At 41.8% G+C, this 125,119-nt stretch overlaps 4 protein-coding genes and 1 pseudogene across 6 annotated transcripts; 2 read left to right on the top strand and 3 right to left on the bottom strand.

Annotated features, from left to right (window-relative positions):
- Positions 1 to 7,873: 7,873 nt before the first annotated feature.
- On the top strand, positions 7,874 to 24,554 carry LOC311101591 (tumor necrosis factor receptor superfamily member 19-like). Its single transcript, XM_084142722.1, has 10 exons — positions 7,874 to 8,329; positions 8,780 to 8,868; positions 9,215 to 9,328; positions 13,391 to 13,569; positions 13,741 to 13,826; positions 21,851 to 22,015; positions 22,176 to 22,301; positions 22,510 to 22,612; positions 23,111 to 23,442; positions 24,299 to 24,554. Exons 2-10 carry the CDS (start codon positions 8,803 to 8,805, stop codon positions 24,301 to 24,303), a joined length of 1,176 nt encoding a protein of 391 aa, XP_083998848.1. The 5' UTR covers positions 7,874 to 8,329; positions 8,780 to 8,802; the 3' UTR covers positions 24,304 to 24,554.
- Positions 24,555 to 26,691: 2,137 nt separating this feature from the next.
- mipepa (mitochondrial intermediate peptidase a) lies at positions 26,692 to 65,961 on the bottom strand. Its single transcript, XM_084143125.1, has 19 exons — positions 65,475 to 65,961; positions 65,023 to 65,196; positions 63,902 to 63,990; positions 63,727 to 63,813; positions 63,569 to 63,632; positions 63,284 to 63,466; positions 62,778 to 62,934; positions 62,321 to 62,369; positions 60,217 to 60,277; positions 59,979 to 60,031; positions 56,531 to 56,684; positions 56,311 to 56,388; positions 55,869 to 56,076; positions 55,063 to 55,172; positions 54,829 to 54,903; positions 54,311 to 54,427; positions 48,298 to 48,419; positions 47,304 to 47,377; positions 26,692 to 27,890 (listed from the first exon to the last, which is right to left on the bottom strand). Exons 1-19 carry the CDS (start codon positions 65,622 to 65,624, stop codon positions 27,790 to 27,792), a joined length of 2,106 nt encoding a protein of 701 aa, XP_083999251.1. The 5' UTR covers positions 65,625 to 65,961; the 3' UTR covers positions 26,692 to 27,789.
- Positions 65,962 to 67,613: 1,652 nt separating this feature from the next.
- Positions 67,614 to 85,914, bottom strand: LOC311101888 (bromodomain and WD repeat-containing protein 3-like). Its single transcript, XM_084143123.1, has 41 exons — positions 85,607 to 85,914; positions 85,446 to 85,504; positions 85,308 to 85,337; positions 85,038 to 85,097; positions 83,955 to 84,105; positions 83,730 to 83,828; positions 83,416 to 83,576; positions 83,092 to 83,313; positions 81,349 to 81,449; positions 81,188 to 81,258; positions 80,839 to 80,939; positions 80,619 to 80,659; positions 80,054 to 80,155; positions 79,823 to 79,976; positions 77,741 to 77,875; positions 77,516 to 77,644; positions 77,189 to 77,414; positions 76,661 to 76,861; positions 76,209 to 76,398; positions 75,944 to 76,034; positions 75,699 to 75,842; positions 75,508 to 75,578; positions 75,170 to 75,392; positions 74,923 to 75,039; positions 74,553 to 74,660; positions 74,276 to 74,400; positions 74,083 to 74,165; positions 73,833 to 73,944; positions 73,639 to 73,700; positions 73,376 to 73,531; positions 72,987 to 73,233; positions 72,832 to 72,901; positions 72,702 to 72,749; positions 72,455 to 72,580; positions 72,219 to 72,371; positions 71,841 to 72,010; positions 71,438 to 71,733; positions 71,182 to 71,340; positions 70,693 to 71,007; positions 70,401 to 70,556; positions 67,614 to 70,280 (listed from the first exon to the last, which is right to left on the bottom strand). The coding sequence occupies exons 1-41, from the start codon at positions 85,641 to 85,643 to the stop codon at positions 68,812 to 68,814; spliced, it is 6,771 nt and encodes a 2,256-aa protein (XP_083999249.1). The 5' UTR covers positions 85,644 to 85,914; the 3' UTR covers positions 67,614 to 68,811.
- Positions 85,915 to 87,339: 1,425 nt separating this feature from the next.
- On the bottom strand, positions 87,340 to 90,886 carry LOC311101360 (uncharacterized protein). 2 transcript variants are annotated; one of them, XM_084142495.1, is made up of 6 exons: positions 90,670 to 90,886; positions 89,170 to 89,193; positions 89,028 to 89,057; positions 88,773 to 88,817; positions 88,526 to 88,660; positions 87,340 to 88,316 (listed from the first exon to the last, which is right to left on the bottom strand). In XM_084142495.1, exons 1-6 carry the CDS (start codon positions 90,685 to 90,687, stop codon positions 88,263 to 88,265), a joined length of 306 nt encoding a protein of 101 aa, XP_083998621.1. In that variant the 5' UTR covers positions 90,688 to 90,886; the 3' UTR covers positions 87,340 to 88,262. The 2 variants fall into 2 exon arrangements, with proteins under 2 accessions (XP_083998621.1, XP_083998622.1); XM_084142496.1 differs by having other exon boundaries at positions 88,779 to 88,817; positions 90,670 to 90,862.
- A 466-nt stretch (positions 90,887 to 91,352) lies between these two features.
- LOC311101963 (guided entry of tail-anchored proteins factor 1-like) lies at positions 91,353 to 110,795 on the top strand (annotated as a pseudogene). The gene is made up of 4 exons: positions 91,353 to 91,442; positions 95,255 to 95,345; positions 108,038 to 108,131; positions 110,775 to 110,795. The product of its transcript is annotated as a guided entry of tail-anchored proteins factor 1-like (transcript).
- The last annotated feature ends 14,324 nt before the right edge of the window (positions 110,796 to 125,119 follow it).

Raw genomic sequence — 125,119 nt, 5'->3', positions numbered from 1 at the left:
CTCACTTATCCGCTAATCAGTAAACCGGCTACTCACTTTTGTCCCGCCAAGACATTTGTTTCATGATCTTGTAATCCAGTTGAATCTTTTCCATACAATCTGCGTTTCTGAAAATGATCGATATGAAAGTCGTGAGCGAAAAAAAGTGTTACTTCCTAAACGGTAATTCCTTCAAAGGCGCTGTTTCTAATCATGTATTATCAGTGCATGTGATAACTGCGGCTGTTGCCCGTTGGCTGGACTGATGGTTGGAAGCTACTGAACTCTGGTAGTTGTAGTCACGACAGTAATAAGCTTAGAAACACATTGCAGTCCCTCTCAAATTGCGTCCATCTAGCTACTTTCTCATATAAACCAATATTATTATGGGGTGCAAAATAAGCCATGGTTATAATAGTAATATTTTGCAGGTGATGCATTAAGTTATATGTTACACTTTCTATATCTGCAGTAAATCAATTTCACATACAGTTTCTCATCTATTTTATAGGCCTGTCTTTAGAATGAAGTAGTTGCATAATTGTCAATATAAAGTAATAATCTCTGAAAATGTTTTGATAACATTTTAGGATTTTGGTGCAGTGCAATTGGCACCAGTATCCAACGCAACGTAGGAGAATAACATCATCCAACCTTTAGTCAAGGACTTTCAGCACTTTAAAACCACTCATCTGCACTCGTTTACATTATGCATGTCAAAAACCATTTTCGCAAGATATGATCTATGAAAGACTGACACTGTTGTATGCAACAAACATAGGGCAGACACACATTGTTAGGCCTATTTGGCTACCCTACTCATAAATAAACAAGAACATATTTATGATGCGGGGAAAGAACAGCATGACCCAGTTCGCTATTTTCAGAATATGTTTGATGCCGCTGTAGCCTATAACAACAGGGATACTTACATCGCAGCAAGATTCCACCAGAAGCATCACTCTCACGCATTGTGCGACATCTGCCCTATCCTCTCCACCCTCTCACATGCGCATGTCGCTGCTTGACAGTCTCTAAAAAGGGAGTCCTGACCTGGGATGATCACACGAATGTATTGGCCTATCCAGTATCCACTTTCCAACAGAAATATTCAGAGAAACTGTAAATGTGATAAAGAATCCTATATCGAATGGTCTTGTCCAAACATCTCTGAACAAGTTCAATACTGCAGCACTCCCGTACGCATTTCTTAAAGCTACAGTATGAACGGGTGACCCGACCGCACACCACATCAAAATCAAATCACCTTTTATTTGTCACATGCTTCGTAAATAACAGATGTAGACCAACAGTGAAATGCTTAGGCTACTTATCTATGTACATATAGTAGGGGTAAAGTGACTAGGCAACATGATATATAATTGACAGTAGAAGCAGCATACAGTGCATTCGGAAAGTATTCAGAACCATTGACTTTTTCCACATTTTGTTACGTTACAGCCTTATTCTAAAATGGATAAAAATTGTTTCCCCCCTCTCATCAATCTACACACAATACCCCATAATGACAAAGCAAAAACAGATTTTTTTTACAAATGTTGGCAAATGTTTTAAAAATAAAAAACGGAAATATAACATTTACATAAGTATTCAGACACTTTACTCAGTACTTTGTTGAAGCACCTTTGGCAGCGATTACAGGAGTCTCCATTGGGTATGACACTACAAGCTTGGCACACCTTATTTTTGGGGAGTTTCTCCCATTCTTCTCTGCAGATCCTCTCAAGCGCTGTCAGGTTGGATGGGGAGCGTCGCTGCACAGCTATTTTCAGGTCTCTCCAGAGATGTTCGATCGGGTTCAAGTCCGGGGTCTGGCTGGGCCACTCAAGGACATTCAGAGACTTGTCCCGATGCCACTCCTGTATTGTTTTGGCTGTGTGCTTAGGGTCGTTGTCCTGTTGGAAGGTGAACCTTCGCCCCAGTCTGAGGTCCTGAGCGCTCTGGAGCAGGTTTCCATCAAGAATCTCTCTGTACAAAGAGTTCCATCTTGGTTTCATCAGACCAGAAAATCTTGTTTCTCATGGTCTGAGAGTCCTTTAGGTGCCTGTTGGCAAACTCCAAGCGGGCTGTCATGTGCCTTTTACTGAGGAGTGGCTTCCGTCTGGCCACTCTACCATTTTGGTGGAGTGCTGCAGAGATGGTTGTCCTTCTGGAAAATTCTCCCATCTCCACAGTGGATCTCTGGAGCTCTGTCAGAGTGACCGTCGGGTTCTTGGCCCCTCCCTGACCAAGGCCCTTCTCCCCCGATTGCTCAGTTTGGCTGGGCAGCCAGCTCTAGCAAGAGTCTTGGTGGTTCCAAACTTCTCCATTTAAGAATGATGGAGGCCACTGTGTTCTTAGGGACCTTCAATGCTGCAGAAATGTTTTGGTACCCTTCCCCAGATCTGTGCCTCGACACAATCCTGTCTCTGAGCTCTACTGACAATTCAAATGAAATCAAATAACATATATTTTTATTTGTCACATGCGCCGAATACAACAGGTGTAGACCTTACCATGAAATGCTTACTTACAAGCCCTTAACCAACAATGCAGTTCAAGAAATAGAGTCAATGTAAATAATTGTCACGTTGTCAGTGTATGCGGTTGACTGAAGTCAGGCGCAGGACACAGAACTCAATGAAAAAACGTATCTTTACTAATACACGTAAAGAAACAAAAAGCCTCCACGCAGGGAGGAATAAACCCGCTCACCAACGACATCAGCGAACAAACAACAAACACGCACAGAACACAATGGGAGCCACCGGGTTAAATAGGGGCGGAGTAATACAAGATGGGCAACAGGTGTGAAACAATCTGACACAACAGGTAGAACATAGAAACATATAACATAGATCGGCAGCAGCTAGTACTCCGGTGACGACGAACAACGAAACCTGCCCGAGCAAGGAGGAGGGTCAGCCTCGGCAGAATCCGTGACAATAATCCAGGTGGCCATTTGATTAATTGTTCAGCAATCTTATGGTTTGGGGGTAGAAGCTGTTAAGGAGCCTTTTGAACCTAGACTTGGCGCTCCGGTACCGCTTGCCGTGCGGTAGCAGATTGAACAGTCTCTGACTTGGGTGACTGGAGTCTTTGACTCTTTTTTTGGCCTTCCTCTGACACTGCCTAGTATATAGGTCCTGGATGTCAGGAAGCTTGGCCCCAGTGATGTACTGGGCTGTACGCACTACCCTCTGTAGCGCCTTACGGTCGGATGCCGAGCAGTTGCCATACCAGGCGGTGATGCAACAGGTCAGGATGCTCTCGATGGTGCAGCTGTATAACTTTTTAAGGATCTGGGGACCCATTCCAAATCTTTTCAGTCTCCTGAGGGGGAAAAGGCATTGTCGTGCCCTCTTCACAACTTTCTTGGTGTGTTTGGACCATGATAGTTTGTTGGTGATGTGGACACCAAGGAACTTGAAACTCTTGACCCACTCCACTACAGCCCCATCGATGTGAATGTGGGCGTGTTCGGCTTTCCTTTTCCTGTAGTCCACGATCATCTCCTTTGTCTTGCTCACGTTGAGGGAGAGGTTGTTGTCCTGGCACCACACAGGGAGTACAGGAGGGGACTAAGCACGCACCCCTGAGGGACCCCCGTGTTGAGGGTCAGCGTGGTGTAGGTGTTGTTGTCTACCCTCACCACATGGGGGCGGCACGTCAGGAACTCCAGGATCCAGTTGCAGAGGGAGGTGTTCAGTCCCAGGCTCCTGAGCTTGGTGATGAGCTTGGAGGGGACTTTGGTGTTGAATGCTGAGCTGTAGTCAATGAACAGCATTCTTACATAGGTATTCCTTTAGTCCAGGTGGGTGAGGGCAGTGTGGAATTCAAGAGAGATTGTGTCATCTGTGGATCTGTTGGGGCGGTATGCAAATTGGAGTCGGCCCAGGGTGTCTGGATGATGGTGTTGATATGAGCCAGCCTTTCAAAGCATTTCATGGCTATAGATGTGAGTGCTACGGTGTGATAGTCATTTAGGCAGGTTACCTTGGTGTCTTTGGGCACGGGGACTATGGTGGTCTGCTTGAAACCAGTTGGTATTACAGACTGGGTCAGGGATGGGTTGGAAATGTCAGTGAAGACACTTGGCAGCTGGTCAGGGCATGTTCTGAGTACGCTCGTCTGAGGTTGTACAGTGGGATTTCTTATAAGCGTCTTGAAAGCGGCAGCTTTTGCCTTTAGCTCAGTACGGATGTTGCCCGTAATCCATGGCTTCTGGTTGGAGTATGTAAGTATGGTCACTTTGGGACGATGTCATTTAATGCAATTATTAATGAAGCCGATGACTGATGTGGTAAACTCCTCAATGTTATCAGATGAATTCTGGATGAAGTGGGGAAAAAAAGTATTTAGTCAGCCACCAATTGTGCAAGTTCTCCCACTTAAAAAGATGAGAGAGGCCTGTAATTTCCATCATAGGTACACGTCAACTATGACAGACAAAATGAGAAAAGAAAATCCAGAAAATCACATTGTAGGATTTTTAATGAATTTATTTGCAAATTATGGTGTAAAATAAGTATTTGGTCAATAACAAAAGTTTCTCAATACTTTGTTATATACCCTTTGTTGGCAATGACAAAGGTCAAACGTTTTCTGTAAGTCTTCACACACTGTTGCTGGTATTTTGGCCCATTCCTCCATGCAGATCTCCTTTAGAGCAGTGATGTTTTGGGGCTGTCGCTGGGCAACACAGACTTTCAACTCCCTCCAAAGATTTTCTATGGGGTTGAGATCTGGAGACTGGCTAGGCCACTCCAGGACCTTGAAATGCTTCTTACGAAGCCACTCCTTCGTTGCCCGGGCGGTGTGTTTGGGATCATTGTCATGCTGAAAGACCCAGCCACGTTTCATCTTCAATGCCCTTGCTGATGGAAGGAGGTTTTCACTCAAAATCTCACGATATATGGCCCCATTCATTCTTTCCTTTACACGGATGAGTAGTCCTGGTCCCTTTGCAGAAAAACAGCCCCAAAGCATGATGTTTCCACCCCCATGCTTCACAGTAGGTATGGTGTTCTTTGGATGCAACTCAGCATTCTTTGTCCTCCAAACACGACGAGTTGAGTTTTTACCAAAAAGTTCTATTTTGGTTTCATTTGACCATATGACATTCTCCCAATCCTCTTCTGGATCACCCAAATGCACTCTAGCAAACTTCAGACGGGCCTGGACATGTACTGGCTTAAGCAGGGGGACACGTCTGGCACTGCAGGATTTGAGTCCCTGGCGGCGTAGTGTGTTACTGATGGTAGGCTTTGTTACTTTGGTCCCAGCTCTCTGCAGGTCATTCACTAGGTCCCCCCGTGTGGTTCTGGGATTTTTGCTCACCGTTCTTGTGATCATTTTAACCCCACGGGGTGAGATCTTGCGTGGAGCCCCAGATCGAGGGAGATTATCAGTGGTCTTGTATGTCTTCCATTACCTAATAATTGCTCCCACAGTTGATTTCTTCAAACCAAGCTGCTTACCTATTGCAGATTCAGTCTTCCCAGCCTGGTGCAGGTCTACAATTTTGTTTCTGGTGTCCTTTGACAGCTCTTTGGTCTTGGCCATAGTGGAGTTTGGAGTGTGACTGTTTGAGGTTGTGGACAGGTGTCTTTTATACTGATAACAAGTTCAAACAGGTGCCATTAATAGAGGTAACGAGTGGAGGACAGAGGAGCCTCTTAAAGAAGAAGTTACAGGTCTGTGAGAGCCAGAAATCTTGCTTGTTTGTAGGTGACCAAATACTTATTTTCCACCATAATTTGCAAATAAATTCATTAAAAATCCTACAATGTGATTTTCTGGATTTTTTTCTCTCTCAATTTGTCTGTCATAGTTGACGTGTACCTATGATGAAAATTACAGGCCTCTCTCATCTTTTTAAGTGGGAGAACTTGCACAATTGGTGGCTGACTGAATACTTTTTTCCCCCACTGTATTCCAGCCTGTGCTAGCGAAATATTCCTGTAGCTTAGCATCCATCCGCTTCATCGGACCACTTCGGTATTGAGCACATCACTGGTACTTCCTGTTTGAATAGGCCAATAGGCCTAGGCCTGTGTGTTATTACACCTTTATTAACCAATCACCAGATTAAATTAAAACTTTTTTCATTGTCCCAAAGAAAAATACATAGGGTTACAATTTGGGGTTCAAATCAAGTTGCACCATGGTGGTTCAAACCACAACGGATTTTTCAAAACATTTTACATTGTGTTAAAACCATCCATCTTATTTTAGCACAGGTTTCTATGGATATCAACAAATAAGTGTATTCAAAGTGGTCCCTCACACCTGAGACAAACGTAGACCCAGACTGCATCTATTCACTTTAGCCAGCAGAGATTTTCGAAAATATTATTTAAGTTGCAAACCTCTTTAGGTCATGAAGAAGAGAATGGTGTGCCAAAATAAACTACTTTACTGTTGAGGAATCCCCATGGATGAAAATATCATGACACTTTATATGCACTAGATGGAGACAACGTATAAACCCCAGTCAACAGTCCTACAAAGAGACGATATGGAAACGTATTGAATGACGCATTGAAACAACTTGATGGACAGTTTTATAACTACAGCTCCATAACAGTGTCGACCAGGCTGAGATTAACACATACTTGTAGAGATGAAAGCACCTTCAGTTTTCCCAGGTTGCTATACTTGTGTATTGGAAGCAGGTTTTATGTACATGTACAAAGAGCAGAAGAGTGTTGTTTTTCTATTTGTGAATGGCACCATTATAGATGTGTGGCATTCATTCAAAAGTAAAGGACTGCAATCGTATAGTACACATCAATATATACAACAAATAAAGTACTAGAAACACAGACATGTAGGAAGTTTTTATTAGTAAAAAATGTTTAAGGTATTTTTGGCTTTTCAAATAACTAACTTAGTATTTCTGAAATATGGCCCCATTGAACTTTATTATAAGGCATTCAAACCAGAGATATTTGCCAGATGCATTATTAGAGAAATAGTAAGCGGAGAAATACTGTAGTTCCATTATTTGAAATGTGGGTCGATAATGAAAATATGTAGAACGCCTACCTCAAGTTTGCACAATCATGACACAAATCTCTAGAATTTATTTACAACATGCCCCGACATGTCTACAAATTGGCTACTCTGTTTGACTGCAAAATTGAACTTTCCTCTCACTCTGCCACCCTCCCTCTCTCTCTCTCCCCTCCCTCTCTCCCCTCCCTCTCTTTCTCTCACTCTGTGCTTGAGTTCTTTTTATTGAAATAGCGTTCAAAGCAGAAATGTTAGTAGGCCTAGTTATTAGAATTATGGTTTTTGGGAAACACTGAAGGCTAGGCCTAGGTGAGATGGGCCACTATTTGTTAAAATTAGCATTAGGCCTACATGTATTATATTGTAAGGGTTCATAAGTTGTTAATAATCTCATACATTATTTACAGGTAATTTGTAAATGTTTATATGGTATTATTGGTCAGGTCAGTGTTGTTGCCCTAACAATTTAGGCCTAAACCACAACATTAATGATTTTACCTTTATTGTAAGAATTTACAAATGTCTATAAACATCTTATAAGCTCTTTATAAACTGGTTATAAACCCTGTATAAACTCTCAACATAAAGGGTAGCTACTGCAGCCTATCTTATCCAAACTGTCTACCATAAAGTAGAGACAGTTTTCTCTCAGCCTCTTTTAGATTGTTAACTTTCCGGCACTGGCTTCCTCTCAAAAAGCTGCAGACAGTCGGCCCGACCAATCCCAGAACAGCGGAGTGACGTCATGGCATCTGCAGCTCATTGAGATGAAAGGGAATGTTGAGGGTTGTGCTCAACTTCAAACCCAAGCCTGGCATCAAACAGCGAGCCCTCAGATAAACCAAACAAACAGACGGGGGATCGCACAGAGGGAGTCGGTCCTGGAAGCGCATTTCAAAACGGAATAACAACACAACCAGATCTCGACGCCTTGCACTTTTGCAAACTCTTTGCATTTCCACATTTTAATGAGCCTCTATCTTGCATGCAATTGTATCGACATGTGAGGTTATTGTCATATGATCATAATGACCTGTTTGTAGCGCTAGTGTCCGCCCTGTGGTTGCGCTTTGATGTAGGCCGATCAGAGATCAGATTACATGCTTTAGATCGCAGCCATCCCCTGCCTTTGATCTCCGCGCTGATTTTGTCCTCAATCCGGGGATTCGTCTGGACTGGAGTAGCGCAGTTGAGCAGCGAGCACATCGCATGGCTGGAATGGTCTGGATACCTATGCAGAACGCACAGGAGTGGATATCTGTCTGAAACTACACTCATTCAGCAAGGGAAAGGACAACTAAAGAACCCATCAGACTACAGCAGCACATACCAGGTAAAACGTGCAGAGGGCTGCAGTTCTTTTGTAGCCTATATGATTTTGAGACATTAAACAAACTGAAACCATTAACACATATTTTGACTTTTGACAAGATCATTCAGCCCTGGCTGGTTTGAGGCATGATGAAGCATAATTTTCCTCGCTGAATATATCAACTAGCTCATCAAAAACATTGTTACAATGTTACAACATAGTTGTATATGTTTCAAAGCCGGTATGTTGTGTTTATGTTGTGATTGGTCACTATGTCAACCTGTTTGGAGGAAAGTGGCTCAGAACAAATATAATTTACCTGCTCATGAGTATTGTGCCAATTTTCACTGGCCATACATTGGGCTTTTTGACAGCAATCCGATGTTCCACAGTATTCCTTTATGTTTGTTTTTTGTTGTTGAACAGAGTAGAAATGCACATCTTCATTCTATATCTTTCTCTCTTTTCCAGTCATTCTGCAGTAGCCTCTCAAAATGGCCTGGATGCTTGGGCACACCTGGTTACTTCTACTGACGTTACATGTAATATACTCATCTCTGGTGAGTCCTTTCTGCATTGAATGTACCCAACTAGTGTGATACCAGGCTTTTGACAGGCCATTTATAGTCTGATCTGCGATCTGTAATGTCCACATATAATAGACCCTGTAATAGTCTCCATTCTAAATGACTGTTGTCAGATCTGGCATGGACATCAATGTGTGGACGGACAGATATAGTAGTCTACATAGTTTGAGGAGTAAAAGCCAGTGGGTAAAATAGTGGCACTATTGTAGGGGGATTACACCCGCGCTGGACTCGGTCCACATGATCTCTTACCAATGAAAGGCGTGATGAAACGCAGGAATCCCTAGCTGTTCAGTATCAAATGATTATTCCCTCTCAGGTTCCTGTAACAGCGGAGGAGGAGACCAGAGAATGCAGGGAACAGGAGTACAAGGATCAGCTTGGGAACTGTAAACCCTGCAAGCAGTGCGACGCCGGGCAGGAGCTATCAAAGGTTTGGAGCCTAATAATGTACGCTATATAGACAGTAAAACTTAGACATCCATAAATTATGACCTCCTTAAGAGTGCCCTTAAATGTACTGCACTTTACATACAGACTTAAAATATCTGTGGAAAATGTAGTTGGCCCAATGATTCCATCTCAGTTTAACAAGTTTATAGGATGCTTCATCACAGTTGAAAGGAAAACATTTATCACTGTTTCCCTTGATCTATAAAAAGGAAAGAGACTAAAACCATGATAAAACTGGATACAAACAGAGCACTTAAACCATGTTGTAACTTCCTAAACCTGAATAACCTCTGGATAAGATATACCCTTGGTAAAAAAAAAAAACACCGCTTTTTTTCCTGAAAGAACCATGTTCATGAATAGAATGGATCCCAGTGTTTATAATAGTGAATCTTATGCAGGGAACTGAGGTTATTTATGACTTCCTCTGTTTCATGGAGAAAAGGGCCAAATGACTTTTGTAGAACACAGACCGCTCTTTAATCAGTCACACCCATACTTCGACCCTCTGTTGCTGAATGGATTCCATTGTTTTCCCCCAAGTTCCCTGTCCAAGTTATTGTCTCCATTGTTTGAAGGAAACCATGCATACACTTGCTGTACAGTGAGAGGGGTATGCCTTTTATCACTATTCTTGCCAAAGACATGGTGTTCTGTGTGGGCTGTGTAGAAACGGGTTGGAAGGCCAGAAGCAAAGTTAGTTTAGCAATGCTTTTCCTCCTACCACTTAAACATTATGCTCAGCTAAGCACAGGTAAAAAAAAACGTCCATCTTATACTAAATTGCCCTCTCGTAACATCTGTTGTACACATACTTTTCTACCAGGTTGCCTTTTATCTTGGTACAGACATGCAGTCAGTGGTGGTACGCTTCAGTGGGCCTCATGTTCCTCTGCCAGTTCAACAGCCATGAATGCTCGGCGCCCTGGGGTCCTGCTTAATAATTGTCTGCCTCATTCATTCTAAGTGGTAGCGGGAAGCCATCTCGCAGTGGAGGGAGGCTCGGAGCAGAGAAATAGTGCACCTAAGTGGGGAGACTTTCTAATAAGGCTGTGTGGCTGCCATATAGATATATGGAATGTAATTATACATTCTTCTGGATGTCTGCCTCTATTGTTGCAAAGTAACTTCACAAACATCAATTAGCTCTTCGTTCAGGGAACCACCCAAGCATCAGAGAAGTCCTTTATTAAAACGATCTGATATTTGTCATTTTCAAATGACAGATATAGCTAATATATGATTCACTCTGACCCAAGTGGGCTCGACAACAACCTTGATTAATGTTTTGACCAGGCCCCAGGAACTTGGAGAATGAACAGAGGATGGTATTTAACAAGCTTCCTGGCCTTGAGGGTGAGATTATTGTGAGCTCTTCTGAGTATCACACAACTCTCACTTGTGCACTGGTTTCTTCTTTCTATTAAATCATAGAAAATTACAGAAGTCTTCACCTTGTCTTTCATCCAGCATTTCTTCACTCTTGAGCAAATCTACAATTCCTAACAATACATACATACAGTACATACATACAGGAGTGACTGCCCCACATATAGTGCATGCATGCTGGGAACTTTGCATTAAGCCACTGGCAAAGAGGCAACATGTCTTTGATTTGTAGACACTAGACATTGAAAGAGCGTGGCTAGATCATCCTAAACCCATGGAAGTAATGACGCACTTGAAAGCTAATTTGCCTATACCCAATTAGCTCCATTTAAATGAGACAGTAGCATTATGTGATTCCTGGCTGCATCCCAAGATGGGATACCTTGACAGCATCTTTATTGTAAAAACAAAATGTCTTTCCATCCAATTATCTGAGATATTTTCTCACATTAGACACCTGATCTGGTCAGTGTGTTAAACCTTGTTTTGATCCTTTGTTAATCAGGACAAAGGACTGAAATATAAAATTCCTGGATGTTACAGTACTGCCTGGGTGGAGAGGGGACAAGTTGGCTGAGTGCTCCTTTTGTTCTGTGCCCTACCCTGGCCTGTATACGTGGCAGCCCCTCTCCTGCCATGCATTGCCACATGGACAGAGTCTTTGCCAGCACCCAGCTTTGTGGCGATCAATCCTCCTAGGGCCCCTTCATCTGGAAGTGGGACGACACTCTTCCGTCCAAAACCACTCTAAACAGCTCTGCTGTGACTGCTCTGCAGCGGCTAGCCTTCCGTGGCGTGCACTAGGAGAAACCCAGGCTCCAGGGTTCATCATCCTCCATGAATCTAAATTCTAACTTTATTTCCTTCTCTCTGTCATCATCCCCCTCCCTTCTCTCTCTCTCTCTCTCTCTCTCTCTCTCTCTCTCTCTCTCTCTCTCTCTCTCTCTCTCTCTCTCTCTCTCTCTCTCTCTCTCTCTCTCTCTCTCTCTCTCTCTCTCTCTCTCTCTCTCTCTCTCTCTCTCTCTCTCTCTCTCTCTCTCTCTCTCTCTCTCTCTCTCTCTCTCTCTCTCTCTCTCTCTCTCTCTCTCTCTCTCTCTCTCTCTCTCTCTCTCTCTCTCTCTCTCTCTCTCTCTCTCTCTCTCTCTCTCTCTCTCTCGTCTTTCCACTGTCCCCTGCTCTGCTGATGTGAAGGTCCTTATATGGAGAGCACACAACAACAGCTGCAGCCCTGCCCTAGCCCTCCTCCAGCCAAAGCCAAGGGCCAATGTCGTCTCATGTTTTGCTGAAATGGCCAAATTCCTCTATCTTCTGCCCTGACTCTGTAGGGCCATCACGGGATCCCATCTTTGCCTCGCTTATTTTTCTTTCTTTGCCCATCTGCCCAACCCCCGGGCTCCTGTGCCCATATTCCGGTGCGACTGCATGCCCAGGTGGTGAAACGGGACACGGTCGAGGAGAGAAGTGCCCTGTTTAAATTTGACCTTCACGTTAATGATATATGAGCCCCCCACCCATCAATCAGCCTGGCCTGGGAATGCAGTGTGGCAACAGTGGACGGGGGCAGCTGCTGCAGACAATAAAATGACTGATGTCATTCCAGCAGGGTCCTTTTACTTGGCGTGGGATGAGATGATCAGCAGGAATGTAAATGTTCCTATGACCATATCAAATCCAGGTTGCCAGCCTCTGTGTGCCAAATAAATACTATATAGTACCGAATAGGAATCACATTAACACTAGACCTACTACATACACCCCATTATATATTTTTAGACAGAACGGAATAGGCTATAGTCTCGTGTCGAGAGGAAAGCCAGTATGAGGGTTTGCGCTCAGTCTAGAATGAAAGGCGGCCAGTGCGTGGGAAATAAAATATCTGTAGAGTTAAAAAAGTACTCATACTCAAAACAATGAAAAGGAATAACCCAAGGAGGCTGAGAGAAAAAAAACAGTATAATGATATACTATATATATATTCTTGTGTCCCCATTTTATGAGGTGTACCCATTAATCCAACGGTAAACAGATACACTCTGGTTATATAGATAATATATCCAGGGTGATAATATATTCAATATGGGTCCAGTAATATTTCCATCTTAGATTCGCTATAGGGTTAAAGCCTGACAACTGAGCTGGTTCCATATTAGATCACTCATTCATTAATGAGATGCTGTGCTTTTTAAGTGCAGTTCCCATTGTAGAGACCAGGAGATGTATTCAACTTCTTACGCTTGTGCACCTCTCCATAATCCCTGCCCCCTAGCTAACTGAAGCGTTGCCTACATACACTGGCCTCTCAATCACCAGGACACTCACTGAGTTGTTCCAGAAAGAACCAGTCGCACAAAAACCCAGCAATAAACTTGCAATAATACAACAGTGGGTGTCCCAGAGGGCCTTTATCATTCAAATACCCGGCCATTCTGGGGCCTGCAGCGGAAGGCCACTCATTGATTCTGAGAGAGTCAGGGAGATTATTGCCAGTGTAAGATGGACTCTCAAAAGAGTCTGACCATTGTTCCCTTAAGATTTTGGAAGCCAAGATCATTCTTTAATTCTAGACACCCTGGTATCCCACATTCAGAGCTTTTCTCCAGCTGCCCCCAGCCCCACCTCTCACCCGGGGGATTTCTCCCGTTAATCCCTCCAGGAATGTGGCTTTGGTTACGGAGAGGATGCCCGGTGCGTGCCCTGCAGAAGCAACCGCTTCAAAGAGGACTGGAACCTGCAGAAGTGCAAGCCCTGCCTGGACTGTGGCCTGAACAACCGCTTCCAGAAGGGCAACTGTTCCACCACCAGCAATGCCGTGTGCGGAGACTGTCTGCCTGGGTGAGGGAAGAGCTTAATCACTTACAACAACTACTCTACTTCTACTACCAGTGTACTACTACTCTGTTACTACAGATAATGGTCAAAGTATTGGTTCATTACTTCATACAATCAATTAAGCAGATTTATGAGAACTTTCATAATAATCCAATGCTATGTTGTGTTTAACAGGTTTTACAGGAAAACTAAGCTGAGCGGATTCCAAGATATGGAGTGCATACCATGTGGGGACCCTCCTCCTCCATATGAGCCACACTGTGAGCACTCACTCTCTCTTGTGTAACATCAGTTGTGTAACATCAGAAGAGCCTCTGAGGAAAAGTTCTCAATAACTTGAACCATTCATATCAGGCCAAGGAATGTAGCCGGTGACATTACAGACTAAATAAGTAATATCTGTAGCTTGAATGAGAAGTTGAGAACATCATTAATTGCTAAAACTATTGAACTTCAGGCTAAAAGTACAACCAAGACCCCAAAAACATGTCAGGCCATAATGCCATAACAAAGCAAATACTGTACCTTCATCTAAAACATGCCAGCGCAAGGCCCTTAGAGTAATCAGAACCACAACCAAAATGGGTGGAGAAAATCATAGCTCATTCAGTAAAGTCTCATTGAGCCAGCCAACTATGTTTTATGCCCAAATAAATGCTTAGTTTTACAACCAGGCCCATAAATGTTGAATTGGATTGGATGCTAGCATAATAGTCGGTCTTGCCAGAACTGGATTATATTAGCTGGGACCATACAATACGACCCACCATCATTGCTCCATTCCCAGGGACTGCAGAAAACCTCTTATCTTAAGTAAAAGTCTCCATCCACATATTTCAAGCAAAAAGGAGTTTCGAAATACACTATATATACAAAAGTATGCGGACACCCCTTCAAATTTGTGGATTCGGCTATTTCAGCCACACTCGATCCTGACAGGTGTATAAAATCAAGCACACAGCCATACAATCTCCATAGACAAACATTGGCAGTAGAATGGCCCTACTGAAGAGCTCACATTCAACGTGGCACCGTCATAGGATGCCACCTTTCCAACCTTTCAAATTTCTGCCCTGCTAGAGCTGCCCCGGTCAACGGTAAGTGCTGTTGTTGTGAAGTGGAAACGTCTAGGAGCAACAACGACTCAGCCGCGAAGTGGTAGGCCACACAAGCTCATAGAATGGGACCGCCGAGTGCTGTAGCACGTAAAAGTCTTCGGTCCTTGGTTGCAAAACTCACTACCGAGTTCCAAACTGCCTCTGGAAGCAACGTCAGCACAAGAACTGTTCGTCGGGAGCAGCCGCACACAAGCCTAAGATCACCATGCACAATGCCAAGCGTCGGCTGGAGTGGTGTAAAGCTCGCCGCCATTGGACTCTGGAGCAGTGGAAACGTGTTCTCTGAAGTGATGAATCACGCTTCACCATCTGGCAGTCCGACGGATAAATCTGGGTTTGGTGGATGCCAGGAGAACGCTACCTGCCCCAATGCATAGTGCCAACTGTAAAGTTTGGTGAGGGAGGAATAATGGTCTGGGGCAGTTTTTCATGGTTCTGGCTCCTTAGTTCCAGTGAAAGGAAATCTTAACGCTACAGCATACAATTACATTCTAGACGATTCTGTGCTTCCAACTTTGTGGCAACAGTTTGGGGAAGCGCTTTCCTGTTTCAGCATGACAATGCCCCTGTGCACAAAGCAAGGTCCATACAGAAATGGTTTGTTGAGATCGGTGTGGAAGAACTTGACTGGCCTGAACAGTGCCCTGACCTCAACCCCATCGAACACCTTTGGGATGAATTGGAACCCCGACAGCGAGCCAGGCCTAATCGCCCAACACCAGTGCCCGACCTCACTAATGCTCTTGTGGCTGAATGGAAGCAAGTCCCCGCAGAAATGTTCCAACATCTAGTGGAAAGCCTTCCCAGAAGAGTGGAGGCTGTTATAGCAGGAAAGGGGGGACCGTTTTGGAATGAGATGTTCGACGAGCAGGTGTCCACATACCTTTGGTCATGTAGTGTACCAGTGTTGAAATGATTGCATCACATCATGCTTCTTTAGTTAGGTCTTGAATGAAATAAGAGAGTGCAGTGTCACATGATGTATATCTTCAGAGAGGACATTCTTGAGCTGTGTAGTGCAATTTTCTAGTACATTCTATGTATCCACGGAGGTCTATTAAGCATTTCTTAAAGGGGGTTTTGTTCACAAAGCAGTGTATTGAATTCCAGTAGGCCACTACTACATCTCATTAGCCACCTTTTTTCGGCCATTACCAGTGGTTAAGTATAACCTTATGATTTTCGGCACACACACAGAGAGAGCGGGCTAGCTAACTTATACCTTTGGTAATTAAGTGTGACTTCCTGATGCTTGTGGAGGCCACAGCTGTTCCTTGAGTAGGTTTGGCAGCGTGTTTGTATGAGCCGTCCAGCCAGGTCTAGCACCCCTCTGTTAGACAACTTGAACTCACAAACTCAGTTTACATTTGCTCTTCCTGGAGATGTAAAAAATTATTCTCAAATTTAGTATGTACAGCTGTGTCACACCCTCAAAATGAGCTAGTTTTATTACTACCATTTTTGGATAGGACAATAAATATGTATTTTCAAGCAATAACTCTAAAGCATGCAGTATTAGTAATAGAGAGTCTACATATGACTAAACCATATGTAATCACCCTGAACATGGGCCTTGGGACATGCATGTCTGTCTGTCTGTTTGGCTGGCTGTCTGGCTTGCCATTTTGATTGCAGAGGCCCATGAAACAAAATGGCCATTGTGTCCCAGAGAGAGCAAAGTTGGTAGTTACTACAGGGAGTCTCAGTGGAATGCTTCCAAATGTTTGAAAGTCTTGATCTCTCTTCCTCCAGTGTTATCTTGTGGACGGTGGTGAAAACTTAAAGGGAAGATCATTCTAATAGGCCACACTGGCCCGGGGCGAAGCTGCAGCTGTGCAGGGCGGCTGCTTTTGGAGGAGGCCGTAAATCTTAACGCACTTCAGTCTCCCGGGCAGTTTTTGGAGCAAAGTAAAAATGAGATTGTGTTTTATGGATTCCTTCAGTCGCTTTAATGTATTTCATCTACTGGAGTTTTTTTGTCTGTGTCACGGTAGAGCTGTAAACGTTGGCTGGAGAGAGGCCAACCATAGCCCCCACACCCCACACCCCAATCCCCCCACTCCCCAGCTCCAGAACCGTTTTGGCATTTTTACTCATTCCAAACAGATTTCAGCCAAGGTCATACGGGAATTTAGTATGTTGGTTTGGTAATAGCAAAAACAATCCTTGCTTTGGCTTTGAGTTGGTTTTTGTTCTATCCCCTGACATTCCTTTTATATAAGTTGGAAGCTTAACAGTCAGATAAATATTTTTAGGCACATGTATCTCAAACCAGGATTTCACAGCATACACAAAAGGAAGTCAGTTCAATTTCATTTGAAGCAATCCGATGCAAATTCAACAAGCGTGCAGGTCAGGCTGTTGAAAGACAACGCAGACTCTTATCACCTCTTCATGCAACTGTAACACTTTTCCTAGAGATAGGGCTTGTGGCCAGGGCTACTCAAGACCCTAAAACTCATGACCCGACTGATATCCATCCTCATTTCTCTCAACATGTTACATTCAGACAACTTTATCTCAACCGTTATTTTCTTCTACTTGCCTTCGGAAAGAATTCAGACCCCTTGACTTTTTCCACATTTTGTTACGTTACAGCCTTATTCTAAAATTGATTAAATAGTTTTTTCCCCTCATCAATCTACACAAAATACCCCATAGTGACAAAGGAAAATTTTTTTGTTGTTGAAATTGTTGCTAATTTATTACAAATAAAAACCGGAAATATCACATTTAAGTAAGTATTCAGACCCTTTACTCAGTACTTTGTTGAAGCACCTTTGGCAGCAATTACAGTATCGAGTCTTCTTGGGTATGACGCTACAAGCTTGGCACACCTGTATTTGGGGAGTTTCTCCCATTCTTCTCTGCAGATCCTCTCAAGTTCTGTCAGGCTGGATGGGGAACGTTGCTGCACAGCTATTTTCAGGTCTCTCCCGAGATGTTTGATCGGGTTCAAGTCCAGGCTCTGGCTGGGCCACTCAAGGACATTCAGAGACTTGTCCCAAAGCCACTCCTGCGTTGTCTTGGCTGTGTGCTTAGGGTCGTTGTCCTGTTGGAAGGTGAACCTGGTCCCAGTCTGAGGTCCTGAGCGCTCTGGAGCAGGTTTTCATCAAGGATCTCTCTGTACTTTGCTCCATTCATCTTTGCCTCGATCCTGACTAGTCTCCCAGTCACTGCCACTGAAAAACATCCCCACAGCATGATGCTGCCACCACCATGCTTTACCGTAGGCAGAGTGCCAGGTTTCCTCCAGACGTGACGCTTAGCATTCAGGCCAAAGAGTTCAATCTTGGTTTCATCAGACCAGAGAATCTTGTTTCTCATGGTCTGAGAGTCTTTATGTGCCTTTTGGCAAACTCCAAGCGGGCTGTCATGTGCCTTTTACTGAGGAGTGGCTTCCGTCTGGCCACTCTACCATAAAGGCCTAATTGGTGGAGTGCTGCAGAGATGGTTGTCCTTCTGGAAGGTTCTCCCATCTCCACAAAGGAACTCTGGAGCTCTTTTAGAGTGACCATTGGGTTCCTGGTCACCTCCCTGACCAAGGCCCTTCTCCCCCGATTGCTCAGTTTGGCCGGGCGGCCAGATCTAGGAAGAGTCTTGGTGGTTCCAAACTTCTTTCATTTAAGAATGATGGAGGCCACTGTGTTCTTGGGGACCTTCAATGCTGCAGACATTTTTTGGTACCCTTCCCCAGATCTGTGCCTCGACACAATCCTGTCTCGGAGCTCTACGGACAATTCCTTCGACCTCATGGCTTGGTTTTTGCTCTGACATGCACTGTCAACTGTGGGACCTTATAGAGACAGGTGTGCCTTTCCAAATCATGTCCAATCAATTAAATGTACCACAAGTGGACTCCAATCAAGTTGTAGAAACATCTCAAGGATGATCAATGGAAACAGGATGCACCTGAGCTCAACTTCGAGTCTCATAGCAAAGGGTCTGAATACTTATGTAAATAAGGTATTTCTGTTTTTTATATTTCATAAATTTGCAAACATTTCTAAAAACCTGTTTTGGCTTTGTCATTATGGGGTATTGTGTGTAGATTGCTGAGGATTTTTTGTTTTTTAATCCATTTTAAAATAAGGCTGTAACGTAACAAAATGTGGAAAAAGTCAAGGGGTCTGAATACTTTCTGAAGGCACTGTATACTTTCCTCACTTCAAAGATCCATGCCATGTCTCCTAACCACTGACTGTAAAAAAGTATAGCATTAGCAGCATGCAGGAAATTATCTGAGTTGCAAACCAACACATGCCAAAAGAGTGCGGTCAACCCTTAAAATCAAGACTTGACATGAGTGAAGTGTTTACAATCAGAGCAACAAAACTCCTCACCACTGCCGTAATCAAGTATCCATGCAAATGTATAAAACCACAACCGCATAGCAATGCTAATTTGTTTTTCTTGCAACACTTAAGGGGTGTTGGCTGTATTTATGATAGGAAGATCTGTTTAGCCAAAAAGGCAAACTCTTGGTTGTGGAGGGCTCATACCTCTTTGGCAATGGGAAGTCATTCCAGTCAAAATCTCTAAAGTTTCACAGGTGATGAATGCAGATGGAGTCACCATTAGTTTTCAGAAGGGGCCATTCATACTTCCCACTGGGCAAAAACTGGTTGAATCAACGTTTTTCCCACATAATTTCAACCCCCAAAATTCATGTGATGATGTTGAATCAACGTGAAAACTGATAGGATTTGAAAAAAGTGATCAATGTAAGAGAATTTTGTATTTGTTTCACCTATTTTATTTTATTTTTACTAGACATTGAACTGACGTATGTTCCCAGTGGGTTGGTGGTTCCCTTTCTCTTTGTGGCCTGTCATACACAAGGCTTTAAGTTTGGCATTCCCAAAAGTCAACAGGGAGAGAGGAGAGCGAATACCAAAACTAGCAGTTTATTGGCAGGGTGCGTTGTGTTGATACGATCGGCAAGTGAGGTCTCCTTAATGGGCCAGCCTTAATCTGTGTTTTCTGCAGCTGTCTGGGAGTGAAAAGGGCTGACACTGGGCTGGGGGTGTGGGGGAGACACAGCTGGCTGCGGAGGGGAGTGGGGGAGGGCTGGCTGGATCAGAGGCGGGACGGCTTTGACATGGGGTCTCAACAACTGTACAGTGGAAGAAAAAGTCTGAGAGGGTGTCTGCACCATGGTGAGAAAATGATGTGCCTTGCTTGTGTAAGCATGGGTGTAGGTGTAATAATAATAATAATAATATGCCATTTAGCAGACGCTTTTATCCAAAGCGACTTACAGTCATAAGCATGGGTGTAGGTGTAAGCATGGGTGTAGGTGTAAGCATGGGTGTAGGTGTAAGCATTGGTGTAGGTGTAAGCATGGGTGTAGGTGTAAGCATTGGTGTAGGTGTAAGCATGGGTGTAGGTGTAAGCATTGGTGTAGGTGTAAGCATGGGTGTAGGTGTAAGCATTGGTGTAGGTGTAAGCATTGGTGTAGGTGTAAGCATTGGTGTAGGTGTAAGCATGGGTGTAGGTGTAAGCATTGGTGTAGGTGTAAGCATGGGTGTAGGTGTAAGCATGGGTGTAGGTGTAAGCATGGGTGTAGGTGTAAGCATGGGTGTAGGTGTAAGCATGGGTGTAGGTGTAAGCGTTCAGTCAAACCTTTCAGCAAGTAATTTTGGATTACTTTGATAGAGGACGTTCCAAAATGTTGATAGGAAGCACATTCCAATTATTTCTTTTGAAGATGTTTGATTTAGTGGAGAATGTTACTGTATCCTCACAAAATCATCTCAACATATATCAAGTTATATTCCGCTATATAAACTGTCTACTATAATTTATGTATTTGCCTTGATCTGAGCAGTGCACTCCTGTTGACTCCCTTGTCAAAACTGTTAGCAAACGGCACTTGGTTTCTGTCATAACACTTTTGAAGACCTATCTCCTCTGAAACATCCTAATCTTGTTTTAATAAGCCGTCATCACCTGTTTGTTTACAATGTATATTTAAATGCTTATTTATTTTGCCCCTGGGTCAAACTGAAATGTTAAGCTTCGCCGGCAGTTTGGGATTTTTTTCTTCCTCAGATGGAATGTACAAATACCCTTATCCCCTATCCTCTATCCCGCTAGAATATAAAACCATTGGCCAAGGCTAAAGTAATGTTTGCATTGCATAACAAAGGGCTCTTGAATTTGAAAAGGCCAAACCCACTGCTTTATGATTTATGTACTAAAAAGCAAACAGCGATTGAAGGGGTCTATTGAAAAATATTTTTCAAATAAAAAATATGTTAAACAGATCTCACACAATCACTATTTTCTCTATTGTGGGCGAGTAGCCAGTCACTTTTTCATAGTAGGCGTAGTATTACTTTAGGTATTATGTTTGCTCTCTATGTAAACCTACACACCAACTATGCACAGGTCATGACCAAAAATTACAATCACAGTTAATACAATCATACTTCTGTTGCTTGTTGAAATAATATCAGTGGCCTTATTGCACGTGTTTAACTTGTGACTAGACATCCGTCATGTACCAAATTATTCCTCAACAAATTAAGCCCTGATGATCCATATTCGTGGGAAAGTGTTTAATGAGAAGCTGTCCTCAAGGCCAGGTCCCTTGATGTGAGAGTGTGTGAACAGTTTGGGGGCGGGGAGCCTAGACAGTGACATCAGATTTCCCTGGGGGCTAGCCTAGGACAGCAGCAGCAGTTGCAGTAATGGGATAAACACAAATGCACGCACACGCACACGCACACACACACACACACACACACACACACACACACACACACACTCGCTTCAAACGTCTGGCCAGACTGCACAGACTTAATGACAGGCTGTCTGACTGGCATGAGAGGGCCTTGGGGTAGGGGGAAGAATGACTGTAATAACTCATCCTCGGGAGGGAGAGAATTTACTCCAGGCATTCTCCTTTGAGTCTCTGTCTCCTTGGAGGACTCAGTGGGTCAAAGACAGCTACTACATGCCAATAGATTGTACTACCAAGGTCAGACAAAGACACGACACAGTCGACTCGAAAATGTAGTCGTTCTCAAACTAGACAGTTACAAAAACATTTTATTTTACTTTTTTCAACTTCCCTTGTAAATTCCCATGTTATTATGTGGTGATGTTTGATGCTCATATTGACCGTCTCTCTCTCACCGTGTCTATCTCTGCCCCTACAGGCAGCGGGCGGGTAAACCTGGTGGCCATCCCCCCGGTGGTGACCAGCCCTCGGGACATGGCCCTGGCAGCGGTCATCTGCAGCGCTCTGGCCACCGTGCTGCTGGCCCTGCTCATCCTCTGTGTCATCTACTTCAAGAGACAGCTGCTGGAGAAGAAGCCCAGCGGTGAGTGACCAACTTGAGCTTGAAAGAAGTCATTACAATGGTGTGGAAATCTCAGTGGAGCATTGGGACCAACAGGTGGCTTTGCTTTAGAAATATAGCAGCTACTATCTTGCACTTGTTTGGGGTCTCCATTATGAAAAAAGTGTATTTTTTACCTCAGCATCTCAAAGGTCCCAGGACGGTCCATACAGTGGGGCTGAGTTGTCGTGCCTGGACCGACGGAGGCTCCATGACTTCCCTCAGCGCCCATGCTGCCAGTGTCACCAGGGGCCAGGCCACACCTGTGGTAGGTCCTATTACTGGTGGGCTTCTACATTCACATCACTCTTTATGAGCCTTGGTTCTCAAACAGGTCACTCTGTCAAGTTGTATGGAGTCTTTGACTGTATTACTATGGTACTGGCATTGCTGTACACTGAGGCTTCAAGGCCAGGTCATCCATGCTTTCTGATGGTTGGCGGTTGGTCACACGGTTTTTCCTGTGTGATCTCCAGGCCCAGTGCACCTGATCCCCTCCCTGTGCTGTGATGAAAGCTGCAGTTTGGGCTGGAGCAGAGACACCAGCCCCTTCCAGTCACAGATCAGCCTCAACGAGGGGTGAGGACCATGACACAACACCACTCACCTCACCTCCACTCAAAACCATTAACCACGATTAATTAACCACCAATCAACATCATTTCACATTGTTCAACACCATACACCATCATAATTCATCAACACCAATCACCATCTATTCTAGTACATGGATGCCCAAATATGACAGTCAGAAAAACCAATAACAAGCACAGCAACTGATATTGTTTGACATCATGTCTCCTGGAATCCCAGAAAGACCTAGAAGTGTAGATAGACATACAGTAAACCATTGCTGTGGTGGATAATGTTTGCGAAACCGAACAACATTCCTTTACACACCTCTGGTTCAGAACAGGAAGAGAACAAGGCCAACAACAATCTTGTTATGGTGTTAACTTTGGGTCTGTTTGGGAGATGACTGTCAGAGAATTGCCTCCCTGGGACTGTGGTTGGATCATTACTGATGGGACTGGGAGAGATTTATGCTGCTGACACGGCCTCCATTTTCCCCTACAGATGCGGCGTGAATCCCTGTGAGGAGAACGTCCTGGCCTATCTGAAAGCCCATCCAGAGCCCTGCATCTCCAGAGAGGCCGACGAGACATGGCCGCTCATGCAGAACCCCGACTGTGCCGAGAGCTTGGGACCGCCCAGCTGCAACCGAGAACCAACAGAGAGGAGCGATGTGGAGGAAGAGGGTGAAGAGGACAAGGAAGAAGAGGAGGAGGGGGGCAGGTCAAGTGAGGACACACAGGAGAAGTCAAATGAACAGGCTAGACAGAGCCAGGAGAAGACTGGTGCCCTGACAGAGGTCCTCCTTCCAAAGCAGCAGCCATCTTCACTGGAAGGTCAGTGGTGTCTTGCTGTACTGTATGAACTTCAATGCAGACACACACAGAATGGTCCTCAGTGTACATACAGTTTGAAATTGAGCGATGCTTGGTGTATAACATACTTCAAATGCTCACGTAGGGTAAGCTTTCCCAATAGTCATACATGAGCCAAGCCAATGAGCGATTAACAAACACAGTAACACACTATTCTTCACTGTGTCAAGAAAATAGGAAAGTATGCGATTGCAAACACTATTAAGCTCAGGAATCTAAAGGCCTTAGGTAAACTATGCCATGAAAGGAATGTGCTGTAAAGAAGAATCACTGCTTCTCCTATTTAGAATTCTTCTGCATAGCAGGTTCCTACCTGATTAATATGAAATTGCACCGATAAGAAATGGTTGAGTCCATTAAAACACTATTTATGGAAAAAGCTTCAGTGTATCTGCCAAATGGAGCTTCAGAGCCAGAGCAGATTGTCTGAACTGATGGAATCCAGTGAGTGGGAATGAGCTCAGAGCAGAGCAGCAGAAGCCCCAGCAAAACACAGTCAAGTAGAAAGCTACAACACAGAAGCGTCAGGACAGAGGAGACATTCTGTGTCCTAACAGCATAGTTCAAACACACACACACACACACTTATTTTACGACAACTGTTGCACTCCCTTTGATTGGCAGGGACAGTGTTGTGTCCATGGAAACTGGAACTAGCCAAGAAGCAAAGAAAGGGCCAGGCAGCGATCCCAGCTAAGCTTTCTGATGTTGTGCGAAGGGGATATTGTTTTAACTGACTCGGTCCCTGCCTGACCTATGTTAGGTAGATAGATTACTAATGTCTGTGTGTGCTTTTCTCCGCTCTCTCTTTTTCCAGGATGACATGGATTTATTTGGCTCGTGTTCCACCCTTGAACCGCCCTGGACCTGAAAACAGTCCAGAAAGATCCCGTTTCAGATTACACTAGCCCACACACCAATTCCCAAAAAGTGTGTGGCACACAATCTCTTTCAAGCGGCTTGTGACCCACGGCCTTCCGTCACACATCTGAAGGGACTATGTACAGTTCTGTGAAAAAGTATTTGGGACCCTTTCTAATTTTCTCTACTTTTGCATATTTTTGATACTAAATGTTATCAGATCTTCAACCAAAACCTAATATTAGATAAAGGGAACATAAGTGAACAAATAACACAACAATCACATACTTATTTCATTTATTTGATAAACAAAGTTATGCAACACCCAATGTCCCTGTGTGAAAAAGTAATTACAGCAAAGCATCCCCAAACCATCACACTACCACCACCATGCTTGACCGTTGGTATAAGGTTCTTACTGTGAAATGCAGTGTTTGGTTTTTGCCAGGCATAATGGGACCCATGTCATCCAAAAAGTTATACTTTTGACTCATCTGTCCATAGAACATTCTTCCAAGAGTCTTGATGATCATCCAGGTGCTTCTTGGACAAGATAGGTACCATTATATCTGGCGAAAACCAAACACTGCATTTCACAGTAAGAACCTCATACCAACGGTCAAGCATGGTGGTGGTAGTGTGATGGTTTGGGGATGCTTTGCTGCCTCAGGAACTGGACGACTTGCCTTATTAGAAGGAACCATGAATTCTGCTCTGTATCAGAAAATTCTACAGGAGAATGTCAGGCCATCCGTCTGTGAGCTGAAGCTGAAGTGCAGCTGGGTCATGCAGCAAGACAATGATCCAAACCACACAATCAAGTCCACATGAAAATGGTTAAAAAGCAACGAATTTGAAGTTTTGGAATGGCCTAGTCAAAGTCCAGACCTAATCCCAATTGAGATGTTGTGGCAGGACTTGAAACGAGCAGTTCATGCTTGAAAACCCACAAATGTTGCTGAGTTAAAGCAGTTCTGCATGCAAGAGTGGGCCAAAATTCCTCCACAGCGATGTGAGAGACTGATCAACAACTAAAGGAAGCATTTGGTTGCAGTCATTGCAGCTAAAGGTGGCACAACCAGTTATTGAGTATAAGGGGGCAATTACTTTTTCACACAGGGGAATTTGGTGTTGCATAACTTTGTTAATTAAATATTTTTACATTTAGGGCGGCAGGTAGCTTAGTGGTTAAGAGTGTTGTGCCAGTAACCGAAAGGTTGCCGGTTGTAATCCCAGAGCCGACTAGGTGAAAAATCTGTCGATGTGCCCTTGAGCAAGGCACTTAACCCTAATTGCTCCTGTAAGTCGCTCTGGATAAGAGCGTCTGCTAAATGACTAAAAATTTAAAATTTTTAAATAAGTATATATTTGTGTTGTTATTTGTAAATTCAGGTTCCCTTTATCTAAATTGGGTTTTGGTTGAAGATCTGATAACATTCAGTATAAAGATTATGCAAAAATTGAGAAAATCAGATAGTGGGAAAATACTTTTTCACGGTACTGTAAATAAATGCTAACAAAAGACTTCATGGCAAAATAAAGCACAAGAGCTGAGACTGAAAATAAATCTATGCACAACGTGAGGTTGCCGGGCCAGAGGCTGATATAATGAAGTTGAAATGATGACAAAATGACTGTTGACTGGTACAAAGTAAATAGACGCCGTCCCCTTTGTTTCTGATGTCTGCTTAAGTAGGTGACTAGCAGCAACAGTACCACAGATCTGGTGTGACTATTGATGTGTTTTGTAATGAAGTCGCTGTTACAAGTTAATAACTGGCAACATCTCCTTAAAGGGCCTAAGAGAAGCATGTCAAAATCTGTGATTTCTGGGGCACACTGAGGACAATCTAGATAATACTGAACAAGTTAAGACAATGAGGAATATTTGTGTGTGATATCAAATTTGTTGTAGATATTGTAAAATAGAAAATAGGTCAATATTTTTGTAACGTAGACATAACTGACTAGTGACAAATATGCCTGCTTTTTTCAGTTGTAGTATTGGTGGTTGTGCATATACACTTCCACAATTAACTTTCATTTTATATAATTGTCCATATTTGTAAATAAACCACTTCAACAAGACAAACTATACGATTTTGATTGTTGTTCAAATATGTCTAGTGACAAATATGTCTAGTGACTAGCATTGAAATGGCCCATCTTAAATCCTACACCAATGGCAACAGACAACCTGCAATCATCACTACATCACACACACTACATTCACTTCAGTATACAGTGGGGTCTCTCTGAAACTCAAGATATTACTTGCCCCAAAATGATATGATTGGATTTGGTTCAAAACAACATAGATACAAGTAATGAAAATAAAGCTTCCATTAGTGATTTCATATTTAGGACTTTATTCATGGCTCTGTGCGATGTACAGTAGGTCTACATGTGGTTACAGCTACCCAGCTTGCTCCCTTTGATAGCATGTTCACACCTTGATTAACCATCTGAAGTAAGTCCCACCTCGCTGGGTGATGCCCCAGGTCTGATATCAGTGCTAGGCAAGTAAGGACATTGTATGGGGAGCAGCTGCAGCCTCAGCTCCTGGTAATTAGAGGCGGAATCTGTTGAAACAGATGCAACAGCCGGTAGTACTTGATTTAGCTAGTCACGATCTGGATCGTGCGCTGTGTGAATTAAACAGAATTCCCTTAAATCTCTGATTTACAACACCTAAGAGTCACTCTAACCTTCCCTCCCTCAATCTCTCCATAACAGTAACAAATACAAAACAGAGGGAGCAGATTTGCTTTGAAGTCAAAACACCGGCAAAATGACAGGAATAACAGGTGTTGTATTTGTCCCCTCTGATCTGAACTGGAAATAACAATGAACTGCTCATACTTTTGCAGAAAATTATATTCAACGCTCACAGATATGAGTATTTTCTCTTCCCCAATACAGATATGAGTATTTTCTCTTCCCCGATGTCTATGGACAGATTATTTGTATAATGTCTACATACTTTAACTTATCTATTTATATGGACATTGGAATAGATGCTTCAAACATACATTCTCAAAGACATACATTCTCAAAATATTCTCAAAATATTGCAATATTCTGAATTACAGGATGTACTTTTTGTGCTTTCTATAATTGAAATTGAATATGCATCAATGACAAAAATATGTGAAAGACAGTATGGTGTATTGCATGTGGTATATGCACAGCTATGCACAGACTTTCATGAACCACACAGAACCTATGGTTGAGCCAAATCACTAAATACTAAATAGCTAGCTAGTATACAAAAATTGCATAAAAAACAAACATATGTTTACAGTGACTGCATTCAGCTACAGTTATCTGCCTTTTGAAAGGGTTAATAATCAATAGCATTTTCTGATCACGTGAGTCCATTCCACAGCAACACAATTGAAGTCGTAGCTAAAACTGAAGTGAAGAGTTGAAGATCGATCGAGCTAATCAGCTTGTAGAGTCCATGATGAAGGTCTCAAAGTCTGGGTTCAGGTCCGTCACCAGGGCATCCACAAAGTCCTCAATGGTGGGCTGTCTCTGCAGCATCCCTGTGTCACACAGATACACATACAGGGATTGAGCATATTGCCCTTTAAAAAAGGTTTATATGCTATCACTGAAGTAAAACTCCTCCAATTAATTAAAGTGGAACACCTGAGTTAGAATATAAAAGCAGAACTTTCAGTTAAATAAGATATAGCCTATGGCCTGTAGTGGATGTCAGCTAACACGGAGCCAATTCAGTAAAATGCAAGAGTACACAGAGAACTGTATTAATGTACCTTTAAAGTTGTCCTCAAGAGTAAACACGCTCTCATTTGTTGTTTCAACACTGCAACAGTACAAACTTCAAAAGGTGTGATATGTGTGATATTTTGAGGGGGTAGAGTGTCTCTGTACACACATATAATCTCCTTGCTATCCTGCTGTAGGGCTGATTTTTTTTATTTTACCTTTATTTAACTAGACAAGTCAGTTAAGAACAAATTATTTTTTACAAATGACGGCCTACACCGGCCAAACCCGGACGACGCTGGGCCAATTGTGCGCCGCCCTATGGGACTCCCAATCACGGCCGGTTGTGATACACCCTGGAATCAAACCAGGGGGTCTGTAGTGACGCCTCAAGCACTGAGATGCAGTGCCTTAGACCGCTGCGCCACTCGGGAGATATAGCTCCAGTATGTTTCTAACAGGCCATTCAGAGCAGCTCTGGGAATATCTGTCTGTGTTATGAGAGTCTGTCTGGTAGCTCATGCACGGAGCGCACACTCTCTTTACAATTCCGCTGCACTCTCGCTTTGAAGTCAGTTCATTTCCCCCTTGTGTTGTTGCCAATGTAAATAGGCACTCCCCCCTCTCCCTCCTTCCTGCATGGGTCACCTCCAACACACACACACGCAATAGACAGGCACTAAAAATAAAATGTAGATACTAATTTTAATCAAAATTCAGGAACAAAACACTTGCATTTACAACCACCTGCAAAGGGCTCTATTAATAAAACACACACACCCATATACAGAGACTCATATTCATGCATGCATCCCCCTCCCCCACCACCACCACCACCACCACCACCACCACCACCACCACCACCAAGGGAGTCCATCTCTGAGAACTTCCCTTCCTAAAACTGGCTGAGCAGGTGGAAAATGAGCCCTGAATCAGCTTGGCCCTGGCCTGCAGTAAACTGGCTGCCTCCCACACTGGAGCCTTGCATGAGAAACAGACCATGGTTCAGCTTCCCCTTTAGCCACCAGTCAGAAGCACCACCACCCAGCCCCTGGGCTATTGGGGGATAGGCTTCACCCTGCCCGCCCTCCCTCCCTCCCTCCCTCCCTCCCTGCCCCTCAGCTAGATAGGGGTCCCAACCACAGCACAGCCACAAGGCTTCTGAACTAAGGTTCTAAACCCACATGAAGGTGGTGGTTTTCAGGCACTCGTATGATAGGGGTTTATTAAAAACTAGATCATGCTTGATGTTCTGCTTGTGAGCATTGTGGTTGGCTGATGGTGGCATTGGATAACCTGCTCTCTGGTAGAAAAACATCCACTGAATCACCTAGAGGATGATTCTGCAGTAGTACAATATTTGGCTAAACCTCCTATTTTCAATTGCAGAAATCTATGGACTATTCATAGCTACATGTTTTTCTTTCCTCACAAAACGATGACATCATAGGGCAGTAATATAATATTGCATATATGAACCTTAGAGGGCTAACCACTTAAAAGCTATGCATGCATGGTTTAACTCTAAATGTATTTTCAAAAAAACATGACATCATTGGGCCGGGAATGGTGAGCCCATCTAAGTATCTCACCACAGATCTCACTCTGCAGTAACTGACCTGGATCCACAAGGCTGTCTGCAGCATCATTTGCACTTTCTCTAATGACAGCAATTTCCAGACTCCTCTCCTTATTTGCAGTGGGCTGGCCGGGAGCCTGCAGCCTGCCGTGCTGCAGGTTAGTGTGCTAAATAAGAATGGAGACTAATCTGCATGACCAGAGTCATGATGAGATGAAGGAGCCACCTGTAGGTAAACGCCAATGATGTATATAAACACTAGATGACTATTTGAGAGGCTTTGAAGCCTCTGGTCGGCCATATTGGTACTCCTCAGAAGGAGCAGTCCTCAATAGGAATAAATGAATTTTCAAGGAAAAAATTACAAGTACTTTGTTGTTGTTGTAGTGGGGACAGTGACATCAACACTCTCAAAAAAGTATACTTTAAGGAAAATGTTGTATATATATATATATATATATATATATATATATATATATACACACACACACATACACAGTACCAGTCAAAAGGGGTTTTCTTTATTTTTACTATTTTCTACATTGTAGAATAATAGTGAAGACATCAAAACTATGAAATAACACATGGAATCATGTAGTAACCCAAAAAGTGTTAAACAAATCAAAATATATTTTATATTTGAGATTCTTCAAATAGCCACCCTTTGCATTGATGACAGCTTTGCACACTCTTGGCATTCTCTCAACCAGCTTCAGCTGGAATGCTTTTCCAACAGTCTTGAAGGAGTTCCCACATATGCTGAGCACTTGTTGGCTGCTTTTCCTTCACTCTGCCGTCCGACTCATCCCAAACTATCTCAATTGGGTTGAGGTCGGGGGATTGTGGAGGCCAGGTCATTTGATGCAGCACTCCATCACTCTCCTTCTTGGTAAAATAGCCGTTACACAGCCTGGAGGTGTGTTGGGTCATTGTCCTGTTGAAAAACCAATGATAGTCCCACTAAGTCCAAACCAGATGGGACGGCGTATCGCTGCAGAATGCTGTGGTAGCCATGCTGGTGATCACGGTCTCCGTAGCCGATGTGAGTAAGACTTTTAAGCAGGTCAACATTCACAAGGCCGCAGGGCCAGACGGATTACCAGGACGTGTACTCCAAGCATGCGCTGATGAACTGGCAAGTGTCTTCACTGACATTTTCAACATGTCCCTGACTGAGTTTGTAATACCAACATGTTTCAAGCAGACCACCATAGTCCCTGTGCCCAAGAACACTAAGATAACCTGCCTAAATGACTACCGACCAGTAGCGCTCATGTTTGTAACCATGAAGTGCTTTGAAAGGCTGGTCATGGCTCACATCAACACCATTATCCCAGAAACCCTAGACCCACTCCAATTTGCATATCGCCCCAACAGAACCACAGATGATGCAATCTCTATTGCACTCCACACTGCCCTTTCCCACCTGGACAAGAGGAACACCTGCGTGAGAATGCTATTCATTGACTACAGAGCTCAGCGTTCAACACCATAGTGCCCTCAAAGCTCATCACTAAGCTAAGGACCCTGGGACTAAACACCTCCCTCTGCAACTGGATCCTGGACTTCCTGACGGGCCGCGCCCAGGTGGTAAGGGTAGGTAACAACACATCTGCCACGATGATCCTCAACACGGGGGCCCCACAGGGGTGCGTGCTCAGTCCCCTCCTGTACTCCCTGTTCACCCATGACTGCATGGCCAGGCACGACTCCAACAGCATCATTAAGTTTGCCGACGACAGAGGGTAGTGCGTATGGCCCAGTACATCACTGGGGCCAAGCTTGCTGCCATCCAGGACCTTTATACCAGGCGGTATCAGAGGAAAGCCCTAAAAATGGTCAAAGACTCCAGCCACCCTAGTCATAGACTGTTCTCGCTCCAAAAACAGCGCCCCCTGTCAGTCATCTGGTGTGTATGTAAATATACACTGAGTATACCAATCATTAGGAACACCTTCCTAATATTTAGTTGCAGCCCCCCCTTTTGCCCTCAGAACAGCCTCAATTCGTCAGGGCATAGATGCAAGTTGACTCCAATGCTTCCCACAGTTGTGTCAATTGGGTGGTGGACCATTCTTTACACCCACGGGAAACTGTTGAGTGTGAAAAATCATTCAAGGTTTTTTCTTAATTTTTTACGATTTTCTACATTGTAGAATAATAGTCAAGACATCAAAACTATGAAATAACACATATGGAATCATGTAGTAACCAAAAACGTGTTAAACAAATCAAAATATATTTTAGATTTTTCAAAGTAGTCACCATCACACAAACGTGTGGAAATCCAATCATAATCATAGAGCAGTAGAGTAGAGGCGCTTGCAGAAGTTGCACACATGGGGATTTTTTTGTTTAAGGCTAGGTTCCGGGAAAATGTTGGCCTTTTATAAACACATTTCATGCAATTCTACATCATTTTAGATGACTGGAGACTTTAGCAGAATATTTTTTAATACCTGACAAATGATCAAAATGACAGGCTACTTTGGCATTGACAAACGATCAATAAAAATGACCTCGTCTTGAATCTATCAATAGCATAGGCCTAGATGTAAGGAGACACACATATTATCCAATGAGGAAAAAATTATAGTCCTAAAAAAACTTTACGTTTCACCGACTCACCCAATGATGGGCAGCTCACTCACCGCCAATTGCCGGTGCGCACGTGCCAAAAGCCTCTCTCTTTTGTTTTACATTCTACAACAATGCTCTTCGCTCAATAGGCCTATTCGGAAGTTGATAACATATTTGGTAGCCTACAGACAGATTAGTCTCCTCTTTTCAGCAGGAGCCATTTGCTTTCCAACCTGTGTTTTCCGCGATTGTATTTGAAATATTGCAAAAGGCCTGTTTTGACTGCATGCTGTTCACTGACAGATTTGCCGCACGTTCCCGACTGTAGGCATGCCTTGTGATTGGGCAACACACAATCCACAGCTAGGATACTTAAACAAATAATGATCAAAATAAAAATAATAAATATCTATATATATTTTGATTTGTTTAACACTTTTTTTGGTTACTACATGATTCCATATGTGTTATTTCATAGTTTTGATGTCTTCACTATTATTTTACAATGTAGAAAATAGTAAAAATAAAGAAAAATCCTTGAATGAGTAGGCGTGTCCAAACTTTTGACTGGTAGTGTATATATAATATATATTATATGCCATTTAGCAGACGCTTTTATCCAAAGCGACTTACAGTCATGCGTGCATACATTTATTTATTTATTTATTATTTTATTTTTTTGTGTATGGGTGGTCCCGGGGATCGAACCCACTACCTTGGCGTTACAAGCGCCGTGCTCTACCAGCTGAGCTACAGAGGACCACATCCATTGCACCTACTCCTGGTGTAGTATTCTTATTTCATTTATTTCTGGACAGCAGCAATTCTATAACTTTGAAATTCTATTTATCAGGGGTGCTGTAGCACCTCCAGAATCCTTCCCGCGGCTATGATTCTATAAGGAAATAAATGATGAAGTGCAACGCTGGTGAGATGAGAGTTGCAGGCTGGTCATGTCTGAGCAGAGAGAGATAATAGAAAGATAATCGTATTCTAGTTCTGTGAGAGACACAGGCTCGCTTCTCTCTCTCACCACAGCAATGGCCATGCGTTGGTCTATAGGCTACAATGTTGCACAAACCATAACCTGGGCTGACGCAACACGAATAAATTCTTAGAATATCCTGCACGTTTTCACATTATGTTTTTTAGGGGGGCAGGAGAATTACAGACGAGGCAGTGGTGTGTATTCATGGAGGCCAAGGGAAGTCAGGCTTCCCAAAAAAATTTACCAAGAGAAAATAAACAAAATAATTTATTTAGTCTCTGTGTTTCATAAATGTTCTTCTATTCACAAGAGGCTCAAAGTATCTCACTGGAGAAAGCATCCGAGCGAACGAACGAAACAGCGCCCCTCTGTCTCAGTATGTGTAGCCCATCTATCTGATGCTGTCTGGTCAAAAAGAGTATGACATTGTTGCCACCTGTAGCACTGAATGCAAGGGAAGCCAGCAAGCATTTGGCCTCCCTTGATAAAAAAATAGATAAAATAATAGCCATTCAGCGTTGAGCTCAACTGAGTGAGCTCAGGTGTGAATGGTCCTAGCGCACCCAAAAAAATAACAAAAATATTTTAAAAAGTGTCAAGGGAGGCCAGTTTGGATTTGGCTTCACATCAAACATCATCACATCAGAAGCCAAATGTGACAGAAAAAACTTGAATTGTTGCATCTCGTTGTGTTGTTGTCCTCTGGTGGTAGCTAGCTAGCTAAAATCGTCCCATTTCTAAATTAGCAATGGATGGAGATAGGGATAATCCAATCATAAATGCATATATTGTGCCCCTGGCCTGAGAGGATGGAAGTTGTAGCAACATTTAGCTAGATGTAGTTGGCCAATGTTAACTGTCTGGCCTGGCGCATCGTTGCCCATGAAACAAAGTTGGGCTAGCGAGCAAGCATTTTAGCCAGGTAGACTAGGACAACAAAAACTAAAAGTGTGTACTGTACGACAGAGTCATAGACCGTTTAGGCAACAGGAAAAAGGAGGATGTTTTCTACTTTCTACTTTTTCTACACGCACACCCACACACATAAAATCAGTACCATGGACAGCCATATCATATTTAGCTCAAGTTCATTGCACTAAATCGTTTTGGGTATCTTTTAGACTAAGCATAGGTTATTAGATGATGTTGGAGTTGAAATGGTGCTGGATTAGTGGAGGCAGCGCCTGTTTTCTTTGCGACTTGCGGTAACTCTCCGTGGTTCTAAATCAATAGTTTAGTCGTCCGAAAACGTCGGAAACATTAACTTGCTTGACCATGCTGTAGGTCATGTAACTGTTTGTTACATGCAATATGTTTTGTGGACTTCACCGGACAGATGATGCTCTCTGGTTTTGTGACGAATCAAAGGTAAGGTTGAATTTATTCTGCCACTGTGTCTTCTTATTGTCTTGGCCTTAGGCATATATACAGTGAGGGAAAAAAGTATTTGATCTCCTGCTGATTTTGTAAGTTTGCCCACTGACAGACATGATCAGTCTATAATTTTAATGGTAGGTTAATTTGAACAGTGAGAGACAGAATAACAACAAAAAAATCCAGAAAAACGAATGTCAAAAAAGTTATAAATTGATTTGCATTTTAATGAGGGAAATAAGTATTTGACCCCTCTGCAAAACATTACTTAGTACTTGGTGGTAAAACCCTTGTTGGCAATCACAGAGGTCAGACATTTCTTGTAGTTGGCCACCAGGTTTGCACACATCTCAGGAAGGATTTTGTTCCACTCCTCTTTGCAGATCTTCTCCAAGTCATTAAAGGTTTCGAGGCTGACGTTTGGCAACTCGAACCTTCAGCTCCCTCCACAGATTTTCTATGGAATTAAGGTCTGGAGACTGGCTAGGCCACTCCAGGACCTTAATGTGCTTCTTCTTGAGCCACTCCTTTGTTCCCTTGGCCGTGTGTTTTGGGTCATTGTCATGCTGGAATACCCATCCACAACCCATTTTCAATGCCCTGGCTGAGGGAAGGAGGTTCTCACCCAAGATTTGACGGTACATGGTCCCGTCCATCGTCCCTTTGATGCGGTGAAGTTGTCCTGTCCCCTTAGCAGAAAACCACTCCCAAAGCATAATGTTTCCACCTCCATGTTTGACGGTGGGGATGGTGTTCTTGGGGTCATAGGCAGCATTCCTCCTCCTCCAAACACGGCGAGTTGAGTTGATGCCAAAGAGCTTGATTTTGGTCTCATCTGACCACAACACTTTCACCCAGTTCTCCTCTGAATCATTCAGATGTTCATTGGCAAACTTCAGACGGCCCTGTATATGTGCTTTCTTGAGCAGGGGGACCTTGCGGGCGCTGCAGGATATCAGTCCTTCACGGCGTAGTGTGTTACCAATTGTTTTCTTGGTGACTATGGTCCCAGCTGCCTTGAGATCATTGACAAGATCCTCCTGTGTAGTTCTGGGCTGATTCCTCACCGTTCTCATGATCATTGCAACTCCACGACGTGAGATCTTGCATGGAGCCCCAGGTCGAGGGAGATTGACAGTTATTTTGTGTTTCTTCCATTTGCGAATAATCGCACCAACTGTTGTCACCTTCTCACCAAGCTGCTTGGCGATGGTCTTGTAGCCCATTCCAGCCTTGTGTAGGTCTACAATCTTGTCCCTGACATCCTTGGAGAGCTCTTTGGTCTTGGCCATGGTGGAGAGTTTGGAATCTGATTGATTGATTGCTTCTGTGGACAGGTGTCTTTTATACAGGTAACAAACTGAGATTAGGAGCACTCCCTTTAAGAGTGTGCTCCTAATCTCAGCTCGTTACCTGTATAAAAAGACACCTGGGAGCCAGAAATCTTTCTGATTGAGAGGGGGTCAAATACTTATTTCCCATATTAAAATGCAAATCAATTTATAACTTTTTTGACATGCGTTTTTCTGGATTTTGTTGTTGTTATTCTGTCTCTCACTGTTCAAATAAACCTACTATTAAAATTATAGACTGATCATTTCTTTGTCAGTGGGCAAACGTACAAAATTAGCAGGGGATCAAATACTTTTTCCCCCTCACTGTATATCACAGTGTCAAGTATGAACTAACAGGTTATAGAGCAAACAACGCAATTATCACAACACATAGGTTGTAATATGGCCTTTCCCCCCCCTTGGCTTGGCTTCCCCAGTGATTTTACCCATGCACCGCTACTGCTTTTATTAGAATGTTTACATTGCAAACAGTGAAAAAAAAATGTAATGTCATGAGAGGTACCAGATCCTGGCAAATGGTTCCGGTACTAAACAGTCCAAAACTGAGAGGTGCTGGATTCCGTGGAGCCAACCATACCAGTGGTGAGCGAATCAGTGACCCTATGCACTTTTAAGGGCAAAACATGTAAGCGGTGTTTGTATTCCAGTAAATGTACTTATCCATGACATCACTGTGTTCTGAATCACTATTTGGTTATGGCTCTTCCCCCACTGACCAGTGTTTATCTTTCAAATAATGTCCATTATGTTTTGAGATAATAAGGCATTCCAAGATCCAAATAGACCAACTGTTGGAAAACATTGGTGAACAGTGAAATCAGAGCCGTAGAATAATCACTATTGTTTACACAGAAAGAGACAACCCTGTCAAACCTTGGGATAGGCCTGCGCGCTATGTTCTGCTCCTGCCCAGTCTGGCAACAGAGAATGAGGGATTTGTCAAATGAGTCATATTGCCTTTAGATATTGGCATTCTCCATTCACAATGGCACTGCTCTGAGGTATGAGGCTATGCCCATTCCATTCCATTATCTATGCCAATAATGTTAGCCAAAGTAGCTAGTAAATAAAATGTGGCTGTTCAAAAATGAAGTCTTTCCAAAATCAAATTACCACAGGGTGGGGCTTTTTGTTGTTGTTGACACATACACCAAGATTCAACACTAAACAGGGTTAGGTAAACAGGCTTTTAAGTGAAGTTTAACCAAGTTGTCCCTTGCTGAAGGTTATTGCACAACCTGCTTAAAAGGCTCCCGAGACACTTCAAAATGGCCATTGTGCGCTGAGGAGGACTTTAAAGCAAACCAGACTCATACATCAATGGGTCTATATGGCATTAATGTATAATCCATTAGTTCTGTATTCTGAAAAGGAGCAATTTGCTGGGACAGCAGAAGTATTTTGTTTCAAAGGCCTTCAAAGAACAATTACTTGTCAGTCTGAGCTCAAGGTGAGCTTTCTACAGAAGAAAAGGTTACAGTATACCAGCTGAGTGGCTGTATGAGGGATGTGTTGTACAGTGAACTTTTATTGAGCAGCTGCATAACTAACCTGTGCTTAAAATACATGTACAAACGGAAGAACTAAGCTCCATTAAAAACATTAAAATTACTGAAATAAAGGCTGCATTTAGGTAGTATGTGCAGTGCAGGACTATTTACTTGACAGAGTGGTGAGGGTGGAGATGTGTATCTCTGTGGCTGCCTAACAGCAGAGTAACAAAAGGGTAATGAGGACTCAGGGGGATGGATGGAAGGGAAACGGACTCGCTCAAAGTGACAGGCTGAGCCACAATTGTTGATCAGCCATTAATCAAATCAAATTTGCCACATGCGTCGAATACAACAGGTGTAGACCTTACAGTGAAATGCTTACAAGCCCTTAACCAACAATGCAGTTAACAAATAAATTAAATTCAGTAAAAAATAGTTACAGTTGAAGTCGGAGGTTTACATACAATTATGTCATTAAATTAAATCTTGTTTTTTCAACCACTCCACAAATTTCTTGTTAACAAACTATAGTTTTGGTAAGTCGGTTCGGACCTCTACTTTGTGCATGACACAAGTAATTTTTCCAACAATTGTTTACAGACAGATTATTTCACTTATAATTCACTGTATCACAATTCCAGTGGGTCAGAAGTTGACATACACTAAGTTGACTGTGCCTTTAAACAGCTTGGAAAATTCCAGAAAATTATGTCATGGCTTTAGAAGCTTCTGATAGGCTAATTGACATCATTTGAGTCAATTGGAGGTGTACCTGTGGATGTATTTCAAGGCCTACCTTCAAACTCAGTGCCTCTTTGCTTGACATCATGGGAAAAACAAAAGAAATCAGCCAAGACCTCCACAAGTCTGGTTCATCCTTGGGAGCAATTTCCAAACGCCTGAAGGTACCACGTTCATCTGTACAAACAATAGTACACAAGTATAAACACCATGGGACCACGCAGCCGTCATACCGCTCTGGAAGGAGACGCGTTCTGTCTCCTAGAGATGAACGTACTTTGGTGCAAAAAGTGCAAATCAATCCCAGAACAACAGCAAAGGACCTTGTGAAGATGCTGGAGGAAACAGGTACAAAAGTATCTATATCCACAGTAAAACGAGTCCTATATCGACATAACCTGAAAGGCCGCTCAGCAAGGAAGAAGCCACTGCTCCAAAACTGCCATAAAAAAGCTAGACTGGTTTGCAACTACACATGGGGACAAAGATTGTACTTTTTTGAGAAATGTCCTCTGATGAAACAAAAATAGAACTGTTTGGCCATAATGACCATCGTTATGTTTGGACGAAAAAGGGGAACGCTTGCAAGCCGAAGAACACCATCCCAACCGTGAAGCACGGGGGTGGCAGCATCATGCTGTGGGGGTGCTTTGCTGCTGGAGGGACTGGTGCACTTCACAAAATAGATGGCATCATGAGGAAGGACAATTATGTGGATATATTGAAGCAACATCTCAAGACATCAGTCAGGAAGTTAAAGCTTGGTCGCCAATGGGTCTTCCAAATGGACAATGACCCCAAGCATACTTCTAAAGTTGTGGCAAAATGGCTTAAGGACAACAAAGTCAAGGTATTGGAGTGGTCATCCCAAAGCCCTGTCCTCGATCCTATAGAAAGTTTGTGGGCAGAAATGAAAAAGTATGTGCGAGCAAGGAGGCCTACAAACCTGACTCAGTTCCACCAGCTCTGTCAGGAGGAATGGGCCAAAATTCACACAACTTATTGTGGAAAGCTTGTGGTAGGCTACCCGAAACATTTGACCCAAGTTAAACAATTTAAAAGGCAATGCTACCAAATACTAATTGAGTGTATGTAACCGTCTGACCCACTGGGAATGTGATGAAAGAAATTAAAGCTGAAATAAAATCACTCTCTCTACTATTATTCTGACATTTCACATTCTTAAATTAAAGTGGTGATCCTAACTGACCTAAGACAGGGAATTCTTACTAGGATTAAATGTCAGGAATTGTGAAAAACTGAGTTTAAATGTATTTGGCTAAGGTGTATGTAAACCTCCGACTTCAACTGTAAGTAAAAAATAAAAAATAGCAAATAATGAAAGAGCTGCAGTAAAATAAAATAACAGTAGGGAGGCTATATACAGTGGGTACCGGTACAGAGTCAATGTGGCACCGGTTAGTCGAGGTAATATGTACATGTGGGTAGAGTTAAAGTGACTATGCATAAATAATAAAGAGAGTAGCAACAGCGTAAAAGAGGGGGTTGGGGTGGGGTGGGGGGCAATGCCAATAGTCCAGGTAGCCACGATTAGCTGTTCTGGAGTCTTATGGCTTGGGGGTAGAAGCTGTTAAGAAGCCTTTTGGACCTAGACTTGGCGCTCCGGTACCGCTTGCCGTGCGGTAGCAGAGAGAACAGTCTATGACTAGGGTGGCTGGAGTATTTGACTATTTTTAGGGCCTTCCTCTGACACTGCCTGGTATAGAGGTCCTGGATGGCAGGAAGCTTGGCCCCAGTGATGTACTGGGCTGTACGCACTACCCTCTGTAGTGCCTTGCGGTCGGATGCCGAGCAGTTGCCATACCAGGCGGGGATGCAACCAGTCTGGATGCTCTCAATGGTGCAGCTGTATAACTTTTTGAGGATCTGAGGACCCATGCCAAATCTTTTCAGTCTCCTGAGGGGGAAAAGGCATTGTCGTCCCCTCTTCACGACTGTTTTGGTGTGTTTGGACCATGATAGTTTGCTGGTGATGTGGACACCATGGAACTTGAAGCTCTCAACCTGTTCCACTACAGCCCCTTCGATGAGAATGTGGGCGTGCTCAGTCCTCTTTTTTTTCCTGTAGTCCACAATCATCTCCTTTGTCTTGATCACGTTGAGGGAGAGGTTGTTATCCTGGCACCACATGGCCAGGTCTATGACTTCCTCCCTATTGGCTGTCTCATCGATGTCGGTGATCAGGCCTACCACTGTTGTGTCGTCAGCAAACTTAATGATGGTGTTGGTTTCGTGCCTGGCCATGCAATCATGGGTGAACAGGGAGTACAGGAGGGGACCGAGCACACATCCCTGAGGGGCCCCATGTTGAGGATCAGCGTGGCAGATGTGTTGTTACCTACCCTTACCACCTGGGGGCGGCCGGTCAGGAAGTCCAGGATCCAGTTGCAGAGGGAGGTGTTTAGTCCCAGGGTCCTTAGCTTAGTGATGACCTTTGAGGGCACTATGGTATTGGAACGCTGAGCTGTAGTCAATGAATAACATTCTCACGTAGGTGTTCCTCTTGTCCAGGTGGGAAAGGGCATTGTGGAGTGCAATAGAGATTGCATCATCTGTGGATCTGTTGGGGCAGTATGCAAATTGGAGTGGGTCTAGGGTTTCTGGGATAATGGTGTTGATGTGAGCCATGACCAGCATTTCAAAGCACTTCATGGCTACAGACGTGAGTGCTACGAGTCGGTAGTCATTTAGGCAGGTTATCTTAGTGTTCTTGGGCACAGGGACTATGGTGGTCTGCTTGAAACATGTTGGTATTACAGAATCAGTCAAGGACATCTTGAAAATGTCAGTGAAGACACTTGCCAGTTGGTCAGCGCATGCTGGTTGGGGTATGTATGTACGGTCACTGTGGGGACGACGTCATCGATGCACTTATTGATGAAGCCATTGACTGATGTGGTGTACTCCTCAATGCCATCGGAAGAATCCCGGAACATATTCCAGTCTGTGCTAGCAAAACAGTCCTGTAGCTTATCATCTGCGTCATCTGACCACTTCCTTATTAACCGAGTCACTGGTGCTTCCTACTTTAGTTTTTGCTTATAAGCAGGAATCAGGAGGATAGAGTTATGGTCAGATTTGCCAAATGGAGGGCGGGGGAGAGCTTTGTACGCGTCTCTGTGTGTGGAGTAAAGGTGGTCTAGAGTTTTTTTTCCCTCTGGTTGCACATTTAACATGCTGGTAGAAATGAGGTAGAACGGATTTAAGTTTCCCTGCATTAAAGACCCTGGCCACTAGTTTCCCTCCATTAATCCCACTATTTCTAGAGTGCTGCTCTGCTTTGTCATCTGGTGCTGGGGCAGCCCAGCCTGGCCACACCTTGGGGTTTAGCCTGGTCCCCAAGGAACTGCATGAGGTAGTTTTTTTATGTGTTGAAGTTATTGTTGCGTATGTGTTAGTGTCACTTTTACAAGTAGAAAGTAATATATCACTTCACTATTACATATTTTCATATACACTACTGGTCAAAAGTTTTAGAACAACTACTCATTCAAGGGTTTTTCTTTATTTAATATTTTCTACATTGTAGAATAATAGTGAAGACATCAAAACTATGAAATAACACATATGGAATCATGTAGTACCCAAAAAAGTGTTAAACAACTCAAAATATATTTTATATTTCAGATTCTTCAAATAGTCACCCTTTTCCTTGACAGCTTTGCACACTCTTGGCATTCTCTCAACCAGCTTCACGAGGTAGTCACCTGGAATGCATTTCAATTAACAGGTGTGCCTTCTTAAAAGTTAATTTGTGGAATATCTTTATTTCTTAATGTGTTTCAGCCAATCAGTTGTGTTGTGACAAGGTGTGTGTGTGTGTGGGGGGGGGGGGGGGGGGGGGGGTATACAGAAGATAGCCCTATTTGGTAAAAAACCAAGTCCATATTATGGCAAGAACAGCTCAAATAAGCAAAGAGAAACGACAGTCCATCATTACTTTAAGACATGTCAGTCATGAACTTTGAAAGTTTCTTCAAGTGCAGTCGCAAAAACCATCAAGCGCTATGATGAAACTGGCTCTCATGAGGACCGCCACAAGAATGGAAGACCCAGAGTTACCTCTGCTGCAGAGGATATGTTCATTAGAGTTAACAGCCTCAGAAATTACAGCCCAAATAAATGCTTCACAGAGTTCAAGTAACAGACACATCACAACATCAACTGTTCAGAGGAGACTGTGTGAATCAGGTCTTCATGGTCAAATTGCTGCAAAGAAAACACTACTAAAGGACACCAACAAGAAGAAGAGACCTGCTTGGGCCAAGAAACATGAGCAATGGACATTAGACCGGTGGAAATCTGTCCTTTGGTCTGGAGTCCAAATTGGAGATTTTTGGTTCCAACCGCCGTGTCTTTGTGAGACGCAGTGTGGGTGAACGGATGATCTCTGCATGTGTATTTCCCACCGTAAAGCATGGAGGAGGTGGTGTTATGGTGTGGGGGTGCTTTGCTCGTGACACCATCTATGATTTATTTAGAATTGAAGGCACACTTAACCAGCATGGCTAGCACAGCATTCTGCAGCGATACGCCATCCCATCTGGTTTGGGCTTACATTTGTTTTTCAACAGGACAATGACCCAACACACCTCCAGGCTGTGTAAGGGCTATTTGACCAAGAAGGAGAGTGATGGAGTGCTTCATCAGATGACCTGGCCTCCACAATCCCCCGACCTCAACCAAATTTAGATGATTTGGGATGTCGGACCGCAGAGTGAAGGAAAAGCAGCCAACAAGTCCTCAGCATATGTGAGAACTCCTTCAAGACTGTTGGAAAAGCATTCCACAGGTGAAGCTGGTTGAGAGAATGCCAAGTGTGTGCAAAGCTTTCATTACATTTTACATTTTAGTCATTTAGCAGACGCTCTTATCCAGAGCGACTTACAGTTAGTGCATACATTTATTTTTTTCATACTGGTCCCTTGTGGGAAACGAACCCACAACCCTGGCGTTGCAAACACCATGCTCTACCAACTGAGCTACACGGGACCATCAAGGCAAAGGGTGGCTATTTGAAGAATCTCAAATATAACATATATTTTGATTTGTTTAACACTTTTTTTGGTTACTACATGATTCCATGTGTTATTTCATAGTTTTGATGTCTTCACTATTATTCTACAATGTAGAAAATAGTAAAAATAAAGAAAAACCCTTGAATGAGTAGGTGTTCTAAAACTTTTGACCGGTAGTGTACCATATTGCCCCTCCTACTCAATAACATAATGCTGAGTACGACAAGCTCTTTGAACAAACAGGGTTGAGCAACAATCATTCTCATAATCATACAGTTCATAACAGATTTCATAACAGACTCCACGTTTTGATCATAACCATTTGAAACATGTCAAGGTGTGTAAGTAATTACCTCTTTCTAACCTGGCGACAAACTATCTTCTCATTGCCACTATAACTAGGTCTTTGATGTTAAGGAAGCCCGTTCTTTCTTGAAACAGCATTTAAACACAGTTTTTTTTAAAAACACGACAAGAGTCATGACAAACATTGCAAAGAGCAGTTTGGAGGAGGATCCCTAACTATTTGAGGAGGCAAATAAATTCAGAGCCTTGATTGAACTTCTGATAACTTGGTATGCCTACATCAATTCTCAACTGGCACATTTACAACTCTACATCACAGCATAGTGTATTCCACACCCTCCCAAGTTTATAAGGACTCATTCATTACATTTTAGTCATTTTAGCAGACGCTCTTATCCAGAGCGACTTACAGTTAGTGAGTGCATACATTTTTCCTACTGACCCCCCGTGGGAATCGAACCCACAACCCTGGCGTTGCAAGCGCCATGCTCTACCAACTGAGCTACAGAACTATGGTGATTAATGACTCATACTACACATACAGTGATCCTCTGATTAAACCAGAGGGAGACAAAGGAGTAGCAGACTAGAACAAGGCCAATAGAACCAGGCTCAGGAGGTTTATTAACTTCAGGACAGGGTCATTATACCCACACCTGATTAGGCCAACTGGGCCAGGCTGAGCTGAGCTGACAGGCAGGGTCCTGGGACCTGCTCCATTGCTTAGGTAGCTCCATTGTCCCATGTGCCCCTCCTGATCCGTGGTGGGCAGAGGAGGCTATGGGAAACAGCGGGCCCATGAAAGCACCATCTGTGGCGGCCAGGGCCCAAGAACAGAGGGCTTCAGTCAGCAGGGGCCGTCAGTCGATCACCTTTCACTCTCTCTGCTGCCATATAATCCCAGGGCTACTTTTCACCACCAGCTGGCTGCCTGGGAAACATCCAGGCACAGCACGGAGCAGGTAGGGAGCCACCCAGATAAAGAGACCAGGCCAGCCGCTGAGGAACCTCTCTGGGCTTGCTCTGGTTCCCCCTCCTGCCCCTTCACCCATCAACTCAGATCCTCCACCCCCAGGCCCCGGACCCATACCGGAGGGAACAGCAGGGAAACAGACCACTTCAGCGGCAAGCTTCTTTGACAGGGATCGGTTTGCTCAGTGTTGGTTTATGTAAGAGTTTCTAAAATGCTATTGCTATGAGGCTGTACAGATACAAAAATCATCATAGTAAACATGTCACTTTCAATGACTAATTCTTGTACGCACTCAAAATGTTCCCTGATTTTTAGCTAGTTTCTCAGAACCAGTACTCCATTTCTAAAGGCTTGGACAGATACACATAAACAATCCTTACTTTATTACAGTAACTGAAGTGGTCATGAAATCATGTAGACAAGATGGACCTACTGTACAGTAATATGGAGTTGGTCCCCCCTTTGCTGCTGTAACAGCCTCCACTCTTCTGGGAAGACTTTCCACTAGATATTGGAACATTGCTGTGGGGACTTGCTTCCATTCAGCCACCAACACCACGGTTGTAGGCCTGATCACTGACAACGATGAGACAGCCTATAGGGAGGAGGTCAGAGACGTGGGAGTGTGGTGGCAGGACAACAACCTCTACCTGAACGTTAGCAAGGCAAAGGAGCTAACTGTGGACTATAGGAAACGGAGGGCTGAACACGCACCCATTCACATCAACGGGGCTCTAGTGGAGCAGGTCGAGAGCTTCAAGTTCCTCGGTGTCCACATCACTATGGACCTATCACCAACACAGTCGTGAAGAGGGCACGACAATGCCTCTTCACTCACAGGAGGCTAAAAAGATACCGGAGCGGTACCGGAGCGCCAAGTCTGGGACCAAAAGGCTCCTGAACAGCTTCTACCCCCAAACCATAAGACTGCTGAACAGTTAATCAAATGGCTACCCTGACTATTTGCATTGACCCCCTTTTAATTTGCACTGACTCTCTTGCACCGGCTCTATGCACACTCATTGGACTCTCACACGTACTACACTGACACTCCAACACACACACATGCTTATTGACGCCACACACACCCTCACATAGACAAACTTTTACACTCTTCACATACGCTGCAGCGACTCTGTTTATTATCTATCCTGATTGCCCAGTCACTTTTAGCCCTACCTACATGAACATATTAGATAATTTACCTGTTGTATTCAGCGCATGTGACAAATACAAAAGGGCAGGAGGACGACCTCCACTCGTGGCACAGCCACCATGTATAAGAGTTTGTGTTCTGTTATAGTTTACCAGTTACCACCATACAAGGGGGTATATAGCTCTACAATGACAGAGCCCCTGTAAACACAAGGTAAGAGAGGCAGTGAAGCATGCTGGAGAGCTAAATATCATCCATTCTGAGGCCCCTACAGCAGACCAGGCTAACCACAACAGCAGCATGTGTGAATACCTGAGTGAAGGAATTATGGATCACCTATAGCAGACATACCTATTCTCTTCTGAACACAATTCATTGAAATATAGTTAGAAGTTGGTTGACACCTTCATTCCTACTCTAATGGACACTCCTTAACCTTGGGACACTAAAAAGCTAAATCAGCCTGAAGTGGGCCACTACACGACCTGTCCATAGGCTCTCAGAGACCAATGTTCCCTCAAATCTTTTGGGCACTGAGCAAATTTTAGGTCTTGTGAGCGGAAACATCAACGTTGTGACAATTTTGTGCAACTTCCGGTGCGCGTTTACAGTGAACACTGAGGCTGTACCCTTACAGTTTTAGACAGTAGCTAATAGGCTATTGTGGCTATTTGAGCATAATGTAGGCCTACCAACAAAACCAATGGAGTAAATCCCCTATTATTTTCACATGGAAATAGCTTTTGATTTCTATGATATAGCCTACAGTAGCCTATATGTAGTGTTCAATGCAGGCCTACATTGCATGAGACTTTTAAAAATGTTTTTACATTATGACGGGCTAGATATTAATTAAAGATTTTTTACTTGGTCTGTGAAACCATGGGCCAAATAGGTGACTGTAAATCGCATTGTATTGTGTTGTATGGTGCAAGAAACCACTTTACAAAATACAATTAATGATTATTACCATACAGATAATCAGACAATGTAGGCTACCCCTCTGCCTATTGGCTTATTTGCATATTCAAGCCTGTCTCAAAATACAACTCTGCCCCTTTAATTAAAACATCAGCTTTTTATCTGACTGGCTTTTCAAAGACAGCTTGAAATATAGCCTACACATTTTGTGCTTTTGTAGGAAGCAGTAACTCCCCATTGCTGACCTATACTTCTCTATAACTGGGCTAATAACTTGCTAACTAGCAAAGAATACCAAGAAATGTGCACACGCGCAGCTCTGCGCTCTGATCTGAAAAGCGCATTCACTCACGGGTGATTGAAAGACTACTAGAAGGCTACCCTCGCCAATAGAATTCTACTCCTTTGCGCTCTGGCTCTGACTACAACAAAATCAGACTCAATCTTGCAAAGTTAGATTTGTTTTGTTGCATTAAAAATGGGCTAATATAATGTTGATTCGATCACAGAAAAAAACATTCATCTATATAGTGCAAACTAATGGGGCGAACTTGGTAAAGTTAAATCTCTTTCGTCTCTGCGCGGCCTGGCATTTCTTCTACGCGGCAGTCCTGGAGGAGGTGCGCGGCCTGGCATTTCTTCTACGCGGCAGTCCTGGAGGAGGTGCGCGGCCGTGCACGCGCGCAGCTTAGAGGGAACATTGGCCAAGACCATGACATACCTTCCACCATGAGCATGGGCTCCTTCCCTCCCCCATGGGCCAGCATCTCCCTACGGTAGCGCTCTCCCATGTCCCTTGGGGAGAGAGAGGAGAGATATAAGATTACAGCCACATGTATTCTCCTCCAGCATCTCCTCTTCCCCACCCTGAACCCTGAGAGCCCTGGGCAAAGTCTCAGCTCTCCCCTCACAGGGCTGATGACAGGAAACAGAGGTTCGACAACCACAGGTGGAACTAAAACAATGTCAGAGGGAAAGGAGAGAAAGGAAGACAGAGAGAGAGAAAAAGGGCTGCGGGGCTCAAATCTCTGAGGTGAACCTCTAAACAAAGCCTCTGTGAAGTCAAAGTCAGAGCCGAGCTGAGCTGATAGGGAGGGCTGTGGGGCTGTGTAATGTGGATGCTGGTGGCTCTGACTGGATTACTGTACACACCTGCCAAGCTGGTGTGGATTTCATATTAATGTCATGCTCAATGTCAGGCTGAGAGACTTAACACAACCCAGGGATGGTTGCTTGTCAGAGAGCATTTGCCTCGGTCTTCTTGGAAATGCAAACAAGTTTATACCTTCCAGTCAAATGTACTGTGACTTTCAGTGATATAACAGACACACTGTACTATCATTGACTGTAGCATAACAAGTTCCCGGTGTGTGATTAGACATGGCAAAAGAATCTCAAGGGACACACAAAAATACATCACCAAATGGTCCTGATATATTTTGACATTATTAATAAAAGGTCTGGTTTCACCGATTTATGACCGCCTCGGAGGAAGTTCATCGTTTTGCTACAGTAAACTGTTTTCCCCCCCCGTAGGGACACTGCATTTAGGTTAGTCATACCCTACATTTAGTCATACCCTGCATTTAGTCATACCCTACATTTCGTCATACCTATAAAAGTCAAGTAAGTGCTGCAGACAGCCATGCCTTGATATTGTGTGTATTTCCTGATGAAGTTTGTGTGAGGACACGCTGAATGGCTCTCAGGCTCACCTGTTTAAAGGATCCTGAACAAAGCACTGTTTCCACACCATGGAGGCCACAGCGCGGGACATGAGATAGGAGTAGTACTTGGCCCCGTAGCCAATGAGGTGGCTGAATCTCAGCTGCCATGCCTGCAAAGGAAAACAAACCATTTCACAAGAATTAATAAATACCCAATAAATAACCCAAATTAAACTGGCTTTCAACAGGTTCCACTGTTTATACCACGATTTCATAAAGACCACCACTGTAGGTATACTGACAAACAAACATTTGAATGCAATTATCTTTCCTTTTTTTTTTTATTGCTTAATTCATGACAAAATGAAACATTAAATGAGTTTGTTTCTACTATGCATGGTGAAAGTGAATTTTGGAGAGCAAAGCCAATTCAGCTTTGAAGGCTTAACTGTTCCCACTCATAAAGGTTGCTGAAGGAAAAGACAAGCAGAGACATTCTTCTGTCATCATCTACTTCCCCCTCAGGAAAATACCTAATATTATTTTGGGCCATTAAAGAAAGTCTATTGAAGTTTGTTCTAGTTACTGTCTGGTCACTGTTTTGTCTGCTTCAAAATGTATGCTACCGTTCAATTGGCCCATGATTAAGTCTAATACAAACTTTGATTGAACTGTATACATTTTACTTCAAATCTTTTACTTTGCTTTTAAAGGAACAAAACATGGAAATTCCTAAATGGCAGAGTGCATACTTTTCCTTTTCCCCTTGTTGCCTAGAGGGTCCAACTTCCTATCTATAAAGACAACGTGCTCTATGAGCAGGCCTGATTTGGGACTCTGGGGAAATTCACCTGGCAAACATTCAAACCATCAGTCAGTCAGTCAGAAAGCAGCGGTGGAACAAAACTAAATTATACCCTAGTCTCCACGGTAGTTGTAAAACACAAATGCAAAGCTAAGTCCTGTAAGTATTGTATCAGAGCATTGAGCCTGTAATGCATAAGGAACCTTAAGAACCTTGCTAGATTCACATAGATATCACCAAATTAAGTTGCCCTAAGTACAGTGCCTTGCAAAAGTATTCATCCCCCTTGGCATTTTTCCTATTTTATTGCATTACAACCTGTAATTTAAATAGATTTTTATTTGAATTTCATGTAATGGACATACAACAATAGTCAAAATTGGTGAAGTGAAATGAAAAAAAAAAACTTGTAAAAAAAAATTCAAAAAAAATTAATAACGGAAAAGTGGTGCGTGCATATGTATTTGGCCTAAGACTTCAGCACCGCCAGTAGCCCGCCCCGTCAGCGCCTCTGCCCACTCTATGAGGATTGCATGCGTACAACTTCTTCAAGAATGTGAGAGAAAAAAAAAGAAAACGATTTTAACGACGAAAAGAAGACAGTCATCCATACCATTCCTACCTGAGGACTGAAATTTTAACTTGTTTTGAAAGGATTGATAAAAAGACCCCCAAAAAAGAGGAAAAATGACTTCTCTTGTTACACTGAAGCAAGTTATTGGTAGAAGTTTTGTATTTAGAGACATGATAGCAGGGATGTTTTCATACATTATTTGTTTTTTTCAGAGAATATGCATATATACTTCATGGATATTTTTTTGTATTGCTGCTTGAATATATGCATTTCCAAGATAGAGGTTGAAGAGTGTGTGCATGTGTGTCTATTTCCCCCGCAAGGCTTTGGCTGGCTTTCCTCATGACTTTACCTGAATATTTTGGGGTAATCTTAGACAAGCTTTTATTTTGAAGGGGTGACTTTTAAGTCATGCATTACTCAGATGTTAAACTTACAATACATTTTAGTACCTTTGTACTAAATCTATGAACTGTGTTTTTAAAAGTCTAGTGACTCCTTAAGCTTAATATGTTTCTGCTTGTCATGCAGTGAAAGTTGATGCCTCCGGTTTCCTTTTTGGTTTCCTTTTATTTTCCTATTGATAGCTTGGCTCTTATTTTTCTGGTGGACCAGTGGTTGGTGTGCTTTATCCCTGGTCCAGATGTTACTACCTGTGTCTTTAGGGCAGCCATGGCCCAAATGTGTTTCTAGGCTGGTCCTTGTATGTCGTACAGGCTATACTAAGGACCTTAGGACCACTATGGACCACTATGCGAATATATTGTATTTTTTTGTGTCTATGTGTGTGTGTGTGTGTGTGAGAGAGTGATTGGGTTGAGTGTGAACAATAGTTACTTAAACACTTGAAGTACTCCCCTGCCACGAACTTGACATTCTCCAGGAACTTGACCACAAGTTCAAAGCAGCTCAGTTTGGCCTGAAGAAGTTTTTATTTCTGAGAACATAGTTGTTTCTATCTAGGTAAGATAGTGGAGTGTGGACATATCTTGCACTTAGAGTATTTGATAAATGTAGTATTCGTAGTCCTAGCTTTTAGAGTTTGGAAAGAACATGTTCCTATCAGCACCAGAACTCTGAAGTGAAGCGTGTTAGTTTTTTCCCCTCTTGTGATCATATTTGCTGTTATTTTTGTATTATTTTGTTATTACTACAGCAGCACTACTGCATAATTTGTCTGAAAGAAGTGGGCCGTTCAATGTGGAGAAATCGAGTGCTACAGAATGTATGACTGCTAATCGTGCTTATAGTCATCTGTGTCTTGCATTTCCAGGCAAGGTTTTATTGCCCCGTGTAGCTCAGTTGGTAGAGCATGGCGTTTGCAACGCAAAGCAAGGGGCACCACCAAGCAAGCAGCACCATGAAGACCAAGAAGCTCTCCAAACAGGTCAGGGACAAAGTTGTGGAGAAGTACAGATCAGGATTGGGTTATTAAAAAAGTATCCGAAACTTTGAACATCCCATGGAGTACCATTAAATCCATTATTAAAAAATGGAAAGAATATGGCACCACAACAAACCTGCCAAGAGAGGGCCGCCCACCAAAACTCACGGCCCAGGCAAGAAGGGCATTAATCAGAGAGGCAATAAATAGACCAAAGATAACCCTGAAGGAGCTGCAAAGCTCCACAGTGGAGGTTGGAGTATCTGTCCATAGGACCACTTTAAGCCGTACACTCCACAGAGCTGGGCTTTACGGAAGAGTGGTTAGAAAAAAGCCATTGCTTAAAGAAACAAAAATAAGCAAACACGTTTGGTGTTTACCAAAAGGCATGTGGGAGACTCCCCAAACATATGGAAGAAGGTACTCTTGTCAGATGAGACTAAAATTGAACTTTTTGGCCATCAAGGAAAACGCTATGTCTGGCGTAAACCCAACACCTCTCATCACCCCGAGAACACCATCCCCACAGTGAAGCATGGTGGTGGCAGCATCATGCTGTGGGGATGTTTTTCCATCGGCAGGGTCTGGGAAACTGGTCAGAATTGAAGGAATGATGGATGGTACTAAATACAGGGAAATTCTTGAGGGAAACCTGTTTCAGTCTTCCAGAGATTTGAGACTGGGACAGAGGTTCACCTTCCAGCAGGACAATGACCCTAAGCATACTGCTAAAGCAACACTCGAGTGGTTTAAGGGGAAACATTTAAATGTCTTGGAATGGCCTAGTCAAAGCCCAGACCTCAATCCAATTGAGAATCTGTGGTATGACTTAAAGATTGCTGTACACCAGCAGAACCCATCCAACTTGAAGGAGCTGCAGCAGTTTTGCCTTGAAGAATGGGCAAAAATCCCAGTGGCTAGATGTGCCAAGCTTATAGAGACATATCCCAAGAGACTTGCAGCTGTAATTGCTGCAAAAGGTGGCTCTACAAAGTATTGACTTTGGGGGGGGTGAATAGTTATGCATGCTCAAGTTCTCTGTTTTTTTTGTGCTTATTTCTTGTTCGTTTCACACAAAAAAATCCTTTGCAACTTCAAAGTGGTAGGCATGTTGTGTAAATCAAATGATACAACCCCCCCCAAAATCCATTTTAATTCCAGGTTGTAAGGCAACAAAATAGGAAAAATGCCACGCGGGGTGAATAGTTTCGCAAGCCACTGTAACATCCAAATGTGGGCCCAGATCTTTATAAATTAATGAGTGACTTTATCTTGCTATTTCATCCCTGACTGTGCTCTTTACCGTACCGTCTTGAAGAGGTGAGAGAGATAAGTTGAAAGGGGCTAGTATAAAGCACCCTGTACTCTGCCTTTGAGAGAGGTGCTGCTTATTTAAACAGCGGGCAGTGTGAAAAAGTTATCCAGGCTGGGCGGATGATCCTCTAGCGTGAAACAGGCGTAAGCCGCAAAGTGTCTGCATTACGGGTCTCATCTGGGTCCTAATGACTTTAATAAGGCTAAACAGTACTCCTGACAGAGGCAGTACAATGGGGAAACCAAAACATTGGGAAACTGAGCACAAATCATGAGGAGAGAGTTCAACAGCCGCCCGGATGGCAGTACCAGAGGCCTATAGTAGATATGGGGTCACCCGGTTTGAATTCACCTCATCTTGCTGTGGCAAGACATCTCCAACTGTATAAAATGTTAGTATTTTTTATTTTACCCCCCTTTTCTTGTCTCATAACTACAGGTATGACTGAAAGAATGGCTGAAACTTTGAGATGGACAGTGAACACTCAAACAAATCACTTCAGACACCAGCGCTCTGCTTTATTTTTGATCCCTCTGCCTGCCTCAAATGTTAGAAGTCAACTTTTGAGAAGGTCATAGCCCAGTCAAGTTAACATCTCAGCGAAAGATCCCTTTTGATCCACACAGACAAACACACGGAAAGTCAGTGCAGCACTTCACTCTGTTCTCCTGAGTATTAGACAAAAGGCACGCTTGTAGACCAGGCTGCTAGGCCTTTGTTCTGGGTGCTAGGGATCAACACTACGTTCTGGGTCGAGTATTTATGTGCAGGGGTAGGCCTATGCATCATCCACACAGCACTACTCATAAGAAAATAACATGTCTCGACTCTCTAGGGCTCAGAGAGAACAGATAAAGGCAAAGAATCATCAACACGTCAGATTGAATGTCATGCTTACTGCCATTTTCCAAATATTATTATCGCAGGCCCAGGGCTTTCCATTTGGTCCATGTACTCAACAACAGCTGATAGTCTTTCTCTCCAGTCAGAAGTGATACCCTTGGTCTATAAACCATACACATGTCACAATCACCCCAGTGTTTATCATTTGGGTCTCTCTGTAACCTATTAGCCATTCAAATGTTCAGTTTAGTGTAGAACGTTTTGCTTCACTGATTTTTTGCGAGGGCAGGGAGAGGAGAACAAAAAAACTGAAATATGGCCCTTTTAGGAAAATATAAACAAATCTGTTTTCACTTGCTCCAATCCCCTGACTGATCCTTTAACAATACAATAAAGATTTTTGTAAGTGGGGCTAAAAGGAGGGAAACTACTCTTCCATAATAACATATTACATTAAAGAAAAATTACCCAGACAGGAAGGAAAGTACATAACATTAACCACACTCCCTTGAGAGGTTGGTTGCTGCATGGATAAAAGTGGAAGTATGACTTTTAGCGAGGGTAAAGCAACTGTGGCTGGTAAGCTCAATTAAAGACGGTGGAATATAGTTCTGACTGAGTGCTCTCTATTCCCGATGGCCCACATCATTATAGATGAGGATAAATGCCTTATGATGACCATTCCTGTTAAATGATGGCTGTGTTTTACATTCTCTATTCACTCCTGGCTTTCCCCACCCCCCTTTTTTTCCCCCATTAAAAAGGACCACAGAAAGAAGAGTTTCAAATATTTCCCCCAGGGAGTGCTCATTCAAAGTATACCTCTGCTTTGTTATTTGAGCAGGGCCTCCAAAAAAGCTTTAATCCCTTAAACGGTGCTGCGCCTGGGTAAGAGATATAAAAACACAGAGCCAGAGAAGAATATCCAAAAAAATAACTCCCTCTCTTTCGCTCTGAGCTGTTTTTGTCCCTCTGTTGCACGGGAGAAGGCAGACACTGTGGTAACGTTTTGGGGATTAGGCAAAGAACGTCCCCCCAAACATTAATTAACTGTAAAGGCTGTAATTGAGCTCATAATCAAAGTTCTATAGACCACCAACTCAGTGAAGGCAAAGAGCATTTTGACACCGAGGTACCCACCGTGTTTGGCGTGTACGGTAGGCCGTAGAATTTTTGCTGCATGTCCTTTAAGATATCAGTCGTTGATCGGTTTTGGGGTTTTCCATGATAAATTTGATCCAGAGCAGAGTAGAAGATCTGTCCACAGAAAAAATAAACATGCTGAATCATTCATGTAGTTACATGTTAAACCTTCAAAATGTTCCCAAATATCCCACTTGAGTTAAGGCATTTTCTGTTGCCTGAAAAAGGCTGATATCTCTACACTTATCTATCATCAAATCACTCACTCAAAGCACTTACAGGACCCTTATGTCCATTGTGTTTAAGTGAGTTTTTAAAGCAACGGTAACAATATAGGATACCTTGTTAAAGAACTACTATAAAGATTAGCAGATAACAGTTAACAGTGTTTGCTGCCGTGCCAGAACATTTTAAACTAGCAAAATGTTTTGTCCTTGTATTGTGCATTTACATGAGAGTTCAGTGTCAACGTGACCAATGAGTGTCAATATTTTTTGTATGTCAGGGGGATTTACCTGTAGTTGAGTGTCTGCCGCACCACACACCTTTTTGGACTCACACAGACGAGCAACCATGCTCTGAGGCAGAGGCTGCAAAACACAAAGACATTCATTTCTCAGCAGAACTATAGCACCATATCTTTACAGTAACCCATCTAGGAACACTTTATTTATTTATTTTTTAAATGGCCTTGTAATCAATTTTCAGTCATCAACATGTTGCCATAGCAAAATGGTGAGTTTGTGTACCTGTCCTGTTTGATAATGGCGGGCAAATTGGTTCACTACACGATAATCAGTGGCAAAGTACTCCATGAGAATAGAGGGGACCTCCGCAAAGTCAGTGGCACATCTGGTTCCTGAGAAGACAAAAGCACAGTCTCAAGTTGCTACTTTATTTATCTATTTTATGTAAGTGGATATCTCTCTCCATGAAATTGACATATTGAAGCATCTTGAGTTACTTGCTAAGGCGTATCCCTAGTCTGTATCTAACAAGTAAAGGAGCATGCAATCAATCCAATGATAACCTGTGTGGATTTCCTCACCAAGCCGTAGCATTCTCAATTGGATTTAACAGGCCATTTCAAGTCTCCACACCATGACTGGACACAGCATCTACGCATGCCATTCTAACCTGTGACCATCATTATAAGATGCAGTGTGCATAAAATGTCATACACAACACCACCCACTACACTAGGAGAGGATGAAACCATTAACACTGAAATCAATCCTCCTCACTATTAGGCCTATCGACTTGAGAGAGCTTTACATACAGTCATTCCCATATTATTATTCACATTAACAGTACAAATACATAGGGGCAATACCACGGTAACAGAGTGATGCTGAGACTCACATTTTTCAAAATGTATGTCAAACAAAAACCAATGATTGCAAAGTTAAACAAACCATACAACTCTATGCACAAGGACGATTTGGACGTTTCAGCATCACTCTGTTACCGTGGAATTGCCCATAAGCACGATGCCAGGCTAAAGCTGCTAAAGTTAACTGTTCATCTCTGAGAACGTCAGATGTGCATGGTTGACCTGTGATGTGTTGGTAGCGCGTGCGCCCTAACATGGAGTGCATGGCATGGCCCATCTCATGGAATAGGTTCTCCATCATGCTCGGTGTGAGCAGGGTGGGGGCGCTCTTGGTAGGGTGGGGCAGGCTCAGCATCAGCACCACTACAGGCAGCTGGTACTGTCCGCTCTCCTGGCACTGCCGCCCACCGCGGATAGTGAAGTGGCAGTCCTGAGGAAGGGAGAGACAGATCATTGAGGCCCTGTCTTGAAATACACTCTATATACTGCTGGTTTCAAGATCAGTGCCACAGGGCCATAGATACTTTTTTATTTTGAACATGCTAGAAACAGCAGCCATGACGGAATTTTGAACTACTGAAAGTGTTTTTGATCTACTGAAACTCATGTCATCTTTAAAGAAAGGCAGTTGTGCTGCGGGCGTGGCGTGTGAGGCTCTGTCTACCTGGTGGGGTTTATTTGCTCTGTGGAAGAAGTCACAGTAGATGTATCCCAGCAACCCCTCTGTCTCATGAACTACAGCCTGGACAGGAAGTGACACAAACAAACAAGTAAACTTAGGAGATCACACCATAGAAATACAATTTAGACAGAATATAACCACAGCAAACAAATTAAAGCTTCAACACTAGGAACATTTGAATAGTTATACGAGGGTTTTTTACCAATTTGCGGACATCATCATTCCACACCTCTCCTGCACTTGGATGTTCGGACATGAGAGAGACTCCATAGAGCTGGGTGAAGAGGCTGTTCAGGCCCTCCATACAAGACCCCAGGGAGAAGTAGGGGCTGTAGAGGCTGGGCTCAATGTTGAACCTGCAACCAAAACACAACCACAAAATGACATGAAAACACTTCAGCCTAATCCCAGTTGTGTGGCAGTGACAAGCTACTGTAGACGATTGCAGGAATCTCATGCTAAAACCAAATGGGCATCTATTAGCAAGGTTCTGTAGTTAATTCTGGTGCTTTACAGATTCCTCTTATTTTCCCCCTAAAGCCACCTGATGCTCTGATTAACACTTGTCATGCTGACTCGTCGGACTAACACTCTCAGACTAGGAGATATAAAAGGGGAAGCCCTATCAGTTGATCTGGAAGGCTCCTGTCAATCTTGGGGAGCATGCACATTTATTCACTTCTGGTGTGGACAAAGCAAATCATTTGAAGGAAGCAATGCCTGCACTGGAGGCACATCCAAATGTCACTTGAATTGAATTAAAACCAGTGAGAAGCCCATTTCCTACGCCCAGCTTTACAGACATGATTACCATGATGAGGCGCACAGCTTCACATGATGTGGCCTCCTTGCTTGTTGTACAGTGCATTCGGAAAGTATTCAGATCCCTTGACTTTTTCCACATTTTGTTACGTTACAGCCTTATTCTAAAATGGATTAAATAAAATAAAAATCCTCATCAATCTACACACAATACCCCATAATGACAAAGTGAAAACAGGTTAAATTTTTTTGTGCAAATGTATTAAAAAGAAAAAAGGATTCAGACACATTCGGACTCGAAATTGAGCTCAGGTGCATCCTGTTTCCATTAATCATCCTTGAGATGTTTCTACAACTTGATTGGAGTCCACCTGTGGTAAATTCAATTGATTGGACATGATTTGGAAAGGCACACACCTGTCTATATAAGTTCCCACAGTTGACAGTACATGTCAGAGCAAAAACCAAGCCATGAGGTCGAAGGAATTGTCCGTAGAGCTCAGAGACAAGATTGTGTCGAGGCACAGATCTGGGGAAGGGTACCAAAACATTTCTGCAGCATTGAAGGTCCCCAAGAACACAGTGTCCTCCATCATTCTTAAATGGAAGAAGTTTGGAACCACCAAGACTCTTCCTAGAGCTGGCCGTCCGGCCAAACTGAGCAATCGGGGGAGAAGGGCCTTGGTCAGGGAGACTAGTCAGGATCGAGGGAAAGATGAACAGAGAAAAGTACAGAGAGATCCTTGATGAAACCTGCTCCAGAGCGCTCAGGACCTCAAACTGGGGCAAATGTTCACCTTCCAACAGGACAACGACCCTAAGCACACAGCCAAGACAATGCAGGAGTGGCTTCGGGACAAGTCTCTGAATGTCGTTGAGTGGCCCAGTCAGAGCCTGGACTTGAACACGATCTAACATCTCTGGAGATACCTGAAAATAGCTGTGCAGCGACGCTCCCCATCCAACCTGACAGAGCTTGAGAGGATCTGCAGAGAAGAATGGGAGAAACTCCTCAAATACAGGTGTGCCAAGCTTGTAGCGTCATACCCAAGAAGACTCGAGGCTGTAATCGCTGCCAAAGGTGCTTCAACAAAGTACTGAGTAAAGGGTCTGAACACTTATGTAAATGTCATATTTCCGTTTTTTATTTTTAATACATTTTTAATACATTTCTAAAAACCTGTTTTTGCTTTGTCATTATGGGGTATTGTGTGTAGATTGATCGAGGGCAAACATTTTATTTTGCAATTTTAGAATAAGGCTGTAATTGAACAAAATGTGGAAAAAGTAAAGGGGTCTGAATACTTTCCTAAGGCACTGTATCTGGGACAAAGTGTTTCTGTACATTCTGTGCTGTATTATTTAAGTGGTGTTTCACATTAAAAGAATACTCAGTAAACACTGTATACTATGTTTTACTCAAGTGGCAACAGTAAGCTTTTTCACCGACTGCTAATGGAATAATAGCAGTAATCATTTGATCTTTCCTAAAGACTACTAAAGGGAGTCATTTATACTATCTTGCACATGATGTACTACTGGGCCTTCATTTACCGTACATCATCTGAAACCCATTTCAGTAGAAGATGAACATTCTCCAACTCTGACTTCAGTAGGACCTGCAAACCACTAATGCTGCTGACTCCAGGAGAAGAGGACAGAGTCTGGGCAACAGGAGCCATGTAGCGGTGGTGGCAACTCTGGGCAACCAGCCATCCCTGGGAACCGACCGCATTCTAAACCCAACTCCTAACAACCAACACAGCACAGCACGGCATAGAACACCAAGGAGATGGAGAGGGCTGAGGGGAAAGTGAGTCGGAAACAGATTTTCCTCAGTTAAAAGGAGAAAAAAACGACTCTCCACCATCTCTCCCCCTCCTCAGACAGAGGTTGTGCCAAACTCCATTGTGGAAACAGCCAGTGAGTCCATCCCCCAGGACCTGGAATGTCTGCAATAAAGCTTTAATAAACCGTTAGACTTATTGGCCTCTGGTGAGCGCCTGAGTGGAAAAGCAGTTCATTAATAATGTCCGTAAAAAGACGACGTGAGACTGTCGCAAAACTGGAGATGCTAGATGTGACCAACTACATCTCCCATTCACTCAAATGTTCACAGCAGATTAGGCCATTCCACTTCTCCATCTGTGAATCATGACATTTATGATTTACCCTTGACAAAGAATACGCTTTCTTAACCGCCCAAAGCCCATTAAATCAGCATTAAACTGCAGAATATATTATGCATACTAGAACAATTGCATAGGGTCTCAACAGATAATACAAAATATTGTATATGCTATTGGAGAAATCCTTTCCCGACAGACTAAAATGGGATTTACTCCTGCAATGAGTTCAGGTTTAGGTTGAGTTGAATGCGGTCTGGGTCCTCACTGTATTCTGGATGGTTCTCATCTGCCTAACACATTCAAACTCTGTCTTTCTATACTGTAGCATGGCAACAGTGATTCAGGTTGCATATTCTAATCCATTGTTTTGGATATGTTCCATCACATAAGTCAAAATGACAGGGAACATGTATTACGGAAGGATAATTTGTTAAATTATATAAACGCAGAGGGGAAAATCATCAGGTAAAATGAGGTGACAGCGCAACTGAGCAAAGGAAGTTGTTCCGGCTCGATTGTATTGAAAAGAATAAACGAAGACTTACGTAGCTCCCATGCTTCTCTCCTAACACTAACGATTGATACCCGAGGAGGACCAGGTAAACAATAAAATGATGCGCTGCACTGAAATATGAAGTTGCCACCCACCCCAACTACAGACAGATAGAAATCAAACAGATTTATCTCATTGACAGTTGGCGGAGAATAACTGGATCAGGTGCTTTGTTTGAAGAATAGATCTAGGACTGTAATACTCACCTTTCAGCACGCAACACACCACTGAAGTATGGAGGGTCCCATGGCATGAGCTCCTACGGAAGATAAACATTATATTACTAATAGTTTGTGACAAGAATAAATAAACCACCACCATTTGTATTCACTAATATTTTTGCACACGTTTTTTTCATCTCACTATGGACTCATATCTTTATATGTACATTGCTACATCAGCTAGAATATAAATATTTATAAAAGACAACAAAGCAGTATTTACCGCATTACGGGGGTTGAGTTTTGTCTTCATGTCTTTAATCATCTCAAAGTCTATTGCGGTTCTGTATGGGAAGAGATTTATAACGAGTGGCTGATGTGATTGCTGACTTCACTGTCAGGCCTAATTCAAATTCAAATAAATATGTGAAAGGTGTATTAATCTATTCAACAAACTATTATTTCTGCTTTATAGTAAATTCTGTATCCAAATAACTGGAAATCTGAAAGTTCCAGCATATAAATTAGAATTCAAACCTTTGTAGTTTTGTATTCTTCGAATATATATTTTCAAACCTTTCACTTCACTAAACTTATAAAGCTCTGAGCAATCCACTCTTTCAAGGTTATATCGTCACCTTGTGGTAGAGAGGATACATGTCAGCTATTCAAGACAAAGTGGAGAAAATATATTTCCTAATTAACCTTATAGTTATATAATGTACAGTGAGGGAAAAAAGTATTTGATCCCCTGCTGATTTTGTACGTTTGCCCACTGACAAAGAAATGATCAGTCTATAATTTTAATGGTAGGTTTATTTGAACAGTGAGAGACAGAATAACAACAAAAAAATCCAGAAAAACGCATGTCAAAAATGTTATAAATTGATTTGCATTTTAATATGGGAAATAAGTATTTGACCCCCTCTCAATCAGAAAGATTTCTGGCTCCCAGGTGTCTTTTATACAGGTAACGAGCTGAGATTACGAGCACACTCTTAAAGGGAGTGCTCCTAATCTCAGCTTGTTACCTGTATAAAAGACACCTGTCCACAGAAGCAATCAATCAATCAGATTCCAAACTCTCCACCATGGCCATGACCAAAGAGCTCTCCAAGGATGTCAGGGACAAGATTGTAGACCTACACAAGGCTGGAATGGGCTACAAGACCATCGCCAAGCAGCTTGGTGAGAAGGTGACAACAGTTGGTGCGATTATTCGCAAATGGAAGAAACACAAAATAACTGTCAATTTCCCTCAGCCTGGGGCTCCATGCAAGATCTCACGTCGTGGAGTTGCAATGATCATGAGAACGGTGAGGAATCAGCCCAGAACTACACGGAAGGATCTTGTCAATGATCTCAAGGCAGCTGGGACCATAGTCACCAAGAAAACAATTGGTAACACACTACGCCGTGAAGGACTGAAATCCTGCAGCGCCCGCAAGGTCCCCCTGCTCAAGAAAGCACATATACAGGGCCGTCTGATGTTTGCCAATGAACATCTGAATGATTCAGAGGAGAACTGGGTGAAAGTGTTGTGGTCAGATGAGACCAAAATCGAGCTCTTTGGCATCAACTCAACTCGCTGTGTTTGGAGGAGGAGTAATGCTGCCTATGACCCCAAGAACACCATCCCCACCGTCAAACATGGAGGTGGAAACATTTTGCTTTGGGGGTGTTTTTCTGCTAAGGGGACAGGACAACTTCACCGCATCAAAGGGACGATGGACGGGGCCATGTACCATCAAATCTTGGGTGAGAACCTCCTTCCCTCAGCCAGGGCATTGAAAATGGGTCGTGGATGGGTATTTTAGCATGACAATGACCCAAAACACATAGCCAAGGCAACAAAGGAGTGGCTCAAGAAGAAGCACATTAAGGTCCTGGAGTGGCCTAGCCAGTCTCCAGACCTTAATCCCATAGAAAATCTGTGGAGCGAGCTGAAGGTTTGAGTTGCCAAACGTCAGGCTCGAAACCTTAATGACTTGGAGAAGATCTGCAAAGAGGAGTGGGACAAAATCCCTCCTGAGATGTGTGCAAACCTGGTGGCCAACTACAAGAAACGTCTGACCTCTGTGATTGCCAACAAGGGTTTTGCCACCAAGTACTAAGTCATGTTTTGCAGAGGGGTCAAATACTATTTCCCTCATTAAAATGCAAATCAATTTATAACATTTTTGACATGCGTTTTTCTGGATTTTTTTGTTGTTATTCTGTCTCTCACTGTTCAAATAAACCTACCATTAAAATTATAGACTGATCATGTCTTTGTCAGTGGGAAAACGCACAAAATTAGCAGGGGATCAAATACTTTTTTCCCCTCACACATTGTGTTGATTTTGGCACAGCTATGTTTTTTGTCAAACTTGTATTAAGCGCTGTACCTTTCGGAGAGTTTGTCCGTCAGTAGCTGGAGGAAGTTCATCACAGTCTCTGTGGGCAGAAGAAAGGAGGGGCATGTTACAGCAGTCACACACTAAGGCTTTATCATTCCCAACATTAACAGTCTAGTACAGCTGTAGTGTAATATTTTAACTGGGTGACACAGTTTTTGCCTGGGTGATTTATTCGTGTTTATTAGAGGGTATTGGTTGAATCATTCATTAATATAACCTGCTGGTAAACTTGGTTGAACAAGTATGTTCACTAACTTGGCGGTATCTGGCATTGATCTGGTCTAGGCTGAAATGGTAGTCATTGCTAAATATCCCTCCTTACCATACACTGAAGCACTACCAATGAGCTTCTACATATGAATCCAAAAAAGGCCAAAGATTTACTAATTGAAGGGAAATTCATTGTTGTAGACAGGAGTCAGGGACAGGGACAGAAGCATATTACCTGGGGTTTTGGCCATGGTTCCCTGTAAAGCTCTGTGTGCGTAAGACTCATAGCCCACCAGTTTGGCCAGTTTGTTCCGGCATTTCAACAGCTCTTCCAGACACTCCATCAGATCTGCATTTGGGTAGAGGAAAATCCTATAGGCAACCTCCCGAACCTGAAAAGAATGACATCAAAAGCATGTGTTTCAGGTTCTTTACCCCTTATCCCTCCATATCCATCCCTATCACAGAGCAACCCTCCCAGTCATGGAGCATCAAATAAAATCAGGACAAATCAGGAAAATGCAGGACAGAGAGAGTCTGACTATTACACAGTAATAGCATTTCACATGTGCAATCTCTCCAATGTGTGCACAGCATTATGTGGGCATTTCTCCAGATAGTCAGACTGCAGCACTAGCAGCACTAGCAGCACTAGCAGCACTAGCAGCACAACTGGATATCATGTGAGATTGGCACCACCTGGTGGTAAAAGAGAGAAACATTTCAAATGAAAACACATACCAGGTCATTAGAGGACTCAGCGTGTAGACCCCCAATCTGAATGAAACTGCCCTCCGTTGCAAAGTGGCAATGAATGTGCTCAGGTATAGCTGACTTTGCTATTCTGTTTGGGAGGTGAGAGCCCATAAGAAACTCATTGTTTAGATCCAAGAGCTTGACGTGAAGCTTGACAGCCTCTTTTCGCTGCAAAATGTAAAAGTCAGAAAAGAGACAGTAAGGAGATGAAAGAAACGTGACAGGGGTGGCTATCAGCAAACTAAACACCAATTAAAAGGGGTACCTTACCAGTTTTTCATCCAGATGAATTCCACTGATCGCAAAGTCAAACATGAACAGCTCAGCCACTTTCCTAGGTAGACAGAAACATTTACATTATCTGAATGAAACTGTCAAGTCTACTCTAAATTAACTACCAGTAAAAGGATTTAGGTTAGAGAGCATACCTTGTTTCTGGGTCCAACTGAGCTAAAACTTCTTTGTTATCCAACAAATTCTTTAAACTTCTACAAAGGTCAACATTGGTGTTGAGTCTGTGAGATAAACAAACAGTGAAGAATCATTATGTAATATGCCACACAATAATATATATTCTACTAGACCTAGTTCAATGGCCCTTACTTTTCTACAACTGTGCCGATCTCTATACATGTCTTCTCTGCTGCCTCACGGAAAGACGGGTCCGGGTGTGCCACTTTCACAAAGTCAGCCTGGTTTGGGGAGAAAATAAGTGTACCTGTCAACTTACATTGATTGATTTTGACTCTATCCTGTGCTTTCAATAATAATAATAATAAATAAATATATATACACATACACACACAACCGGTCAAAAGTTTTAGAACACCTACTCATTCAAGGGTTTTTCTTTATTTTTACTATTTTCTACATTGTAGAATAATAGTGAAGACATCAAAACTATTAAATAACATATGGAATCATGTAGTAAGCAAAAAAGTGTTAAACAAATCAAAATATATTTTATATTTGAGATTCTTCAAATAGCCACCCTTTGCCTTGATGACAGCTTTGCACACTCTTGGCATTCTCTCAACCAGCTTCATGAGGTAGTCACCTGGAAAGTTTATTTGTGGAATTTCTTTCCTTCTTAATGTGTTTGAGCAAATCAGTTGCGTTGTGATAAGGTGTGTGGGGGGGGGGGGTCTAATTTCTGCAAAGAAACCATTACTAAAGGACACCAATAATAAGAGACATGCTTGGGCCAAGAAATACAAGCAATTGACATTAGACCGGTGGAAATGTGTCCTTTGGCCTGGAGTCCAAATTGGAGATTTTTGGTTCCAACAGCCGTGTCTTTGTGAGACGCGGTGTGGGTGAATGGATGATCTCCGCATGTGTATTTCCCACAGTAAAGCATGGTGGAGGAGGTGTTATGGTGTGGGGGTGCTTTGCTGGTGACACTGACTGTGATTTATTTAGAATTCAAGGCACACTTGACCAGCATGGCTACCACAGCATTCTACAGCAATACGCCATCCCATCTGGTTTGGGCTTAGTGGGACTATCATTTGTTTTTCAACAGGATTCTCATATTTAAAATATACTTTGATTTGTTTAACACTTTTTTTTACTACATGATTCCATATGTGTTATTTCATAGTTTTGTTGTCTTCACTATTATTCTACAATGTAAAAAATAGTTAAAATAAAGAAAAACCCTGGAATGAGTAGGTGTGTCCAAACATTTGACTGGTACTGTATATATTTATATATAATCTTACCAGGTCTGCCACTTTGCACAAGCCGTCTGAGAGTTGGTCAAAGGTCTCCACAGTAACAGCTCCAGGAGGGCTGCTGCAGACTTTATCCACCAGCTCCTGCGTGTCCTTCAGAGCCCTTTTAGTGGTCACCTCGAAGCCAGCAGGGGAGCTCAACTCTGGGACTCCAAACAAGCCCTATGAAGGATACCGTTTGACAACATTATGTGGGTAGGAATTTAAAATAATGTTACTAGTCTAGACCAAAAGCTAAATGAACTGAAAATTCTGACTATTAGCTAACGTTACTTTTCTTGACTGAAGGACAGAGCAGTGTTTGTAAAAACAGTAAATAGTGACAAGTGCTAATCAAAGACAGTAGTGTTTGATAACAAAACATCTAGTAGCTACATCACATAGGCTAAGATACATTTGGGATTACTGTAGTTTAATGAGTCGATTAACGTTTCACATACCACATTTTTTTCAAACAACTCAAGTCTTCTGTGAGGTTTGGCATTGAAGGCAGCTCCTACAGGTGACCAAGTGGTGACATTTCTCCTCCATATCGATGGCCATATCCCTCTGTGTTTTACAATGTAAAGCAAATGCTTGCAAGCTGACATGATAATGCACGTACGTTAATTAGCTAGCTACAGATGACTTGACTGAGTGACTAACCCACTGACTCGGCTAGTAGTGTAAAGAGTGGAGAAGAGACTTAGAGGACATGCTAGCGAACGTTAACCACTAACTTAGCAAGCAATCCACTTTGAATGATGAGGCTGAACAATAAAGTTAAGTACTGGCAAGTTTTGTACACGCAAAATCCAGATATCTTCAGATGGGTTGTTAGCTAACTGTCCAGCGATAAACGGTAGCTATGTTTTTAGCAAGCATTTGGTAGAATTTGACACAGTCAAGCGAACAGCTTCCACATGTTAGCTAATGATTGGAAAACGCATTTTCGTGCTAAAGAAGAATATAAATTGATCAAAATTATATTACCACATTTACTTGATCAACTTGGCACTACATTAATATTCCAAAATATGTTTGAATGGTGCTTTATGGTAGGCATAACTAAAATAATTGTTTTGCGTGTAACAAATACCATAATTTATACCGAAAGTGCAGACGGATTTATAAAATGGTTTATGCCGCGTTCATGTCCTGTCGGAAACCTGGGTCCTTCGGATTAAAATGAACGTAGGTTATTTGCGTAGAGCTTCCTATTGGTTAATTCTGAAGGTGTTTTCACATATAGTCCTCTTTAAAAGAAACGATCTCAGTCCTCTTTAATGTGAACTCTGGGGTAAAAAAAAGAAGCTAAATAACTCAGTTCTCTTTGTATTCACACTGCCCTTGCCTTTGAATGAGAACTCAACTCCTTTGCCAGTTCACTTCACCTATTTTGTGGTCCGAGTCCTCTTTGCATTCACATTGCTACTGTATGTTTAGAAAGGAACCAATAGGTTTTTTCCAACATTCACTCAATGCACTATGGGTTTTTACAAAGTGCAGGACAAGCCATTCCACCAGAATGTGTTATCGGACAGCTAGATATAATGAAGTCAAATCAAATCAAATGTATTCATAAAGCCCTTTTTACATCAGCAGATGTCACAAAGTGCTTATACAGAAACCCAGCCTAAATCCCCAAACAGCAAGCAATGCAGAAGCACGGTGGCTAGGAAAAACTTCCTAGAAAGGCAGGAACCTAGGAAGAAACCTAGAGAGGAACCAGGCTCTGAGGGGTGGCCAGTCCTCTTTTAGCTGTGCCTGGTGGAGATTATAAGAGTACATGGCCACTACTTACATTTTGGAAGCTAATAGATTGCATTTAGTTAAAAATATGATAATAATTGTAATCAAAATATACTATTAACATTTCAATATAATTGGTAACAGAATAAATAACAGAAGAATAACTGCAGATTAAATAATGCTGTAATTGACAATTGTACGCCCCATGTAGGCTACTGCCCCTTTAAGAGCTAGAATTGATTTTGTACCCTATGTTGTGATTCTCACCAAATATGTTGCTGTCTCCTCACAGTATTCAAACCCTACAATCAAATAAACAGTTTATGCAGCTCTCTTAGCCTATAGATCACATATTACAAACAAATAATCTTTACTAAAAACTCACATATTTTGGAATTTCTGTGCATCCTTGACAATCACTAATCAATAGGCCTATCCAAAAACAGCACCCGTTTTTTCAGCGAACCTGCACATCATCAACTTCTCTCTTTTGTGGTACCAATGTGAGAGGGTTTATGGTTGGGGAAACGGTGTTGCAGTAGTCTAGTGTGTGGTGCGGGAATAATGACAAGCGAACCTGGGGAGCTTTGTGTTCACATTGCCCTAAAAAAAGGGAACCGGCTCCCCAGTGGGTGGGTGGGCCTATGCCCTCCCAGGCCCACCCATGGCTGCACCCCTGCCCAGTCATGTGAAATGACTAATAATGAATGTATTTCAATTGACTGATTTCCTTACATGAAGTGTAACTCAGCAAAATCTTTGAAATTGTTGCATGTTGTGTTTATATTTTGGTTCAGTTTAAGGAATGGTTAAGAATGCATAGGAAATTGATAACGCATACAAAGTGAGCCTTGAATTGTGTCTTTATTAACCAGAAAAAAAACAGCCCTCTTGCACTCCACAACTATACTGAGTACCAGTAACTTTTTCCTATGAAATCTGTTTGTATCAAAGTGTATGAAAAACATTAAGCAAAAATGTCAATGCAATTGCAGTTCAAGACCGCCGCAACACACAACTAAATTATGTGACTGGCAAAAAGTTAAATGCAGTTAAGTTCTCTCCGAAAATAAATGTAATACTGAGAGTACATAACACAGAACAACACTAGAATGTCTTCCCAATATGAGAAATCACAGTATTTTGCAATAAGTACTTTTTGGTTTCCTGTACTTGGCAAAAGGGTACCAATTTGTGACATGTGGCAAGACAATGCATTGTAATGCCATACAAAAGGAAAATTAATGCTCAAATTTAAACAAGTTTGCTACAGAGTGATCCTCAAACTTTTCAAAATATGTCATTCTCAATCCCATATATTTACACCTCATTCTATGACTAGAATACACACACACAACACAACATATTCCAAAATAAACAATGAAAGAAATGAAGACAAAAAGGGGGGAAAACTAGGAATTCAAATTTGTACTTTTGGCTCATATCAACAAGTCACCTCACAATACAGTAAAGGATAATTAATGTGGATTTACAAAGGAGTGTTGAAGTCAAAGGAGGGTGAAGTTGATTTGTTTTGTCTCAGTGAGTGTGCTTGGACTGAAACCGCCATCCTGGAAATTGTTCTTGTCCCTACCTACTCTAGCTCCCAAGACTGAATGGCTGAGACTACGGTAAACTTAGTTGACCCCTGAGTTCCTAATGCGAAACTAGTGTATGAAATACCTCTTTACACAGTGTGTTTCTTAGTGCAAGCCAGCAAAATATGCTTGATTAAACAGAAGTATATTAAGATAGCACCCAAGCTGACAACGCTCCCCCGAACGGTTATTTAGCTGGCCAAATCACAAAAGCAGAATGGGAGGTGGTTTGCGCTATATCTTGTGAAAACCAGCTATTCAAATGCTTGTATTCATACATTTTATAAACTTGTTTTTTTCATAGAAAATATAAATATCCCTGAATGAAACAGATTCACAGCATTTCCTCTTGAAAGAGCTACAGTGCTACTACCTTAATGTGGCGATCAAGTGTCTTCAAGGTCTCCAGTTAGTCTCTCTCTCTGGCTAAGCCTCTCTGACTAAGCCTTCATTCGCTGTCGTGATATGTCACCGTTCGTTTGCCGCGGTTTCGGGTCTTGATACGCGTTCCACACGCTCCTCTCTGGAATTCCGCGTACGGCTGGTCACTGTCTGCCTCAGAGGGGTCCCTCTGCCGTTGTCGAGAGTGGCGCGCGGCACCCTTGTCGCTGACCCTTGACCTCTTGTGGCTTTTTCTCTTTGGACTGCTCTGGGACCCTGAGCTGGCAGCGGACTTCTCAGAGGCAGAGGACTCTTCCTCCTCCTCGCTTTCAGAGGCAGAACTGTGGGCACTGCTGCTGCAGCTTTCCTTTTGCTTGCGTTTCTGTCGCTCCAAATGTCTCTTCTCCCTCGGACACTCAACCTCCTTCTCATCCTCTGACCCTGGGTGGGAAGAGGCATCTTCCTGACTATTACAGTGTTCGGGTTCAGACTTGGATCGAGATTCCTTCTTGGGATGCTTGGAGTTGGATCTTTTTGTCTCCCTCTCGTCCTGATCTTCACAGTAGCTCTTAGCCTTGGGCATGCACCGTTTCTTTTCATCAGGGTTGTCTGAGGAGTCTGAGGTGTAAATGCGTTTTCTCTTGGAAGAGGACTGTTGTTTTGTAGCAGCTGGGGAGGCTTTTCGTCGGTTGCGTTGATGTCCTTTATCTGAAACAGCATTGCTCTTCCCATTCTTACAACTGCCTTGCATCTCAGAGTTCAAGTCCTCCTCAGAGTCTTCATTGATGTATTTCTTTTTTGGTTGGGCTCGAAGGCAAGGCCGCCTGCTAGGGCTATGCTTCTCCTTCCGATCAGATTCTTCCTCTGAGGAAGCATGCAGTTTCCTCCTTGCTCTCCTGTTGGGTACAACTTCCTCCTCCTCGCTCTCTGAAACAGAGTCAGTGTGACTCTGTCTTTTGGGTTTGTTGTTGTTGTTTCGCAACTGACGTTTTTTATTGGATTCTCCCTTAGATTCATCATCTGAGTGGTTGCGGTCTTCTTCGTCTTCTTCCTCCCCATCTTCCTCCTCCTCTTCCGACTTCACTCTTTTCTTGCGAGAGCTTGATCTCTTTGGGGTGTCACTGAGTTCCTCTGATTCAGGGCCATCCTGTTTGTGGGTTGAGGCAGATGTTTGTTCTTGGCTTTTTGATGGTAATTTACTATTTTTCTCAGAGCCTTTAGGATGTTCTTTCTCCACCTTTCTCCCGTTTTGGTGAGGGTGCTTTTGAGCATTGTGGTCTCGGTATTCCTCGTCAGAGCTTGCCAGAGGTTTGTGTTGTCTCTTTCTGGAGCCAGACTTCTCCTCTGCCACATAACTGGTAATGCAAGTTCTACTTTTGCTCACTGCAGCGGTTGCCATGCTTCTGGAGGACTTCTGAGACACAACAGCTTTATCCTCTTTTTCTTCCTCCTCCTCTTCTTCACCATCAGAGCTCTCCTCCTCCTCCGAGTTACTGTCATGTTTTGTGCTGTGCCCATTTACATGAGACAAATCATCTGAAATAGAGATAGATACAAACATTAACACTACAGCAACAACTGACTAAACTTGGAGAAAAGGCAGAGAGAAAGTAGCCATGACTGTGAAAGTATTTACAGTATGCCTGTAGCTCTTACCTTTACCCCCTGTCCCTGCAGCTTGTCTGGTCGTCATGCGGCTGCTGGAGTTCTTACTCTCTCCATTCTGATGGCAACGAGAGGATGAAGCTTCACTCTCAATACTGTCCTCATTGTTCTCCCAATCACCCAATGTATCCTTGCCTTTTTTAGAACCTAGGGGAGAGAAAGCGTATGTTACCCAACAGTGTTGAAAATCGGTTCTCAAAGAATGCCTTTTGTGGCTCTGGTACAGTAGATCTGTGAACAATAATAGTTGATCCAAACCAGTCTAAGCTGACTGTGTGCTCACTCTGTGCTGATGACTGATCCTCTGATTCAGAGCTGCTCTGGATCACGGCAGTGCGTTTGCTGACTCGGGTCGCATGGCGGCTGCTTTTCCTCCTATGTTTGTCCTCTTCCTCAGAACCATAGTCTTCCTCAGAGGCTTCCAGAAGCTTCATCTTGTTGACGGCCGCCCTGGCAGTCTTCCTTTTCATTGTCCTGCGGCCCACATTCTCCTCCCTGTAGGTGTCTGTACCCTGGTATGGGGATCTCTCAGAGTCGCTGTCTAGCCGCCTCTCTCGCACACATTTCCTGCTGTGACCGTTCATCTGGGCACCTCTCTCTGGACACACACAGAGCACCAACAACTTTTTAATGGCTAATAATCATATAATAACTAAACTAATATCTGCTCTGTATGGCCAGTTTAGACCTTTAACCATAAGGGCATTTGCCTGACCACTCCCTGCTCTAGTTACCCCTCCTTTTCCCTGCTCTATGGTGTGATGGTGTTTACCTGGCCGTTTGGTGTGTTTCCTATGGGCAGCAGCATTGTTTCTGGTCAGCCTGGTGCTCCTGCTGCTGGACCTGCTTGGGAATCGGCGAGACAAAGAGTTGGACGACTTCCCACCGTCCTCACTCTCCTCATTGGAGGACTCCTCCTCACTCTCAGCAACTGAAATAAAACATAAAAACAGGGATTTTATAAGAGGGACAGAGACTAAGGGATGTCTCGCTAGCTGCCTTCTGCCAGATTTATGTGAAATCCTAACTTTTTGTAGTCTTTGCCCCATTGTTCCTGGTGACTCTTCTGGTTCCCCTGGTCTCTCTGCTGTGATGGTGCCGTGAGGACCCTGGGCGTTTCTCCTCTTCAGAGTCACTCATAGATAACTCACTCTCAATCTCAGAGTCTGACCCTGAGGAGGCTTCAGAAGAGCTGTGGCCTGAGCTGTCACTGTTGTGGCTCCTCCTCCTGGTTCTCTCAGGAGCAGACACTTTGGCTGAGGTAGATTTGGTCGTCGACGCCACTTCCACTTTTTCCTGAGTTTTTAGAGCAGCCCTCTTTTGACTGAAGGGAAAGAACAATATCATTAGAAGTGCTGTAGGTCCTGTGGACCACACAAGTACACGTCCCTAAGCCCAATGAGGTCTGTTGGCAGTAGAAGTGAGGCCTACTTTGTGGTGGTAATGCTGGGTGCAGCAGACTCGTGGTGCTGAAGCTTCTTCCGGAACCTCTGGCTGCGGCGGAGCATCTCGCTGCTCTTGACGGCAGTTTTGTATTGCGATATGATTGTTCTGATTCGCTCTTCGAAGAATGCAGAGAGCCGCAAAGTCATACTGTAGATCTGGGGACAGAGGAGATACAAATCTGTATAGCATAGCAACTTGGCAGCAGGTCCTAGTCACTAGATTGATGACAATCCAGAACCTGACCAATGTTAAATGAAAAATCAACTCAATATAAGATTACTGAATTCTAGTTTTTGATTAAGGTATAAGGATTTCTTACACTGGAATCGCTTGTATGGTTTGGAAATGCAAGAGCTGAACTACCTTTGAGCGTTTGTTTGGTGTGAAGGCTTTAGCGTTGGCAAATATCAGACGTGTGTCTTTGCAGAGCTCCATGGGGTTTTCATAGCGGTCCTCCTCAAGGGTCCCCTTCACCATCCCAAAGTCCATGGGAGTGTCAATGATGCTAAGGTAGTCCTGCAAACAGACATGAGCCACAGATCAACAGTTCTGTCAAAGCTAGAGTCACTATTACAGTAGAACTCTCCGTGTTCTCTTACTGGGTAGGAGGTAGGATCCACAGGCTTTCGGAAGGGCTCTGAGTCCTCACACTCAAATACATAGTTCATCAGACGCTTGCACTGCCCCTTCCAGGAGTCCCGGTCAGGTACCGTCTCCACAGAGCGCTGCGGTGAAGGAAGACACATACATAAGATATAAGATAACATCCCAGCCACTTCCCTAAATTTTCATTGCTGATTTTAAGACAAAGATGTTCTGGTTTTTACATAATCTTTCATTACTTACCTGACGCAGTCTGTGTCCAGAAGAGGGGCCTGGTGCCTCTTCCAGGTCCTGGGAAAGACATTCAAATATCAGTTCATCCCAAAAGTTACACAGCAAGGTTTGAATGATTTGATGATCAAACCTGATTTACCTCATCATCCGTATAGTCCATGTCTTCAATAGCATTGTAGATCTCCATAATATCTGTACAGCTAGGTCGACTGAGGAAATAAAAAGGCAACATAAGTTGTTAAATACGGATACATTAATCTGTATAAGTTTAAGCTCAACACTTGGACAACTCACTTGATAAATTTTTGCAGGACATCTGTGATAAGTTTTGCTGAATGGGCTATCTTGCTCCTTGGCTCATTGAAGGTCCGGGCATTGTGCACAATGTATCTGGCATCCCAAACTAAAGCGGACAGTCGCCTGTAGAACCTATTTATCAGTCTCAGTCTGATGGTGCCCAAGTCTGTCGGGAAGGCTATCGCAGTGCAGTAGGTTGGATACTGAACTATGTCCACCGGGCCAGAGAATGGGGCTACAATATCTGTAAAAAATAAATAAAAAATAAGAAGTGCTGTGAATTTGAAATTCAAAACCTCACTAGCCCATCTAGGAATGGTATACAATGCGAGGTCTGCTGAGGAGGAAATAGCACCAAAATGCAGTGGTGAGGCGAGTGTGCTTACCGACGGTGATGAGTTGGTCAATGCCTGCTATGATGCGTTCACACTCGTCGTCTCTGCTCCTCTCACCCCACTCTCCTGTCTGCGGTTTATACATGACCTCTCTCATCTCCTCTGCTGTCACTTGAACCCCTCCACCTACAGACTCGGGTTGCTGGGCTGAAGAGCACACACACCATTGTTACCATACAGTCAATTACCAAATATTGTACTTCTGTACTAAGTCCTGGAATGTCCCATTTACAACAACAGAGTCTGTAAATTACCATCCTCTGGAATAGCTTCCACATCCCAAGGACTTAGCTTCTCCGTTTCGCCATTGTCCCATCTGGCAACAAAGCAAAACCAAGCAAGTTAGAAGCATGCAATCCACAGCAGAAAGCATCAACCGTTGGGTACCATTTTGACTGGTTTCCAACATTGCAGACCCAATCATACTAGCACTTTAATACATTCTCACCTGACTTTGAAGCACTGGAAATGACTGTCCGGATATTCAGGCTGATATGGCTCCTGACAAACAATGATCCCAAACCACCAGGCATCATCTATTACTGACCGGAATCTGTCATCTGCAGTGAAGGATATTACCATTTTAGATGGGGGAAATGCAGAAAATATTGTATCGAAATGTTCACCCATTCATCTCATGCGTTACTGGACATTGAGTAGTTTGAGGAGCCCTGAGGAGAGACGTCTTGTTAACTTACTTGGCTGCCAGACTCTACTGCGTGCTTCGTCATAACTCTGCCGAAGCACGAGGAAGTCAATCACATCCGGCATGTCATGGTACCTGAGGGGAGGCGTACAGAAGTCCAAAGTTACCAAATGTCTCTGGTAATGTCTGTAAAAATGTACATGTATCTTCAATGTTAGACACTTTGAGGTGGTTGCATCATTTACTTGACATAAAATGATTTGTCTGTGATTTTGCCCGTGCCGTGGTCAATGAGCGTCAGTTTCAGGCGGCACAGTGTCGGAGGGCACACTTCATACTTGATCCCAGTTATTTTAACAAACTCTTGGTCCTGTAGAGAGAAGAAGGAGAATTTCAAGTTACTCTTCAACAATGTCCTTTTAGACACAGGCCCTCAACACACTAACCCATTTTCTACTGCATCAGTGGAAGACAGATTAATCCACTTCCTAGTTTGGAGCAGAGTGGATATGATGTTCTTACCCTCAGCTCCATCTTCCTCCAGGGCTGTTTCTCCATGTTAATGGGGTACAGGTTGTTCCTGTTCACCGCCTCCACATACGCCTCGTGACCCTGGCGGAAATAGATTACCTGAGGGAGAGATGGTAACCGTATTTAGACCAGAGGAGGCTGGTGGGAGGAGCTAGAGGAGGACGGGCTCATTGAAATGGCTGGAATGGAATCATTGGAATGGAGTCAAAATTGGTTTCCATATGTTTCATATCGTTCCATTTATTCCACTCCAGCCATTACTATAGCTCCTCCCACCAGCCTCCTCTGATTTAGACCCCAGCAACTCACACATGAACACAACACAGTAGGGAAGCCATATGGTCCAGACAGAGCCACGTACCTCATCACCCATCTGGGGAACGAAGGGAGACTTCCTGGGAATGACATCAGTGATCCACGTTGAGGGTCTGAACTCGTTGGACACTTCTCTATTGATCGATGGCCTGGCTTTAGGCCGCTGTGATACAAATGAACATTTACGTAAGATTGATTTAATATTCAATAGGGAAGTGAAACTACTTTTTGTCATACCAGAGCAGGATGCAAGCATTAACAAACAAAATATGCAGCTTAGTACAGTGGCTAACCTTGGGCGTCTTGCTTTTGGGCTTCTTGGATTTCTGCTTGCTAGTCTGAGGAGGTGGTTCTTCCTCGTTACTTTGCTGCTTCTCCTCTTCCTCCTCATTATCTTCCTCTTCCTCCGAGCTGCTAAGCTGGCGGCGAACTCGTTTCCGTGATGACACGGGAGTGGAGGGCTGCAGGTTAATCCCAGCGTCCGCTGTCCAGTCAGAGTACTCACTGGACGAGTGGCTGTCATGGGCAACATAAGTTATGTTAGCATTAAACCAAGGGAAACAACAACAATATGACATATGTCATGTACCTCTTTGCAAGGAATCAAGAAAAGCAAAGAGCTTATCTGTACCTTGAACTGTCACTTTTCCATTCCTCTTCCTCATTGGATGAATCCAGTTCACTGCCCTCCATCTCATGGTCCTAGAGGTGGGGAAGGAGATCGCAAGATTTACCACTTTCACCAATATTCCAAATAGCTTATTATTCTCTAACGGACATGTCAAAAGCATATTTCTTATCACACAGGTTTGTAGAATATACCTCTGATGTTGCGGTCTCCTCTCCCTCCTCACAGGAGAACTCGATTAATTCCTCCACAATCCCATCTTTGCTCTGCTGGAAGACTTTTTGCTTTTTGCGGGACTGTGCACGTTTGATGCAAGGCACCTCATCTTCAGAATCATCCTGAGGCAGAAGCAAAGCAGAAATGCAGGTATGAGGTCAGTATCATTTTAAAATCCCTGTGGTCAGTCATGATTTTTAAATGATTAAATATGTCTACTTACTCTACAACTTCCGTATGTCACACGTCGTTTCTTTGCATTGTATAAGGCAATTTCCTCCTCTCCTTTTGTAATTCGGAAGTCATCCTGGCAACTACAAGATCATTTAGACATTTCATTTCAACTTCCATTTCAGGAATAATGTTCTAGAGATTAACCATTTAGGAGTAGACTTGTTTATATACACATGACATCCTTTGTCTTATATAACCAACTATACAAATGATCTCCCCCTGTTGTTTGAGGAATAGAGGGATGTCTGTCTCACCTGTAGACGCTGGATGAGAGCTCAGGTACCACCACCCTGCGTCTCCAGGCCTGCAGGTCCCGCTCCGTGGCCATCTGGCTGCGAGGGGCGTTCTGGTGCATCTGTCTCACCCCCTCCACCTGCCCACTGCGCCGCAGACCCACGTTAGGGGACGACTGCACCTCAGCTGCACCTCGCTCATTCACTGACGCTGGGTACAGAGCGGGAGAGGAGGGAACACAACATGACTGCTTTTCCAGGACCCAATCATTCATTCAACCATAAGGGATGAGAACGTATTTTCCATTTCCAATGGCGTCCTTAATCATCAACATGTAGGAATGTGAAGTATTTGAGCATGCCCAACAGCAATGGTAGTTTATGGAAAGGAAAAGAGAGCTAGGAACATGTTATCTTGCATGCCACGACACAATACTGCAAGTAGAACTGACAGTGTGGGTGTGTTCTGGTACCTCTGAGTGGGGTGCTGGGGGCTGGGAATGCTGGGGCCTGTGCTGGAGCCTCTGCTGGGGCCAATGTCCCTGGTCTGCTCTGCCTGTCCTGCTGCTCCTGCAGCTGCCTGATGGCGTCATCCAGAACACTGCGTCTGGCCGTGGCCTCCTCGTGGTCCGTGATCAGCTGACTGATCACCTGCTCCATCACCTCGCCATCACCTGAGGGGGACAACATGGACACTGCGTGAGGTAGTGGCAAGGGTCTTCAGTAACACACCCATTTACTCACTCGAACAGATTAACCCACCCACTCACAAACTCTCAGAGAAACAGATGGTAGTTGCACTGGTCAAACAGAACCCACCCATCCACACAAACACACGTGCCCAACTGCTCTTTTAGTGTGGGGATGTACTGGTCAAATAAACACCAGGATCATACTGCCTTACAACTGCCTCATAAATGCTGTATAAATAGTCAAATTAACTAAAAGATATGGTCAAAGCAGGCAGACTGAGACAGTCAAGTACTGAGGTAGTAACATACTTGTGGCGACATATCCCAGCTGAGGCACCAGGTGTTCGTCAGCAATGTTCTCCCTCCCGGGGACCAGCCGCTGGTATCTGGGGGGGTGGGGGTTCCCATCCACATCCACCAGGAAGGGAGGGGGCATGAGGTGGGGTGCCTGCTGGGTCTGCTCGTCCAGCACAAAGCCATTGGCGTCCCGGATCAGTGGCCGATAGTCAGTGTGGAAAAACACCTGATCTGGAAGCTGGACAAAGACAGGCAGTCAATCTCACTGGGACGTCATCTCAAACCATTGAATAGAGGACTCTTTCCTATGCATATATGTAGTAGGAGCTGCATCCTTACCTTCTCGTATGGCTTAGAGCTCCCAAAGCCGAATATGACCAGATGGCCGTGGGAGTCTGTGCAGGCAAAGCGCTGGCCGTCGGGAGTGAACTTGCAGTCAAAGACAGCACCATGACCCTGGCCCTCAATCTGTAGGGGAGACAGAGCAACCAAGATGGAGTCAGTCATAGTTGGAGAGAATGGATGTTACTGTTAAGTCTTCTGTGGTGCGTGGCTCCTCCTCACCATGTTGAAGTAGTGCTGTGTCTTTGTGCCCCGGACGATGTCCCAGATGAAGACGTTTCCGTCATGGCCAGCAGACAGCATGATCCTGGGGTCTGAGGGGTGGGGCTCCAGGACAAACACTTCAGCCTCGTGGCCCTGCACAGAGCATCACACAACTGTCAGGTCAACTCACTGTCTGATGGTATTCTGCAATTTGACTAAGTCATTGGCCAAAAATATTTGAGGAAATGCTCCTGAAAAGCATGCTTACAGTGACAAGGGGACAAACAGTAGAACAACTATAATGTCCTCATGACCAAGGAATCTAGGACTATCCTTCAACTATTCTTCATATACAAATACAGTACATTTGTAAAGTATTCAGACTCCTTCACTTTTTCCACATTTTGTTACCTTACAGCCTTATTCTAAAATGGATTTAAATGGTTTTTTCCCCCTCATCAATCTACACACAATACCCCATAATGACAAAGCAAAAACAGGATTTTATTAATTTTTGCTAATTTATAAAGAAATAAAAAACAGATATCACATTTACATAAGTATTCAGACCCTTTCCTCAGTACTTTGTTGAATCACCTTTGGCAGCGATTACAGCCTCGAGTCTTCTTGGGTATGATGCTACAAGCTTGGCACACCTGTATTTGGGGAGTTTCTCTCATTCTTCTCTGCAGATCCTCTCAAGCTCTGTCAGGTTGGATGGGGAGTGTCGCTGCACAGCTATTTTCAGGTCTCTCCAGAGATGTTAGATTGGGTTCAAGTCCGGGCTCTGGCTGGGCCACTCAAGGACATTCAGAGACTTGTCCCGAAGCCATTCCTGCGTTGTCTTGGCTGTGTGCTTAGGGACGTTGTCCTGTTAGAAGGTGAACCTTCAACCCAGTCTGACGTCCTGAGCGGGTTTTCATCAAGGATCTCTGTACTTTGCTCCGTTCAGCTTTCCCTCGATCCTGACTAGTCTCCCAGTCCCTGCTGCTGAAAAACATCCCCACAACATGATACTGCCACCACCATGCTTCACCGTAGGGATGGTATTGGCTAGGTGATGAGCGGTGCCTGGTTTCCTCAAGACGTGACGCTTGGCATTCAAGCCAAAGAGTTCAATCTTGGTTTCATCAGACCAGAGAATCTTGTTTATCATGGTCAGAGAGTCCTTTAGGTGCCTTTTGGCAAACTCCAAGCGGGCTGTCATGTGCCTTTTACTGAGGAGTGGCTTCTGTCTGGCAACTCTACCATAAAGGCCTGATTGGTGGAGTGCTGCAGAGATGGTTGTCCTTCTGGAAGGTTCTCCCATCTCCACAGAGGAACTCTGGAGCACTGTCAGAGTGACCATCAGGTTCTTGGTCACCTCCCTGACCAAGGCCCTTCTCCCCCGATTGCTCAGTTTGGCCAGGCGGCCAGCTCTAGGAAGAGTCTTGGTGGTTCCAAACCTATTCCATTTAAGAATGATGGAGGCCACTGTGTTCTTGGGGACCTCCAATGCTGCATTAATGTTTTGGTACTCTTCCCCAGATCTGTGCCTCGACACAATCCTGTCTCGGAGCTCTACGGACAATTCCTTCGACCTCATGGCTTGGTTTTTGCTCTGACATACACTGTCAACTGTGGGACCTTATATAGACAGGTGTGTGCCTTTCCAAATCATGTCCAATCAATTGAATTTACCACAGGTGGACTCCAATCAAGTTGTAGAAACATCAAGGATAATCAATGGAAACAGGACGCACCTGAGCTCAATTTTGAGTCTCATAGCAAAGGGTCTGAATACTTATGTAAATAAGGTATCTGTTTTTAATTTTTAATAAATTTGCCAAAACAAATCTAAAAACCTGTTTTCGCTTTGTCATTATGGGGTATTAGTTGTAGATTGAGGATTATTATTTTTTACATCTATTTTAGAATAAGACCGTAACGTAACAAAATGTGGAAAAAGTGAAGGCGTCTGAATACTTTCCGAATGCACTGTAGTTGAAGGATGGAAATTGATCTACACTACTAGTAGTCACAGATACAAAATGTCCTCAGCTATCTTTGTGAGACAGCACTGTTCACAAATGGAATGTAAAACAATGCGATTGCTCCTACTTTAAGGATATGTAGCAGCTGGCCCGTGTAGGAGTTCCACACTTTGAGGATATGGTTGTTGACCGCTGTGATTACTGAGTTGTCATGGCGATCCCACGCTACCATGGTGACCTTGGGCTTGAAAAAGCTTTCCTCATTGGTTGCGTGTTCCGAGCTGAGGAGAAAGTTCATATGAAAGGAGGAAAACAGATGCAAGTATGTAATGGTGCCGTCAAGCTGTTCATTCCTAACCCTGGTAGAGTGGCGTTCATGTTGAGAAGAAGGCTCCTCCACTGCTGACGCTGAGTCAGCCTCCAGATGCGTGCTGTGCCATCTCGACTGCCACTCACAAACCTACGAGACGAGGCAAACCAAGACAATGAACTCTAGACCAGTGGTTCCCAACCAGTGGTACAATGACCCCTGGGGGTACTTGGCCTATCCACAGGAGGTACTTGATAAGACTCATAAGAGCATAGGGTTACTGGTCAAATGCAAATGAGGGGGTACTTCAGGGGTACTCCAGGCAGAGCAAAATTCAGTTTGTGGTACAGTGACGTGAAAAAGGTTGGGAACCACTACACTATTTTTTCACCTTTATTTAACCAGGTAAGCCAGTTGAGAACAAGTTCTCACTTACAACTGCGACCTGGCCAAGATAAAGCAAAGCAGCGCGATAAAAACAACAACACAGTTACATATGAGATAAACAAAACGTACAGTCAATAACACAATAGAAAATCTATATAAAGTATGCTTTAACAAAGTAAAACTGTTGGGCTAAGGTGAGTGCTTCACCTAATCACATTTATCATACCTTTCTCCTGAGTGGCAAAATTGGATGCTGTCAACCTTGTCCTAAAAATGAGAACATATATTGACAACAATTATTAGAATATTACATCAACGTTGTTTGTATTTATTGTAAATTAAAGCTTGAATGGATTTAATGATGATTTGTTTTAGGAACTCATTCTTCCTTGTGTTCAGCTGTTCGCTGCTATGTGATGGGTTATCTACTCTTCAAGGGATCTTACCGTGTGTTCATGAAGCTCTGATATTTTTTCAGGGTTCCCACCTCCCAGGTAATAAATTCTGATGACATCGTCAGTACTTCCCGTCGCTAAGAACATGCCACCTAAAATGTTTTATAAAACACAAAAACTACTATAAATGTATCCCAATTTGGTTCAGACCCTCTGTATACCCATGTTAAAATAACTTGTACTTGTAACAGTTGGTGAGGTAAAAAACTAGATCAATACTTCTGTTGAAAATCATATCAGCTATGGTGAGTATAACATGTACTGTATGATCAATTTGTTGAAACGTTTTTAAAGATCCAAAGCATTATTTTACATAAAACTGCTATCTTGACATCGTTACCTGGACTGAATGATGAGCACACCATCTGAACTCCCGGCCTGGGTCGCTCTGTAAACTTCTGCGGGCGATCACTTTACAAACAGAGTGTAAATGTTTCAGACTTTTGATGTAATTTTCAGGATGCAATTATCTTGATCAAATTACCAGCAGTTGAAATTCACCTGAAATTTATGTTATTGACATCCCACTGCCAAAAGCAGATTGTTGCATCAGTTCCAGTGGACACCAGGTATCTCTTTGAGCCCTTGGCAAACGGTGAGAACTGAGGACAGATGTAATTCACCCAGTTAAATGCTGTTCCAGATAGACAGACTTATGCACCCACATCTATACTGAGGGATGTCTACAGTACAGAGAGCAATCACACCAGTGGTCCAATGTGAGCTGCTGAAGCAATCAGGTTTAGTCTTTGTATTTATTATGGATCCCCATTAGCTGCTGCCACTCTTCCTGGGGTCCTGCAAAATTCAGGCACTCCTCTTTGCAGATCTTCTCCAAGTCATTAAAGGTTTTGAGGCTGACGTTTGGCAACTCGAACATTCAGCTCCCTCCACAGATTTTCTATGGGATTAAGGTCTGGAGACTAGCTAGGCCACTCCAGGACCTTAATGTGCTTCTTCTTGAGCCACTCCTTTGTTGCCTTGGCCGTGTGTTTTGGGTCATTGTCATGCTGGAATACCCATCCACAACCCATTTTCAATGCCCTGGCTGAGGGAAGGAGGTTCTCACCCAAGATTTGACGGTACATGGCCCCGTCCATTGTCCCTTTGATGCGGTGAAGTTGTCTTGTCCCCTTAGCAGAAAAACACCCCCATGTTTGACGGTGGGGATGGTGTTCTTGGGGTCATAGGCAGCATTCCTCCTCCTCCAAACACGTTGAGTTGATGCCAAAGAGCTTGATTTTGGTCTCATCTGACCACAACACTTTTACCCAGTTCTCCTCTGAATCATTCAGATGTTCATTGGCAAACTTCAGACGGCCCTGTATATGTGCTTTCTTGAGCAGGGGGACCTTGCGGGCGCTGCAGGATTTCAGTCCTTCACGGCGTAGTGTGTTACCAATTGTTTTCTTGGTGACTATGGTCCCAGCTGCCTTGAGATCATTGACAAGATCCTCCTGTGTAGTTCTGGGCTGATTCCTCCGTTCTCATGATCATTGCAACTCCACGAGGTGAGATCTTGCATGGCGCCCCAGGCCGAGGGAGATTGACAGTTATTTTGTGTTTCTTCCATTTGCAAATAATCGCACCAACTGTCGTCACCTTCTCACCAAGCTGCTTGGCGATGGTCTTGTAGCCCATTCCAGCCTTGTGTAGGTCTACAATCTTGTCCCTGACATCCTTGGAGAGCTCTTTGGTCTTGGCCATGGTGGAGAGTTTGGAATCTGATAGATTGATTGCTTCTGTGGACAGGTGTCTTTTATACAGGTAACAAGCTGAGATTAGGAGCACTCCCTTTAAGAGTGTGCTCCTAATCTCAGCTCGTTACCTGTATAAAAGACACCTGGGAGCCTGAAGTCTTTCTGATTGAGAGGGGGTCAAATACTTATTTCCCTCATTAAAATGCAAATCAATTTATAACATTTTTGACATTTATTTTTCTGGATTTTTGTTGTTGTTATTCTGTCTCTCACTGTTCAAATAAACCTAACATTAAAATTATAGACTGATAATTTCTTTGTCAGTGGGCAAACGTACAAAATCAGCAAAGGATCAAATACTTTTTTTCCTCACTGTACATCATGGGATAAAAAGTGCTGTGTGCAGTTATCCCATTACACTGTTGCATGGTGTCCTACATTTGCAAAACTGTGGACAGCATTAGCTTACATACTCTTTGCCCGGCTAACATTACAGTCAGATAGAAACATAATAAGGGTGTTGGAGGAATATGGAAGCTCCTACCTGTAGGGAGGTAATAGAGCCACTGTGCCCCTGTAGGACAGCCATAGGGGCACAGGTACGAAGGCACCACACTCGGATGGTTTTGTCACAACTGCCAGCCGCCATCAAGGTATTCTCAAAGCTGACAGCCAGGTCTGAGATCTCAGCAGAATGTCCTCTCAGTGTGGAGTGAAGCCTCCCGTCAAACGAAGACCATATTTTCACCAAGCAGTCGTCCGAGCCCTTGAAAGTAGGTTTGACAAGGTAGATAAAGTGATGAGCCTCAGGTATACCACCTAACATGATTTCCCCCAAGAACTTTATCTTTATGATGACACAACTCACAGTGAAAATCCTGAGACCGGTTCGATCAAAAGCGATGCAGTAAACTGCAGACAGATGACCCAGAATCCTCCTGTGCATCCGCATGTGCTGATAGTTGCTCACAGGGTTCACAGTGCTGAACCGTTGAGTACCTGTCAGCTCCCTTCCTCTGTAAACCTCCACTGTGAAGGACAAAACACTATAATTTAGAGTCCAAACATGATAACAACAGAATCATGTTAACAGAAAATAAGCAAACATTGAATTTACAGTACCGGCATCAATAGAAAATAATAATGTGTGAACATGTCAATCCTGTGTCAGGGAATACCCACCTAGATTTGGAGGATCCTTGCAGGTCAAATGCATCTCTGGTGGTCTCCCTCTGTGCAGGGCAGCAAATGACGAGCCTTTCCTCCGAACATTGCCGTAATCTGGAAGAGGTGGAAAGAAAAAGGTAATTTAATAATTTCATTTTACAATTCGATTTCAGAACGAATAGTTGCTGATGTATACATTTAGAATTCACGCTTAGACAAGATACATGTAAAGTTCTGCACCTTTTGAAGTTCTGAGTAAGGACTGCCTCCCGGTTCCCAGTAGGGAATGTACGCCTGGAACACATGATGGCACCTCTTTGTCCAGAATCGGCCCAATCTGTTTACAGATCTGCATCAAATGGTCAGGTGCAATGTGTCTGTTGGCTGCAACCTATGGGATCAAACATAGTGTTGATGAGCAGAATGACTCATCCAGCTTTCATTGTTACAAGTTAAACCATTATGTATGCTTTGTTCCTTCTTCAATCAAGCCATCACAACATTTGTAGGTTGGGTAGCGGTCAAGAGCGTTAGGCCAGTAACCGAAAGGTCGTTGGCTCAAATCCCAGAGCAGACTAGGTGAAAAATCTGTCGATGTGCCCTTGAGCAAGGCACTTAACAATAATTGCTCCTGTAAGTCGCTCTGGCGCATCTGCTAAATGACTAAACATTTTTTACAAAATGTAAATAATGATGACACCAGGAACCATGAAACTACAGAACTGCAACCACATTGTCTATTTATTATTTGGATCAAAGTCTTTGTCTAATATTTCTGTATACTGTCAGCCAGTGGCACTGTAAGAAAATATAATTTCTTAATTTTTCTAGGGGCAAAAAAATAACTGACATAACTTGGGTTCTTCATGTACATCTGATCTCGTTCCACCAGTGTGCTATATTCTTTGTGGGCAGAACGTTTTATGTAAAACACATTAATCAACCGACGAATCACAACACAGGTTACAAGGATAATAACGCAACGACAGCCTTTCTAGGACGTGGATTGGTCAACAGTGGTGTCCTGACGTAGCCAGAACCCCAAGAGTCCCCACCCTATCTGCAGTACAACAGATACATTTATAAATGCTCTATCAAATTTGTTTCTATACTACAGTGTCAAGCTTTCGAGACATACGAAAATACGTAATCCTACATACCGGTAAAAATTAAAATCAGGTTATTATGTAACAAGAATGTAACAACGATTAAATCTGAATAGAACAAAGAGTAAATGGCCCAAGCATGGACACACAACGTGGCTGTCATTCAACAATAACAGACATTCGACAATGAGTTTACATCTATTGATCATAAACTTACCAAATCTTCGTAAGATCTTGGATGTTCATTTCCTTGCCAGTCTAATCTGCAGGGTAAAAGCTATCCCAAATAGAGCGTATTAGTGTAAATCACAACAATGAAGATGCTAGAAATACTGCCAGAAATTAAGTTAGTAAAAACGTGTGATGTCAAACGAGTGAGGCGGCCAGAGAAGCATTAAAAGTCTTGAGTGAGACAAGTTCTACGTTCCAGTCCAATCGGGATCACTAGCTACATACACCGACCGCAGAACGCTGCCGGAATACACACCTGATACTCTTCTAGTTCGCTCGCTAGAACCTGCAATTGATTAAAACAAATAGGTGTTTCGAATGTGCTGCTTTCATAAACTATTAGCCAACAATTTTGAATAGTAAGAAATTATGTCAATAAGGCACGCCAGCTTACCTCAGCCGCACTCCGACATGGACCCGTTGTCAGAAAACGTGAAATTAGGTAATATAGCTCTGTAAGTGAATAGAATACAATAGTAACCACAATTGGATATCAATTAAATCAAGCTTTATCTATAATTTAAGCAATGAATTAGGCAACTATATGCGCCTTACCCGATTCAAGGAGCGAAATATTCCGACTTTTGGCCATTGAATCTGCCGTGATTTGGTGGGTGTACAATAGTAAACTAACTTTATGGATAGTGAGAGTATGATATATTTATTTAATTTCGGTTACACTGCTCTGACCCCCTCCACGGTTGCTCCCGCTTTCTAATCAGCCTGTTTTCAGTCGCCATTGGAAGGATGAGGCCTCAGCAATACTAGTTACTTCCGCCACAGCAGAGGAAATAGGGGGTGGGGAACAACTCTTTATTTTTTGTTCGATAACAACAAAGACAAATCGAAGCTCTCCCGCTAAATGCACTGATATTCTCTTTAAATACATTCGAAAGCTTTGGATCAATGTAAAGAAAGAAAGCTATTTATATATGCGGAATTATAGTTTAAAGACCGCATTGTTGTTTTTTCTTCGACAAGGTCGTGTCTTATTGATGACGTCACTTGTGATGGCGAGACAAAAATTGTGTGGCGTGTCAATGTCACATTTTATTATCCTTTATTTTACTCGGTGCGATTTGTCTTTGATGCAATTACTTCGCTACACTATTTAGACTTTGTTTCAATAACTCAACTAAATAAAGAAAAACATCCCTGTGTGGTATGTAGGCAAATGGGCCATGCAATGCTGATGAGAACAATGCATTACAGCCTGTGCAGTGCGCAATAGGCTTCAATTGCATTGACAAGTTGGCGAAATACTGTATTAGTGCTATGACATTTAAAAAATATATATATATTTTTAGACATTTGTCTGGAGATATGACATGATAGACCCGCTTTTCTTACGTCATGTAAATAAAGTATATTGTCCTCCTGTCGCGATGTGGTGTCTGTCTATCCTGCACTCGCATTTGAGGGGTCTTGACTAGATGGGACAATCCGCTAATGTCAGAAATTATTTTTTTGTAGCAGGGCAGGAGAATTTACGTTGCAGGTTAGGAAAATTAACGTAGCAGGTTAGGATAATTAGATAAAGGTTTGTTAAAACGCAAAAATGATCCCGATGCTATTCGAATATGCAAGTTTTGATGTCACTGACATTAGCTGCATCCTTTCAAGACGTTACCCATTTCAGGCTATGCATTTATGGTACAACAAATGTAATTTGTGTAATAAGAAAAAGTAATATTGAAAAAAACAATGATAACACTATGCAACAGATAAAGTTTAATAAGTAGGTAAAACAGAGTAGTTATTTATAAAAAATCTTAACTTCATGGATAGTTAACGTTATTAATTGTTTACTCATTGGTTTAAAATAGTACAGGGGGCTTTTCTTGAGCGGATGATCGGGGCCGGAACATAATTATAAACAATGTGTACTCTGCAAATTGACACAAGAAGCCCAATGTATCATTGTAGGCTATTCGAATGTATTTTTTTGGGCTCAGAAAACTTTGGGGGAATAAACTCGACGACGGGAGCAAATTTGGTCCAAGGTCCACCAGTTGACAATCCCTGAAATATTGCGATTGTCATGCAGCTGCTTGTCGAATAGCCTACTGAGTTGGTGTATGGCTGCACTCACTGGCACTAGCTAATACTAGAATTGCAGACCTATGCTTAATATTTGCAAGCACCGAAAAACAATCACACATTTTCAACAATATGGTATAAGAGAGATATTACATAGTATTTAATCAGTGACTGTCTTGTGAATTAGAATATCATGTGTTTACGGTTTTCATTTCACTTGTGAGCAATAAGCGAACAGAGAAAACAAAGAAATTACAACCATTTTTTATTCAATTGGCATGTTTATACCAATCACACAGATACAGCTACAAAAAAAATAAAAGAGAAACTGTACATTGGTACATAAAATCCTAAAACCACATGGAAATCTTGCTATGGCTGTATGTTCACTTGAAAGATTAAGTGAAAGTACAGTCAATGTTTATCAGTATCCTCAAAAGGATAAGCTACAATCAGTATGTTTAACACTGTAATGCATTTCATGTTATTAGCTAAAAACACATGAACCATCCTCACAACTTTCCATTACATTACATACTGCATAGAAATTACGAAAAAACCCTAGTTTCACAGCAGCTATATCAAATGTTATTGCAATACCGTCACCAAACAGAGACAAAAACCATTTCACATAATGCACAGGCCTGATGAAAAATCCAGTACATGTACTAGGGAGGATGATGAACCATAACTGTGGATTCATAATACGGTGTGGATAAGAGTTAATATTCATAGAGCACAGCTTAAAACAGAATCACCAGCTTCCTACCTATTATAAACAATAAAACAAGTATTATTGTGTATAAACCCCCCAACCCTTCCCCATACAATACAGGTTAAATAAACTGTCCCTCATAAAGCCTATGGAATGTTAGTCTCAGACAACTCTCCCAGTTGAATAACAAGTTCATGATATTGGCATGATTGCATGTCATTGCTACAAACCTGCACTCCTCCCTCTTCGACAACTGAACCAGACCACAAAAGAAAAGGGAAACACACAATGACCATAACTTTTCTTCCAGAGGTGTAAAAAAAAACAAAAAATATGTGTTTCTACAATCTTACTACTACACAACCTGCTTTTTCTTAAGAAAATAGTTGATAAAAATATTCATCTGCATTGTACAAGAAAGGAGGTACAGGGAGCACTGGCAAAAGGGTAAGGATGTTATTCTGTCTCATCCTCCTCTTTCTCGGGCTCATCTGCCTCTTCTGCTGCCTCCTGGAGAATGAAAAAATTACATTTTCACATTATAGGACAGTCCTTTTAAGTCTTGTTTACACAATATTTTTGTGTGTGGGGGACAAACAGCTGCAATTCCAATTATAATAGTTGGTCTGTTTGTAATACCTAATACTCCTGGTTTTGAATATCGTATACATCACTGGCGTGGCATTTCGCATAATTGAAACTAAGCCAACAAGTCTTACCTCCTCAGCTTTGGCCTCTCCGTTTTCTGCCGGTGCTGCTTCTTCCTCCTCAGGATCTTCTTTCTTCTCCTCAGGCTTGGCCTTCTCTACCACCTCCTTTACCTTTTTGGGCTTGGCTGCTGCCTTGACTGGTGTCTACAAGAAACAGAAAAACATTAGATACATTTCAATGTACAAATGCATAGTATGTATAATAATTGAGTGGTTTTTCGTTTCAGCAAAAGCTGACAATTACATTTGTTTTTACCTTTGCCTTTGCCTTTGGCTCTGCTTTAGCCGGAGTAGTAGGTTTCTGAAAAATAATGAATATTAAATAATTAGTCCAATTACATTTACAGTTTCGTCATTTAGGAGACGCTCTTATCCAGAGCGCGATTTACAGTTAGTGAGTGCATACATTTTCATACTTTTTTCCCATACAATTACAAATACACAATAGCATCTACTCATTGAAAACAAATAGGATATACAACATAAATATGATAACATATAGTAAACTTACAGATGACAACCTTGTGGATCTCCTCTTTGGCTGGTGAAAAATAAAAAGTTAAAATCAGTTATTGCAGGAAAATGTATTCAGAATAGACTGAACAAATATACAGGAACAAATATAAAATTGTACAAGAGCAAAAAATACTAACCTCGACTTCAGTGTCATGATTTGCCTGTGAGGGGGAGAAGTAAAAATCTTAGTAATAACCAAGAACAACAATTCCACATTCATGGATCGGGAGCGGCAGGGACAAGTGGGTGTGTAACGCTGGGGGGGGGGGGGGGGGGGGGGGGGGTACAAACTGTACCCCCACCGCTCCACCCCCAAATTACAGAATAATTATGTAACCTGAAAGTGTGTGGGGGAGGGTAATACATTTACATTACTATGCCATTTGACTTTTCCCATTGTCAGGGTGCAAAATGGAGCCTTTGTGGTACCAATTACTGTGAGAGCGACAAGTAAAACAGTACGTTATAGTTAGGCTTTAGTAGCCTACACGCATAAAGGCCAATAGCTGCCCCTCCCCCATCCACCAGCAAGAGACCGAGACTTGTTACATGAAGGCATCCATCTACCCGTTACGTCAACCAGTCTACTGTATGTTCCCGCCATTAGTTGAATATCTATAATTCCCTGATTACATTTTAGTCATTTAGCAGACGCTCTTATCCAGAGCGACTTACAGTTAGTGAGTGCATACATTTCTCAACCCACAACCCTGGCGTTGCAAGCGCCATGCTCTACAGGATCCCAGTTTACCCCTATACGATCCCCTATGCGCTGTCGTGCATGTCCACAGAAATTCGCTGTTACGTAATGCAACATTTGTTAGGGAAGCAAAGACAGGGAATGCGCACAAACAAATAGCAAATCCTCAAAAATGTAAAAAGTGACCACCTATTCTCAGGTGGTGGTTTTCTTTAGAATTACTTCCTCTATGACCACATTAAAGTGATAAATGGCGCTGAGTAGTCGATGCCTTTCCTATTTGCAAGGGCTGCCATGACACCTCAAAGACGGTACCTTTCCATGCCATAGGGTGTCGCGCATTACAATACGCTTTACTGCACACAGGACAAAGTGATAATATAGGATGCCACAAGCATGGGCTATTAAAAGTATTTGAATACAAACGTGAACCCAATATGTAGGCGATTAAAGCATTCCCAATATTCACAAAATATCCTATACCTCATGCACGCATTTCTGCAATGGCAACATGTAACGTTAGCTTACATACATCGCTGGTGGGTTACACCCCTTTGTCTGATCTCATTGCTGAGAAGGCTATTAAGCTACTTTACATTCATGAAAGACCCGATATGCGTCAAATTAAATTATATGATTAAGTTACTTATATAAAAAAACACAAGCTGCGATAGTTTATCATGTACAGGTTATTAAAAGGAGAAAGTGAGATCGAATGCAAAATGTTACCGCACTAAGTAAAAAGGCGCCACTTCCATATCAACAAGACAGACACACTAAAACACATTCAGACTTTAGAGCAAAAGTGTTACATTATATCAAGCATATTTTAGCGTACATGCAATTGTTGCATGCATGTATTTATAAAACACTTCCTGTGTGAAATTATACATCGTAAAATAAGGTTTAAATTAAAAAGATACACATTCCAACTTACTTTGCTTCTTTTCGGCATGGCTGCTTTGCTTGTATTGTCTAGAAAACTAGAGCACAAATTAGCCTTGTCAGTTACTGAAAATTCTGTGCAGACTTCTGAACGTGCTCGATGTAACTCAGTCAGTACCTTCAGAACACACTGTAACTAACATAAATATTCCATCAGTAGGCCTACGTACAGAAACTAGCTGAAACCGGATTGGATCCCCCTTCTCTATATTGTATTCCTTATCCTACCAACCTGACGGGCAATTTATTCTCCGCCCCTTGTTGCCATTGATTGGCTTTAAAATCTAGGCAACAGATTTTTAAACCATAGCAAGTTACCTGTATGGGTAGGTCTGTATGCCAATCAGTCGTTCAAATTTTACTAAAGGGGTGGGAATAGCTGGATTCAAAGTTATGAGTTATTTTAGTTGATATTATATTAGAATAATGTACACATACTGTAAATGGTCCTTATAGAATTGTCAGTATTAATTTTATTGAATAATGTAATCTAGAAAATTTAGCACATTTGGATAATGCATTTATATATTACATATTTTTATAATGATTTGAAGTTAATCAAATATGCCGTATTTGAATAGATACGTTTCTAATGTGAAATTCAGCCCATAGTTCAGCCTGGATGTGGCGTCCCTTTATGATGAGCGCAGCAGCAACAAAGGTTGATAAGAAAAAATGGCTGCCGGGTGCGCTTGGTTCCTGGTGTTGGGATCTGTCTTTTTGTGCAATCTCTTCAAAACTCTGTTGCCGACCATTTCCTCTTTCGTAAGTAGAGGTTATTTAGGCATTGGTCATGTGAGAAATGCAGGGTTGGCTTATAAATCATGTAATGTTTTGGCAGATTTGCCCAGGTTAGGTTAGCTAGCTAGCTAGCTATTTCACGTCTCGCGCCCCTCACAAACAACAACGAAGCTAACCAACCATTCCATCCTGTTGGCAAATGGGTCAATTGTTACATTGTATAATGGAAGGTGCGTTAGACTGATAACTGCCAGACAGAACCAGGTAGATAATGGCTTGTAGTTCTCTATTTGGCACAGATAAAAATATCGACCATAACATGTAAATAAATCTGATGAGGTCTGATGGTATTTCCAGTCTATATGCATAGAATATGTATTGTTACAAACTGGGTGGTTCGAGCCCTGAATGCTGATTGGCTGAAAGCCATGGTATATGAGACTAAATACAGTGGCTTGGGAAAGTATTCACCCCCTTCGCATTTTTCCTATTTTGTTGCCTTACAACCTGGAATTAAAATTGATTTTTTTGGGGTTTGTATAATTTGATTTACACAACATGCCTACCACTTTGAAGATGCAAAATATTTTTTATTGTGACACAAAAATAAGACAATAAAACAGAACCTGAGTGTGCATAACTATTCACCCCCCAAAGTCAATACTTTGTAGAGCCACCTTTTGCAGCAATTACAGCTGCAAGTCTCTTGGGTTATGTCCCGTGTAGCTCAGTTGGTAGAGCATGGCGTTTGCAATGCCAGGGTTGTGGGTTCGTTTCCCACGGGGGACCAGTATGAAAAATAAAACTGTATGCACTCACTAACTGTACAGTGAGGGAAAAAACTATTTGATCCCCTGCTGATTTTGTACGTTTGCCCACTGACAAAGAAATGATCAGTCTATAATTTTAATGGTAGGTTTATTTGAACAGTGAGAGACAGAATAACAACAACAAAAATCCAGAAAAACACATGTCAAAAATGTAATAAATTGATTTGCATTTTAATTAGGGAAATAAGTATTTGACCCCCTCTCAATCAGAAAGATTTCTGGCTCCCAGGTGTCTTTTATACAGGTAACGAGCTGAGATTAGGAGCACACTCTTAAAGGGAGTGCTCCTAATCTCAGTTTGTTACCTGTATAAAAGACACCTGTCCACAGAAGCAATCAATCAGATTCCAAACTCTCCACCATGGCCAAGACCAAAGAGCTCTCCAAGGATGTCAGGGACAAGATTGTAGACCTACACAAGGCTGGAATGGGCTACAAGACCATCGCCAAGCAGCTGTCAGTCTCCCTCGACCTGGGGCTCCATGCAAGATCTCACCTTGTGGAGTTGCAATGATCATGAGAACGGTGAGGAATCAGCCCAGAACTACACGGGAGGATCTTGTCAATGATCTCAAGGCAGCTGGGACCATAGTCACCAAGAAAACAATTGGTAACACACTACGCAGTGAAGGACTGAAATCCTGCAGCGCCTGCAAGGTCCCCCTGCTCAAGAAAGCACATATACAGGGCCGTCTGAAGTTTGCCAATGAACATCTGAATGATTCAGAGGAGAACTGGGTGAAAGTGTTGTGGTCAGATGAGACAAAAATCGAGCTCTTTGGCATCAACTCAACTCGCCGTGTTTGGAGGAGGAGGAATGCTGCCTATGACCCCAAGAACACCATCCCCACCGTCAAACATGGAGGTGGAAACATTATGCTTTGGTGGTGTTTTTCTGCTAAGGGGACAGGACAACTTCACCGCTTCAAAGGGACGATGGACGGGCCATGTACCGTCAAATCTTGGGTGAGAACCTCCTTCCCTCAGCCAGGGCATTGAGAATGGGTCGTGGATGGGTATTCCAGCATGACAATTACCCAAAACACACGGCCAAGGCAACAAAGGAGTGGCTCAAGAAAAAGCACATTAAGGTCCTGGAGTGGCCTAGCCAGTCTCCAGACCTTAATCCCATAGAAAATCTGTGGAGGGAGCTGAAGGTTCGAGTTGCCAAACGTCAGCCTCGAAACCTTAATGACTTGGAGAAGATCTGCAAAGAGGAGTGGGACAAAATCCATCCTGAGTTGTGTGCAAACCTGGTGGCCAACTACAAGAAACGTCTGACCTCTGTGATTGCCAACAAGGGTTTTGCCACCAAGTAGTAAGTCATGTTTTGCAGAGGGGTCAAATACTTACTTCCCTCATTAAAATGCAAATCAATTTATAACATTGTTGACATGCGTTTTTCTGGATTTTTTGTTGTTGTTATTATGTCTTCACTGTTCAAATAAACCTACCATTAAAATTATAGACTGATCATTTCTTGGTCAGTGGGCAAAAGTACAAAATCAGTAGGGGATCAAATACTTTTTTCCCCTCACTGTATGTACACCACTTTTCCATTATTTATTTTTTATAATTTTTTGAAACAGGTATTTTTTTCATTTCACTTCACCAATTTGGACAATTTTGTGTATGTCCATTACATGAAATCCAAATAAAAATCCATTTTAATTACAGGTTGTAATGCAACAAAATAGGAAAAACGCAAAGGGGATGAATACTTTTTGGATACCATGGGTATGACAAAACATATTTTTACTGTTCTAATTACGTTTATAATAGCAATAAGGCACCTCAGGGGTTTTGTGGTATATGGCCCATATACCATGGCTATGGGCTGTATCCAGGCGCTCCATATTGCATAAGAACAGCCCTTAGATGTGGTATTGTGGCCATATACCACGCCCCTCGTGCCTTATTACTTTATTAAGCAATACACTCCTAAACCAGGTGTTGCATGTTCTCATGCAATAAACCATAAATGACCCAAGGAGGCAGAAAAATACTTGTCACTTGCCAAGGCAATTTCATTACAAAGAAAATTGACTTTTAAATGAGTAAAACATTTGGTACCCTACATGTAAATGCAATTCATGAACATCATTGTATCTGAACAACACATTTAACAGGATGACGTACAGCGTTTATAGGACATAATACAACTTTCCATTACCTTTGCACTTTTTGTTGCAGTAATGTACTGGTAACTAGCTCTCAAACTCTAGGCGGCATTCTGCCTTCTCCTTACGGTTTCAGCCATTAGCTCCGTCCACGACTACCTTGTGAACTACAATCCTGATGCTGTGTTTTAACGTTTAGAAGCACCAATAATCATCGCTCACGATACGGCTTTCGAAACTTATGACCCTTATCTTTCATCAGCAAGAAAGAATGCTTCAAATAAAAAATATACACTTACTGTAGCAGTTTTGCACGGATCCATACAAGTATGGGTGCCTTCATCCGACGAAACTACATTTCCCGAGTTACGCATACACACTAGGTGTTCGGAGCATGCTATATAGCTAGTTAGCACTGGGTGGCCGCCTCTTGGCTTCCATAAACAAGCGCTGTAACATGGAGATATGGCCGTGTGGGAACACTGACCCTAAACCTATCAAGGTGTGTATCAATTTAACCTTTATTTCTCACTGATATGAAAGATATATGTTCAGATTGAGCGTCGGGGCTCTTAACAAAGCTCCACAGTATAGAAGACGCCTTCGTCCAATGACTCTTATGTGTAATGTAAGGAAACTTAGAGTCCTGATCAAGGGCTAACTGGTAACCATCCCAAAGTTATCTTCTATCAGAAACCAGGCTAAACCTGTAGTGTATTAGCCCTGCTGCAGCCTGATGGTGCTATTCTTCCTTAGTATTTTGTCATTTGCCATTGGAAATGACAAAAGACGTAAGGAATAATAGCGCCATCTGGTGGCAGCAGGACTAGTAGTGTGTGTTAGCTAAGTTCTAGCAAAATATAAAATGTAATGTTTGTCTGTGAAGCTGTCGAAGGTCCTCCAGAAAGATGCTGAGCAGGAGAGGGATGAGATCCAGGAGCACAACTCCGTTAGCATGATGGATGAGTTCTCCATACGCTAGACTACATTTTTACATTTACATTTTAGTCATTTAGCAGACGCTCTTATCCAGAGCGACTTACAGTTAGTGAGTGCATACATTGTTTTTTTTTTATACTGGCCCCACGTGGGAATCGAACCCACAACCCTGGCGTTGCAAACGCCATGCTCTACCAACTGAGCTACACGGGACTAGAGCGCAAAATCAACAAGATGACTGACAAGCTGAAGACACATGGTAAGAGAGAGACACAATTTAAATGGATGTCCACACTACATTTTCCACTTTTATAGACAAGGTTTTTTCTGGATAAAAAAGGGGCTTATGTGGTGGGTGTGGTAGGGGGCGTGGCAATGGGCGTGGTCGGGCCAATCACAGCTGAATTTCTCTACACCCCTGTCTTGGCTGTGTAGAGAAATGTTTGCATTTTTAAGCCAATTTCTACAATTTTCTCCATGGAGTTGAGATACATTTTTTGAGTTTTAAAGCTAATAACATGCGATTCCACATTCTGCCATGGAGCTGAGGGAAAATTGTGCAGTTTTAAAGCTTATTTCTTGCAATTCTATGCATTTTGCCATGGCTAATGCTGTGTTCTTATGCTTAAACATAATAACAAAATCAATACTGCTGAATTCATTGCTTTTGGAATTTTCTATTCTCCCTGACTGTCTAGCTTTTATTTTGGTTGTTGTTAGTTCTCAAAGATTATTTAATAAAAAAAGATATAGGTCTATTATCTTTTCTATATACTTTATATCTGGTTTTATTCATTTAAGTTTACACTGAAAGCCTTTTTCCATCCCGGAAATTAAATGTATTATTATAATTTTTTTAAATTTAACACTGTTAGGTGGCCCGAAAAAACGCTTAGTCTGATAGTTTGTTGGTGATGTGGACACAGCTCCATCGACGTGAATGGGGGCGTGCTCGGCCCTCCTTTTCCTGTAGTCCACGATCAGCTCCTTTGTCTTGCTCACGTTGAGGGAGAGGTTGTTGTCCTGGCACCACAATGCCAGGTCTCTGACCTCCTCCCTATAGGCTGTCTCGTCGTTGTCGGTGATCAGGCCTAACACTGTTGTGTCGTCAGCAAACTTAATGATGGTGTTGGAGTCGTGCTTTGCCACGCAGTCGTGGGTGAACAGGGAGTATAGGAGGGGACTAAGCACACACCCCTTAGGGGCCCCCGTATTGAGGATCAGTGTGGCAGATGTGTTGTTGCCAACCCTTACCACCTGGGGGCGGCCCGTCAGGAAGTCCAGGATCCAGTTGCAGGGGGAGGTGTTTAGTTCCAGGGTCCTTAGCTTAGTGATGAGCTTTGTGGGCACTATGGTGTTGAACACTGAGCTGTAGTCAATTAACAGCATTCTCACATAGGTGTTCCTTTTGTCCAGGTGGGAAAGGGCAGTGTGGAGTGCGATTGAGATTGCAAAATCTGTGGATCTGTTGGGGCGGTATGCGAATTGGAGTGGGTCTAGGGTTTCCGTGATGATGGTGTTGATGTGAGCCATGACCAGCCTTTCAAAGCACTTCATGGCTACCGACGTGAGTGCTACGGGGCGGTAGTCATTTAGGCAGGTTACCTTCGCTTTCTTGGGCACAGGGACTATGGTGGTCTGCTTGAAACATGTAGGTATTACAGACTCGGTCAGGGAGAGGTTGAAAATGTCAGTGAAGACACTTGCCAGTTGGTCTGCGCATGCTCTGAGTACACGTCCTGGTAATCCATCTGACCCCGCGGCCTTGTGATTGTTGACCTGTTTAAAAGTCTTGCTCACATCGGCTACGGAGAGCGTGATCACACAGTCGGTTCGCGTCACTGGGCAGCTCGCGGCTGGGCTTCCCTTTGTAGTCCGTAGTTTGCAAGCCCATGCCACATCCGACGAGCATCAGAGCCGGCGTAGTAGGATTCAATCTTAGTCCTGTATTGCCGCTTTGCCTGTTTGATGGTTCGTCTGAGGGCATAGCGGGATTTCTTATATGCGTCTGGTTAGTGTCCCGCTCCTTGAAAGCGGCAGCTCTAGCCTTTAGCTCGGTGCGAATGTTGCCTGTAATCCATGGCTTCTGGTTGGGGTATGTACGTACTGTCACTGTGGGGACGACGTCATTGATGCACTTATTGATGAAGCCGGTGACTGAGGTGGTATACTCCTCAATCCCATTTGATGAATCCCGGAACATATTCCAGTATGTGCTAGCAAAACAGCCTTGTAGCGTAGCATCCGCATCCTCTGACCACTTCCGTATTGAGCGAGTCACTGGTACTTCCTTCTTTCGTTTTTGCTTGTAAGCAGGAATCAGGAGGATAGAATTATGGTCAGATTTGCCAAATGGAGGGCGAGGGAGAGCTTTGTATGCGTCTCTGTGTGTGGAGTAAAGGTGGTCTAGACTTTTTTTTCCTCTGGTTGCACATGTGACATGTTGGTAGAAATTAGGTAAAATGGATTTAAGTTTGCCTGCTTTAAAGTCCCCGGCCACTAGGAGCGCCACTTCTGGATGAGCATTTTATTGTTTGCTTATGGCCTTATACAGCTCGCTGAGTGCGGTCTTTGTGCCAGCATCGGTTTGTGGTGGTAAATAGACGGATACGAAAAATATAGATGAAAACTCTCTTGGTAGATAGTGTGGTCTACAGCTTATAATGAGGTACTCTACCTCAGGCGAGCAATACCTTGAGACTTCCTTAATATTAGACATTGCGCACCAGCTGTTATTGACAAATAGACACACACCCCCACTCCTCATCTTACCAGACGTAGCTGTGCTGTCCTGCCGATGCATGGAAAGCCCAGCCAACTGTATATTATCCGTGTCGTCGTTCAGTCACGACTCGGTGAAACATATGATATTACCGTTTTTAATGTCCCGTTGGTTCGATAGTCTCGAACTGAGATTCTCCAGTGATTGCACGTTGGCCAATAGAACGGATGGTAGAGGCTGGTTACCCACTCGCCGACGAATGCTCACAAGGCACCCTGATCTCCTCCCCCTGTATTTCTGTATTTTCTTCACGCGAATGACAGGGATTTGGGCCTGGTCTCGGAGAAACAGTATATCCTTTGCGTCGGACTAATTTAAGAAAGAATCTTCATCCAGTTCAAGGTGAGTAATCGCTGTTCTGATATCCAGAAGCTATTTTCGGTCATAAGAGACGGTAGCAGCAACATTATGTACAAAATAAGTTACAAGCAATGCGAAAAAACACATAAAATAGCACAGTTGGTTAGGAGCCCATAAAACACACCTTTGTGGGAGTTAGATGAAAGTCAGACATTTGCTAATAGCTCAGTGGAGGCTGGTGTGAGGAGATTTAGGATGTTTGATGTTTGATACTGTTCCGTTGATTCCATTTCAGCCATTACGATGAGCCCCTCCTCCTATAGCTCCTCCCTCCAAGCTCCTTTGTTATAGCTCCCTCATTTACAACCTAATTGACCTTCTATAAGATAAGGGGCAAAAAGGCGGGAAACCAAATGATCCATACCTCTAGGTTTTTCAAACTGCTCTCTACTGCCTATAGGGGACTTGGTGATATGGTGATATGATGTTTATATGGTATAATGATGTCATGCCATGGTGTTTTGAGGACAGAGGAAGAGTTAAGAGATGAGTGGTTTGGGGCCATGAAGTCTACATTCCATTATGTCAAGGTAGATTAGTGATGGTTAGGGTAATGTGAGTGATGGACAGGATGTAGTGACCTGAGGGCAAAGGGTAATAAGAACAGAGACAGGGAGGCCTATGATGGTTTCCAGATGTATGTGACAGGAAGGAGAACCAAAGGCTATATAAGATAGAGGGTCTTCTTTGTCTACTGAGTTCAGCTGATGAAGGGCACAGCCATGTCCGTTTGTTAGATGAAACCACGAGCTCGTGATTCAATAAATACTTGGTATGAAATCTCCACAGAATGTCTAAGTAAATTCTTGCATCCTTAATTCTTTGATACCTGAGAAACTCATCATAACAGATTGGCGTCTAAACGAACAGGATGCAGTTCACAGCTCAACTAACAGGTAAGCAGACTTTCATTTTTTGAATTATGTCAAAATCTGCTTATCTGTGGTAAGGCTTAGCTGTAACGGACCTTTAAAATTCAATATTTTTAAAGGGGGACGATGAGTGGTATTGAATTATGTAAAGGTATGTAAGGAGGAAAATATAATTTGACTATTACATGGTGCTATGATTCAAATTAGAGTGTGGTCGAATTAAGGAGTAAATGCAACAGAATAGTGAGATAAGGTGCAGGGCACCTTTAATATGATTTAAAAGATTATATTATAATGAGATTAGGCGCAGAGCACCTTTTTAATATGATTTAAAACATATTATAAAGAGAGTGGATGATTCCATTGGATGGGCTCAGTTAAACCTTTGATGTTAAAAGACATCATAAAGAGAATGGGCGGAAGACACCCTTAATGTATGGTGCATTATAAAGTAGTGGGTTTTTAGTCCCGTAGTGTGAAAGACATTACAAAAGAGAGAAATAGGTTATGGACCTATAAACAGAAGGGAGAATAAATCCCTGTGCAATACTCAAAACGACCAGGAGATGGAGCCAATGACATATAACATTGAATCATAGCACCAAAATTTGACATTTAAAGGTGAACTACATTTTAAAAACATTATCAGAAGTGGATTTGATGCAAGTATTTAAATTACTAACATTGAATGTTACTAAAATTGCATGGGTGATAATGAATATCCTCAGGAGAGTATTTATAAGGGGTAAATAGCGCTTGATGTTATTGTAGAAAGTAGTGGAAGAGTCTGTGTTTTCTGGGACAGGCAGAGCAGTGTCCGGGAAATTAGTCTATTTATTTTTTTGGTTCTGCTGGGAAAATGTTTCTAGAGATTTGTGTCGATTAAGAATGGTTAAAAACACTACGAAGGGATTATTTCATGTGAGTATATAGAACTTTCTAACGTTCTATAAGGAGTTGTGAAGATTTGGAAATGGTAATGACAAAAGTGCCATGTCTGTATTATATTTTTTCACCCAAACGTAGACGTCGTGGGTGAGGAAAGTAATTAATATGGGTTTTCTAAGTTTATACCGTTGTTGGATCATGTGATAGTGGAATAAACTGACCATAAGTAATGTTGTTTTAGACCTAATGTATAATATAGTACAAAGTCAATAGAGGCTTCAATGTAAATAATTATCATGGTAGAGCTAACGTAGTACAGTGAGGGAACTTCATTTTGTATCAGAGGGTAAGATGAGAAATCATTGTAATGGCGCTATTGGTGGAAATCTATTTATCATTTCAATGGCATGGAGTAACAATCTCCATTTATGAGTGTAAATTCCACTGCTGATGTGTTGATTGAATGGGTATGATGGAGTATTTGGTTTGGTGATGTGGAATGTATGATTTGAAGTGTGTGTGGTTTAAATAGCAGGACTCTTGTAGCTCGTTTGGTGGAGAATGGTGCTTGCAACGCCAGGGTTGTGTGTTCGATTCCCAAGGGGGGCTAGTATAAGTATAAAAATGTAAGAGCTCACTAATTGTGGGTCGCTTGGGATAGGAGCGTCTGCTAAATGACTAAAATGTAAAAAATGTTAACGAGTATGGAGAGAAGAATGCGTGGTAGTAATTTTTTTGGGCATTGAATAAGGTGTTGCTAGATTAAACGAGTAAGAATGGTGGAATATGTCTATAAATAAATTGGATCGTGATAAATGGATGATTTCAATATATGATGGTAAACTACAGCAAGTGTTTGGTGTTACTTGTAGCCTACTTAGGAAGGATAGTTGACTAGATATCATTCATTCTGATAATGGCGGAGTGATGGTTTCATTGCGTGGCTATGATTTTAGTTGATTACAAGAGAAATAGGATATAGTTTACAACGCATGGAGAAGTGAATGTCTTATATGGTAATAGATAAACTGAACCAAACATGACGTTACTACGGCAATTTAGGATGGTTAATGTTGTTAAGTTCGTTTTTAAACCCAATGATAGAGGTAAATGCAGAACGCTGTTTGAAAGTGTGTTTTATTAGGTCTGCTTGTAAAAATGGAGGAATTTCCATGTTTTTGTCTGCGGGTGTTAACCATTGGGGCTTGCTGAAACGTGAGAGCGCTGTAAGGGAGATTATGGGTTACGTTAGGTGTACAAGGATCGCGTATTTTGTAGGACGTCATTGGGAGTTGAATGTTTGGTGAAATGGCTAGCTAGTTAGCGGTGAGAGCTAGGGCTAGGTTTTCATTAGGTGACGTCACTTGCTCTATGAGCTGGAAGTAGTTGCTTTGAAAGAGCCGCAGCTTTTGTGGAGCGACGGGTAACGGTGCTTCGATGGTGAATGTTGTAGATATGTGTAGAGGGTCCCTGGTTCGAACCCGGTAAGGGAGAGAAAGCAATTATTTTACAGTGATGCTATTGACGTGAATTACTGCTTTCATTGATAACATTATAGGAAAGATGTTGTCCTACCAATCAATGTCGGATAGGATAACATAGTAATTAAAGTTGGATAGCTTTGAATTTGATGTTTTATTTGTTTTGACTATAACTTTAAATTAATTTGTCATCTGTTGAGGTACCGTTATGAGGAAAATTAGCGATAGAGTATGGTAGATATTGTAGAGGGTTTACAATGTAAGTAAGTTAATTGGGTGATGAGACAGGTTGATTTGATGTTGAATGGGATTGTTTAATAGAAGTAATTATTTTATATTTAGGAGAATGAGAATATGTTATTAGGTAGTATTGCTTTGTGGAGACGATTTACTAATGAAGAACATGTCTCGATAGTTGAATAAGGAACGATATTTGATAATTGATCATTAGTATTATGACATTATATCGTTTGTTTAAACAACAGTGAGTTATGACGATGGTTCATTACTTCAGATAATGATAATTTGTTTATAGTACGTTGAAAGATGGGAGATAGTTATTGCTGTTGGCCTAATGGATTAAGTATACATCTTTTTATGGGTTTTGGATTATGAAACAATAGGTTTATATTTTAATAACATCAATGCAACCGTTTGCGATGATTAAATTACTAAAAAGGGGTTATAGGTTTATAGTGGAAGGTGTAGTTAACTTAATAAAACGTGTTATTATCTAGTGTCTTATAAGTGGGAGTTTCTTTTTCCAGGATTGATGGAAGTCTCCTATAATATTATGTTAGGGGTAAAGTAGGACACAACCTATCAAACAATTTTTAAATCGATGCTGGGGATAAGATATCTAGTCTTACTTAAGAGGTGTACGTGATTGTATTGGATAATGTATGAAATTTGACATTTAGAGGGAAGTTAGGAACAATAAAAGGGGGTAACTGATATTTCCTAGGTTGTTGATACTGTCAACGATAATGGTTTAGTTGATATGGGATCACAAGGAGCAGATGTAGGGGTTCAATAATCATGGTGAGATTTAGAGAGGATATGATCTGAAGAGTAATCAATTCAACATAATCATTGTAAACTCAGAGGAATTTTCAGTGGTTTTAATTTTAGAAAGGTTTGATATCATCTTTTTATGGAGTAGTTCTGAGGAGTGAGATTGATACGAATGATTGTTGATGAGATAGGACTGGGGATATATGTATCATGTTTTGTGTGTAATTACTATCTTTGGATTGTTGATTATATGTTAACAATATGTATACTTTCTATTCCAGGAGAAAGGAGATTTATTTATGTCATTGGAATATTGCCCAGGGCTAGGGTGGAACTAGTTAGTAAAATTAAGTAGTCTTATTTTTAGGTTGTAATAGGGAGCTACCAAATTAAATAAAGCCTGGCCATGTTTGTTTTATTTGTTTTCCAAATGGGTTTTTCAAATAAACACACAACACACCTAGTCTGATGTTATAAAGGGTTGTTATTTTGAGAGTTAGGAGTTTCAATTTTATGAAGTTTTTATTTTTGACTGAGTTTTGGGTATACATGATTTCTTATGAGAATAAATGTCATGAGGATTTGATGTACACTTGGGGTACATAACATTTATTAGATGTTTTGAATGTTGGTAATGATTAGTATACTATCAATTCGTTGAATGATTTCAATGACCTCTGAACTCTGTTCTGTCTTGCTGGTGTGATCTGATCATCCACACTAGTAATCCGAGAAACATGGGTAAGAAATGTAAGATGGTTCATTTTACTGAGTTGAGGGTAATTTATTATAACTGACTATTATTAAAGTGGTTTATAATTAAATTTTAATATATATGATTTGGGCTATATAATAAAATAACTAGAGAGAGAGAGCTATCCTGAATGAGGGATACCTGTTGATAGTTAATTATACTAATCGTGGATTACTTTACGGGATAGAAGTAAATTGAGGTATTATCAATGTTGTCATTTTAATTGAATTTTTATTAGGGTTTAATAAACAATGTTGGTGTTTTGTTTTTGAAAGCATGAATCACGTTGTGACTCATGTGTTCAAAAAAGGGGGTAGTATTGATGGTATGAGGATTTATTGGTATATTTGCATATCATAGTAAGAATTTGAGCAGTAGTAAGTAATGTGTTATGAGTTAGATTAAATGTTTTAAGGGAAAATGTATTTGTGGTATAAGGCAGAATTTAGAGGAAGCCTTTCTATGACATTAGTGACCATAACAAGCTTCAAGAATGTGCACTTCCTAATATAAAATGATTATCAGGAATGATAAGAAGAAAGGATGAAGTAGCATGCTGTGTCTCAACTAACAATGTTATGAAGATTTTTTTTCTCGAAAAGGTGAAGGCTTTTCTGACACACCTACCAGGAGAATCTGGACATTTTTTGCAACTTGGAGACTATGTGGTGGTAAAGGATTAATGAAGTCATTGATGGACAACACCCAAGTGGGAAGGTTAGTAATAGGTGTTGATGGCTACCTTGATGGAGGGGCAAGTAAGAGAGAGAGATTCCTAGATCTATATGTAACATTGTAGGACTTTTCTAACGCAAAGGAGGAAGATGGCACTGCTTCGGCAGAGCATTGTTTTGTTTTGTTTGTGTGTTTGTGGAAGCAGGGAATATTGGTACGCTGATAGAAGGACAACAACAGAGAGATGGTGATAAATGGAGAAGGACTCTGCATGATCATAGAACTGGTGAAGGAAGAAGGTTCATGCATCATCACACAGTCTACACAAAGGAGGTATGGAGGGGAGATTGAACAGGTATCATGTCAACCAATGCAACGGATTGCTACGAGGAAATTGACGATTAGAGATGAGGATACTGTTGATGACAATTATCAGGTGATGGAGGACGATGTCAGATGAAGGATAATGATGAGATGTGGGTTATGGCTGAGTACCTCAGTGGAGGAACAGAGCTATAGACCTCCAATAATTTCAAGATTTTTCAGATTTTCAGGAATCAACTGGTTGTCATTCCATTCGGTTATATGTATTTAAAGGGTTTATCTAATAATAAGGGAAGTATATTAGGAATTGGTATTAGGAATAATTGTTAAAGCATAATAATTTGTCATATGGTAAATGTTTATAGGGATTTATTGGTTTAGAAATTAAATCAATTAAACTGTTGTGTTTTTTGTCTTCTAGTGAGGTAAATACAGATGGTATCTTGATGCATAATAAGGGATAATTTGGCATAGAATGGTGTGAACCTATAAATAAGTAAAAGTAACAAACTATGAACCGGCTGAAGATGAATATCAGAGGCGTTGAAGACGTTTTTGTACAATACCACTTTTACATGCATCTGGTCTACAACAACAAATCAATGATATCAAAGGATTTTCTCATGTTTTTATATCGAAGGAGTGGGAAAGGAGTCCACCATTGAGTGAGAATGGAGAAAGATCTGTTCAAATGCAACATTTCTTGTGTTGTTGGTATAATGGTTGGCAAATGGACATAACATTGAAGTTGTGGAGTTGGTGTTAAATCGAATGAGACATTGTAGTTGTGACATTTTAATGGGAAAGTCATTTTGAAATATGAAGCTGTTTGAAGAACATAATGAAGAGACGCCAGAAGATTTAAGTGCCGGGTAGAATAAAGGGGTTGCTTGTTGATAATAAAATTGGATTTATCTAAATTTGATAATTTGGGTATATACACTGCTAAATTGATAGTATTAGGAATGCATTGAGATAATGATCTATATTTATTATCAGGAGGAGGAAGGTTATAATTGAAGTATGAATGTTTATAATGTATGATAATATAAGTATACATTCTGGAAGTTTTAATATGGAAGTTAAGGTGAGGATTGTGGATGAAATAATGAAGATGTTGATTAATTTGGTTAAAGTATTCACATATTAGTAATGATATAGATTTGGAGTATTGGGTGATATTGATATGGATGTTTAGAGTGGTAAATATCTAGGTTGATTAGCAAGTACTTAATTGGTTATCATGGGGTTATGATATTTTCATATGATATGAATTTGGTTGAATTATTAAAGCAGGAATAGTTGAGGGATATGATGATTTAACAGGGAGTGATAATAGAGTGTTAAATGTGTATGTTATATTTGAGGTATATTAGGAGAACAAAGTCGGAGTTGAATATTGTTTATTTTAACAATCATGGGTTTTTAAGAATTGGGTCTGAGATGTTAATCATTAGAATGGGTAATTGATAATCACAGGGCATTGGATGATATTATATTAAGAATAGGATGATATGGTAATTTAAATGCTGTTGAAGTTTTTTTTCAAAGTTTTTTTTAGGGATAATTCCATAGGAACATGGATGGCAAGCATTCTAGGTCCTATAGTGGTCATAGTAATTATTGTAGCCATAGTTATGGGATGTTGTTTAATTTTTTTTTTTTCCTTATATATATAAATAATAAGGTTTTGACTACATAAATTATTAGCATGAATATATAGTAGTTAATTATGTGTTTATCTTTTACTCAGACTGAGTTTATAGAGGTTTGAGAGGTTTGATGTCGCATAAGATAGATGACTGAGAATTTATACCTGTGTTGATTAAATATATGGAGAATCGAGTTGGATTCAGGTATGAAAGGTGGAAGGGATCAATTCTCAGTTATCTAGCATAGTTTAGGATATAGTCAGAGATGCATGTTCTACTGATGGGAGAATATTGTATTTTATATTAAGTTATATGTGAGTTGTTGGGGTTAAGTCATGTCACTTACCACAAAAAAAAAAAAGAAAAGAGTGGATTGATGATGTTTTTATGGTATAATGATGTCATGCCATGGTGTTGTGAGGACAGAGGAAGAGTTAAGAGATGAGTGGTTTGGGGCCATGAAGTCTGCATTCCATTATGTCAAGGTAGATTAGTGATGGTTAGGGTAATGTGAGTGATGGACAGGATGTAGTGACCTGAGGGCAAAGGGTAATAAGAACAGAGACAGGGAGGCCTATGATGGTTTCCAGATGTATGTGACAGGAAGGAGAACCAAAGGCTATATAAGATAGAGGGTATTCTTTGTCTACTGAGTTCAGCTGATGAAGGGCACAGCCATGTCCGTTTGTTAGATGAAACCACGAGCTCGTGATTCAATAAATACTTGGTATGAAATCTCCACAGAATGTCTAAGTAAATTCTTGCATTCTTGATTCTTTGATACCTGAGAAACTCATCATAACACATGGTAACACCACGTGTGGCCAGTGGGAGGTGGAGTTTAGATAACAGACTGAGTGTTCACTGGAGGGCCTCGTGGTGCAGCTGCTGCCTGTTGCTGTCCTTCACGTCCAGGCCACAGCTCTGAACTCTACAGAGGCAGGAAGCATAGTATAGAGCTCCATTACGAGCGGGTGTCATACAGACAGACACCCCATTGGCTATCAGACAACAACCAAATGTCTCCAACATCCATTTGCCAAGAGTTGATGTTATATGAATGACAGCCTTTGCATTACACTATGGCGCCTGCCCTGCAACCGTAAGGGCTATGACAGAGCAAATAAGGAAATACTATACTCAGATGGGGATTTTTTTAGTTGATGAAAAATTATGTTATGGACAAATTCTTAGGAATGAGAATGGTTTGTTTAAAAAAAGAACACTCTTCAGTGGTGTTCTGTTACAGTATATATATATTTTTTACAGTAGCAAATATCGGTTGTGACAAAAACCCCAAGGCAATTGTTATGTTTTTGTTTGAAAATATCTCGTTTTGAATTTGTCAAAAAGGCAAAAAAAGTCCACACGTTCACTCTTTACCACATTGTTTAGATGTCACAACGCAGGTGACCTTGATATATGGTGTTTCGTACATTGAGAAAATCTACTTTTTGTCTCTAGAGCCTCCCTACTGTACACCCAAACAGCTGTCTCTCACTCTCTCCCCCCGCTGTCTCAGTTCAGGGCCACTGCCTATCAACCAACATGCCTTCAAGTTCAAATCCTGTTGTTCAACGACAGGAATATTTCACTATTTTGGAATGAAAAGCATTTTCACGTTGAAATGCACCACACGCCTATTTCCCCAGTCATATGCGCTGTATACACTGGTCACACATCAGGCTTATTTGTCCCTGCCAACCCCTCCCTTACACCATACCATACAAAGCAGGTTCTATTCCAATGCATGTTGTGTAGTATTTACACTGATATTTGTTGTGAAGAACACACAAAAGGCAACTGTTATTAGATCTGTCAAAATTCCTAACATTTAATGTATGTTTGTAGGCATTTTAGTGGATATTTATTTGATATTTAGAGAATGGATACCAATAATTAATTTAGATAGTTCCTGCGCAGATAAGATTGGTCTGTTTTTTTTCTTCTTACAATCAAATCTAGAACTGCTCAACAAGCCAAAATGAAATGGATGGTGAATATAGGTTTTACATCCTGCAGGTGAGTGTTAAACATATTGAAATTAGAAATATGTCCTATATTCTTTAATAGGTTAAAAATATACAAATCAAATGAAATGTATTGGTCACATACACATGGTTAGCAGATGTTATTGCGAGTGTAGCGAAATACTTGTGCTTCTAGTTCCGACAGTGCAGCAATATCTAGCAAGTAATATCTAACAGTTCCACAACAAAAACCTAATACACACAAATCTAAGTAAAGGAATGGAATAAGAATATATAAATATATGGATGAGCAATGTCATTATCAGAGTGGCATAGGCTAAGATGCAATAGATGGTATAGAATAAAGTATATACAGTTGAAGTCAGAAGTTTACAAACACTTAGGTTGGAATCATTAAAACTCGTTTTTCAACCACTCCACAAATTTCTTGTTAACAAACTATAGTTTTGGCAAGTCGGTTAGGACATCTACTTTGTGAATGACACAAGTAATATTTCCAACAATTGTTTACAAACAGATTATTTCTGGTCTGGTTCATCCTTGGGAGCAATTTCCAAACGCCTGAAGGTACCACGTTCATCTGTACAAACAATAGTACGTAAGTATAAACACCATGGGACCATGCAGCCGTCATACCGCTCAGGAAGGAGACGCGTTCTGTCTCCTAGAGATGAACGTACTTTGGTGCAAAAAGTGCAAATCAATCCCAGAACAACAGCAAAGGACCTTGTGAAGATCCTGGAGGAAACAGGTACAAAAGCATCTATATCCACAGTAAAACGAGTCCTATATCGACATAACCTGAAAGGCCGCTCAGCAAGGAAGAAGCCACTGCTCCAAAACCGCCATAAAAAAAGACAGACTACGGTTTGTAACTGCACATGGGGACAAAGATCGTACTTTTTTGAGAAATGTCCTCTGGTCTGATGAAACACAAATAGAACTGTTTGGCCATAATGACCATTGTTATGTTTGGAGGAAAAAAGGGGACGCTTGCAAGCCAAAGAACACCATCCCAACCGTGAAGCACGGGGGTGGCAGCATCATGCTGTGGGGGTGCTTTGCTGCAGGAGGGACTGGTGCACTTCACAAAATAGATGGCATCATGAGGAAGGAAAATTATGTGGATATATTGAAGCATCTCAAGACATCAGTCAGGAAGTTAAAGCTTGGTTGCAAATGGGTCTTCCAAATGGACAATGACCCCAAGCATACTTTGAAAGTTGTGGCAAAATGGCTTAAGGACAACAAAGTCAAGGTATTGGAGTGGCCATCACAAAGCCCTGACCTCAATCCTATAGAAAATGTGTGGGCAGAACTGAAAAAGCGTGTGCGAGCAAGGAGGCCTACAAACCTGACTCAGTTACACCAGCTCTGTCAGGGGGAATGGGCCAAAATTCACCCAACTTATTGTGGGAAGCTTGTGGAAGGTTACCCGAAATGTTTGACCCAAGTTAAACAATTTAAAGGCAATGCTACCAAATAATAATTGAGTGTATTGTAGTGTATTAAGATTATGACTTTCTTAATGGAACCAGAGAGGATGTTTATGTTAGTTCAAAAATAGCCATTTGTAGGGTGACGCCCCAGGGGAGACAGGTGATTGGACAGCAGAGGGAGCAACCCATATTCTTGCATTGTTTATAAGTATATGCTGGAGGCAGAAGAGGTTAGAGCAGCCATTGCAATCTGGGACGTTGCTCTCCGGGTGATCTTGACACCTGTAACTCATGCTGAAAGCTTGTGATATGAATAAACTTATGATCAAGGTTCAGTATGAGCGGACTCCTTTGTTTATCAGCAATGACTAGCAACTTTTACTCGATACCACAGAATGGCGCCCGAACAGGGACGGTCTGCGTTTCTTCAGTGTTATACTCATGAGCAACGACGTGACTCTCGCTCAAGGCGCCGGCATAAGGTGAGATTTCTCACGGTCTTGTCTGTGTTTACTTCGTCTGCTTCTGGGTATGTTCGCGGGGAGATGCACCGTTGGAGAACTGATGTGTGCTTTCTGTTGCTTGTCTTGCTGTTGACTATAAGGGGTCTGGACTAAACATTCTAACATTCAGCGCAAAAGGGGGGAGAGAGTACCTATAGAGGGTCTATAGAGGGATTTTGCTTGAATAACAGTTCAAGAACAATCGATTGAGAGAGGAATAAGGAATGAGGCCTAGGCAGAAATGTATGTAACTTAGAGCCGCTGTAAATCATGGGAAAAGCCCTGGAAGACAGGCGACCTATTAAGGGTGGGCCAGAAAATCCTGATAACGCGTTATGTGTTTTAGGTTAGCCCTATGGGCTGGGGACCGTGGTATATTGATGATGAATGTTGCCTCTCAGCTGGCGGTTGACGAACGGCTTGTTTGACGCAATCTCTCGTGTCGATTCCACAGATCTCGTGGTAGCATAAATTTAGCTAACAAATGGAATTTTACGGTACAGCGGAGGGAGAAATGCTAACGTGGCCTGCTAATTATGCTTCATGCTACATGCTAATGCTAATGCTAAATGCTAATCATGCTACATGCCAATTTTGGATGCGGGTTATGATTAATATTTCTTCCTTGGTGGTCCATAGGAATGGGACGAGCCATCAGAAATGTGTTTAGTTAGCTTGGGCTTGGTGCCTGGTGTCTTGTGAACTGTTAAGTGTTATTGTTTGTCTATAAAGGGTAAAAGAGAGGAGATATAGCGGAATGCTAACGTTCTGTTGTCTGGAGCTGCTTCCATGGTGAAATCGTAATGATGAATGTACTGCGCATGCGTTTGATTTTACGGCACTAAAACTACAACACGAGGGGTTTTACTAAATGGGTCATAATTCTGTTACACTGCAGGGGGAGACAGAGACATAGACGAGGGAACAAAGAGGAGAGATTTTAACACGAATGGAATCTTCTAGTTGTTACGTTGCCTGTTGGTTAAAGATGAAACTGGTTTTGTGACCTATTGAATTGATAAATGAGAGAGAGATGTTGACGGATTAAAAATAAAAATAATTAAATAAATAAATAAAATAAAAATGTTATTGAGCTATTTGAATGCGATTCCTGAGTTGATTCTTAGAGCGAATGTGACTGGAGGAATATTGAATGCTGTAAATAACTCAGTGAATGTATAAACTTTAAAATCTTGTCTGTTTCTATGCTCTTTTGTCATATGAGAGGAACGATAGGACGAGACGAGAGGAGAGAGAGGGAGAAAGAAAGAGAGGTGCTGACGTGACATCACGTGACAAGGGGAGGATCGAGTCAAAAGGTTTTGAGGCTGGTTCTGTTTGCAAAATCTTCCCCTACAGGATATTTGATGTTATGACAATTTCACAGAGGCTTGGCAACAGACTGATCATTTGAATAACATTTGCATTTTGGAGTTTCTGTGCATCACTTGGCTTGATTAGGGGTTGTGTTGGAAATTAAGCACTGACATTATTCTGTAAAATTAAGATAATTAGGTGCTTATAAATCAAGGGGGTTTATGGGTATTGTAGTGATTGTAGGGGTAGAGGGCTTTGTTTTTAGGATTGGTAAGATAGCCACTAATTGATAAATTGGTAAGATAGGATATAGAAATAAAAAATTGGTTTTAATTATTCATAAATTTTAATTGATTTTTTAATTGATTTTTTATTTTAATTAAAAATATTTTTTGAATAAAATTTTTAATTGAATTTTTTAATATTCATATTTTGGTTGATTGATTTAAAAATAAAAATAAATAATAATAATAATAATAATAATAATTGTTTTTTTTGGGGGGGTTGTTTGGTTTATATTAATAATTAAAGGGGGGAAGCCATAGGCTATATAGTCTAAAATAAAATAATTCACAATAAAGGAATATAAAAGGGTTGTTACAATGGGGAGAAAGGACAGCAAGGCTATGAGGGTGATTACACCTGTTGATATAGTACAAAATAGTAATCCTTTAACTAAAGTATTGCTAGGTTATCCGGCAAATGAAACAAAAGTTGCCCTTCATTCTCAAACAAAAACTGATAAAAGATTCCAGCGATAAGATAAACAAAGGTATAGAGGAAAATGCTAAAGGAAGAAAAGGCGACAGAAAAACTAATGGCAGAAGTTAGTACACCTTTCTCACATACGGATTCAGCAAAAAGACCCCCACCTTATGAGAAGGAAGTAGAGCTTAGGGATGTTTATCCTCAGCTTCCAGTGATCATCCAGGAGGGTGATTATTGCATCAGAGATGAAGATGAACGAATAATAGATAGATGACAAGCAGAAACGACCAGAAAGATGAATCCAAAACTCCAGAAGTAAGAAAAACCGAGATGTCTGGAAACTAAGAGAAGAATACAGTGAGGCCAAGGAAAAAGGCCACTAGTAAGGAGATGATGGAAGATGATATTTCAGGGACAGAACTTAGAATATAAGCTGTTGAAGAATACTGATATGTCAACAACAAGAAAGAACAGGGCGAAGAAACTCTCAGAAAACTCAATCAAATACAACTTACAACTGGTGGAGAAGAAGAAGGAGAAGAGAAGCTTTGGTTATGAAGAATCAGAGTGCACCAAATCAACAATCACTGCCACAGCGTCAACAGGACCAGTTCCAACCGCAATGGTACCAGCCACCAATGGGGGTACCAGGTGTTTCATATCCACAGCCAGTTTCTGGACAGACACAGAATTGGAGAGGAAGAGGACGAGAAGGCTTAGAAAGAGGAGAAAGATTTCAGCCACACTTCCAGCAACTTTCAGAAGAGTGTTATAATTGTGGATAGATTGGTCACTTTACCTGTTAATGCAATGCGCCAGGAGGAAACAACAGAGGAAATTTCTGAGGAAGATAAAGGAGCAAGTGAAGATCACCTGTTCTCTAGGTGAACCCTTAAAGGATTCTAGAGTGCCTAGAAGATACGAAGGGGAGTGTCAGCTGATAGAGCCGATTTAGAGAGAAGAAGAGAAAATATCTAACAATTGAAGTAAAAACAAAGGACTAGGAGAGGTGAATAGTGGAAAAGCTTTTATCTGTGTTGAGCCTAAAGAGGTTAAACATCTCACTATGTAAAATTAACTAATTAGGATAGGGATTTGAGGTAGTAAAACAGCTAATTACTCTTAAGGAACCATTTACATTTACATTTTAGTCATTTAGCAGACGCTCTTATCCAGAGCGACTTACAGGAGCAATTAGGGTTAAGTGCCTTGCTTAAGGGCACATCGACAGATTTTTCACCTAGTCGGCTCGGGGATTAGAACCAGTGACCTTTCGGTTACTGGCACAACGCTCTTACCCACTAAGCTACCTGCCGCAATTGAGCTCTTCTATAAAAAATCAAAGAGAAATTAAAATAGACATACTAATATTAGAACATATACCTATTGCATTGTTGGAAAGAGATGCATTGTGTAAATTGAACTGTACAATAAGATGTACACTAGACGGCTGTCTGGTAGAAGATTTTTTTTTAAAGAATAGGGTTTTTGGGAATCATATTTGCTTAAAAAGATAATATCATAGGAAGGATGATAATCTATTAGACTGCCTATTAGACAATCTGTCTGAAAAATAAAGTTAAAAGGGGTGACTGTTATTCTTGGTTACATTCCTACAACAAGAGATTTCAGGCTAGGCTAAAGGATGTTTAGTCGTTTGCCAAGTCTGTGTGTAAAGAAGTCAGAAGCAGGTGGGGACTTCCCAATCACATATTCTAAAAATTGGTGGTAAAGGATTTTGTGAATAAATCAGTGGAAAAAGGTTTTAAAGGTTAGGAGAAAAGATTAGATTAAAAAGTTAAGAAAACTAAGATTGAAGGAACTCTAGGACAGTAAGCTAAGTTTCAAAGTTAGTAGTAAGAGAGAGAGAACAGTGGTGAAGGACATTTTAGAGTTTAGTGGGAAGATAGATATGGTAGGAGTTTAGATCTGTTAGGAGCAGATGCATTGAGAAAGTATGCGTTGCTGAATGATAAGAGAAGATTGAGGGTGATTGAGTATCTATATTTACAGTTCCCAGCAGGAAGATCAAGGTAATTGTAGGTGTATTTTTTATAATCAAAAGTTTGAAAGTCAGGGATTAGAGGTAGGACTGAGAGCTAAAAAAAAAAAAAAGTGACACTAGTGGTGATAGAGGGAAATACAAGTAAGGAGTTAAAAGTCTTAGGGAAAATAGATTAAGTAACAACAATGACATTAACACTTCAGCATATTAAAACAATAGTGAGAAGCAATTTAACTCTTTCAACATTGATAGTTATTAAAGCCATAAATATATCGCATTTGATTATAAGGGAACCAATAGCTCCAGCACCAATTTTAGGGGGAAAAAGACTGTTATTAGGGTTAGGATGGGGACGTTCCTCCCACATGGAGAGATAATTAGGGAGAAGAAGTATTGTTATCAGGACCAGATGTAGAAGCTGTTGCACCTAGTCAAAGGAGGTATAGTTTGTACAACGATATGAAGTGGAAGAGGGTTATGAGTGATTGTTCATTTATTTTGCGTAATGTTACAGAGAAAGATCAGGGAGAATATATGTGTACTTATCTAGTGCAAGCATTAAACAATTTTCCGGTTAAGAATTATTGGTTAAAAGGCTATGTAATTCGTAAAGTGATGCTTATAATGGAAGAGTTGAAGTCTGTTGAAGCTTCCACAGTCACCGAAGGAGTTCAGGAGGAGTATATTACAGTAGTCACTCCAACAGTAAATAATACACAGAGGATATTGGTAGATTTCCCACTAGAAGTAGTCAAGGGTGTTAATACATCAACTAAATCAACTACTTGAATGGTAACTTTGGAAGGGATTAATGGTACGACGGCAATGGCAAATGTAGGAAGTATGACACAGACATCAACAACAACTTTTCTGAAATTAAAGCATGTAGCAAGAGTGACTCGGGAGTTACGGATGGAGAGTGCTGTCAATGATAGTAAGGATAGGGTTAAAATAGGAGAGCAGATAGTGGTAGAGAACAATATAGATTCATCTGAAATAGTGAAGGATACTATCATGGAGGTACAGGATGAGGTCTTTGATTTTAATGACAGACAAGGAGAGGTATCTGATCAGTACCGCTCGTTAGGGAAGAGAGAAACTAAATGGAAGGCATGTGGTTTGATTCTTCTGTTGTGAAAATTAAAAATGGATGGGCAGGTAGGAATCTTTGGTTCCAGCAGCTAGCTCATTCTGTAAGATCAGTGAGGAATCTTGAGGGTCCATGTCTGTTGAGAATTCCAGCTCCAAACATTTTAGAGACGGTCGCTCAACCTCTATCAAGTATGTATCAATCTTATGCTTTGTCATGACTGTTGTATCAGCAACAATCAGTAACAGATAAAATAATGTCGTTGTCAAAACATTTGTTTAAACCTAGGTTTAAGTGTTATTGGGTTAAGTGAATTAACTTATGTGAATTTGTTAGATGGGAAGGAAAATCAGGTAACAGCGAACCCTGAAGCATTGGAGGTGAAACCAGTGAGGGCTAAAATTTGTTTTTGTTCTAATAAAACATATGATGTAAGGGGTATGTTTATGGGAATATCAGATTGTGATGATTATATGATAACTTTGGGTATGCATGACCTTAAGGGTAGTAATGAGAAATATAATGTTACTTTTTATGTTCCAGTTAGTAAGAAGAGCAGGACTTTGATGGTTAAAAGATTAGCTTTTGCCTGACAATGTGACTATTGGGAATTTTAGAGATATTTGGAGGGTTTGTGGTGATAAAGCGTATATATTCTTACCCTATGGATGGATAGGATGTTGTTACATGTCAACGTTGAAGCTTCCATATGAGGCTTTTACCATTAAAAGAGGGGTAGCACCGGACACAGATAAATCTGATTCTAGGTTTGGAAATAGGGTGAAAAGGGACATGGCGACATGTCATAGTCTTGAAGCCTATCATTGGAGGATAAGGCCAAGAGAGAAGGGGGGACTTTTTTCCATGGTATGGTGTAACATTTTTGGCAGATCATATTGATAATATTAGCTATACTTTGATTCCAGATAGTTCAGATAGTATCACTATGCGTTGAAGAATATAAGGGATGCGTTTGGTAGATCTGAAGGAGCTGGATGGTCAGCGAAGACTTGGTTGCAAGATCAGTTAGGCCCAGTAGGAGCAGTGATGGTTTACGATTTAATAGCAGTTTTGATAGCACTGTGTGTGATGTTTGTAATTTGTTACTGACCTTTGAGAAAGCTATGATATTGAGATAGGTTGGAGTTGTGATGCCTGGAGACAACGCTCAGATGCCGTTGTTGACTGTTCCTGATCTGGATGAAGATGGAGAAGTGGGACTGGATGGAGTATTGATGATAAATATCCTTTTTGATTATTTGATCATTTTTCAAATTTTTTTTTTCAATATTAGTGTGATTTTGGTATGATGTTATGAATCAAAGGGGGGAAGTGTATGAATGAATCACATTATCCTATTTCATTATTCTATCATTTATATTGATTCATACATCATTTATATATACTTTTTATATTCTTAGTTGATATTGATGTTTAATTTGAAAGTGTTGTTTTGCAAAAGATACTGTTTGGTCTTTTCTTTTCTTCCAGAAGCGTTTGGGGGAAAATGTAAAGATTGAAATACTCAAACAAGGACAATATGAAGGGACAATATGAAAGGAGAATGACTGGAGGAGATGGAACAAGGAAGGTGTGGAAAGATTCCGATTCCATCATCAACAATACATTGGAAGTCGAGACTACGGGGGAGATGAAGTGTAGTGGACTACATTCCAGTGTCTGCAATGAAATATAGACATATTTGCATGTGTAATACATAATTTGTGTCATATTCTTAGGTATTAATTTTTGTAGAATGATATTTGATGTTATTGAATACATGTGGGGATCTTAGATGTTTTTGTTTATTTCGTGAATGCTTAGGGACAGGGAGTCTAGGCAGGGATAGAGGTCCACTATAGGATCCGATGGGTTGACCAGCCTTAGAGTGGACATTTTGGATAGTATTTTGTGTGCAGGGGCTTACATGTGTATTTAATTGCATCATAGTTTCAAATGCATTGATAAAGATTTATGAATTCATCGGGAGTACCTAGGTGGTTGCCTGGGGCAGAGGGACCGTGAGAGAATTTTACTGTCTTGATTGATGGATGGATTTGGAACGAAGGTTGCCAGACAGTTTTTCGCTCTCACACTCCATAAAGATTTGTTCATATTTCATAGTAATGTATTCACACTTCATAAACATTTGTTCATAGTTCATAGAAAGGTATTTACACTCTAGAGAAAAATGTTTTTTTGGTTTAATGTTAAAGATACTCAATAAGATAAATTGTTACTTGTCATAATCCTATTCTGTTTGTTTTCGAGACTTTTAGTTCGTCTCGAAGGGGGGATATGTAGTGTATTAAGATTATGACTTTCTTAATGGAACCAGAGGGGATGTTTATGTTAGTTCAAAAATAGCCATTTGTAGGGTGACGCCCCAGGGGAGACAGGTGATTGGACAGCAGAGGGAGCAACCCATATTTTTGCATTGTTTATAAGTATATGCTGGAGGCAGAAGAGGTTAGAGCAGCCATTGCAATCTGGGACATTGCTCTCCGGGTGATCTTGACACCTGTAACTCATGCTGAAAGCTTGTGATATGAATAAACTTATGATCAAGGTTCAGTATGAGCGGACTCCTTTGTTTATCAGCAATGACTAGCAACTTTTACTCGATACCACAGTATGTAAACTTCTGACCCACTGGGAATGTGATGAAAGAAATTAAAGCTGAAATAAATTATCCTCTCAACTATTATTCTGACATTTCACATTCTTAAAATAAAGTGGTGATCCTAACTGACCTAAGACAGGGAATTTTGAATTTTTACTAGGTTTAAATGTCAAGAATTGTGAAAAACTGAGTTTAAATGTATTTGGCTAAGGTGTATGTAAACTTCCGACTTCAACTGTACATATGAGATGGGTAATGCAAGATATGTAAACATTATTAAGATGGTATAGAATACAGTATGTACATATGAGATGGGTAATGCAAGATATGTAAGCATTATTAAAGTGGCATTATTAAAGTGACTAGTGTTCCATTTATTAAAGTGGCCAGTGATTTTCAAGTCTGTACGTAGGCAGCAGCCTCTCTGTGCTAGTGATGGCTGTTTAACAGTCTGATGGCCTTGAGATAGACGCTGTTTTTCAGTCTCTCGGTCCCAGCTTTGATGCACCTGTACTGTCACGTACGTATGGCAATGTAGTGTATTTCACAAATTGCTACTCTGCGTAATAATTGTATAAGCATGTTTTAATGACCATTTATTTAAATCTCATTCCAACTTATTGAAATGAGTTGAGCAAGAAGTGTTACAATTGTTTCATATTGTTATGTAATTTTGTTCATTGTTATTCACGTTAATTGTAGGCATGGTCTGTAGCACATTTTCATTTGCTGAATGAAACCTGAACTAATATCACAAAGTTTACTGTTTTGGATTTTGGAAGTGTTGAAGTATGAATAAGAAATATGCATACTTCAACACAATAAAGAATTTGAAAACTGAAGGCCTCAAGTGTTGGTTGTTCTTAGCATCTTGGGTATTTTAGAGAGGCTTTTACAAAAACAAAGTGTACCATTGTGGCATAGGAATGGTCATCATTGAATGTTGCTTTCATTACAATCTGATTTCAAGGGTGTTAAGGAATTTGTCATGAGCAATAGTGTCAGAGAATGTTTGTGACGCACTAATCACAAACAGAGAGCTTATTATTACTTCAGTAACAAATAGTTGAAGAATACTTTCCAGGTATATAACTGGCTATAAATATCATGCATACAAATACTCCATTTAGTAATGTGTTGAGTTGCCATGGCAGATAAAATATGTATTAAAATAAATAATCAAATTATGAAAATAGATTATCATTCTGTATTCTTCTTGGGTCAATCAAAAATGATATTGGGCTCTCTCCCAGGTGAGACCGGGCTAGCGTCTCCTGTATGGTAAGATGACATTCTGTCCATGTCTGTGCCTTGAACTCTGGATCTGCCTGTCTGCATGGCCATTGGATCAGTGATTGGGGCCTGGCCAAAAAGCTCTTTCATCAAGCTGCTCTTCTTGCTGCGGACTACACCATCCTCCGGTTGAGGGCCCGTGGTGTCACGCCTTTGGCACTTCTCTGCTGGTAGAGTGACAAAGGAAGGCTCATACGCCCCAGACCCCTGGTTCTCCACCCTGGCTTGGCCCTTGATGTATCTAGGAGGGCTCTTTCTCAGGCTTTGGGTATGGCTTGTATAGGCAGGCTTCCCACTGTGTAGGTTCTGGATGGTCCTGGGAGCGGACTCGAGGGCCTTGTTGGCACGTTCTATATTCAGAATGTCCTCCAGAGTGTACCGGACCTGGCTTTCAAATGGCTCTGTTTGCTCTCCTTCTGAAGCCTTCAGGGAACTCGCTGCCTCCTCTGCAAGGCAATCCTCCTCATCCTGAAGCTGTGGATCCTCCTCAGAATCACCATCCAGCTCTCCATCCTCTGTGGATAAATATGATAGTTGCTTGCCGTCATTCCCTAGGCTTTTTTGGGGATATAACATGACACAGGAAAGGTTATTTCAGTCCTGTTACTTAGTATGACAAGTGAGCTTTAATTAGTCCCAATGTTTGGGAGTTTTTTGTGTTTGCTGTCTTGTTTGCATATACTCTGTGACTGGAGAGTACATACCTGACACTTCAGAATGTAATTTAACCATTTATTTTCTCAATATCCCCTTAGCTTTGCATCTTTTCATTGGTAGTCCCAATAGGCTGTAGTAAAGTAAAAAAAAATCCTTACCAGCAAAATCTTCATTATCGTTTGATCCTCTGTCATCCACTGACGTGTCTGCTGCGTCACTTCTGTCTGTGAAGTCGATGGCAAAGGACTCCTGAAAAAAAAAAATAAGATATCAACTTTACACAGGAATTCACTACACACACTTTTATCAAGTAGTTAATCTTTGCTTTTATCTGTCAATATTGAATGAATGTTTTATTTACCATTATCTATTTTATACAGCTTTCTGCACAGAATGTTAGCGAGAACGAAATCATTTACATACCCAGCTCAAACTCTTCTGCTTCTCCAGATGCTCAAGTGAACTGGCATATTCTAATTCAAGTTGGCATGGAGCCTCGATGGGGAGAGAGGATAAATCATCTGTTTGAACAGATTTAGTTTGTCTTGCTCCTGTAAATGGCAAAAGATATTCAGCCTCAAGTAAAAACAAAGTCTGATCTTGATCATGGGTTGAACATGTTAAAAGTAAAAGTAGCTCATATCTTTGTACCTTTTCCGTTCCAGCCTTTTGGAAATCTATGTGAGTAGATATTGTGGATCTCCAATTATCTCTCTCTTTCCTATATTTTGTGTTAAATGCGTCAGTAAGCCATTTCTCAAGAATGCAATATGTACAATAAATGTTAATTTCTCAAATGTAGTGTTATCATCCTGATATCTGTTACCAGCCAGGTTTACAAGTTGCCTGACGACTCAAACTGAATTTGCCCGCTGCTCTTATGTTCGCCAAATACTTCAGTCTGAGACTGCCATCGTTTAAGTAGTTTGTGGGGACGTCAAAATGAGGGGTGTTGTACAAAACAAAGTAATCAGCGATTGGATCATCTCTAACCAATTAGAATATCAAAGCCAATGACTAATTTTCTAAACGCAGTTTTACCCATGTGTGTTCTGGCTCTGGCCCAACCCATTGGTTTCTTTAACCAATCAGAATGGTTAGAATGTGTTTGCATTATAGAAATCAACGGGGAGGTACTCAGATCCAGACATTGCGGAGAAGAAACTAACTGCGTGTAGCGTTTGGGTAGCCAGGCAAGTTTACAAGCGGGAAAATTGGTATTTCGCTTCAACCTTCAATTATGCCTTCAGAAATACAGCTGTATTAGACTCCCTCTTGTGTTTACATTGCAGTACTGCGAGTTAAATGACATTACCACTGTTTCAAACAACAGTACTGCTCCACATCTACTAAGATTGTACAAAACATTATGAACACCTGCTCTTTCCATGACAGACTTACCTGTCATGGTGTTCCTAATGTTTTTTTACACTCTGTGTATGTTGCTGCTCTCAAGTCCTTATAAACTTACTTTGATTTTTTTGGTCAACAGACTGATCTGTGCCTGGAGGTAATCGGACAGCTCTCTGGCCTCATTGGTCTTCCTTGTTTCTGTGGAAAGATGGCGATTAAAGGATATCTGGCTCAGCTCAAGATTCCTTTCCAAGTCCTGCAACACACAATTTATTTACGTTTCACGGGTAGGAGCGTTGGGCCAGTAACCGAAAGGTTGCTGGATCGAATCCCCGAGCTGACAAGGTAAAAATCTGCCGTTCTGCCCGTGAGCAAGGCATTTTTTTTTCTTTATATTTTTTCTTTTCATTTATTTTTCTTTTTTTCTTTTTTTATTTTTTTAGGGGGAATGGATCAGCTTAATATTGCAGATAGATTGTATCTTCTATCAATGTAATTGTCTGCATCACTTCCAAACCCCCATGTTTTTATTTTTATTTTTATATTTTTATATATATACTCCCCTTTATTACTTTTCAACCCCACCATCCTTTCCCTACTTGGAGTAAATTAGTGAACAACAATGCCCAGGCCTCTACTTCCGGTCTATACTTACTATCTACACCTTATGGACAGAGTTAATTTTACAATAATTATATTATATATATATATATATATATATATATATATATATATATATATATATATATATATATATATATATATATATTTGCTCCTGAACTTCTTCTACTCTCAACCTCTCCGATCATTTTCATGATGTCCATCCGGTTTGCTTCTATATGCCATATCTTTCTAACTGTGCTCTTTCCCAAAAGCTCCCAACATACAACCTATATACTTATTATGGACACAGTATGCTTACATTATTAGCTATCTTTGTTATTATTTGTTGTTATTTGTTATTAGTCCCATCCTTCAACTCTATTCAATACCTCCCATCTATCTCTTAACCCCATCCATATAGGATTTCTATTTGCCATATATATTTCAACCGTACTGTGATGTTTTACAAAAGTTCTGAACCTTTCTATTCTCATTGCTTCTACAGATTGTGAATTAAAAATAAACATTTTTGCTAAAAGTATTATTATATTATTGATTGATTGACTATGACTTTTCAGATCACCCAGTAATGCTATCTGCAAGGTTAGTTCCAGGTAAATATTGCAATCCTTTAGCCATTCCTGGACCTGTGTCCAAAAACAAGCTACAAATGGACAGAACCAAAACAAATGATCTAATGATTCTGTCTCTTCACAGCAAAATCTGCAGAGCTGGGAAGATTGTATCCCCCATATAAATAACATTCTATTGGTAGCAAGAATTTTATATAATAATTTAAATTGAAAGATTCTAATTTTTGAATCCGGTGTCGTTTTGCGTGTCAGTTCATAAACACTATGCCATGGGATCGGTACGTCAAAGATCTCTTCCCAACTATTTTGCAATCTATATGGGACGGCTGTCAATCCTTTGGTCCTTAAGTGAAACTGATATACTTTTTTATTTATCACAGTTTTCCTTAACCAATTATGTTCTTTAATGTAAGGCCGACAGACAAGTTCCTTACTTTCTCCCCCTTCCACTTTCCTCTTCCACTTTTGCGGTAAGGCTGCAATTATTTGGTTGTAATTTTGGGTAGAGCAGACATTTCCATATGTTTTTGTTAGCTGCATGTGCGTCATAACTCCACCAGTCCTACCGATGATATCATTTACGAAGATTATACCTTTTTTAAACATTCTGTCAAAAAATAAAGGTTTTTTGTCAATTAGTATATTTGAATTTAACCACAATATTTGTTGCATTATTTGTTCTGTCGTTTCTGGAGGATTAAATTGAAATTGCAACCAACTTTCTATGGCTTGTTTTAGAAATAGTGACATTTGGGAGATTATTTCCTTTTCAAATAACTGAAAGTGAGAGGTTGTAATCTGAATAAAGGGAAAAAGGCCTTTCTTGAACATTGGGTGAGACAATCTTACTAATTTGCTTGAGAACCAGTTTGGATTTAAGTATAACTTTTGTATGACTGAGCAAGGCAGTTAACCCACTGTTCCCTGGGCGCCGATGATGTGGATGTCGATTAAGGCAGCCCCCCGCACCTCTCTGATTCAGAGGGGTTGGGTTAAATGCGGAAGACACATTTCAGTAGAATGCATTCCAATGTACAACTGACTAGGAATCCCCCTTTCCCTAACTGTATTGACCATGTCCACCTACAGTGGGGAAAAAAAGTATTTAGTCAGCCACCAATTGTGCAAGTTCTCCCACTTAAAAAGATGAGAGAGGCCTGTAATTTTCATCATAGGTACACGTCAACTATGACAGACAAAATGAGAAAAAAAAATCCAGAAAATCACATTGTAGGATTTTTTATGAATTTATTTGCAAATTATGGTGGAAAATAAGTATTTGGTCAATAACAAAAGTTTCTCAATACTCAATAGTTATATACCCTTTGTTGGCAATGACACAGGTCAAACGTTTTCTGTAAGTCTTCACAAGGTTTTCACACACTGTTGCTGGTATTTTGGCCCATTCCTCCATGCAGATCTCCTCTAGAGCAGTGATGTTTTGAGGCTGTCGCTGGGCAACACGGACTTTCAACTCCCTCCAAAGATTTTCTATGGGGTTGAGATCTGGAGACTGGCTAGGCCACTCCAGGACCTTGAAATGCTTCTTACGAAGCCACTCCTTCATTGCCCGGGCGGTGTGTTTGGGATCATTGTCATGCTGAAAGACCCAGCCACGTTTCATCTTCAATGCCCTTGCTGATGGAAGGAGGTTTTTACTCAAAATCTCACGATACATGGCCCCATTCATTCTTTCCTTTACACAGATCAGTCGTCCTGGTCCCTTTGCAGAAAAACAGCCCCAAAGCATGATGTTTCCACCCCCATGCTTCACAGTAGGTATGGTGTTCTTTGGATGCAACTCAGCATTCTTTGTCCTCCAAACACGACGAGTTGAGTTTTTACCAAAAAGTACTGGCTTAAGCAGGGGGACACGTCTGGCACTGCAGGATTTGAGTCCCTGGCGGCGTAGTGTGTTACTGATGGTAGGCTTTGTTACTTTGGTCCCAGCTCTCTGCAGGTCATTCACTAGGTCCCCCTGTGTGGTTCTGGGATTTTTGCTCACCATTCTTGTGATCATTTTGACCCCACGGGGTGAGATCTTGCGTGGAGCCCCAGATCGAGGGAGACTATCAATGGTCTTGTATATCTTCCATTTCCTAATAATTGCTCCCACAGTTGATTTCTTCAAACCAAGCTGCTTACCTATTGCAGATTCAGTCTTCCCAGCCTGGTGCAGGTCTACAATTTTGTTTCTGGTGTCCTTTGACATCTCTTTGGTCTTGGCCATAGTGGAGTTTGGAGTGTGACTGTTTGAGGTTGTGGACAGGTGTCTTTTATACTGATAACAAGTTCAAACAGGTGCCATTAATACAGGTAACGAGTGGAAGACAGAGGAGCCTCTTAAAGAAGAAGTTACAGGTCTGTGAGAGCCAGAAATCTTGCTTGTTTGTAGGTGACTAAATACTTATTTTCCCCCATAATTTGCAAATAAATTCATAAAAAATCCTACAATGTGATTTTCTGCATTTTTTCTCTCAATTTGTCATAGTTGACGTGTACCTATGATGAAAATTACAGGCCTCTCTCATCTTTTTAAGTGGGAGAACTTGCGCAATTGGTGGCTGACTAAATACTTTTTTCCCCCACTGTATATTGGTCTCCCCGTAGAAGACCAATACAGATGGACAGAGTTGAAAACCCAATCAGTTTCAATACAGACATCCACCTGGCCTGTGAACATGGAGTCAGCCCTGCCATGTGAATGCATGTACTGTACTTGTATTCTCTTGTTCTTCCTGTTTAGGTCCACAGTGATCAGGGCCAGCCTGTGGCTCAGCTCTTCCCTCTCTTCCATGCTGTGGTCCTCGCTGAGCAGCTGCAGCCGGTGCAGAG

Source organism: Coregonus lavaretus (assembly GCF_964263955.1).
Source record: "Coregonus lavaretus genome assembly, chromosome: 26".
NCBI lineage: Eukaryota > Metazoa > Chordata > Actinopteri > Salmoniformes > Salmonidae > Coregonus > Coregonus lavaretus.
Note: the sequence above shows the minus strand (reverse complement) of the source record. Positions and strands in the feature narration are given on the sequence as shown.

What these genes read in the sequence shown, in the direction of transcription:
- LOC311101591 (XM_084142722.1), top strand. Translation starts at nt 8,803, where the DNA reads ATGGCCTGGATGCTTGGGCACACCTGGTTACTTCTACTGACGTTACAT. An exon ending in CCGGGCAGGAGCTATCAAAG is followed by an intron (nt 9,329 to 13,390) that starts GTTTGGAGCCTA and finishes TAATCCCTCCAG; the next exon opens with GAATGTGGCTTTGGTTACGG. An exon ending in GGGGCCAGGCCACACCTGTG is followed by an intron (nt 22,302 to 22,509) that starts GTAGGTCCTATT and finishes TGTGATCTCCAG; the next exon opens with GCCCAGTGCACCTGATCCCC.
- mipepa (XM_084143125.1), bottom strand. Translation starts at nt 65,624, where the DNA reads ATGTCAGCTTGCAAGCATTTGCTTTACATTGTAAAACACAGAGGGATA. An exon ending in AACCATGGCCAAAACCCCAG is followed by an intron (nt 62,370 to 62,777) that starts GTAATATGCTTC and finishes TTCTGCCCACAG; the next exon opens with AGACTGTGATGAACTTCCTC. An exon ending in AACTCAACCCCCGTAATGCG is followed by an intron (nt 60,032 to 60,216) that starts GTAAATACTGCT and finishes TATCTTCCGTAG; the next exon opens with GAGCTCATGCCATGGGACCC.
- LOC311101360 (XM_084142495.1), bottom strand. An exon ending in ATCATGACACTGAAGTCGAG is followed by an intron (nt 89,058 to 89,169) that starts GTTAGTATTTTT and finishes ATTTTTCACCAG; the next exon opens with CCAAAGAGGAGATCCACAAG. An exon ending in GATCCACAAGGTTGTCATCT is followed by an intron (nt 88,818 to 89,027) that starts GTAAGTTTACTA and finishes ATTATTTTTCAG; the next exon opens with AAACCTACTACTCCGGCTAA.
- LOC311101888 (XM_084143123.1), bottom strand. Translation starts at nt 85,643, where the DNA reads ATGGCCAAAAGTCGGAATATTTCGCTCCTTGAATCGG. An exon ending in CAAGGATCCTCCAAATCTAG is followed by an intron (nt 83,577 to 83,729) that starts GTGGGTATTCCC and finishes TGTCCTTCACAG; the next exon opens with TGGAGGTTTACAGAGGAAGG. An exon ending in GCTCTATTACCTCCCTACAG is followed by an intron (nt 81,450 to 83,091) that starts GTAGGAGCTTCC and finishes ATCTGTCCTCAG; the next exon opens with TTCTCACCGTTTGCCAAGGG.